This window comes from Abrus precatorius, unplaced genomic scaffold (assembly GCF_003935025.1).
Source record: "Abrus precatorius isolate BTA unplaced genomic scaffold, Abrus_2018 Scaffold2, whole genome shotgun sequence".
NCBI classification, from domain to species: Eukaryota; Viridiplantae; Streptophyta; class Magnoliopsida; order Fabales; family Fabaceae; genus Abrus; species Abrus precatorius.
The window spans coordinates 31,947,375-32,091,553 of NW_020874362.1; the positions used below are offsets into that span (position 1 = coordinate 31,947,375).

The 144,179-nt window shown below is 29.7% G+C and overlaps 13 protein-coding genes, 1 non-coding gene and 1 pseudogene across 21 annotated transcripts; 7 read left to right on the forward strand and 8 right to left on the reverse strand.

The window, feature by feature from the left end:
* Positions 1-10,292: 10,292 nt before the first annotated feature.
* LOC113858794 (PI-PLC X domain-containing protein At5g67130-like) lies at positions 10,293-14,520 on the reverse strand. The gene is made up of 9 exons (XM_027491546.1): positions 14,412-14,520; positions 14,258-14,323; positions 14,026-14,148; positions 13,778-13,915; positions 11,987-12,085; positions 11,540-11,843; positions 11,214-11,437; positions 10,851-10,937; positions 10,293-10,767 (listed from the first exon to the last, which is right to left on the reverse strand). The coding sequence occupies exons 1-9, from the start codon at positions 14,415-14,417 to the stop codon at positions 10,606-10,608; spliced, it is 1,209 nt and encodes a 402-aa protein (XP_027347347.1). The 5' UTR covers positions 14,418-14,520; the 3' UTR covers positions 10,293-10,605.
* A 3,480-nt stretch (positions 14,521-18,000) lies between these two features.
* LOC113859841 lies at positions 18,001-23,767 on the reverse strand (annotated as a pseudogene).
* Positions 23,768-27,744: 3,977 nt separating this feature from the next.
* On the forward strand, positions 27,745-33,315 carry LOC113857903 (probable receptor-like protein kinase At1g49730). Of its 4 annotated transcripts, XM_027490184.1 has the most exons (10): positions 27,745-28,018; positions 29,544-30,092; positions 30,556-30,858; positions 30,984-31,245; positions 31,324-31,376; positions 31,789-31,856; positions 31,992-32,081; positions 32,264-32,348; positions 32,469-32,580; positions 32,692-33,315. In XM_027490184.1, exons 1-10 carry the CDS (start codon positions 27,946-27,948, stop codon positions 33,011-33,013), a joined length of 1,917 nt encoding a protein of 638 aa, XP_027345985.1. In that variant the 5' UTR covers positions 27,745-27,945; the 3' UTR covers positions 33,014-33,315. The 4 variants fall into 4 exon arrangements, with proteins under 4 accessions (XP_027345985.1, XP_027345982.1, XP_027345984.1 ...); XM_027490181.1 differs by having other exon boundaries at positions 30,550-30,840; positions 32,469-33,315; XM_027490183.1 differs by having other exon boundaries at positions 32,469-33,315.
* A 621-nt stretch (positions 33,316-33,936) lies between these two features.
* Positions 33,937-37,027, reverse strand: LOC113858403. 2 transcript variants are annotated; one of them, XM_027491055.1, is made up of 2 exons: positions 36,741-37,027; positions 33,937-35,874 (listed from the first exon to the last, which is right to left on the reverse strand). In XM_027491055.1, exon 2 carries the CDS (start codon positions 35,847-35,849, stop codon positions 34,257-34,259), a length of 1,593 nt encoding a protein of 530 aa, XP_027346856.1. In that variant the 5' UTR covers positions 35,850-35,874; positions 36,741-37,027; the 3' UTR covers positions 33,937-34,256. The 2 variants fall into 2 exon arrangements, with proteins under 2 accessions (XP_027346856.1, XP_027346857.1); XM_027491056.1 differs by lacking the exon at positions 36,741-37,027 and adding an exon at positions 36,454-36,668 and having other exon boundaries at positions 33,952-35,874.
* A 3,517-nt stretch (positions 37,028-40,544) lies between these two features.
* Positions 40,545-41,777, reverse strand: LOC113859842 (protein ALP1-like). Its single transcript, XM_027492515.1, has one exon. The coding sequence runs from the start codon at positions 41,775-41,777 to the stop codon at positions 40,545-40,547; it is 1,233 nt and encodes a 410-aa protein (XP_027348316.1).
* Positions 41,778-49,968: 8,191 nt separating this feature from the next.
* Positions 49,969-52,062, reverse strand: LOC113858405 (thioredoxin M3, chloroplastic). Its single transcript, XM_027491057.1, has 2 exons — positions 51,812-52,062; positions 49,969-50,576 (listed from the first exon to the last, which is right to left on the reverse strand). Exons 1-2 carry the CDS (start codon positions 51,993-51,995, stop codon positions 50,257-50,259), a joined length of 504 nt encoding a protein of 167 aa, XP_027346858.1. The 5' UTR covers positions 51,996-52,062; the 3' UTR covers positions 49,969-50,256.
* Positions 52,063-53,145: 1,083 nt separating this feature from the next.
* Positions 53,146-53,218, reverse strand: TRNAR-UCU. The gene has a single exon. It is a non-coding gene; the product is annotated as a tRNA-Arg (tRNA).
* A 442-nt stretch (positions 53,219-53,660) lies between these two features.
* Positions 53,661-58,450, reverse strand: LOC113858039 (methylcrotonoyl-CoA carboxylase beta chain, mitochondrial). Its single transcript, XM_027490446.1, has 9 exons — positions 57,994-58,450; positions 56,844-57,278; positions 56,599-56,689; positions 56,261-56,502; positions 55,838-56,002; positions 55,012-55,086; positions 54,664-54,795; positions 54,374-54,430; positions 53,661-54,262 (listed from the first exon to the last, which is right to left on the reverse strand). The coding sequence occupies exons 1-9, from the start codon at positions 58,249-58,251 to the stop codon at positions 54,059-54,061; spliced, it is 1,659 nt and encodes a 552-aa protein (XP_027346247.1). The 5' UTR covers positions 58,252-58,450; the 3' UTR covers positions 53,661-54,058.
* Positions 58,451-60,095: 1,645 nt separating this feature from the next.
* On the forward strand, positions 60,096-64,718 carry LOC113858160 (protein DJ-1 homolog C). The gene is made up of 7 exons (XM_027490659.1): positions 60,096-60,503; positions 60,585-60,734; positions 61,344-61,523; positions 62,289-62,369; positions 62,454-62,654; positions 63,466-63,603; positions 63,700-64,718. Exons 1-7 carry the CDS (start codon positions 60,183-60,185, stop codon positions 63,910-63,912), a joined length of 1,284 nt encoding a protein of 427 aa, XP_027346460.1. The 5' UTR covers positions 60,096-60,182; the 3' UTR covers positions 63,913-64,718.
* Positions 64,719-66,141: 1,423 nt separating this feature from the next.
* Positions 66,142-70,419, reverse strand: LOC113857504 (bZIP transcription factor 46-like). 3 transcript variants are annotated; one of them, XR_003503261.1, is made up of 6 exons: positions 70,255-70,419; positions 67,933-69,198; positions 67,255-67,326; positions 67,140-67,169; positions 66,731-66,895; positions 66,351-66,591 (listed from the first exon to the last, which is right to left on the reverse strand). XR_003503261.1 is itself a non-coding variant. In XM_027489479.1 (5 exons), exons 2-5 carry the CDS (start codon positions 69,055-69,057, stop codon positions 66,821-66,823), a joined length of 1,302 nt encoding a protein of 433 aa, XP_027345280.1. In that variant the 5' UTR covers positions 69,058-69,198; positions 70,255-70,419; the 3' UTR covers positions 66,142-66,820. The 3 variants fall into 3 exon arrangements, 2 of the variants coding, with proteins under 2 accessions (XP_027345280.1, XP_027345279.1); XM_027489479.1 differs by having other exon boundaries at positions 66,142-66,895; XM_027489478.1 differs by having other exon boundaries at positions 66,328-66,895; positions 67,140-67,326.
* Positions 70,420-82,592: 12,173 nt separating this feature from the next.
* On the forward strand, positions 82,593-83,219 carry LOC113859843. The gene is made up of 2 exons (XM_027492516.1): positions 82,593-82,941; positions 83,125-83,219. Exons 1-2 carry the CDS (start codon positions 82,593-82,595, stop codon positions 83,217-83,219), a joined length of 444 nt encoding a protein of 147 aa, XP_027348317.1.
* A 10,111-nt stretch (positions 83,220-93,330) lies between these two features.
* LOC113858758 lies at positions 93,331-97,100 on the forward strand. 2 transcript variants are annotated; one of them, XM_027491505.1, is made up of 5 exons: positions 93,331-93,534; positions 94,649-94,825; positions 94,928-95,216; positions 96,341-96,447; positions 96,532-97,100. In XM_027491505.1, exons 1-5 carry the CDS (start codon positions 93,382-93,384, stop codon positions 96,676-96,678), a joined length of 873 nt encoding a protein of 290 aa, XP_027347306.1. In that variant the 5' UTR covers positions 93,331-93,381; the 3' UTR covers positions 96,679-97,100. The 2 variants fall into 2 exon arrangements, with proteins under 2 accessions (XP_027347306.1, XP_027347307.1); XM_027491506.1 differs by having other exon boundaries at positions 96,341-96,404.
* A 12,282-nt stretch (positions 97,101-109,382) lies between these two features.
* LOC113859844 lies at positions 109,383-109,850 on the forward strand. Its single transcript, XM_027492517.1, has one exon. The coding sequence runs from the start codon at positions 109,383-109,385 to the stop codon at positions 109,848-109,850; it is 468 nt and encodes a 155-aa protein (XP_027348318.1).
* A 6,412-nt stretch (positions 109,851-116,262) lies between these two features.
* On the forward strand, positions 116,263-121,908 carry LOC113858078 (glycoprotein 3-alpha-L-fucosyltransferase A). The gene is made up of 7 exons (XM_027490530.1): positions 116,263-117,022; positions 117,559-117,719; positions 118,158-118,399; positions 119,001-119,105; positions 119,851-120,007; positions 120,329-120,556; positions 121,325-121,908. Exons 1-7 carry the CDS (start codon positions 116,648-116,650, stop codon positions 121,578-121,580), a joined length of 1,524 nt encoding a protein of 507 aa, XP_027346331.1. The 5' UTR covers positions 116,263-116,647; the 3' UTR covers positions 121,581-121,908.
* A 2,756-nt stretch (positions 121,909-124,664) lies between these two features.
* On the forward strand, positions 124,665-128,067 carry LOC113858541 (ferredoxin--nitrite reductase, chloroplastic). Its single transcript, XM_027491233.1, has 4 exons — positions 124,665-125,258; positions 125,701-126,055; positions 126,317-126,605; positions 127,002-128,067. Exons 1-4 carry the CDS (start codon positions 124,898-124,900, stop codon positions 127,740-127,742), a joined length of 1,746 nt encoding a protein of 581 aa, XP_027347034.1. The 5' UTR covers positions 124,665-124,897; the 3' UTR covers positions 127,743-128,067.
* The last annotated feature ends 16,112 nt before the right edge of the window (positions 128,068-144,179 follow it).

Sequence of the window (144,179 nt, forward strand, 5' to 3'; positions counted from 1 at the left end):
TATTTTAATTTAAAAAATATATTTATAATATTGAAAGATAATAAAATTAATGTGTAGCACAAGTGTTTCTGTAGCATATGAAATTAGAATCTGTTTATTAACATTTTAAAAGTCCTTTCTTTTATTTGATTTTTAACTATTTACACCTTTTATTTTGAAACATATAGAATTTGTATGACTGTTGACAGTGTGAATGGATTAACACAATTATTTTAATCTAATTAACACTAAAAAAATGTGATTTTATCTGTAATTATTTTTATTTTTAAGGAGAGTTTAAATCATCATTAATGTTTACTTACAGTTGGTCTTATTATGAGTAATTTAAGCATTAAAAATAAATTACATGCATTTTTGGACAAGTGCAGGTAATTGCAATATTAGGCGTGGTTTATAAACTTTCGGCAATTACTATAATTACCCGCAGTTTATACCCTTAGGTAAATGTGTTATTCGCAAATTTTTTACCCATGTCACTTATTTGTGATTTTAGAACCCCCATTATTTTGTATATGAATTCAGTGCAGTTTTTGTCAAATTTTTTTATGTGTTTTTGCATTTTCGCTTAAATCTATGTATTTTTGCTTAAATAAAAATACAAATTTTTGTCTAAATACACGATACAGTTTTTGCGGAAACTACACTAGATCTGGGTTCCATTATTTTACCCATATTTTCAAAACCTCCATTAATTTAACTAGAGTTTGAAAACTCCTACTACTTTTTCCATGATTCTAAATTGGTAATCACTCACCAGTTTCAAAACTTTAAATGATGCATTTTATTACACACAAACTTAAGAACATTACTGATTATAATTACTCGCACTTTTTAATTAACCCACTTATATTTAATATTAACACCATGGTTTAATCCACACATATATTGCAATCATAATTGCAATTTCAATTAACTCTTAATCCATTTTTGCATTATAATATTTACTTAAAACATTTCACGTTTAACTAATCTTCATAGATGAACTCAAATAGCATAACATTTAGATATTAATTTCAAATTCATATTACAGCAAATAGGCTTTCTACAAAATTCATGTTATAGTGCTAAGAATATGTAACATAGGGCCCCAAACTATCCAACACATATTATCTCAATAAGATTCTTGCATCATAAAATTATCTATCTGTAATATCACAACATTTTCCTTTAGGATATGAGATAAACTTACTATCCACCATGTCCAGTTGTAGAAAAAAAAAAGTTGAGATTTTTGTCTTATTTTTTCTTCTTATAATTTTTATGCAATTTTTTTTCTTCTCTCTCTTCTCCTCCTTCTTTTTTTTTTCTTTTATTTTTGTACCATAAAAACTAATAAAGTAGTCTCAAGAGCTATCTTCTTATGAACTTATAAAAATGGATGTTGAATTGAATTTTTCACAAATTATTCGTTTTATTTTTTATGGAAAAAATTATGATCTTTTGACTATTGAAATGGAGGTTTTGACTTTATTGGAAAGCTATTGAAGAATTAAAAAGTTACTTTCTTCCTGCACAATCTTACTATGATCCAAACAAAAAGTTATAAGAAAAAATTTGGAAGATACATGAAGGTAAAACTATTCTTTTTTCTAGTGTTTTAATAACCATTTTCACTAGGATCCTAACTTTAAAAAAAAAAAGAAGAGCAATTTGAGATTAATTGAAGGAAAAATATGTAAAAAATGAATGAATTTAAGGCATGCAAATGGTGAACTTAATGAGAGAATTTGAACTCCAAAGAATATGAAATAGTTTGAAACAAATAATATTTACACTAATATGTTGTGTGGCATAACTAATAAGGTAGGATTATTAGGCACAACATTTTTCAATTTAGAAATGTTAATTTCTTTTTTATAACAATACCCAAAACATTAAGGTTACAATCATCATATTAGATAATACTAATTACTTGGTTAAAATCACACTACTAAAACTCTTAAGTGTCTTATAAGTACAAGAGAAAAGATCTATGATGAGACAAGAAGTTATTGTTAAAGGAGCCTAACACTACATATATCATAAAAGTGCAAGATACAATAAGAAGAAATCTTATTTTCTATGTCATGATTGTGAGAAAAATGGTCATTCTCCTTTCAAATGTTAGAGAAGACCTAATGCCCAATGCAACAAATGCAGCCAAATGAAACATGAAGTTGTTATGTGCAAAGGTAAAAATCAATGAAAAGATTAAAAGACTAGTATCATTGATAAAGAGAATGAGGATAAATTATTTGCGGCTGTTTGTTTCTTAGACTCTAAATGAAGTAAAAGTTGACTAATTGACAGTGATAGTACTAAATATATGATCAACAATAAGAAATTCTTTATAGATTTAAGGATAACTAACGTTACTAAATTTAGAATAAGTCATAAAAATTTAATTTAGTAAAAGGAAATGAGACAATTGCAATAACACATTGTTTAAGTATAAAATTAATTCATAAAATTTTTTTATTTTTAAAATTGGCCAAAATTTATTAAACATTGGTCAACTAATTAAAAGAAGATTTAATATTATTTTAAAGATAAACTTTAGTTAGTTAAAAATAAAGCTAATTCAGACATTTTCAAAGTAAAAATAAAAATAAAATAACGTATTCATTGGAATAAGAGAAAGTAGCTCTCTCATAAAAAAAAAAATAATTTAACAATTTGTTCTAATATCTTAAACAATAAAAGTAAATTTTTTATTTCTTGTATATAACAAGTAAATGACTTCTCAATATTGCAACAAGTGCGATTAGATATTTTAAAGGGATTTGTAATTAGACATCGAATTTAAGAAGAGTAAAAAAAATCAAGTTAGCTAAGCCTATTGAAATCTTAATTACACATTTAATTTTTATTTTATTTAAATTCTTAGAAATGTATTATTAAATAAAAATGAGATTTTTTTTTTCATTTTTCTCCCCACAATTTTTACGCTTTTTGTTTTTGTTTTTGCTTCTCTCTGTTTTTCCATGTCATAAAAACCAACTAATTCACACCTATTGAAGCAGGGTGTCCATAACCTTTTTTATGACTATCCCATATCATGTGGTCTCGCTCGTGTACCTTTATCGTGTGTCACTTGCATTCGGGCACTGTATTTTGACATATTTGAGAATTAAAGTATCTTTACTTATGTTTGGATGAAAAACAAAACAGAAAGAAAATATATGGTAAAAATATGACGAGAAAGAAATATATGAAAAATAAGATAAAAAAAAAATATGTTCTTTGGATAGATAAAAGAAGAGTGAAAACATTTTACTTTAGTTGTTGGATGAATAAAAAATAGAATAGTAAAAAAGTAATATATATGAAAAATATATTTATTATAACAATAAAAATTATTTAAAAAATTTAAATTATAATATAATATTTTTCTAAATTATTTTTTCATTTTTATGTTATTTTTAATAAAATATAAAAAAGTAGCAACTTTTTTCAACAATTTTTCACCGTTTTGTGTGAAAAAAGTTTATAATATTTTTTTAAATATTATTTTTCACGCATAACATAAAACATCTAAACACAAGTATATATATATATATATATTTTTTTTTTTACACTTTTGCATCTTTATATTATATCTTTCACCAGAACAAACAAACGTTACATGTATATAACTCCCTTACTATCTTCCACCTCGAACTTATCGGTGCAGTAACAGTTCTTTTTCAGAAAATTTCTTCGGACTCACCAAAAATATACTAAATATATATATTAATCTTGGATATGAATACAAGGTTTTGGATATTCTGATTACTCTGCCTGCTGTCGAAGTTTGAATCGTAGCTGAGCAACTATTTAGATTAATGTAATGCACCTGTCTCTTATATTCATATCTAGATGAAGATATATGGTGGAGCATTTAAAGCATGGTAATTGGAAATTCTAATGCAGGGAAGAAAAGTATGCCCCTCGTGTGCATGAGTGTGATGCAACTCCATCTCATTGTTGCTTCCAACTTACTCCTTCACGTTTACTAAACCGATTCGATGACATCAAATCAAACACTCATATCACTTAGCAGACTTCCGTATAACTCAAACTACGGCCCCAAACATGTGCAAAAGTTTTGGCTTAGAGTACACATCATATACTAATTTCTACTTCTTTTTTAATAACATACTCAACTTTTCTTTTAGTTGAAGTTCAATCATAAATTGAAATTTTAATTTTAAAATAAATAAAACTTATAATATTATATATATGATGTTGTGTATTTTGATCTATACATATCGTAGCTTTTTCTCCCATGTATGATATAAAATTTAAGTTAGCATTTGATACACGGCTTCAATAATGGTTTCGTTTCCTTCTTCAAATAGAAGGAGCAAATTGAGGGATAGACATTAATAACCAAAATGGAAATAGACTAACAATAGAAAATAAATTATAATTGGTTTCGACATACCCTAAATATTTTATTTTTTTAAGCTCAATTATCAGGCATACCGTAAGTTTGCTGCTTTTTTAAAATGTTATTCGGTGATAAGGTCTAGTATTGGATAGTCCAAATATGCAGTCTATATATTCTGGGCCCATTTTTTGTAGACACTGAAAGAACTGGATCCTGAACAAGAAGGTTAGTTGACCCAAAAAATGAAAGAAAGAAGGTTAATCTCATTATCTGATTTTGTAGTTTTGCTCTTCAAGTTTTCTCATGGAAATAGTGCTTGCTCACTCTTTTAATAAAACCTCTACAGGCTTCTTTTAATATAATAAGTATGTTTTACGGTGACATTATGTGGTCCAAAGAAAAAAAAAACCAGGGAGATTCTGAACCAACAAAGAAAAGTTTAAAAATTTCATTTTTAATAAATATTTATTAATTTAATAAGTTTCTAAATAAAGAATAAAATAGTATAAATTTTTAAAATTTTTTCTTCTTAAACCTCCCATCCAAACATTTTCTATAGGTATTAACTTTCTTGTCTTTCCACACTATTTTTTTTTTACTTAATTGCACTTTTAGTCCATGTACTTTTAACTTAGGTACAATTTTACCTCCATAATTTAATTGCTTAAATTAAGTCATTCATTCTAAAATTTTATCTAATTATTAATAAAAATATAATTGAGATATGATATTTTATTAATTTATATGAATAAAAGAAGAAAATATAAAAAATATAAATAAAAATATATAATATAATAAAAGTAAGAGTGATATTAATACTGAATTAAGTGATACAATGTCACCTTATGTAATTATTTAGTATAATATGTATTATCTTTATAATATGCATAATATTTAAGTATTTTTTTTAGTCAAATGGCTGGTAAACAAAGCTAATAAAAGTACAAGTCGGAGTTGTGGTAGAAATTATGTCAAGCAATCTTCCATATAACCACGATTTTATTTGACCAACAAAATATGAATAATGCACTTGGCTCAACAACATTATAAGCAAATATTGAATCAACTTCATCTACTTCTCAAAATTTCAATGCCAAAACTATTTTTTTCCCTTTTATCTAGCATTCGGTCTTCTTTAGCATGATCATTGTCAAAGCATCATATGTTTCATGTATTATTGGTTCTTAGAACCAAAGATTCCATTGATGGAAAGATATAACTTACTCCAAGAGCTAAATATGAGTAACTTTTTTTTTTTACACTTTTTATATAAACGATTTTTTTATAATCATTTAGTTCTATTATATTATTATTTTTTAATAATTATTTACCTCTAGATGAATCTTTTAAGATTATTTTCAAAATAATTAAGTCCAAGTTTGATGACTCCTAACTTACTTGGACTAATGTGTCTTAGAAAGTAAGAAATATATGAAGAACTTAAGGTAATATATTTTAATTATATCATTCTTCACGTAACTTATCTTTACTTTAATTTTTTGTGAGCGTAGAAAATTTACAAATGATTTTTTCAACGTAATCTTACCATAGAACCATATTTTTAGCATAAAGGATCAATTATTTTAAAGAACATATATAATGAGTAAGTTATAAAGGGATACTGGAGCATTTTTATATACATGTAGTTTTGTATATGCTGCCATGCAACAAGATGGTAATTACTTAAAATGTGCTTTTTTCTTTATTAATTTATATTATTAAAAATAATTATTTAATACTAATTGTACAAAGTTTTTTGTTGATGAAATAATCATGCAAATTTTGGAACTTAAGTCAGATTTCACAACATTTGATAGTATGGAAAAGACAAAAAAAAAATAAAAGCATAAAATGGATGAACAACAAAGCCAAAAACATGCTATTTTTTATATTAAAAATTTGGTCTCATTTTGATTATAAACAATATGTAATTTTATTTTGTAAAAAGAGTTTGTTTATTGTGGAACATAAATCCATACATGTGATGATAATAATTATAACGAGGAGGGTGCCTCTCATATAATTTAATATTTAAATAATATATAATTTAGTATTTTATTCATACACATAAAAATCAGAGTTATATGTACTTTTAAAATATATACAAATATTTATTTATTTTAATAAGGAAACATTTTGATATTTTTTTAAGATTTAACCTAAATAATCATAATGATAAATAGATATAATTTAACAATTAAATAATTAAAAATTATTAATAACAGTAAATTCTTACAGCAGTGAGGAAAATGTGAAAAAAATTAATCTTAATAGTTAACTCTTGTATTAATGTTAGTTATTAATTTTCTACTTGATCTTTGATTTACAAATTAAAAACAAAAGTAAAAAAATTATATTCACCTTCTTTGTAGCTTTTGGTAACTACACACTTATCCCTTACATTTGTTTGAGAAATTAAATTGACATTGATTTTCCTAATATTCTCTTATTTTAAATTTTTTTACTTTGGTCAATTTCAATTTCTTTAACAAATTCTTTAATTAATGTTACTCTTGATGCTTTAAGAGATGAAAAATATGCAGCATAGAAAATTAAGAAAGAATGGAAGAAGAATAATACATTATGATTTTATTTCTTGATTTTATAAGGCATGATTAGTTAGCCATCTTATTCAACTGTAATGTTATACTTGTCTCTCTTGGATTGATCTTCTCTTAACAAATTCGTTATAGGGTGCCTAACTTTTGATAAATATATGAGGCAGTATGTCATTATAAAATCAAGAAATGAAATCATAATGCATTATTCTTTCATTCCTTCTTAATTTTCTGTGCTACATATCTTTCATCACTCTTAGAGCATCAAGATGGTATCAGAGCTTTGGTTCTTATCTTCTTGCTTCTGCTATCTCCTTTATACTATCAGCAAACACAGAGAATCAAAATTATCTGAATTTTTCTTCAAATTCCTATTATCTTTACCCAAGTGAGATTTTTCCTTGGTGCTTGTATCTCCTCTTTTAGACAAAAAGAATTACCATCCTTGGGCTCAGGTTGTGAAATTGACGTTGCAATTCCAAAACAAAACAAAACCAAATTTATTGACTTAAGCTTGATCCAGTCATTACCCTCAAGTCTTTTTCATTCACAGTAGAAAAGATGCAATACCATGGTCCTCATGGCTTCAACACTTAATTTCAGAACCAATTGTTAAATCAATCTTATGGATAGATCAAGCCTCAGAAGTTTAAAATGTCTTCATGACAAATTTGTTCAGAGATATATTTCAAACAGCTAAATTACAAGAAGAGTTTTATAAATTACATTAAAGTAGTTTCTTTGTATCTGAATTCTTTACTTAGTTAAAGACATTATTGGAAAAGCTTGAAAACTTCTAACCTCTTCCTCCATGCAAGTGTGCTATTCCATGTTCCTGTGGTGTTGTTGACTCAATACAAAAATACAAGGACCAAGACTATGTAATCATATTTTTAAAGGGGTTAAGTGAGCAATGTTCTCATGTATGATCTCAAATTATGCTTATAAATCATATACCTAGTATTAACAAAGTATTTTCCATGATTATACAGTAAGAAAAACATATGCAAATGTCTGTAATTCCTGACTTATTTAGTGAATCAAAAGTTTTTGCTATTAATTTTGATCACTTTACTGAAGGTAATAGTAACAAAAAAGGAGGATACAACAATAGATGCAGAGGTCGTAGCAATGATAAAAGGGGGCAAAATAGTGCCAAAGTGTGCACTCACTGTGTTAGACACAATCACATCATAGAGACTTGCTATTTTAAACATGTATTTTCCCTTAGGTATCAGTCAAGAAATGCAATAGCTGCTAATGCTAACAACCATGACAATTTTTCTTTAGAGAATGATTTTGCCTTAGGTCCAAGACATGATGTCACTAACTAGGACCTAGTTTTACTTAAGAACAATTTGAAGGTCTTTTTAATCTTCTACAACAATCCAAAAAATCAAGTGCACTTGCATCTTACACTATTAATTCTATTTTCACCACAAACACTATTACACCCTCTTCCCAATGTAAAATTCTAATCAATGGCTTTTAGATATAGGTGCAAAACATTATATCACTTTTTATTTTGGCAATTACCTTAGTCATCACAATATTAAATCAATTTAAATTACCTTACAATGGCTTTCAGGTTACATCTTCAATAGCAAGAATTGTTAAGCTCTTTAATTCCCTTTTATTGCAATATCCTAGATGTGCCCAACTTCCATGTCAATCTAATTTTTGTCATTAGATTGCTACTTTATGAACTTTGTTATATCATATTCACTAGCAGATCCTACTCTATTAAATAGAATTGTACAGGAAAGATGATTAGTTTAACTAATTTGTAAGAAGGCTTATTTGTGCTTTTAACCATGAAGCAAAGTAACTTGGTCTCTTATGGTGCTACATATAGTCTTAATTCCACTACTCTTGTTGATGTCACTCTCAAACTTATTTCATCACATTTTCCCTTTATCCCTTTTCATGTTCAATCTCCTTGTGATATTTGTCATTTTGCCAAACGGCACAAATTACCATACTACTATAGCACTACAAAATCTAATACAATTTTTAAATTACTTCATGCTTATGTTTGAGGTCCATATTCTATTCCATCAATTTTTGGACATAAATATTTTTTTTAACTTTGGTTGATGATTTTAGTAGATTCACTTGCATTATTTTGCTAAAAACTAAAGATGAGACCAAAAGACATATAATGCAATTTGTTTTATTTATTGAAACTCAATTTAATGCCAAGTTAAAACGCATAAGAACTGACAATGGGACTAAGTTTCATATGAGTGACTTCCTTCTTTATAAAAGCATTTTACATGAAAGAACTTGTGTGGAAACACCACAACAGAATGGTGTTGTTGAAAGGAAGCATCAACATATTTTGAATATAGCTCATACTCTATTCTATTAATGACAATGGCTATAAAATTTTTGACCTTTATTAAAAGGCAATGTCCCTATCAGCTTCTTCATAATAAACCACCAATTTTAATTCATTTAAAAGTTTTTGGATGCCTTAGCTATGTTAGTACTTTAGAAGCTCATAGAATCAAGTTTCGATCTAAGAGACACAAGTGTAACATTACAGCTGAATAAGATGATTAACTAATTATGCATTACTTATTCAGTAATAGTTGCTTAAAATTTTTTTTGAGTATTTTATATCGATATGCAGTTTACGACAAATTGATAATACTTAAGCTTTACAAAATGAGTTAATGATTAATCTATATGCATTGATGTAAGGGTATAATGTATTATAGACTTAAAGTGTATGTACGGATTAAGTTCATCTTTATTTTTATTAAATTTTTTTTAGCTTAACGTGTGACAATAAAAGTTGTTGTGTATGAACATTTCTACATAGAAGTTATATTTTTACCTTTAATCAAAAGAGCTTTTTAACTCTAAGATAGTAAAAGAGGATATAATTTAAATAAAGAAGAAAAATAATTAAAAAAACTTAAAAGAATATAAATTAATTTTAATTTATAAAAATATTTATTTATTAAATTTACAAGTACTCTTCAATGAATTTAAATAGAGTCTAATCTTATTTAAAATATTTTTTAACATCTAAATAAAGAAAAATTTAATTTCTCTTTGTTATCTCTTTCATCTTTTACTTTATAAATATTTCTTTTCTTTCTTTAAACTTTGAAACTAAATTTTAAAAAATTATAGATGCTATTTAATAAATATTTAATCTATTATAATATATTTAGTATTTTATAATCATATAGGATATTTAAATGTATTCTTACATAAATAACATATTTAGGTAGAAAATAAATAAATAAATAAATAAATAAATAAAACTCAATGGTGTATAAAAGGCTTCCCTTACACAAGATCTATGAATATGTGAAATATATCAAAGGATTAAATATTACTCGGATGGACAACTCATGAACAAACAATAGCCGAAATTCACCTCCATTGTTTTCTTTTAAGTGCATTGTTAACTCTATCGTACCATACCTCCTACCACATTTTTTTGGGTTAAATCCTACCACATGTTGACACTCATAATTTTGCAATATTAAGTTAGCGAGCCCATTGCATACCTACTAAGACTATAAAATAAAATTAAAGCGATCACAATGCACCAAATCCCACATAATCCTATTCTAAACAATCAATGTTCACACGCCATTCAGCGTAACCCAAAAAATGGTTTCTTCACACTTTTCTCCTACTCTCTTCTACTTGCATTTTATTAAGGGGAATGTCTGTTCAGAGTGCCACAAACATGGCCCCAAAGACAGGGGTGGCCAAAGACCACAACAAATCAACTGGCTTGAAATTTGGAATGCCAAAGCTAGAGTCACGTGCTCCTGCACGTGGAGCAGTTGCTTCAGCCTCAGGTAACTGACATGCTCCAAAGGTCATGTTTGCCTGCACAAATCTAAATTCAGTATATATGCAAAATTAAAAAAGTGGGATTTCAGGGTGAAACTATGTAAGTAATGGCTACAAACCTTGCAGGTGGCTATGCTTCCACACCCACATATTAGATGACCATTAGCAACATCTACTGCTTCTGAGGCTCCTCCTCCATCACTCCTCTGAAACATCAATGTAAAACATAAGTTTATTATGTTTACTTATATCACAATTTTGGGAGTGTACATTGTCACTTCTATGTGTATATTGCTACTCTTATTTAAGTGTTTTTTATTGTAGTTATAAAAGAAGAAAAAAAATTAAAACAAAAATTATTTAAATAGATATTTAGGAGTGATAATAAATAGTACTATCTACAATTCTCTTACTTTATTATTAGTTGCCAATATCAATTCAAAAAATTAAAGCTATTTTTGTGATGGATAATATTGTAACACCTTGTAGAAATCAACAGCAATGAAATTTGGCCAACGTTTGCCTGCTGCTTCATAGCAAGTGTTGACCATGTTAAGCAAAGGAGCTGAATTGTCTTTGCAAGATTTAGTTACATCTGGAAAATCTCTGAAGTAATTCACTAGAACTAGTGATCTTGATGTTGTGTTCATAGCTGGTGATTCTGCCCGATTTGGGCATGAACCAGCCTTCATGCCTCCATTTCCATCTGCAAGATGCAATCTCAAAGCCATTACTATTTACACATATCCAATGTAAATTTTGGTACCACATTGAACTTAAATTTTAGGAACATGTAGTGATTACTTACATTGGTTTTCTACTAAATATCGCCACTCATAGGCTATCCCTTCAGAAGCTTCCTTAGATGATTTTGAAGTGAAGACTAATAAACGCTGATTTTTCTTCACCATATCATCTACATGTGGCCAGTCTCCACCATTTTTAGGCATTCTAGATACTGGAAACCAGTATTTTCTAAGTCCAGCAGCATCAAACACCTTTGTTAGGCCTTTTGGTGATGTAACATAATCCTCAATAAAAATAGTAACAATCTCTGATGGGTTTGCATCAAGAAATACTTGAATCTCCTTGAGAACATTGATGGCAGGTTGCTGTGTTGTTCACATTTCAGACAACTATTATTATTGAAACTAAAGCATGCCCAGATTTCATAGTCACTGAAAAATACTTTTTTTTTTGGTAATTTCGTTGTACTTAATTTGGAATAGCAACAACTAAGCCACTTCTTACTTACAAAAGCTGTGTAGTTGTAGCACTGGCCCCCAAATGAATGACACAGCCAAACATCATTCTCGAAGTCATACATGTCAAGCATCAACCCTCGTACTCCATTCTGCGGGACAAATGTGAAATATAAGCCCAACATGCCAAAGCTCTTGAACTGAAAATATTTATATCCTAGAAAAATTAATAATTGAAAATTCTTTTACGCATGGCAAATTAACTAGGTATAACTTCTCTCTGACCACTTTCTAATTTCTATTATGTATTTTTATGAGTTTTGTTAATATTTTTTAAAAGTATCTTCCTCTTCTTCGTCCTTTATAAAATAAGCATTAAATAAAAAATTGTAAGAATTTATTATTTAATAGATAAAAAATTATAAACATTAAAGATTTGGAAACTTAAAATTACCTGTCTTTAATTATTTATAAAATAAATTATGCTATAGTTATTCTAAATAATTCTAAATAGTTATTCTAAAGATTGATTAGTTTTCTTATAAAAACTCAATAAAAGATTTAATTTTTAATACACTGTCTTAATTTTATTAATTTATTTAAACTAAAATTATTTATTTCATAAAATAACTTGGAATGTGGGAAAAAGGCAGGTGAGTTATCGCCACCAAGTGACCAATTGTTGCTAACCTAGTAAATGAAGTTGTTTTTACTGAGATAGTACAGATTAGATGTCTTCATTTATGTTTGCTTATGTTTGAACTTTTATCCATTTTCTCATCATGATTGTGCACAAACAAGTGTAGACGTGTCATTACAACATATTAAAACAATCTTTAAAAATAACATAATATTTCACACTAAATCCCTAAGTAATCAAACAGACCTACTAACAACTGAACTATTCAAACAAGTAAAGAATATCCAAATTGTTTAGTCAATTTAATATATAAATTCCAACATGCAAGACAATATTCATGTATGTGGGAAAACAGATAATGCTATCTTCGTCACTGGTGAGCGTCAATTCTAAATGTGTCATTAAAAATATTCAAACATCTCTAAAAATTTCCGTTTCACATAACGTCCCTAACTAATCCAACTAAGCTAGTAACCATTTGAACTATTCAACCATGTAAAGCATTTCTAGTTGTTTAGTTAATCTAAATATGTTGACAAGAAAAAAGTTAATCTCCCACATGCAAAACTATCTCGGGCGAAACTTCCATAATAGCGATTTATCCTCCACCAACCTTAAGTCATAACAACTTTCAGACTTTTTCAGGGTAAAGAAAAACGAAAAGAAAGTGGGGACCTTCAGTTCTGCAGCAATTGCCAGAAGGCAGAATCTTTACTTTCCCGGTAAGCAGAAAGAACATGATGAGAGACACGACAAATGATCATCGAACAACTGCTTAAAGTTTCAAAGATGTTTCCTTTTCTTAAATTCCACTTTTCTCCAATATAAATTTTTTCTATTAACCAAACCAAATATTATAAAATTCCAAAACATTAGCTTAAAATAAGAAAATTGTCCAAGTTTTATAAACAATATCCCGCCTCTACTATAGAATATCTTAACATATTCCTTTCACTAAATAATGAACATATGCATGCATCTCAATATTAAAATAAGATTAACTCTGATATTATATTAAGCTAAAAATATATGGTACCTAATTTACTTTTAAAAACTAACTTAAAAAGAAAAAAAATATTGCGTTAGTCTTATAAAATATTATATACCATATTCTTAATCAAGGTGCCACATCTTAACACCAAGCACAACAATTATAAGAAAATATAACAAAGAAAGAAAGAAAAAGGTATATAGCAGAACCTACGTTAAGTTGGCTTGTGATCGTGTCCTGCTGATTCGTGGGAGCCAGAATAACAGAACCGGTCTTCGATTTCTGACCCAAAAGCGCAAACGAGTTATGCGTGGTGAGCCATGAATACCGATTAAATGGCAACCCCTTAACCTATTAAAAAAACTCAGTCTTTACATTCATGGCACAAGAAGAAAACTCCAAACGCAACAAAACATAACTCAGAAAGCACAACACAGAATAAAATAAAATTAGTGAGAGACCTTTGAAGTGGGGTTGGTTGGTTGGATACGTGTGCATCTTGGTCGAACGTTTGCATTGGCCACGCACGTTTCACAGTGCAAACCCGCGTTGCAGTTCCTGTCTGCTACGCATATTTGTCCTTCCTGGTAAGGAAATTTTGAGCTCTTATGAGTTTATCAGAGAAAGAAAACCAAAACCGGTTATGATCGAAAATAAAAACAGAAGGATGTGGTTAAATTCGCTTCTATCTACCTTGAGAGAAAGGGAGAAATGGAGAAGAAGCGAAATGACGAAAAGGGTTGTTGCTATTATTGGCTTCTGCGAGAAAGAAAGAGAGGAAAGTGAAGTCTCTGTTTCAGAACAGAGGAAAAACAGAGCATGAGGAAGAAGAAAGGGAAGTAGATACCTGCATCGTTTGTTTTGTTGATAGTGTGACAGAGAGAGAATGCGAGAGGAAAGATGAGCTATTATCTCCTTTATCTGTCAGTTACAAAGATTGAATGCGAAAGTTGAATTCCGAAGAGTGCAACATGTGAACAAGACGTGTGAGCTGAAATTGAACCATTCTATAGCAGCTTTATCTGCCTTGTTGAGTTAATTACTTATATAATATTACACGCTAATATAAACATATATTTTTACTTTGCTGCATAAAAAGCAGTTAACTCTAGGATAGAAATACTAATAAGTAAATTTGAGTTCGTTAGTTTGGTAGCAAATATTAATGGGTCATGAGATGAGCCTTTGATTTGAGATAATCCATAATTGAGTTACTGAATAAAATAACTCACTCATTAATAATTAAAAGATAAAAACTGAAAGAAAAAATTATTAAAATTTTGACTATTTATTCATTCATAAAGTTATAAAATATTAATTAACAACAGTTAAATTTATAAATACAGAAATATTCGAAAGAAACAATTAGAAAACCTCTACACATCATAAAATAAAATGGGTTAATATCCATAGAACATGTCACAATCTGTGGGCTCTATAACTAAAAGACAAGTTTAAAATTTTAATTAATTAATTAATTGTTGTAGATAAAATATTTTACCAGTATGCTAACAACTTCAAAAATTTAAAAAAAAAAAGTTATACAGTAATATTACAATAATATATTAAAGTTGATCTCACTTGTCCATATAAATACTTTATCGTATCTAACAAAATAGATTTACATAAGACACCTAAACACAATATTAAAAACGATGAATAATGAATCTATTGCGGTGGTCTCTTATGGTTTCTTGTCGCGTACAACTAATGCAAAAAACTAATTATAACTGATGCTATTGTTAAAAAAATTACTAAATTACTTTTGAATGAGTAAAAAATTTATCGTAAATAATATATATAATTTTTTAATATGTACTTAAGGATATATAATAAAAATATATATGATAAATTTTTATTAAAAACTATAGTATATAACGTATTGATAATGTTAAATATTATATTACTTAGTAAAAATTTTCATATTTATTAATTTTTAATTGCACAATCTTATTAATACATTAAAAGATAATATCATAAATTTATAATAATAATTTTAAAAAATATAAAAAATAAAGATGATTGGAAGTCTCTTGCTACGAGATAGACACAGTTAGATTTATAGGGGCATTTAATTGTTTTGAAACCGCCGAAACTCAGTTACATAAAAAAATCATATTCATGAAATACAATTTACATTATTTTAATATATATTTTTTTAAAATATTGCACTAGGTTGATAAATTTAAAAGAGAATTACCCCACTTAAGCGATAAAAATAGAATATTGTAATATTATAAAAAATGAGTTCATATTTATATAAATAGAAGTGAAAGAGGCTTGTTCGATTTCGTAAAGCAAATTTAGCTTGGAACTCTTTTTAAAAGCGTCGTTAACAAGAGCTACAAAGCATGACAAAAATTGCTTTAGCGTGGGGTTCAAGTTCTCAAACATCTTCCTTCACTTCATAGTTGGAAAGCCTTGGCAACTTAGAAAATCCAAATTCCTTTCCTTTTTGTTTCACTCCATAAAAAACAACACTTTCACGCATTTAATTAAGACAGGAAATTAAGGACAAGTTTGGTTTTGGTTTTCAATGCCTTTTAACTTCAGATGAGGCTGGTCGCATTCAATTGCATTCTGTCCAACAAAAGCATATTCGCATAATGAATGTAGATAGTAGTGTTCATATAAATTTTTAGAGAATTTTTTTAAAAAAAGATTTAATATAAAAATAATATTTTTTTTTTATAAAAATAAGTATAAAACATTCCTTTTTAATAACTATTATCTAATTTAATAGTTTTTAAAATGAAAAATAAAATAAAAAATTAGTATAGACTTAATATCTTAATCTTTTGAAAAATCAATCCTTTTATGAAGTTTCTACCTAAGATTCAAATTTCATTTTAAGTAATTAAGGAAAGAGCATAATACATAGTGTACGAAAACAAAACCTATAAGTTAAACTTAGAATGTACCTAAGATTCAAATTAACACGGCATATTATAATTTGTCAACTTTGTAGCATAACATTGTATCATATAACCTTGTTTATCAACTCGTAACATATACACCGAAATAATGGATAACTTAATTTTTGTATCTTGGACAAATGAGATTAAGCTTATTTAAAAAGCGATATATAATTGACCTCGTGTAAAAAGTAAAAAATAATTATACCCATAATACATAGTTTTAATTCATCGCGGGGATTCTAAGACTCCGATAGGACCCTTCTTAAAATTGATAATGGGTTATTGAATTCTATTCTTATTTATAAGTTTGTTAAGATTTGTGTATCGTTTTTTTTTTAATTTCATAGTGATCATGAATGTTTTATCGACATTAAGAAATTTTGTTTCATCGAAAATTAGTTTAAAATTGTATTTAGATTAATATAATATATTTTAAGTAAATTTACTTTTTTTAAAAAGTCTCAACTTTATAACATTTAACATCACTAAACATAAACTCATCTTATTTTATAGAGTCTTGTAGCTAATACCTTTTCTTTTTGGATGAAATGAAAAATGAGAAGTGGAAAAAATAGAAAAAAAAAGTAAAAAAAAAATATTGGACAAGGTATAAGATAGAAAATATTTTACTATTTGGATGGATAGAAAAAAAGTAAGAAACAATTATACTTGTTTGGATTAATAAAAAGAAAATAAAAAAAGATCGTTATATAATAATAAAAAAAACAAAAATAAATAAAACTTTTAATAGATTCACGAGTCTCACATAATTTTTTTTCCACTCATACAAGACAACTTTCAAACATATAAAAATATTAATTTTCTACACTTTTTTATCTTTCCTTAGTCTTTTCCTACTAAACGAACAAACATTAGGTTATTAGTTAAAAAATTAATAAACAAATTTTTTTTATTTTAAATCATATTAAAGATACATTAGAAATAACAAAGTGATTCTAGAATACATTTATGTTGTTCTACTTTTTTTAATACAAAACCTTTTTTTTATTTTTATTAATGTATTTAAAACACTGATGAGCATTTATCCATGTACATAATACTGATTCTAATATTTTTCATGATCCAAACACCATATAACATTAAATTTTTTTTAGTGTACACTAATATGTTATTATTCATAACAAATGGGCATTAGAAATTGTACCTGGCGATGAAGGAGTTCATGATTAAGACTCAATGGAAGAATGGTTAATTCATTCTAGGCTAATAGCTTCATGTAGCTCCAAAGTCACATTTGCTCTAAATAATAATCAAATCAAATTCTATTTCGAGTTAATATAGGAACTTCACACCAATCACACGGTCTTCTATATCTCTTTTTCTTCTTCAAGGTCATTTAGTTATAACATCACTAACGTCACTTTATATACTAAAATCTATGGATATTAAACATAAATAGGGGGACAGAACTGTCAATAAACTAGTAGCACCTATGTAACCAAAAAAGAAGTGACATAAGCTAGTTTCACTAGTTGTATACCTTTCAAATGACTGAAATCAGTGAAATGCCATGTTTCCTCACGCCCCAAGCAAGTTTTTATTTGCCATATCTAATGCTTCTGGGGCTCCCCCACCATCACCTCTCTGAGTATTCCATCCACAAATTACTCCATTGAATAAAATGTACCAATATGTAACTAAAAATCGATGCTCTTAAGGTATTAGTTTGTAAAATGTTTTTAAATTTTACCTTGTAGAAATCAACAGCAACATAGTTAGGCCATCGATTACCGGCGGCTATGAAGCATATATTCATCATGCCAATCAAAGGAGATGAGTTGTCCCTGCAGGCTTCTTTAGAATTTTGGACATTTCGAAAGTAGTTCATTAGGACTAGTGACTTTGTGGTTGTGTTCATTGGAAATGATTCAGCTCGATTTGAACAAGAACCTCCCCTCATTCCATCATGTCCATCTACAATTTTGGAACTAGTCAAATATTGACTCTGCTTAGTAATACTTAATATATAATTCGATTTTAGAGGCATAATATGGGACTCACATTGATTTTCTACAACAAAATTCCACACATAGGCAATTCTTTCAGAAGACTCCCTTGTAGCATTTGAAGTGAACACAATTAGCCTATGATTTCTGCGTATCATTTCTTTGACTGTTGGCCAATCATCTCCATTCTTGGGCATTTTAGCTAGTGGAAACCAGAATTTCCTCAATCCAGCTGCATTAAACACCTTGTTCACACCATTTCGTGATGTTACATGATCCTCAATGAAAATTGTGATGATCTGTGTTGGGTGTGTTACAAGGAATGCTTTGATCTCTTTCAGAACATGAATCGCAGGTAGCTGTTAAATCGTGTTAATTAATCAATGCTCTAAAGAATTTGAAAAAAAGACATGCTTGAGCTTAACCAAATCAAATGAAATTAGTACACTTTTACTATGCATAGTCGTTCAGAATATTTCACAGATCTCTTACAAAGGCTGTATATTTGATGCACGGCCCTTGACACAACCAGATGTCATCTTTGTAGTCATGCATATCCAGCATTAATCCTCTCACACCATTCTGCGATAGAAAATGTCTAGTAAATATTGTAATTATTTGTATACATGAACTTACGTTCAGAATCTAAAATGACATTTATCTATGATGTGTTTGGACAAATATTTGCAAGTTTAAATAAACTCGACTTTATAAAAATAATTTTGTTTAACAGTGAGTTTAAAAAGATGTGATTTATGTTTGAATTTTTTTTTCCTTAAAGGTAAATCTATTAGTAAATTCAGTGTAATTTTTTTTTCAATTTAACACAAAAATTATTATTTTCATATTGATTTAAACATGTTTAAAGATAAAATAAATCAAATTTACGTAGAAGTATATCTATATCTATCTATCTATATATATATATATATAATATCACATTACAATGAAATAAATGCCGTTTGATGACATTTTAACTTCCATCCAAACATGTAATCATAGTTGCTTCATTCATTTCAGATTTAATAATAATAATTAAAGATTAAGGAGAGTGTATATTTGTAACATACTCTGAGTTGATCTGTAATGGAATCTTCTTGGTTCATAATGGCCAAAATTGGAGAACCAATACTCGAGTTCACTCCTCTCCATGCAAAGGAGTTGTGGGTTGTAAGCCATGAGTAATGATTAAATGGAAGCTCCTTCACCTACATATCATTCATAATAATCTCATACAGAATAATATATTGGCAGGTACGAAAAACAAAATGAGGTAAGGACTAAGGACCCTTGAAATTGGACTTATAGTTTGAATTCGTGTACACCGGTTTTGCGAGTTGCACTCCAGGCACTGCAGTCCCAAGTCGCAGTCATTAATGTCTCGAGAGCATGTTTCTCCAAGCTGTTACAAAATGTTGTCAACTTAAAATGATGACTGAATTAGCTTATACAAACTAGATAATTTGTGCAAGTTAATTTCGAAATGTAGAGTCATGATGCTTGTTTAAATTTAAAAAAATCCAAGCATTTGTTATTATTTTACTGCACTGATCATGAACTATTAAAATAAGGTAGTGTGTATTTACGATTAATATATATGTTACAGCTCTTGATCTTTTCCAAAGAGTTTTGTGTTGTATGGGTTGCAAAGCAAGATTAAGAAAAAAAGAAGTTTTCTTACATCTCCTTGCTCCTTATAATTAGACCATGAGGTTTCCAAACTTTTGGGCTTGTTTAATTTAAGAAAACATTCTCATTTTGTTATTGTTTTTATTAATAATTATTAAAAAATATTATTTTTATTTTATTCATATATTTTAAAGATTTTCACACAAAACGATAAACGCAACCCTTTCCCTTTTATTGTTAGAAATGGAAATAATGATTTCCTTTTATTTTTTTTACCAATACTGTTTTCTTCTTCGTATCACTCCAATAGGTTCCACAATTTTTTGATTCCATTATTTCACACACAACTATTTGAAAAAAGCAAAAGAAAATAAGGTAAAAATAAATTTACATTTGTAAAATTACTAGTAAAAATAAAAACAAAAACATTAATCATCTTCTTAACATAATGGAATTCTTAGTCTTTTTTTTTCATATTGCAATATCTTTTAGCAATGATATTCAAGTAGGTTACTTGATCCACCTTTGCATGGAAATTAATTTATGGCTTCATCATCAAATTTGAATATCAATAACTTCTTTTAGTATTTTCAAAGGCATTTATGACTATTGAAATGATTAAATGAAAACTTTATTCATTTCCCAAGACGCGTCGGGATGTTGTAGAAGAAGGATATCAAGAAAATTATAAATAAGTGGCTTTGGAAAAATTTAAAAAAAATTATTTACATATTTTGCAAAATGGTTGCAGTGATACCGCGAAACACACATTTGTAACAATTGTAGAACTATTGAAGGTTGAGCTACTGCTAGGGAAGGAAAGTGAAAGATACATAATTTTTCCGTTAGATTGTTTCATATTGTTAATCAAATTAAAAGTCAAGAAGATATTATCCAAGAAAATGGACTATTAAGATATTTTTTAAAGAACCTCAAATAATAAAGGACTCCTGAAATTGGAAGTGGCTGCAATAATTATATGACATGAATCACAGAAGAGTTTTATCTTATCGATGAAAAATTTAAGATGAGAAATATGAGAATATAGAAAGTAAAACAACAATTTTCTTCCAACTCCGAAAAGTTAATTCAAAAAATATTAAAAACGTATTTTATATTCCTTTATTATATCCAATTATCGGATTAACACGCTATTAAGTAATAAAAGGCTATTAAGTATAATTATTAAAAAAAATATGCATTATAATTGATAAGAAATAGACCCAATTATAGCTTGGTATACCTATGACCCACGCCCTCTCTTCGTCTTCTTCATTTTTTCTATGAAGTAAACGAAATGTCTTTTATTATTTCTTAAAACTCAACAAATTCACATCCTTGCTATGACATATTATATACGACCACTTGAATTATCGAAGTTTGAATCAATTAAAGGGGGGGAAAGGATGGTGATTTGCCTTCCTTTTAATTTCAATCATCTTGTTTATGAAGGATGTTTATCTATGGGAAGATTCATAAATTTCCATTCTTAACTTCACCCCAAAGAATCACATAATAACATAATGCTTATAGTTCTTACATTTAGACCTATGGGAACCTATAAGAATTATACCGTACTTCTTATGACATATTTGTGATTATTTAGAATGATGCGAGCTTATTTTCTTGAAAAAAAAAAATCAATTATTGCTTTTTGGAGTTTAAGACCCTTGTAGAAGATTAAAGTGGACAAAGATTTATATCTTAAGGGACTATTTTAACTTATATTTTTATTTTTTGGTTATAAAATTTTAAGGAGAAGGAATGATAAATATTTGAAGGTATTGGTAAAATATTCCTGAATTCTTTATAATCACAAAGATTTGAAGATAAATCTAAAGAAAAATAATAGAAAAAAAGATATGGATGACTAGAAATATTGAAAACAATTAAATTTGACCCTTGTAGATAAACAATTAGCTAGAAAAGACAATATTTGTCTAAAATAGGTATTCAAATCAAAATCAAGTGTCACGATGATGGCAAATCCAAAAGCACAAAGTTTTGTTTGGTAAACTTTTTGAGAAGTTCTTATAAAAAAAATTAGCAAAAAAAAAAAATAATAAAACTTTTCTTATAAATTAGAAACAATTTTTATATTTCTTTATTTTTTTAAAAATTTTAAAAAGTTTTATCATTTTACTTTTATAAAATATGAAGAAATAAGTTATTTTTAATTTATGAGAGAATTTTTATTTATTTTTTATACTCATTTTTTTTATAAAAATTTCTATACAAATTTACTCAAACAAAGTTAAAATCAAAAGTTGTTGAAAAAAAGTTTAACTAATAGGTTCATATATACTTAAATGAGATATTTACTTCTATTATTTAAATAGAAATGATATAACAACCTTATTTCTTACTACTAAAATGGCTACTATTTTATCAAATAGATATGAAATTAGATTTCCTAAATGGAAACTTGAAAAAAAGATGTATATAGAGCAATAACAAGACTATGTAATTGATCCGAGGGAAACTAATAAGGTATATCAATTTCAAAAGGCTTTCAATGACTTAATTAGAGCTTGAAATAAGATTGACATATTTTTTAAGTAGAACAAATTTTAAATAACTCCCTGAGAGCCTTCTTGTTATGTCCGGATTCAAAGTGCACATGACTTCATTATTTTGGCTGTGATAGATGTTTTAATATTTATATTACAATTGATAATTGCTTGCGAGAGAAATTAAGAAAGACAATAAAGCATTAGTTTAAGACAACAAACGTAGGCTTTATAAAATTTTTATTTTTAGTGAGATAAAATTTAGTTATTGTTATTATATGAAGTATTTGTTTGACATGCAATTATTATAAGAATGTTAAACAAATTTTCTCAAAATAAATATATTGTAAATTTATTAAATAAGTTGCGCACAATAAATCATGCTTAAAAAATTTCTTATAAATGTTAGCTCTTGGAACAATACATGAAGTTAATTGTCTTAGAAGAATGTTAAAGAACATGAAGTAATATCATTCTCTCTCCAAATATGATTTTTTTTAATGAAAATATGCCCATGCTATCAATGACCAAGAATTATGTTTATATAAATTGCTCAAAGTATATTGAGCTCATATTTCATTTTATCATAGAGAATATCGAAGATGAGATTATAGGCTAAATACTAAAAATGCAGAGATAAAGTTGTAAACATTTTTCTGAAGCTTATTTCCCAAAATATTTTCTTTTAAATTTTGTGACAAACTTAAGAGGTGTAGAAGTTTTAGATAAGGAAGGAGAGTTAGAATTATCTTAAATGTATTAAATATGAGTGATTTCCCCACCCCCCACAAAAAAAAAAAAAATCTCAGCACTTGTTCCTAGAAATAAAGCACTACTCTATTTAGGAAATACTGCTATTACAACTTTTAAACATTTCTAAGAGTTTTGTGTAAGTGTCAGATATAAATTGTAAAATAAGACAAAAAAATATAAGAAGATTTTTATTTTTTATTTTTTCTATTTCCTTACTCCTAAGATTCAAGACCTACCTTAGTATGGAATATATTTTAGATCCAAAAAAGTACCTGAAGAACAATGTAACAAGCAAATACAAGGCTTGTACTGATCAAAGTAGCAATGAGAAGGTAATTCTGCAAGATAACAGGGATGAAAGAATGAATATTGGCAATGGTAAATCTAGAGCAAGAAGAATGTGAATGTTACTCCACGTACCTCCATTGGCTATTTTGGGCTAACAGTAGATTATGTATTGCACAGGCAAGCTACTAATAATAATTTATATAGATTGGAAATGAAACTTCATATATTTGAATGGCTACAAGAAAATATACAGAATTTCCCTCATCTATATTTTATTCATATTTCGACCATTCCATGCCATTTGTCTTAAGCAATTTCAAAGGGTTATGTATCTTAGAGTAGTTTAAGAATGTTGGGTTTTATGATAGTTCAGCTTTGTTGTTAAAACTTAAAACAGTTGCAAGAAATAATAATATCATGATGGTGACCTATATAAAGAATAAAAAGGAAAGGGGAAAAATAATGAATAAAATGGTGACATCAATTATTATATGACATATTTGTAGGACCAAGAGTATTGTATAACACGTTCCTTTACGCAGAGGAAAAATAAGAAACAAAATATAAAAAGGTTTACGGTTTATGTATATATATATATAATATAATATAAACTAATTTAAGAACGAATCATTATCTGTTTATATGAAAAATAAAGTTGCAAAAGTATTTTTAACTGTAATGATAGTTGTGTATATATGTATGTAGCATTTCTTTAATAAATGTTAAAAATATTTTTTATATTAAAAAGATATTTTTCAAGTTTTGTATTTGAATAATCCAAAATTTATCTTGCGTAGAATGTTTACAAATAAATAATTTAGATTTAATTAATTGTGGGAAGAGGTACGGTTGGATATATAACATGAATCATGCTCATATTTGAAAAGTAGAAAAAATTGGCATGACTTGAACACAGGCACCTCTCCCACACACAATTATATATATATAATTTAATATAGATAAATAAAATAATATACAATTGTAATTTAACCGTTGAATGAATAAAAATTATATTGTAGAAAAAGTCTTAATATAATAAAAGTACTTTTGAAATATTTGAGCTCTGGTATCAAGATTTGATGTATTTTCATATTTGATCTAGGTTTAGGCTAATCTGAGCTCATTAATTACGAGGCTTTGAAAATAGTAGGTTAAATGAAACGTGGTATGCGATGGGTTATTATAGGTTTTGACTTATATAGAAAGCTTGGACTCTTTCAGTCTTTTTTAATTTTATCATCAAATTCTTTAAAGAAGTTATTTTTAAGTAAAAATATATAAATTTAAAGGTTGCTTGTAGAAAAAGATAATTTATTAAAAAAATAGAAGAAGGTGTGGATAATTTTTTTTCTACGCTACATGTATGAGATCACAAATTAAGCTAGTATAATTTCTACCAGCTAATTTATATGCGTAGTGATATGAATAATGCTTTTAAAGTATGAATAATTTTTTAAATTTTTTTTATTTATCTTCACTAATTTTAAAAGAAATAGATGTAATTTAGATCAGTGATTAATTTTTTTTTGTGATATAATAAATATCTTTAGCCATGTTTTGTAGTTTTAAAACTTAAGTTATGATAACAATAATGTTTACAAGAGTAAATTATAAGTACGAATTAACAGTTAATATCTATCTATAAAGAGTTATAACAATTTAATAAATGTTATTTCATACAGAACCACATTTCGTTTTTATTTCAAAAAGTTTCATAAATAGATATATAATTTTAATTGATATTTATTTGTGTATGAATAGTCACATACTATATTTCATGTTTATTCATATAAAAACATGTTATTTAATCAACATATTTATAATTAATATGCATAAAACAATATAACCTCAAAATTAATTTAAGATGATAGGAAATGTTTAGCCATAAAATAATTGGATAGCTGGCATACATATTGCTAATTATTATACTATTTCGTATTGATAATGTTTTGTCGGCATTTTCTTTTCCTAAATAATTTGGTTTTGCACGTTAACCAACGTCAACATTTCTCACTTCGCAGTTGATACGTGTGTCGCACTTATAAAGGATTGTTCCAAGAAATTATAGAAAGTTTGTTAGAATGATTTATAATCTTTTAAGTTTATTTTAATAATTCTTTAGTATAATTTATTTTCAAAATATATATAATTAAATTTATGGTATATTTTTTATAAAATTTATTTGATATTATTATTTTTATCTGTTTTATAAAATTTAATTATTAATATTTTTCTAATTATATGAAATAACAACTAATTTTAAAATATATTAGGTATTAATTTTTTTATATCTTTATTTATTATAAGATTTGTGTTAATAAAATACTCATCTTTTACTTAACACGTTTATTTATTTAATATATTATTTTTAATCGAATTTTATAAAAAATAAGTAAAATATGTTTAATATAAAAATAAAGATTTATTTTTTAGATATATTAATTTCTAAATGTTTTTAATATTTTTCTATTCTAAAATTGGTTTTAACCAAGTGTCCACCTTTTATCCATATATGAAAGTAAATGATTTTATTCATTTATAAGTATTTTTGAAATGCAATATAAATTTAAGAATAGTTAGTTCTAAGATTTTAAAATTAATAATATTTTATTAAAAATAACCTATTTATTACATTAAAATTATAAAAGTATAATAAATATTTTCAATAAAATTTTATTATTTTTAAAAAAATGAAATTACCATTTTTTAATTTTATTATTATGAAATTGAGTTTAAGTGTTTAACTTATATACTTCTAATGGAAGTAACCCAAATTATAATAATCTAATTTAATTTACTACTAGGACAAAATAATATATCCCATTAGCAAATAACATAATATATATATATATATATATATTTATATATATATATTTATATATTTATTTATTTATTTATTTATTTTTGGTAATGCCAATAATTTAGAGAGCCTCATTAACAAACCCGTGGGCAAACAGAAACAAACATTTGCACCCTCCATGCCATTGGGTAGTGTCTGAGGGCACCATACACAACACAACAACTATATACACAAAGGCACATGTAGTAACATAGTTCATAGGTCCCACTGAACCTCACATGGTGAATGGTGATGCAGCTAAGTCCAATTAAAAATTTAGGAGCTGATGCAGACCTGTGAGGCCCTTACCCGTTGAGTGTGTTACAAACCAATTTGTCTTTCAATCCTAATCTCTGAACAAAATGGAAAGAAATACCACTAACCACGTAAAGCATTAAGCTTTTACAATCCATAAGAAAAGAATCTCTCTGTCTGGACCCTGAAATGACTTGAAACAAATTTCATGTTCCTAAAACAAGATTTTCAAATATTTAACCCTGATTATACTATTATTAAAGTACTAAAAGTGGAATTTGAGATGTGTGTAGCTTTACCATTGATAAAAGAAGAAGGCGGCAAAACAAAAGCTCCAATTCCGTGCCCAAAAAAGAAGTAATAATGTCACTCACCCAAATTAAAACAAAATAAAATAACAAATCAAGCTTGCTTACTCTCATAAATGCAGCTCTACAGGTAAGAAGTGTCTTTCTGTCCTTCATATTTGTCTCAACTCCTTACGACATACTTAATCACTGTACATTTTAAACAAGGGTAATGTTTTTCGTTATGAAATTACTAGTTATTGATTTTTAAATGTTATCTAACATCAATACTTAACAAGACTCTTGAACTTGTAGAAAACAAAAAATTACATAGTTCTATGCAAATCAATTTAGATTTGAAAGTTAGTTTAAAACTTCACATTAAATTACATTTTTTTTAATATATTTAGATTTATGTTTAAATTAACATAAATTTATGCTTATTGGAATACTATTAATTGTTACTTTTGAGATATGTCCATATTTATGGATTTTCAATGCGTTTTCAAATGCACATCTTGGATCTAACATTCAACCGTAACTAGGCATTAGCTTTGAAGTTTTGAACTAATGATGACATGAACATTTTGAGAGGGAGGAATGGGATGACAAAAAAAATGAAGGGGAGGCTCTGTCTTCTGGAATCTGAAACAAATAGAAGTGTACCCCACGAAAGCATCAATAAAAAATTGTTGCTCTTCTCCATCAGTGCACATTTATTCAGAGCCAAACAAAAGTACAACCCCTCTCACTCTTTCACTCTCTCTCTCTCACCCACACGCCCATACAACCCACTAATCTTTCTGAAAAGTCTAATAAAACCTATTGCAACATCAGGTACCGGTTAATGGTGTTCCCAAAATGGGTTAACACACTCTTCGACCCCTTAAATACTTTACTGTGCTCTTTCATCTTTCTTCTTTTCCAACTCCACCATGCTCTACGGGCTTCCCTCTTTGTTGGGTTTGTTGGCTTTTCTTGGAATGCAGCTTCCTCTCATAATGGCTGGTTAGTTCATTGAAAAGTTCTTTCCTTTCTTAGCTCTGCTTCAGTATCTTCTACCCTTTTGCCTTCTTATACAACTTGGTAGTGCATTCATTTGTGTCATTTCTCTGTTACCCATCTCAGCTATTCAGCAATGGTGAGTTAAGTGTGAATGAGAATGGCTATTTCATAATGTGAATATGAAAAATGAAACTTTTATTTGATATTCTTGCCGCATTTACACAATTCGTGATAATTATAATGATTGCTATCTTTACCCTTTGCATTCATGACCTATTGGGAAACATAAAAGAGAAAGGGAAGTGAAAGGATTGACTAGTGCCGATGAATCTAGACGTGTTATACACACATTATCAACGCATTACTAACATTTTTCTCACCTCTTTCCCTCCCCTTTTCCTAAAATCAAAGTTTCTTGGACACAAGAAGAAGTATCTTGATGGAATTGTAACCTTAGCAAGAGCTTCTGTGATTAGAATGGTTGAGGAGATCATTATTGAAATTTGTCAATTGTAGCCTGCAATTGCTCATAGTGGACCCTGGGCTACCGCCTAATGAGTATAAGCATTTGACCACATTTACTCTAGTCTAGCAATTTGATGAGCTTACCCCTGCACATCTGACACTCTCTATTGTACTTTTACGGGTATAAACTATACAAATGTACGTGTTCGGGCCTGTGATGAAATTTAAGGCTGTTATTAGTGATACAAACCGGTTATGAGCATTTTACCTATTAGTATTTTTGAGAGATTTGGTCCTTGATCAAATAGTCCAGAGTTTCGTCATTGCTGCTTCTATTATTCTAATTAAATTATAGTTTCAGAACAAGGTTTTACTGACTTGTGCTTTGTTCATTAAATGCATTTACATGAAGGGGCATTGTAGAGATATAAAGCATAAACTGTTTCTGGGCTTCCAGTTGATAGCTTCAAGATTTTAGGAACCTTGACACAACCTACTACTCTCTTAATTTGTTCCTCTGAAGGATAATATGAAGATTTTAGGAACCTACTACTCAACCTACTATAAAGTAATATCTAATGCTTGTTTATTTGATTATTATATGCTAGCTTCTTGTTCATTTTCTCCTGCGTTTGAGTGGTGATGTCAAAATATATACTTTGCCCTAATAAGATGTTTGCCTTTTTCCTATGAACATAGGCTTTGAGCTTTCACTGTAAACCCAATCAGTAAACATATTTCATTTAGATGCATGCTCTTCCACAATATTTTTCTATAGTCAATATTTATTCAAGGGGACTATGAATTGAGCAGGCAGTATAAATTTATGTTGCATGTCGTGAAAGAATGATTGAACTTTTTCTTGGGGTGTATGTAGTTTTATCTCCTGTATCGGGAATATTGTCACCAAAAGAGTAGACATCTTTATATCTTGAGAATTGAAGCTGCATTTTTACCTTTTGGGAATTAACGTGACTACTTGTACTTGGTAGTAAACTGTTGTCATTACAAATGAAGGATTATCAATGTGATTTAACATGTAATATTGCTGCTCCTTTTTCAGATTGCCCTTTGGATTTTACTGGTTCAAACTTTACGCTGGCATCCTCTCTGTGCTCTAACCAAGGTGACAGGGGAAAATGTTGCCGCTACATTAATGCTAACATTGCAATCTCTATTGCGCGCTTTGCTAATGCAACAAGCAACCTAGGAGTCCCTCCAAATGCCTCTGACATCTGCCTGCAAACCATAGCTCAAACCTTGCAACTTTATGGAGTTTCACGAAATGCAACAGTTTTCTGTGGTTTTGGGACAAAAATTCCCGTTAATTATGAATGCAAAGGGAGAACTAGTGTTGTCCACATGCTGCAATCCCCCAGATTTATGGAGGTCACAAAAAGTTGCAAAGTACCACTTGGAGAGGAAAGTAAATGTAAGAAGTGCTTAAATGCTGGCATTGGTTACCTGCATCATCTAGGGATTGAAGATAATATAACACTGAGCACATGTCGTGATGCCACTTTTGCTGCACTAGCAAGCCAAGTTGATGTGATATCTACTATTGACATTGCAAGTTGTTTCTTTGGGGTTCAGGGACTTCTCAGATCTCCTGGTAAGAACAGTTTCATTTAAAATTAGAAGTTTAATGAGAACTAGTATGATGCTCTCCCTGTTCAGGTCTCTGTGTTCATGAGTTCGTTCCTGCGATAATGCTGCAATATACATTATATAATGACGTGTGAGAGTTATTATGATGTGAAGCAAGCCAATGCCAATAAGATAGGATGAGATCTCCACTTTAGAATGTTGTAGATCCTTTTCATAATAGGTCTCACTAAGCACAAGTCCCTTTCCATTGTTATTCCAAGACAAGAATAGAAACAAAACACAAAATTCATTCTTAAACTGTATTATAAAGGCTAGTTGTAGCTATTAATGTGTGCCAAATGACTGCTCTTTTGTTATCATTTTATTCTATTAAATATTTGTTTCATTCATACAATGAAATCTGTCAATTGCTACTGATGGAATATCACTTTTGTGACCATATTTTTGCACTATAATGCTAGTTTCAGAGTCATCCCCGTCCTTGCCTGCTCCTAAGCCTTCTCCAAGCCCACTGGTTGCTGATGGCCCAAGTCAGCCATTGTTAAGTGCATCTTTTAAGAGAAACCACCGTTCATATCATTTGACATTAGTTCCAGGTATTGCTATTGCAGTTACAGCTGTTGCTGTTATCACGCTCATAGTCTTGATAGTTCTAATTCGCCAGAAAAGCAGAGAGCTAGACGAGCCTGATAATTTTGGTAAAACTCGTTCAAAAATCTTACCTCCTTGTGCAACATGGAAATTTCAGGAAGGTAAGACTCTGATTGATCGTACTTCTGTTTATTTTCTTTCTTAGCAGTGGTATATCAAAACCAGGGCTTTATTTTTATTCTTACTTTGCTTACTGTTTGGGGTGGGGCTTTGGGGGTGTGTGGGGGATGGATTGGTTGTGCAGGTTCTTCATCTATGTTCCGAAAATTTAGCTACAAGGAGATAAAAAAGGCAACCGAGGATTTTAGCACCATCATTGGCCGTGGGGGATTTGGAACAGTGTATAAAGCTCAGTTTAGTGATGGCCTGGTTGTAGCGGTAAAGCGGATGAATAGAATCTCTGAGCAGGGAGAGGATGAGTTCTGCAGAGAAATTGAGCTTCTAGCTCGGCTGCACCACCGGCATCTTGTTGCTTTGAGAGGCTTTTGCATTAAAAAACACGAGAGGTATCTATTTCTGCATGCTTATCATGTTCCTTGACACCATCCATAAAAAAATCAAACCTTTCTGCATCTCTATGGCAGGTTTCTGTTGTATGAGTACATGGGAAATGGAAGCTTGAAAGATCATCTTCATTGTATGCCTCTCATTATCTATACAATCATCTTCGTTGTATGCTTCTCAGTATCTGTACATTGTTTTGAATAACATATTAGAATAACATTTGGTACTCAGATTACAAATGCTTCTCAGTATCTGTATATTGTTTTGAATAACATATTAGAATAACATTTGGTACTCAGATTACAAATGGAACTTCTATCTTCCTCTCTCATGCTTGTATTCTTGTATTCATTTTCATGTGGATCTTATGTGCTTTTATGCATCTTTTTCTAACTTGGCACTTTCGACCATACTGAACCTGTCAATAAAACATACTATGCAACAAAATAATAGCATTAAAGTAGTGAGGAAACAGAAATGTTTTAGCTTGTTTCCCCTTTATTAACCCCTTAATCTCATGTGATATATTTTCTTGATTTGTTCAGCCCCTGGTAAAACACCTTTAAGTTGGCGAACCAGAATCCAAATTGCCATTGATGTGGCCAATGCACTGGTAATATCTCTGATTGATTGGTTAAATTTCAAGCTTATCAATTACTGGCTGACTGCTTTAAATCTTTTTTTTTTTTTTTTTTACACTTTTATTTTATAGATCTAACTTTTCGATCTCATGTTCTCTCGTATGCAGGAGTACCTCCATTTCTATTGTGATCCTCCTCTGTGTCACAGGGATATTAAGTCTAGCAATACTTTATTGGATGAGAACTTTGTTGCTAAGGTTGGATGATTTTCACACTGCATGTCACCATTTCTCCTGTTAATATTAATTCTTTCTGTAGTCAGAGAGTTCAACACAGTGCAAAATTTGTATGATGTTATATATCAATTGAGCAACCTACACTCGCGTATCAGATGCTGCTAAGTATTAATTACTTTTTTCTTAATTGTGCTATTTCACAGATAGCTGATTTTGGCCTTGCACAAGCCTCAAAAGATGGTTCAATATGCTTTGAACCTGTAAACACCGAAATCCGGGGAACTCCGGGTATAAAATTCTTTCTTCATCACTTAGCTGATTTTGTTCTTGTATGTGATTCAACCCCGGGACTCTAGCTATAAACCTGCATTAACAATAATGAATTTTGTTTGTTAACTTCAATTTCAGGTTATATGGATCCTGAATATGTTGTTACTCAAGAGCTCACTGAGAAAAGTGATGTATACAGTTTTGGGGTGTTACTACTAGAAATTGTGACAGGAAGAAGAGCTATTCAAGATAATAAGAACTTGGTAGAATGGGCGCAACCATACATGGCATCAGAAACGAGATTATTGGAGCTAGTAGATCCCAGTGTGAGGGAGTCACTTGACTTGGATCAGCTCCAAACAGTAATCTCTATAGTAGGATGGTGCACTCAGAGAGAGGGAAGGGCACGGCCTTCAATAAAACAGGTACTGAGGCTTCTGTATGAGACATCAGAACCAATGCACAGTGAGTTTTTACAAGCTGTTGAAGACGAAGAATGTCAGGGAACTCAGCACAGAGGCAGAAGAAGCAAGGGAAAAATGCTCCGAAATGAAGCAATGTTTCTCAGTGGAGATGGAAGATATCTCGCTTCATCTTCAAGTACATCCCGGTCATATTGCAGTAGAAGCTTTTTACTTGAGACTGGTTCTCCACAATCCCCGCCAAATATGTTCTCAGTCTGAAACAATCTTTAGGTTCTTCAAATTGACTTCAATTTGTCATTTACTCACTGACTTCCAACTTGTGGATTTTTGTGAAGTAGGAAAAACTGTTAGACCGTCCGTATATTAAAATCTTGGGAGAGATGAGCAATATAGCACTTTCTTTGGTTCTATCATCCGCATTGGCTTGCTGTTGCACATAGTTTAAAGAAGCATGGGCAATGATCATCGTTATACCATTTTTTGAGAAACTGTTTTTAAGATTACCTTTCAAACGTACAATACCTGTAACCGAGGCTTTTCCGGTGACAGATTTCAGTTTCGTATGCAATCAAATTTCCTTTTTGCTAGGCTTGTTTCCAAAGGGGGAGCTCCAGGTTTAAGTCCCGGCATAAGTGTACATTTAGAAAACCTTGATAATAATGTCGTGAAAGTTATAATTTCTAGTGTTGGAATGAATTTTCATTTGAATAGATTTATGTCAGTCCAAACACACCATGAGTAGTTGTAAATTTGCAATACATAAATCCTGTAACTTCCTTGAACAAGGTTCTCACTCTGCTGGCAGGCTGGTTGGCCCTGCTACCCTTTTTTGGGGAGACAACCTTCTGTGACATTAGTAGCATTGGTAGACAATGGTATTAAACCAGTGAGTCAATGAACTTCCTGTTTTTAATATGCAAAATCATATTTGTTGAATTTTTCAAGTTATGTATCCAGCTAATTCCCTTCCTACCCACCCAAAAGTAATAAAGACAATAAAATTGAGCAGTTTCAGGGTATAATTCTTAAAATTAAATCTTTATATATATATATATATATATATATATATATATAAGGACAGTCCCTATAGTTTCTATTTATTAAGATAGTCAGTAATGGCCACAATCAATCAACAGCCCCTGAAATTTCTAGGAACAGAACCAAAAAAAGAATGTTCAACTAGAAATTAGTATCACGATAAGTTAACAAGTATGGAAAATTTGTATAGAATCTTTGGATACAAGATAGAAGTACAAAAGCTACTACTTGTACATGTCTCCCGACTAGTGTAAGTAGCTAATCGGGAAAGAACACAGAAATTTTAGGAAAGATTAAAATACATGCAGGACAGTGACTATAAAAAAAACACATACGCCCAGCATATCTTTACAAGACTTCTAAGGAATAAATAACCTGAAAATGATGAGGTTGCTAGTGAAAGACCATAAGTTTAAAACACAAGAAAGGTTAAAACAAATTGTAGTCCCTTGCGCAAGTTCACTTAACTACCCACAGCAGCCAGGAATTTTCTCTTGCTTACTGGTTCCTCATGCAACACTACCACATCCCTCACCTTCTCAAACAAATCTTCCAACTTGTCCACACCAAATCTCTTATATTCCAGTTGTTTCTTGTACCGCTGCTGGTATATAGCCTCAAAACAACCTAAGAATATTCTACATGAATAGCTTACAAGAATCTCTTGCAGCTCATACTTGAACTCCTCGAGAAAATGGTCATCAATTTCACATTTGGCTGCTCTCCCATGATTGCCCTTTTGTGCACAACTTTCATCGTGTTCTTCTATGACTACTCTTTCTTCATCTGAGAACTCATCTGAAGAGCAGCCACCAGTGACAACATTCACATTCTCTTCCTGGGCTCCCTTTCCTTTCTTATCTTTCTTTGCCAGAGACAGAGGAGGAGCACTTGGGCTAGCCTTCCAGTTTCTTAGATACACAAATTTGCGATGCCCTTTCCCTTCCACAGCCATGGCATCACCCATCTTCTTGAAAAGATTGACCAACTTTATTGCCCCATATTCAGCTACATAAAGAGGTCTCCCATAAATTTTCTGGTACTCTGCTGGAACTCGGGGCAGAGGCAGGCATCCTCCAGAAAGTTCAAGCAACCTTACCAGCTGCCCCTTGAGACCATTTAAATCCCCAGGTTGTACCCATAACTGACATTCATTATGGTCACTTGAAGCAATGGGTCCTCCTGAAACATCATTCAATATAGACGGAAGGCTATGTGATCTCAAAGTTGTTGGCACGCAAGGAAGGTTTGATGTGCCACAGTTGTATTCAGACAGAGATTGCGGCACCACTGAGAATTCCCTTGAGTTATAATAGCTCTGCGACATCCCTCTATAAACTATTGCTTCTTCATCATTTTGTCCATCAGAGTTGTCATTGATATGGCACCCCATCAAATATCCAGCAAGCTCAATTGGAGCTCCACGGGGTGGCACTAAAGCCTTTGAGGGGGGCACAAAGCCTTCTCCACGAGCCACACTAGGCCAGTCCCAGACAAATTTACCAGCATTGCATAGGGCAGAAGAAACTCCCACCCCAGCAGGGATGACAAGAATTACAGTATATCCCCGCTGACCAAGAATGTGAAGAGCTGGAGCAAAATCAACATCTCCAGATATAAGCATGATAGAGGATGGAGGAGGGTTGTCAAGTGCAAATAAGAACATGTCAACCAAAATAGCTTTGTCAGCAGCATCTTTTCTACCATTGGGAACATCAATAAGTTTAACACCAGTTCTCTGACAGCCTTCTCTAAGTCGCCTAGGGAAAGCATTGAAATCCCCATAAGCAGAAAACATCATAACAGCTCCTTTAATTACTGGGTGCACCCGTAAAGCCATTCTTATATTACCTGCCACATCTTCAGGGCGTACATCACTTGGAACAGGACAATTTTCAATATCCCAAAGGATTGCTACTGGGCCATCTAAGGAGTTATGGATTTGTTGGTTTAACGGACATTGAACAATGTTTGCATTTGATTCAGTCACAGTGTTCCCCTTCTGTTCCAAAGAGTCTAAAGATATCATTGGTGTTGATTTACTTGGGGTAGCCATCAATGCACTAGAAAATCAGATGTGCCTGCACAGAATGGAGTGAAGACACCATTAAACAAAATAGATTTTCCCCTTCAATCAGAACCAGGTTAAGACTTAAGAGTCTCAATTTTAGGAACAATCAAGTATCAACACTTGCTACCAATTACATTAGGGCATGAAGCAGAACTGCCTGGATGTATCCAATGCAAGATATCTACTAAACAGATTGCACAGTGCAAAACAATGGCAAGGATATCAAACTAAGGACTACGAAGATTCTTGAACATACTCAAAAGTCATAAAATGATTTCTATACATCACTCCATTTTACATGCATCAGTCCAATCCATCTATTTAACCTATATTAGAGAATAAGGGTTTATCATAAGGGTCTATCATCACTTAATGATGTCCCCCACTGAGTGATTGAAAATTTAAAATCGAAAAATCCCAAGTCTCAACCTGCAGCATGGCATACATTGAATCAAGATTTCAATTCCATTAAGATCAACATGAACAACCCAAATCAAAAGAAACACACCTTACGCAATTTCTAACACTTATCCCTACAACAAAGATACTCAAAACGCTAAACCAGTGAAAATTTTCGAGTTCCACAAACCTAGGTCTGGCAACGCAAAATTCAGAGCAAAGAAGTCCCATTAGGAAAAAACATGTAATTGAACAGAAAACAGAAATATTCCTTCCAAAATGCTCATCTTTACAGGCTACTGAGCAGAAATTGTTCCAATCAAAACCAAATCGGCGCAGAAGTTTGGACTTTTACAGGAAAAAGCAGGGAACTCAAAACCCAAAAATATCACAGCAAGGCTTATCCGAAAGATATATATATTTTTTATTTGGAAAAATAAAAGAAGGGGTAAATGAAGAAAATAAATAAATAAGTACCAATAATTAGTAGCAGTAATTGGAGAATTATTGAGGCGTTTAATGGGGAATCAAATCGGATGCTGAAGAAACATGAATCCGCGTGAAATTTCCTAATTGAATGATGAATCCCCCAAGATTATTGCGGAACAAGAAACGCGTGATTATTGACAGAGAGAAGAAACTTTGTGTTGAAGAAGGAACAAGAAGTTGGGTTTGGTTGGTGGGTTTCTTTTATTCTGAGATTTTACTTTCTGCTGCCCAAAGGACTGAAAGTGATGAAGGATTATGGTCATTACTCTCTCCTCACATTTAAGGCGATTGCAAATTCAATTGGATTTATTTTAACTAAAATATTATTTAATTTTATTATAAAAATATGTTCAAGTTCAGTTTAAATTAGTTTTAAAAAAATTAAACGCAATTCATTTTAATTAATTAAAAATTTATTTGTCTAGACAAAAAAATTACAAACTATTTGGATCAGATTAGACAATTCATTTTTATAAATTTTTAAAATTTAGATAGAAAAAGATAAATAAATCATTTTATTCTTTTTCTTACATTCGTTTTATGAAAATATAAATGTACTATAAAAATAACTTTAAATTAATATAAATGAATAAATTTATAAATATATTAGAATAATTAAATTGAATCCATAAAATATATCTAAGAAGCCCACACGGCCTTCACAAGGAAAATAGCCACAAGAAAGCAAATGCGCGTGCCCAGCTCTAAATAAACAATTTCGGGCCTGTTTTGTTTCAAAAACAGTTGTTATATATACCTTGTGTTTAGATATCTAACAATTAGTTGGATTTTATTTTTAAAACTAAAATATGCACTTAAAAATTGAGATTTTTAAGAAAATTATCTTGTATTACTTAGCCCAAGTACTTGTTGACATAGGTCAACCTATTATATTATTATCATCAAATTTATAATATATTACGATTATATACTTATTCTATTCAAATACTAAAGTATATGAATATACATGCAAGTTTAAGCACATTAATTTATTTAGCAATATGTTTATAATCCATTTTAAATTTTTATTGTAAAATAGGCTTCTAGAGCATGTCAAACTTTTTCAAAAATCGGTCAAGCCTTAAAAATGATCTTTATTAAAATGAATTTTAATATACATGCAAGTTTTTTACTGTCCTCATAAATATTATATTTTTTATTTATTTTTACTAAAATGACTGATTAAATAAAAAAATGTGATATTTAAAGGGATTAAATAAAAATAATTAAAAATAGGAAACTAGATAAGAAAAGAAATTAATTAAACTAATTTTTATTAGAAATTCAATAATAAGACTAAATATAGTCTGATATTACGTTAACGCTGAATTTGGCCTAACTTCCAAAATTAGTTTGAAGGAGATAATTTGTCCAGTTTTCAAAGTACTGTTTTGGTCATTTAGCAAATATAAAATATTTTAACAAATTTTAATTAAAAAGGTGTTTATTATATAATAAACACATTATGATTTAACCTCTACATTATAATTAATTTAATTAAAATATTGAAGTTTTAAATAATGACCTGAAAAATTCCTTCTAAACAGTATAGAAATCTTTAAACTAATACTATATTAAAATTAAAATAAATTATTTAGTACTTTTTATATTTTTTTGAAAATTGTTAATTATTCATTACTTTTATAATTTTTATTTATGTTAATTTTTCTTTTATGTTAAGATTTTAAAATTTTAATTTTAATTATTTTTATAACTTTCCTTTTTTATTACAATTTACTTTTTCATCTCAAGTTTTAATTATTTATACCTTGAAATTGATTTTTTACTTTTCTTAATAATTTAAAATATTTAATCTAAATCTATTTAATGCTCCTTAACCTATATACCTGGTATATGAGATTAAAAAAAAATCAAATTTCTAAATTACATTGATTACTCAAACCAACTTTCAGAAATTTTTTATTTCTGATTTTAAAAAGGTATTTTAATGATATTTAAGTTTTCTGAAGTGAGAGATTTACTTTTAGATAGCAAAACAACCAATTAGTCTTTGAGTGAAAACCTGTCGTTTAAGATTGAACAATTGCATAGTTCATAGTTCACTATACAAATGTTAGTATTTGATCACTATCTCAACCGTCTGTCACACACATGCCTGGGCGAATGACACCTTGCCTAACACCGGAATCCCTATATGTGAACGGTAGATTGTGTGGTAATCAAAATAGCCTCTCAGGGTAACAAGTACTGCTCAAATAAATCAACAAAAGAGCAGTCAAATTCACTGATATTCTTCGTAGTTAAAAAACATTCATTAAAGCCCATCATTGGCAGTCTCGCCCCTAAATAGAAGTATACAATAACAAAAATATGTACCATTCTCATCAATGTTTAGTAGACTCAAACTACTCAGAATTCAACCAAAATCAGTATAATCCGAAAGGAAATGTTTATAGCCATTCTGCACTGATCCATGTTTAGGACTTCAACACCCTTTCTAGTATGATTAGTCTCTCGTTAGGATGCAGGTAAGTTTGTATTTAAGTCAACGCTGATAATTGTAGTTTCTTTATAGGTTTTCTAACGTGCTTATTTACAGTGTGACATTTCTGGTCATTTTTAAACAACAAAACCATTGATACACAGCCTTAATTTCAGTCTTCATTACTTAACATATCTGTGTCTGTGTTGAGTGAGTTCAAAGCACTCATGTTGCCAGCATGCTCTGTCGCAATGTCATCAGTTGTAGTCAGAACACAAGTACTGGGTGCCAGAAGCTCAGAAGGAAACGAGGGTAGGAAGGAAGGGAGGAATGTCAACGAGAAAGGAATCACTGAACTAACTCCAACTAAATACATGACAACAAAATACGAGAAAATTTGTTTGCTGATAAATTAGTCAAGCGCTGAGAACATGAATCAAAGTAGACAGCATTTATTTTACAAGAGCAAATAGGCATCAACTCTAACTAGTAATGAATAAAATAATCAAGTAGGCATCATGCAGCTTCTTGCACATTTAAATGAGCAAAGAACAAAAGCATCAGAGAGGTCCTTAGTTTTAATGCTCCTGATTTGTAGTCACAAAAATATATCACCAAGAAGGGACTTGTAAACTGGTTTTGTAGGTCTTCTAAGCAAAAAGCAATATAATTTAAGATAGCAAACCAGACTTAGCTGCCTGTATCCGGGTGCAGTCTGCAAAGCACATTTTTCTCATTTATCATATTGAAATTTACATATTCCTTCAAGCAAGAATCCAGAAGAAAGTCAAACCAAACCGAAGTGCAACATAGACAAGTTCAATTGTCTCTTGCAACATCTGAAAACCAAAAAGATTTCCGGCAAGGCAAACATCAAAATGGTCTGCTTCAAAGCAATGAATCGAGAATGCACTCTTCAGGCAATATTATAAATGCTACTAGGGCCGTTGAAAATAGAAAACTAGGGTCACAAATTCTCCCACATGCTGAACAAAGCTAAATAACACCAAGTGTAATGAGATTTCCACACATCTACCACAACCCAACATAAAACCATCCATATAAACACTAAGTCCATTTAAATTGAACCCAGAGGAATAAAACAAATAACATCAACACACGAATAACATTTGAATCAAGTGACTTAGACATTGTAGATCCAGATCAAACCAAAAGAACCATTTCTTGAGTAACCATGTATAATAAAATGAAATAGGTAACAATGCTCAAGAGGTAGTATTTACATTCTAGCGTCCACAAACACTATCAACCGTGGAAGCTGAAAATTGCATACATCTTGAAGCATCATCAATATTAAATCAAAATATTTTCCCCAATCCTCACCCCAGTCAAGAATTAGAATTATGAATTTTCTTAGCCATGGTAGCTAATGTGCTACGCAAAGCCAAAGCCTTGGAAGACACAGGACTCTCCTCCTCCAATGCACAAGGCTCACTATTATCACTACATCTTTGAGTCCAATCTTCTAATCCAGAAGCCAAAGCAGAAAAATCCTCCCTCATCAACAACCCATTATGAAGAATGGAACAAGCCCCAATATAAGCCACAACCATCTTAATCTCCTCCGTAACGGGTCGACTCAGAACACCCCAATTCCTCAAGCTAGCAGCGGTTCTGAGTGCAGGAACACGCATAGCCTCATGAACGGCGTTGAAATTCTCCTCAACGGAACCGTTAACAGGGTTCACAAAAGGAACAATAAGCCAAGGAAGCAAAGGGTACCCAGAATCAGCAATAAGATACTGATTAACGGCGTTAAGGGGAGGAGCGTTAAGGAGTGTCCCTTCTTCAATGTCGTTGAACAAAGTGGACGACTTGAGGATCCGAGAGTCGCTCTTGTGGCCAAGGAAGCCAGCGACGATGGTGAGAATCCGAAAAGAGGAATCGACGACAAATTGAGCGGCGACGGAGGAGGTGGAAGAGTTGAGGACTTGGAAGCGGGAGCACAAAACGACGCCGCAGCAATTGGGGATGCCAGAGAGGGTTTGAAATGATTGGGAAATAGAGGAAAGATCGTTGGAATTGGGGAATGAAACCCAGAAGCGGAAGTTGGTGCAGAGAACCCTGCAGAGTTGTTTGACGCAGAATTTGGCAACGGAGAGAGAGACGCGGAATTGGGTAGAGATTTGGGGGTAGTCGGAGCCGGTGGCGAGGCGGAAGAGTCCGATGCCGAGGCGGATGCCGGCGGAGAGGTTCAACGGAAAGAGCTCGGCAGGGTCGCGGCAATCTAAGAGGGGTTCGAGTAATCCTGAGAGCCACTCGAAGGTGGAAGAGGACATCATGAAGGTGTTTCGGAAGGAGTCGGGGCTCCGATTGTGGAGACCCGGTGGAAACGGGTTCTGTTGAGCAGAGCGTTTGCGTTTGCGTTTGCGTTTGCGTTTGGGGAGTGTGAGAGAGAGGGTTGCGGCGATTTGGTGTGAGAAGAGGAAGTGGTGAACGAGGGGGAAAGTGGAATCGGTGGAATCGAGAGGGTTGGAATTGGGAGGGAAAATGAGGAGAATTAAGAGGATGAGTTGGGAGACGAGGGTCGAAAGTATAGCCGCTAAACTGCGAGGGTGCATGATGATGATGATGCTGATGATGTTGTTGTTGATGAAATGAGAATTTGGGAACGCGAATCGAGGTGGGTTATTGAATCGGTAAAGTCAAGAAATTTTGTTCTCAGAGAAAGACTGTCTGACACAAGTGCCCTTTCATTGGCTCCAACCGTATCACCAACCTTCCATTTCGGCGCCTCCCTCCCCTTTTCGAACCTTCTATTGCATCCGCACGTGCCATACTACTCTATCATTATTCTTTCTCTCTTTTTTTTTTTTTACCTTTCTTTATGCTTCCCAGATTTATATTTATCTTTTTTTACAAGAAATAAATTATTTTCTAGCTCATATACAACATTTCTTTTTATAATTTAGTTTTTATTGATAAAAAATTTATATAACATTTTTTATATAAAAATTATTTTTAATCTTATCTATACTATTATAATATGACGTTATCTTTTATGTAACATACCGTTATTTAACATGACAAGTTTAAATTGTCTTTTAGTTTTTATGCTAGATTTTTTTTTGTAATTCTTCTTATAAATTGTTTGAGGTAAGAAAAAAATTTTAAGTTATAAAATTATATTGAAAGATCCCCTTTTCAAGGAGTTTTGAGTTTAGAGAAGAGCCTTTACATGTTAAAAAATTATAAAGAATCATGAAAAGTCTCATTAGAGAGATCATATTTCAAGTAGTTTTGAAGAAACATAAAACAACTCATTGTTGCTCGAAAAATAGGAGCAACATGAAAATATTCTAAGTTCATAGAACTAGAGGCTTTTTTCGAGGAGTTTTTGAGAAGTTTTCAAGTCTTTTACACTTAAAACTGTTTAAAAAATAGGACTCATAAGAAATTATTCTTAGTCCACAAAATTGGAGACTTTTTTGAGGAGTTTTCAAGTCTCTCATACCCAAAACTACTCAAAAAATAGGACTGTCAAGAAATTATTTTAAGTTCACAAGATTGGAGGTCTTTCAAGGAGTTTTTAGAGAGTTTTCAAGTTCTTGACACCCAGAATTTGTCAAAAATGAGATGTAGTAAAAAAAATATTTTAAGTTTACAAACCTGTCTGAGCTTAAGATCTTCCTAAAATTGCTCGAAAAACAGAAAGTAGACAAAAAATATTCTAAGTCCACAAATTTGGTTGAGCTCCAGATTCCTTACAGAATTGTTCAAAAAATAAAAATCGAAGGAGAAATTATTTCAAGTCCATAATGCTAAATGAGCCCCTGAGACTTCTCTCTGAAATTGCTCAAAAAAACCAAGAAAACAAAAGAAAAAGATTCCAAGTCCATAAGAGACATGAAAATATTCAAGAGCTATTACAAAGTTCAAAAGCAGTTACTAGTTGCTACCCCGAGACGAAGGTTCAACAACACGAAGCAGGATTGTGGGTGATAACAGTTATGAAAGAAATCGCAAACCGACAGCACGATCAAAGTCAATCACAGATAATGGACAACAGTTGAAGGTAGTTACTAAAAACTGCCCGTAAAAAAGGGAGAACAGTAGTAGTCCTCCTGCCTATAAATACTTCAAAACTTCATTTTATAAAGGATAACTTTTTGCACACAGACACCACATCTAAAATTCTGCTGAAAACCTGCACCGCTTCAAAAACCAGCTCTCTAAAGACACACGGTTACTGTTGTTCGTTGTTGCTAAGGAGTCGTACGTTTATTTTCCTGCACATTTATGTTTTTGCATTCGTTTTAGTTCGTTTTTGCTTATTTCTTTTCTTGCAATTTGGTTCTTGTTTAGCACATCTCTATAAAAACCTCTATGTTTGATTAAATTCTGTGTAATCATTATTTGCTATTTATGTTTAATCAACTACTTTACAACGTCAATTTAAGCGTCACGTTAACAACACACTTAAAAGAATCTAATATGACCTAAATTCAATCCCCAGATTACTCTTGAATTATTTGTTTATAAATTGTCATTTTTCACCATAAACATAAATATAAAAAATTATTTTTAATTTCATTTCTATTGTTATGGTGACATTTTTCATATCATTATAAAGTAACATTTTTTTATTATCTTAAAGGAGTAGAGACGATAAGCTTCATTATACAAGCTAATATATAAAACTTTTTATATACAGGAAAAAGATTTGTATAACACTTTTTGTACAAAAATTTATTTTCAATTTTCTCTCTACTGCTATAATATGTTATAACAAAATTAGTTCTATCTTCTATGTGACAAATGACTATATTGTCTTTTAATCCTTAACTAGACATTTTTTATATTATGTTTCATACTTTTTTAGTTCATGACGACGAGTTTTATTATATAAGTTAATGTCTTTTTGCTTTAAATATGTGTAAGAATCATTCTAAAATAACTTTATGTCTTAATTTGTCTTTACATCAGCATTACTTTTAGTATTTTTATTTTAAATCTTAATATTTGTCTACTTTATCATATTCTCATAATAATTCCTATTGTTTCTCCTATCGTTCTTATTCCATGTTATTTTTTTAAGATAGTTAATCTGTTGTATAAATAAATAAAAATGATATGGTTTTGATTTTCTTATAAATGTACTAGGAATAAAATTATTGACTTTGGGCATGATTCAATTGGACATGATCAAAATTGAAATATTGGAATAAAAAAGATAAGAAAATAGATGAAAATTATAATGAGATATGATGGAGCAAACAATTAGCAATATTGGAGATAAAAATGTTGGAGGTAATGTTCATGTAACAATAAATCAAAACATGATGTTAGATGTGAAAAAAATATGAAGTAGAATATGAGACTTATTTGAAGAATCTTGAATACTCCTCTAAAGATGATAAGAAAACATTACTTAACCCTGAAATAAAAACGTCACATTGGGATAAAATTAAAAATAAATTTTCTTATAAGAACTAATATGCAATTTTTTAAAGTTGAATAATTGTTTAATACATTAGAAAAGAGAGTAAACATTGATTAACTTATCATAATAATAGAAATTAATATACAAATTTTTTACCTATAAAAACTAAATTATAAAAGTAAGTACTGTGTAGAGACTAAAACATCATTTATCCTTTTTTAAAAATATAATTCATTTTATTCCTTTCTTTTAAAATTATTTTTTTATTTTTAAATAATTTTAGTTATTATCTATTAATAGTACAACGTGTACGTTGATTTTTTTTTTAACATGTTTCTAAGAAAATATATTAAAAACTTGTGTTAGTTCTAAATTGTAATTAATATAAGATAAATAAATACATGTTCTATCATTTTTGCATAATAGTTTATATTTATAAAAAATATTTAAAACTATTATTACCGTTTCATTTCTTTTTCTTAATAAAATTAGAATCTCACTGTGACATCCTTAATTTCTTATTTAGTTTATATAATAATTATGATGAGATAGAAAAAGTAAATAGATTTATTATATATAAATTAAAACTTTCTTGTAAATAAATTAATTTATAAAAAATATAAAGGTATTAAAAATAACAAAAGATAAATGATACCTTTATAATTAAATTTATACTGAAACAATAAAGAAATGTACATATATTGAATTTCATTTACATGCAAAAGTTTAATATTTATAGATTATTTTCAAAATATATATTAGAACTTAGTCCACATAATTAAAATATAAAAAATAATATAAGTATTAGATAGCGTTCAATATCCACCAAAATATTGAGGACACGATCCTAGTCATCGCCCTCGAATCAGTCCTCTATCTCTGTCAGTTCTTCCGGTGTCAACTCCTCCTCATAAGGATTTCCAACATCAATAACGACCTCGATACCTGTTATCAGCTCTCAAGTAAAAGTACTTGATCTTCCCATCTGATCATGGTCGTGAAAAGTGTACATGTAGTTCACCGCATCTAACGTCTAAACCATACTTCTGTGTATGTATAAGTTAAGTGTATGGTGAATCTTACCATTAGCAAGGTAATAAAAAAGAATGTGATACCCTATAATCTCTAAAGTAAGCACATTATTGAATTCATCATCATTATTTACAACAAATTTATAGTGGCAGAACTACTGGCACTCTCTAAATATATAATTTAACCTACTATTTACAAATTATTCTACTAGTTTAATGAGTCTCCGAGGGTCTGTCATCCTTATTCCTTGCAACCATTAGTAAAGATGAGTTCTCTCCTCACTACTAAAACATTATCAATATATTTTTATATCAAAACACTAACAACACATTAGAAAAATATTACAACACATATAATTCAGCCATATAGTTAATGAATCTTTCTTCCTCAATTACACACTTCCTCGTGTACTGTGATCACATATATTCGATGCCTCAACGCTTTATAAGATTTTACACATACAAGTAAATAGTCGTTGGTTAACTCATGCACACGGATATAATGTATATAATAGAAAGTCTCTTAGCAAATGTATAGTCAGAAGTTTAGTCAGAAAACGAGTATGAGATCATGTGACATATTCACTCTCAGGTAGATTGTGTACACACACGAATGTTGTTTACCACCCTATATTTTTTCTAGATTTCTAAAATCATTTCCGAACTCTATACTCCTAGTGTACCACTGTAACTGTTCACATAAATTCCTTCATCACTTCTTACTTATAATATACTCCCTTTTATTTCATTCTCATCATTCAACTAAAAAGATTATGATTACTCAAAACACTTTCAAACTAAGTCCTTATCACATATATTACAGAGATATAGTACAATCATACCAAACCAACCAACATACATAATCAACTTTTCGCAATAGTTGAATAACAATAATATATTTTTAAGCAAAAAACACACCATAACACTCTCATGAGTACAAAATTATTTTGTGTGTTTAATGATGGGATAAAGCTCTCCTTACCTCGAGAAAAAGATTTTGAAGAAGATTTGTAGAAGATATCATTCAAGGGACTAAGTTCTTCCTATAATAAATTTTTATAAAAATTATAGGGTTGAATACATTAAAAATTACACAATAATATTAAATATTATATTTTAAAAAATATATTATTTATGAAATTTTAATTATTTATTTTTAAATTTACAAGTTAAGAATTGAACTTTAAATAAAATATAATTTCTGTAGTGCATTAAAGATTAAGATAGTTTATGTTCTTCTCATACATATAATAATCAAACATTTTAATATTATATTAAATGTATATAATAGATAATAGAGGTTATAATTTATTTTAAAAAGATATAAATATTTTTTAATTTTTAAAATATTAAAATAATCATGATTTAAAATTAATAAGTTAAAATTTGAAATTATGAATATTTTAAATAAAAATATCCATGAAATATCGATTGTAAACTTGTAATTATGATAATTTAAATTAGTATTTTGTGAAATTTTTAATCTGAATTTTATGGATTATAATGGAACAAATAAACGGAACCCTCATATTTCCTTCAAGGTTTATTTTTACTCTTGTTCTAAATCTACTAATAATTAACAAAAATATAATTAAATATATATAATTGATTTATACAAATTTAAGAACTAATATTAAAAATAATTGTTAATTTATACAAATAAAAAATATATCAAACCTCTATTACATTTTTATTAATTTTTTTATAAAATTTTATTGAAAAAATGACTTAATTTATATAGTTAAAAAAATTAGCGAGACTATAAATAAACAATTAAAATAAGGAGTGCTAAAATTGGAATAAATTAACTTTAAAAACTAAAACTATAATATTTTTTATTCAATTTGCATATTTGTAAAGTGATAATATTGCTATTTCCAAAAATTATAAGAATAGAAAAAAAGAATTATAATTTAAATTTACAATAACTTAAAGAGGGACGCAACTTAAAGTATACATTTTTCTTTTCATAAAAATTATTATTTAACGTCTATGTAAATATGAATGTTATCGAATGTGTTTATAGTTCCTCCCCGATTGAAAGGTGCTTTTAATCAAAGGTAAAATGGTGGAATATATATAATATACGTATGGGACTTTCTGCATCCATGAAACTTCAAATTAACACTGCTCTGTGCCCATACCGACTCTGAGTAGTCACTCGTGCTTCTTTTAGTCTTTTTTTAATAGAATTATATTGTAAACTAATAACATTTATAGCATATTTAAAACTATATTTGAATATTTATAAATTTACATTTATTATAACTACTAATCATAGTTTCCGTATTTACAAGTTTTCTAATGTAAAATTTTACTGCATCGATCTGAATGCATTTTGGAGCCCGACATTTTATGACCATGTAACAATTTCTTTATAAATATAATGACAATAACCTGAATGACAATTGCTTTGTATTTTAAATTTCTCTTATTTTTGTAAGGAACCCTGCTCAAGTTTATACAATGATAAATTATGAACCACTATGCCACGAATTAGCTTATTGTTAATTTCTTTGTTGCATGCACATCATTTTTATTTTATTTTAATTAATTCAAACAATATTTGAATCTATTTATCACTCAATCATGCTCTGATACTTTGATGTGTATAACTAGTATAACATTACGGACTAGAATTTTCTTCCGTAAGCCCTGTATTTAGTGTATTTTTTGCTTTCACTTAAACAAAAAATGTAAAAAAATATACTAACTGCACAAGGTATTTCGCGCCAAAGAATGAGAGAATCCTCATCCATTACATTACCTAACAAAAACACTAGTGTTATAGCAATTCTTTCAGACAGCGCTAGGCTCGTTATAATTAACCCAATCAAAGATTCACCAAATCAATAACAAAATGAAAATTTCAGCACAAATATGTAATACTAATTGTGTATAAAATATAAATAATCTTTCGTTAACTAATATAATATAATCATATTAAAAAGAGAGATTTTTTTTTTCAAATAAAAATATACCATGACTGATTGTAAAACCCACTAATTAATATGAACAATCTTACGTTAACTAATATATTTTTTTTATCTCTCCAACGTGAGCATATCATGTTATTTAATAATATGAAAGAATCTAAATCCTTACGTTTACCTTTTTCGGGCTAAAACACGGAAGAGGAAAGAATGCCTAGGGACATCAAATATAATATTTCCAGTTGTAACAAAACATAAACTTGCATAATACTAGTACTAACTATTAATCATATTATAGACCAAGAAAAAATGTTGCAAAGGAAATCCTATTACTTCCTGAGGTCTTATTTATAAGAAATAAATAAATAAGTTATCAATATTAATAAAAGGTAGTTATAAATTTACATTAAATTTTAAAATAATCCATGATATTACATGGTCAAATTGCTTACCTATATATTAAATGAAAAGATCTATTTATTTATATAGTTAATGAAATGAGTGAGTACCTCATCAACATAAATCTTATAATAAATAAAAGTATAAAAAGAATTGAATAATTAATACATTTAAAAGTTTATCTTTGTTTATTATAATTTAGACAAAAAAATATTAATGATTGTTTCTTATAAACAAGACAACAGAATTTTAAAAAAAATATATCACTACTCAACTAGAAGCAAATTTGAATAAAATTAGCATTTTGAGTTGTGTTTAGTAACACAAGTTTATACTTTATTTAGAAGTTTTTAGTTTATTGAGATCAATAAGCTAATGAAATTGTTTACAAAGGAAATGCTATTATCAAATTAATGCATGATATCATTTCTTAGTTATTATAAATCTTAATACAAAACCTACCCAACCGAACAGACAATTTCGAATCCCGTTATTACTTTAAGTTGTGTTTATTAACGCAAATTTGTTTTTTATTTAACAGCCTGTAACTTATAAACACTAAAAAGCCATTAGAACTATTTAGTAAACACAATGAAAAACAACTAGTGACTTTTACAAGCTAGTTTTTAAAAAATTACCTAAATTTGCTTTGAGTTATAAAAAATTAATTACCAATAATTTACTTCTTATTTTTACCCTTAAAGTTTTTAACAATTTACACCCAATATAATTTTATGTCATTCCAGTTATTTAACACATTTCAACAATTTGTTTTAACTAGTTTTACCATTTCAATTAGCTAATAAACTATAAGCTTTCAACTCTCCCCAAATACAAGCTATATAAATTTGCAGTTTAGTCAGCTTTACTAAACAAAACCGTTAAAACACACTACAGAAGCCACGAAACAAAGGACTAATGGTTTAAAAAGGGAAATAAGCACAACAAGGTATAAAATCGTACTTCAAGAATAACAGTCACTGTTCAAATCAAGTATCAAGGAACAATCAAATTCAAATTCAATTATGATATTCTTTATAGCTAAACAAGACCTTTCAAAGGAAATGAAAGAAATTGAAAGTAGAGATTGAAAATGACCATTCAGTACGTAAGCAGTCTCACACGGCCGCACCTATTATGGAGAAAAACTGAAAAAGTACACAAAGTATGTACAAAAGCTCAGCAATGTGGAGGAGTCTGACAAGCTAACTGAAAATTTAACCCAAAATGGATATGACACGCAAGGGCAAAAGTTTATCTCCTTTAATGAGGTTTTGTCTGCACTGATCCATGTCTAAGGCTGGAGCACCCTCTCAATCGCAGCCACATAAAACTCCTTTGGCATGGTACCAATTACAGAATCGCATTTCTGGCCATTTTTAAACAATAAAACCACTGGTACAGCCTTAATTTCATAATCTTCAGCAATTTGGATGTCAGTGTCTGTGTTGAGTATAAAGCACTTGAGTCTGCCAGCATACTCTGTTGCAATCTCATCAATAATCCGGTGGACCATCCTGCATGGGCCACACCAACTTGCATAGAATTCAACAAGGACTGGGGTTTCACTCTTCAGAATTGAACTTTCCCACAGGTCTTTGGTAACTGGTGTAGCTGCCAAATAACAATCTCACATGATTAATAGGCCATATAATGATTAAGGCAACAATACACACATCCCGTGAATGACAAAACTAAAACCAGGACCAATTAAAAAGTAAGCAACACACACATGTGCGTGCAAAGGCATGAGTGCCTTAAATCTCACCGAGTTAAATATTTCAACATAATTCCTTAGTAAGGAGTATATTGCATAGGCAAGAAAAACTTTCTACTCATCAGTTGTTAAAAAATATAAATTAATTCAGATGCCTTCTACATGGTTGGCACTAATCCTTTTCTTCTGTAGCAGAGAGGTGCAAGAGATTATGTTTTTCATTCCTTATGATATTTCATTCAAATAAACAAGCAGTCTGAAAAAGAACAATTTATATATCTTTGAATATACAGCAATGGGGTCAGGTAGCCTAAGCATCCAAGCCTGTTTAACAAAATAGCCATAAGAAGAGGAAGGATGGGGACAAAAGAACTCTCCAATCTCTTCGGATGAGAAATCAAATATGACACTTTCAAGTTTTGCAAAACTCATCCATAATTCAAATGGATCTATTCCAACATCAACTTATATTTTGTGAGTAATTTGGACACGCTTTGCATATTTTGCAACACACATGGTATTCTGCAAAACAAGAGAATAGAACAGGAGAGCTACAATCCTGATTTTAAACAGATTCAAAACGAGCATTTCAACACTTCTATAGAACTTTCCCTATTTTTTTGTCCAGAAATATTTTAAGGACACAGTTGAGTTTATTTCTTGAAATACTGAGACTTAAAATTGTTCTTTTCAGTCGCTCCAAAGCTATCACTGAGCTAAAGTCACATGGTAACACATTCTAGTTCTACAAACAAAACCTAACCTGTAGAATGCAAAAAAGTACAAAAGCCCAGAGAATCAAACAACATAATCTAAAGGGGAAGTATATAAAAGAATCTCTCAACGTTTACAGGCATAGGCAACAGAAAACAAAAACCAGGGCACACAATTGATCAATAAGTAATCATCCACAACTCCATAACAAGAAAGCATTATGAACGAGATTCAAGAAAGCATTAATATAAAGTGATGGATCAAAACCTATTACTACCTCTAAGTATTACTATTCTTGTTCTGAAACTTCTATTACCAAATCAACGAATACAAACACAAACCAAATAAAAGCGTTTCCAGGTGAGATAGAAAATAATAATGATAATTTGGTAAGGACAGAAAAGCAAAAGAAGAAAACCTCTGGTTTGGTGACGCGAGAATGGAATCTTGGGGAAAAGAAGAGGGTTTTGGAGTTGAAGGGATCTTTGGGGGATCCGCAAATGGACGGGAAATGAGGGAAGAGGGTGTTGCTGGGAATGGGAAGAAGAACAGAGGATGGGTTTCTGAAGGGGAAAAGAAGAGGCGAGAGAAAATGAAGCCATTGAAGAGAGAGAGAGAGTGACACGTTGTTAGAGAAGACAAAAAGCAAACAATAAAAAGACGAGCGAGGGAGGGAGAGAGTGAGTTAAAACGGCGTGGAATTGCGACTATTCGCGTTTCTCTTCACACTTTTCTTGCTTCCGTTCTTATGTTTCAACTTTATGAATCTATTTATATCATTTTTACATATATCAATTTTTAATTACGTCATGTTGCACTTCTAACTTTTGTTTATCTACACTCTATACACTTTCTATCAATTTCAACCCTTGTCTTTATGCTTGAGATAAGTAACTAAAAATCTATTTTTGCTTATAAAAAAAAACTAAAAATCTATTTATTATTTTCATAATATAATAATATAGTTAATATATTATTAATCCAAACTATTAGATTTTAAATGTTTAAATTCAATCTTAAAATTTAAAGTTAATAAAAAATCAAATATAAGTCACGCTTTCATGAATAGTTATAATTAATTTTTGTCACTGTAACATGTGCTTTAATTTAAAATTTATGACATATATTAATTCAAGTATATTTTTTAACAATTTAGAAATTATTTTATTAAAATTAACTATATTAGGTTCTAGCATAAACAAACTCAAGTAAAAGATCATTGTGTTATCTATTTCTTAAAATATGAAAAATATTGATAAAGAACAAAAGTAATTTAAAAATAATTTTTTAATGTAAAATATTTTATATTATCAACTAATTAAAAATGTTTTAAATATAAATTTCAAAATAATTATTAAATGATCAACCTTTTTAAATTATATGATAATTTATAATTAATTGATAGTGTAAAAAATATATTTTAATTAATTTTTTTACTCATTTAATCCTTTACTAAGATATGTTATGTCCTTTGATGATATTTGATTAAAACAAAACAAAAGCTTTTATTGAAAATTTATTAATTATACCAGACATATTAAATACAGGGACAAAAGGTTTTATTAAAATTTAGGGACAGGAAAAATTTTCAAGATTAGATATATTCCAGACATATTAAATATGCTTTAAATATGATCAGAAAACGTGATTTCTAAAAATATGTATATACACCAAACATTCTCTAAATAAAAATGCAAAAAAAAAAAAAAAAGTTTACTTGGCGGATTCAACTAATATAAACAAAAAGAGACTCACGCCCGGTGGGACTCGAACCCACAATCGCCTGATTAGAAGTCAGGCGCCTTATCCATTAGGCCACAGGCGCCTCTTGAACCATTAGGTTTTAAATGTTATTGAAGGCTTTAAAACAATTTCTCCTCGAATTTTTTTCATTACTATAATTATTAGTTAAATCAATCATGATCCTAATAGAAATAAGTGGATCATGTAATTTAAAGAAAATTAAACTACTGTTAATTCATTAAAAAAGAAAATCAACTTAAATTATTTTAATTGGAGGGCTATAAAAAAAATATTAAGAACATATCAAATAACTTTAGCAAAGTCTAACAGAAGAGTGAATAGTATATAAATAATTTGTAAATTAGATAATTGTAACATTTAAAAAACAGAAGGTAAAAGAATTCAATATCAATGTCGTCATTAATTTTTTATAAGACCTCAAATCTAATCTCCGTCTAGTTAAGATTTTTGAATTTTTTACTTTTCAAGGTAATCATAAGTTATAAATGTGTTTTTATGTCGTTATACTTTATTATTGCTCAAACTTAAAAATCAAGGTGTCCTCAAGGTGGTTGTCACTAATCCAAAAAACTTTTACACAAAAGCTCCTACTAAATAATTTGACCCCACACATGCAAATGCAAAGAAGCTTTCGCCACCCCACCAATAAATTTATGCAATTACATCTTCAATTCCTACTTATGTGTTGGTCCAACTCTTAACGCAAAAGGAGCGTTATTCTTGCATAAGAACCAATCCGCATGCAGGATTTTAATGTGAATCCAAAGTGATTTTTATTATAAATGTAGTTCTCCATTTCACTTGTTCCCTTTTACATTTTGTACCCACCCCTCTTTCTCTTTCTTAGTATCACATATACGTTAGGCTGCGGCATTTTTTAGTGAAGAATAAAGTTTCAACATCACATTCTAAATACACCGTATTTGGTATTTTCAGTGGCACGATTCGAGGAAGCAGAGATGCATAGACCAATGATTCTTCTTGTATCCGCTGGATCAATGATTCCATCATCCCAAAGCCTCGCTGTTGAGTAATAAGGGCTTCCTTCTTTCTCATATGCCTCCACGACTTTCGTTTTGAACTTTTCCTCTTCTTCCTTGTTCCACTGCGTTCGATTTCAAGTATAATGCTCATTTAGACAACCAGAGACAAACGACAAAACAATGAATGTATGTTATCAACAATGAATATATATTTTTCCTCAGTCATATTTTACCTGAATTCCTTGCCTTTTCTTATTGCCTCTCTCTATTTGAGCCAGCACACCAGCAGCCTGATGATCACATTCCAGAGGAAAATATTTAGAACTCCCACAAACCAGATGAATATCAACTAATAACCAATCAAATCTTTAAATCCGGTTTGATTTGGAATGAAGAAAGTGTACAAGACATGCTACATGATGATGCATCTCACGAAGCACAGAACAATAATCATGCAGAGTTCTGGATCAGTCAATGCCAACAATTTCCCTTTAAGAATCATAACTCATGAGAGATATACTACCTGAGCACCACCCATCACTGATATTCTAGCATTAGGCCAAAGGAACAAGAAATTGGGACTATAGGCACGACCACACATTGCATAGTTTCCTGCACCGAAGCTTCCTCCAACAATTATAGTGACTTTAGGTACCTGCAGGTATTTATTTGAAGAAAACATATTATTTTCCCATTAAAAATATCTCATGCTTTTGGATTCACTTTTATAAACATACTTAAACCATCTGTTTTCAAACATTGCTAAGTCATCTCTTTAAACTTACTCTGTCTCTGTAGATGTCAAGTTTACACAGCTCAAGAGTAAAAAAATATCTTATAACTTATTAGAAGGCGGCAGGAACCCACAAACCTTTGCACAAGAAACAGCCATCACCATTTTTGCACCAGACTTGGCTATGCCATTTGCCTCAGATCTTGAGCCAACCTACCAGATAGACAAATATCAGTTTCATTTTTTAATCAAATTAGTAAGGGTACATTTTGTATATCATAGCTCAAAATTGTTTAGAGAAAGAATACTTGGGTTTAAGTGTTTAACTATTCTTGATATGGAAAAAATGTGAGACAAACTAATAGATAATGCGTTCCTTCAACATTTTATAATTTGACATCCACTCTGTATGCTGACCTGGATGCCAACAGACACCATTTCATAAGGAATAGCACCATAGTTCAAAATTCATGATATCCATCGTTATATTTACTTAGTCTGTACTTTGAGATCTTATCACTTTCACTTAGTCTTACAGAGTCACTTATCAATCTGTATTTCCTAAATCTACACGTCATTGTATCCCTATTGAATTTCAATTGATGATTCTCAAACCCACCTGACTTTACTTAGTACAACAGTAGTACAGTGTCACTGATCTATCTGTATTTCCTAAATCTACACATCATTATATTTCTATTGAACTTGAATTGCTGATTCTCAAACCCACCTGATTTAATGCCTAATTGCTCAGTGATCGTAAGGCTCATGTATTCAAGTAATGATAGAGAATATTAGATAATTCCATGCTCTTGATTAGTAAACAATGAATATAACGAAGATAATTCATACCATGAATTTACTGATGTTCTGAAGGAAAAGGAATCAATCTACTCAGAAGTCAGAAAATCATGGCATAAAGCATAGTAATCAGAGTAACTGAAGAAATAACTTTAATTCATACCATGAATCCAGTGATGTTCTGAAGGAAGACCAAGGGAATGTTACGTTGAGTACATAATTCAATGAAATGGGCACCTTTCAGAGCAGATTCATTGAATAAAATCCCATTGTTTCCAATAATTCCTACAGGCTGCCCAAAAATTCTAGCAAATCCTGTTACAAGTGTCTGCGAAGATTTTGAAAAAGGATTTTATTATACAGATGGGGAATTACAACAATGCTCTTTTTTCTTTCCAGGTTCCTAGTATATTGATGAGTTGTAGAATATTTATTGATTATTGCATATACTTAGTGGACTCCAAATATTTATTGTAAAATCAACAACCAATAAATGTGACAGATCATCAAGTGTACAGACCATAGCAACCCATGCATATCAAGATAACAGTTAAAACGGGTAGAAGTAAAGTGGATATGCCCTCACAGTGCCATACAATTTCTTGAACTCATCAAATTCACTTCCATCAACAATGCGATCAATAACTGATCGGATATCAAACTGCTGCCTAAGATCAGTAGGAGCAATAGAGCGGAGTTCATTGACATCATAGAGTGGTTCTTTATATTCAGAATTTACACTTTGTGATCCATTTCCCAAGACATCTTTCCCAGCCATATGCAAATTCTTAATTATATTTCTCCCTAGTGCAAGTCCATGGAGTTCATCTACAAGAAACAAAACATGTACAGTGTCCGTGTGTCACAAAGAGGAACTAAATTAATTTCATCAGTTATCAAACTCAGATGTGTAACAGCATATACCTTGCGCAAAATAATCTGAAACACCTGATGTCTTGCAGTGCACAGCAGCACCTCCCAAATCCTCAGCCGAGACTTCTTCTCCAGTTGCAGCCTAATCATGTAAGTTTGAATTTGGTCATAAACATCAAGAAAACACATTACAAAAAAAGAGACATTATTATCTTTAAAGGATACAGATTCTTAAAACAAAAAAATAGCCAGAGATTATCACAGTATTTTGGAACACCAAAGTAGCTGGAGCTGACCTTAACAAGAGGGGGGCCTGCTAAGAAAATAGTGCCATTTCCCTTGACCATCACACTTTCATCAGCCATGGCAGGTATATAGGCACCACCAGCAGTGCAAGAACCCAATACCAATGCAATTTGCGGAATTCCTTGAGCAGACATTATAGCCTGATTATAGAATATTCTACCAAAGTTTTCTCTGTCTGGAAACACATCAGCTTGCTTGGGAAGAAAAGCACCTCCACTGTCAACAAGATATACGCAGGGCAATTTGCACTGAGCAGCAATCTCCTGGGCCCTGAGGTGCTTCTTAACAGTAATAGGATAATAAGTCCCTCCCTTAACGGTGGGATCATTAGCCACAAACATACAAAGTCGCCCATGCACAGGACCTATCCCAGTAACTATCCCAGCAGAAGGCAATGGTTCTTCATACAAGTCATGTCCTGCAAGCTTTATCATTCAAAAGTTAACACCTTTTCTACTTAAACACAAACCCATTTCTCTTAATTCCCATTTCCAAGCCTTAACCATTTAATTCCTATTGGTCACATCACATGTCTACCATATTCAACTAACATGCTTTCCAAATATACCAAATGAAAACAAAGAGTAATACGCCAAATTTAAGATGCACGAATACCTCAAAATTAGTGACGTATATGTATTGTACTCATACAGATACCAATACGCGTTTTATAGGACTGCTTATCTTCAGACCTCTTAATGTATATTTCTATTTAAATTTTCTTGTGATTATACTCTTTTTATAAATTTTTCAAGAGATTAAAGACTGACAATTATATGATGACCATGATAAACCAATACAAATATCAGCTACGTTAAGAAAATAAATAAATAAAATAATAAAATATAAACAATTTATAAATAAAAATTTGCTGAATATATATTGTTGTAACCATGTTTTGAAAAATAATTCATGTAAAAACGTCATAATCGGCCATTTTTAGTCCTTATTTTTTATTTTATTTTAGACAATAAAATAATTTACCATTCGGTAAAAGAGGGACTAAAATGACCATGTAATTTTAAGTCAAATAATTTTAGAAATTAAATTGGGCAATACTAATAAAATCACTTGTTAATCAGGAGCATCACTGAAACAATAAACACAAAATTGTTAAGTACATTAATTTAAAAGAAAAACCTGAGAAAGCTCGAGGAAAGAAGAGCCAGGATCGAGAAGGCGATCGATTCTTTCACGGGGAAGAAGCTTGTTCCTACTTCTGTTCCTCTTCACTGCCTCGGATCCTCCACCAGCAAGAACCTTTTGGACTTGAGATTGAAGTTGAGTAAGCAAATCCTCCATGGCCCCACCATGAGTGGTGGCTGTGGCTCCCAAGCACAACCACCTTCTTCCTGAACTTCCCAATAAATTGATCTTTCTTCCGATTAACCCAATCATCGCTTTTCTTCAACTGATTGATTGCACTCTGCAGCTATTGTTATGTCTATGGGATGACGAGGATCCACTCTCGGTTAGTGCATTGATATGGGCATTGGATAATCTTGCCACGTCTTTCACTACATAAGAACATGGCTTCTATCGTGTTACAATCTCTTTTAATATATTTTTTTTCTAATAAATATAATTTTATTAATTTCGCTTAAAAAATTAAGTAAAATGTTTTATAAATGACATAATGTTTTATATTATATGATAACTAAAATACGCTGTTTGTTAGAACCTCCGATTACAAAATAGCATCGTTTTGGATAGGCCTTAATTTGTTTTTTATATACAGTTTTTTCATTTTTTTCAAATTTATCTCGTATTAATGTGTTTAAAATTTGAATTTTAAAAAGAAAAAAAGAATTAGAACTTGTTTGTTTTCTATTTTTAAAATTAATTTTTAAACTAAAAATAAAATAAGCTTTGTTTATTAATATAAGTTTTATTTTTATTTTAAAAATAATTTTTAAAATTGTTTTAAAATATAATATTTTAAATTTGTTTTAAAATATAATTTTTAAAAATTAAAAATTAAAAATTAAAACAGAAACAAACAAGCCTTTAATATATTTTTTTTCCATAAATTCCTCTTTACTTTAAAGCTATACATTAGGTGAGAATAATATATTATTTTATTCTTTAAAACTATTAAAAAATTTATTTATTTGTTAAAATTATAAAAAAATTAATGTTTAGTTTCTAAAATTATAAATATAAAAAAAATTTAATCTTTAAAATCATGCTAAACATTTAATTTAATCTTTAAAATTATAAAATTAAATTGTGCAATAGCAAATTTAACAAAAAATTATCAAAAGAAATAATCATATAAAAGAGAGAGTGCGTGTTTTAGAAATTATTTAAAAAACAATTGATAAGTTATTATAATTTTAAGAATTAAAATAATTTTTTATAATTTTAGAAAATAAAAAAAAATATTTTATTATTTTTAAAGCTAAATTAATAAATGTTTATAATTTTAAAGACAAATAATATATTACTTGTTAGTTGATGTTTATTTATCTATTGTTTTTAAAAAATAATTTTCTTTTGTACTTTATGCACTAAAGTGAATTTTTAAACGAGCCTTATGTCGTTTTTATTGTTGTTGTAATTATTAAATATTAACTGTTGAGTTAACAGTTTTTTTATTTACGATCCAACTTACTCATGAGTTGATCTTTTTAATTCTTTATAAAAAATATTTATATAATATAAAAATAAAAAAAAACTTTTTTAGTAAAAAATATTATAATAAAACATTTTAATAAAAAAAAAATTTTTTAGTAAAAATTATTATAATAAAACATTTTAATTTTGTTTTAACATTTATGATTATTTTTAATATAATTTAATTATTTTTTATTTAAATAAATAGGAGAATTTATTTTATTTTTTAAAATTCAACTCATTTAAATATCAAGTATTTTTTTTATATTTCTAAATCTTTATTTCTCTCTCACTATTTCATGTCTTATTTAAATAGAGCCTTTAATCCACAAATACATCTATTCAGTTGGTAGTATTTAAAATAGTTATTTAATAATTATTAAAACTCAAATAACTTTGTGTGCACAATTCTCTTAAAATATTAATAAAATTAAGAAACAATAAAACAAGCATGAATCGAAGATATTTTGATTATTCAACATTTTATTATACCTGTGCAATTTATACTAATTTAATATTTTAAAATAAAATTTAAAATCATTTAAACTTATTTTAAAAACCTCAAATAAGAATTAAAGAAAGAGAAGAATAAACAGTGTAAATAGGCATATTATGTGTAGCTCCAAACTGAGATATAGAAATGGAGAAAATGACTAAACACATTATCCGAATCGAGAGCAAACAGAGAGTAACACACTAACAGAGTGGAATCCATGTGGTTGCTGCCTCAACCTTCCACAACGCTCTCTCAGCTCACTGTCTCTGCTCGCGCTCTTCGTTTCACACCCTCTGCCTCCGTCACTTCTCCACCTCATGTAGCCCCTCCCAAGAAGGTTCTTCTGCCCATCGGCTTCGGCACCGAAGAAATGGAAGCCGTTATCTTGATTCACGTCCTGCGCCGCGCCGGTGCTCACGTCACTGTTGCTTCCGTCGAGCCGCAGCTCCAAGTTGAAGCCGCTGGAGGTACCAAATTGGTAGCCGATACCTCCATATCCACTTGTACCGATCAAATTTTTGATCTCATCGCTTTACCAGTTAGTTCTCTATCCGAAACCTTTATTGTTAATTGTTATTGCTGCTTCGTGTTTGTGGCATTAAGTTTTAACAACAAACAGGGAGGAATGCCTGGGTCCGCTAGATTAAGGGATTGCGATGTTCTGCGAAAAATAACATGCAAACAAGCTGAGGAAAACAGGCTCTACGGTGCTATTTGTGCTGCTCCCGCCGTCACGCTGTTGCCGTGGGGTCTTTTGAAGAAAAAGAAGGTGCTTTCGTTAAGTTTGATTTTATTGAATTTATTGGACTAAATCCTCCTATTAGTCTAGGAGATTGTATATATTCATTCATTTTATTCCTTGAAATTTTAAAAATTGCAATAAGTCATTCATTTTAGTTTTTTTTTACTTTATTTTTCAATGTCATTTTGTGATAAAGCAATGGGTAACCAAAGATTTTTAAAATATTAGGGCTGTTTGTTTTCGGAAAATGTTTTTTTTTTCACTTTTAATTAAAAAAATGTTACTTTGTTTTTATTTTATTTGTCATATGTTTCATTGTTTCATGGACAAATATTTGAAAACAAGAAACAAAATAAAAATAAGTTAGCAGTTTTGTATTTAAAAGTGAAAACAGAAAACCAAATAGTCTCTAAAATGTTCAATCCATATAATTTCAAGGACTAAGATGGGCTATACCCATATTTGTTGCCATGATTTTAATTTGTGGCAGTAATTGCTTGCTGTCACGATGCTGACATGAAATTTCAAAAATAGTAATATTATGACTGCAATTACAGTTACTGCACTTTAAACTAGAGTTTCATTTTGTTGTTTTTTGTTGGATAAGGCTAATTTGTTCTAGTTTGTAATTGCAAGATAACTTGTCACCCTGCATTCTTCGACAAGCTTCCTACCTTTTGGGCCGTTAAATCAAATATTCAGGTTTCCAGAGGGCTCACAACCAGCCGTGGGCCTGGAACTACTTACCAGTTTGCTTTATCGTTGGCTGAGCAGCTATTTGGGGAGTCTGTTGCCAAGGAGGTCGCAGAATTGTTGGTAAACTGTTTTAGTTAGCAACCTTCTTGCAGGAAAGGAATAAATTGTTTCCCTTTCTTTTCTTATATAGCTGATGCAGTGCTGAAAGTAATGGAGCCTGACATTGAATTAGTATACAGTATACACAACAATCATAATAAAAGGGAAATGCAAATTTACTAATCACTTGAAGAGAGCATTCTAATAGGATTCAGTTGTTCTGTAACGATGAATATTCATGTGTTAAAATTGTAAGCCCTAAATTGCAATGATGCATCAGGAGCAAACTCTTAGAAGATTCAACAGTCAAAGAACTAACTATTGTTAGATACTGAACTAGTTGAACTGGGAAATTTTGGTACTGCTTGGTGTACAAATAGAGAAGCATGGAACACAATGAATCAGTTCTATCATGTTTTGTTCCCCTTGGTTTCAACTATTTTAGTGGAACCCAAATGTACCACTTTTTAGTCTCATATCTAGTACTATTATTATTTTAAAACACGTCAAACATAAAATACAACCCGTATGCTATGTTTGATCCCATTTTAACATATTTACGTAATGCTATAAAAAAAGATTAATGGAGAGGAAAAGAGAAGAGCAGAAAATTTAAATGCAAAATGATGAATGTACTTGAAATTTATGTTTTCAAATTTGAATCCTTAATTTTGATTTCGATCACATTTATAAAAATTAGCATTTTTTTTTTCTTTCTGATGCTTGATGTGTGTTGGCTTATCAGTCAAATTCTGTGCCTGATTGATTACTCTTCTTTTATAATAGTTGATGAGAGCCAATGACAATAATGCAGCCAAGGAGGAGTTCAATGAAGTTGAATGGTCTGTTGGCCATCACACCCCTAGTGTAAGCTTTTTACTTATTATCATATCTGTATAGTTTGGGAAGACTTCTGCAACAAGGATCTTACACACACCTTATGATAGCCAGGTCCTCATACCAATTGCACATGGTTCTGAAGAGATTGAAGTAGTGACCGTGGTAGATATTTTAAGGCGAGCAAAAGCCAATGTCATAGTTGCTTCCGTTGAAAAAACTCTTGAAGTTTCGGGTTCTCAAGGAACCAAAATAGTTGCTGATATATTAATTAGTAATGCTCAAGAGTCAACACATGATTTGATCATTCTTCCAGTAAGATAAATTTCTGAAAATAAATAAGTTGCTTCATTTTTTCATGGTGCTATAGACTATAGTAGATCCTCCAAGTCATTGTCATTGGGTTTTGAATCATTAAAATTTGATTTGATTTATAAATCTCGTCTTTCATCATGGTGCTGCATTTTTTGGTGGTGGTATAGTAGACCCTGCAAGTCATTATGGTTGTGTTTTGAATCATTAAAATTTGATAAGATGTGGAAATTGATTCTTATGTTTATAGCCCATCGTAGAAACTAGGATTTGAGTTGAGTTTAAATTAAATTGTATGTTTGAAACACCTTAATATCGAATGGAATTCATTTTGTTTTAACACTCACTGTCCAATGACTCTAGTCCTTGATAAGAATAGTTAGTGTGTAAATAATAGGGGTAAAATTATAAATGTAAGTGTTTAAAATTAAAATAAAATAAAACCCACTCAAATCCAATCAAATTTGAGTGGATTGCAAAATGTGCACCATCTATATTTCAAAATCAAATCAATCCCTATTTTTAAACTTCCAAACATATACAATATTTACCCCCATCCTCACCCACCCAAAAAATAAAAAATCATACACTATTTGCTTGAGCGTAGGTTGAATATGGGTAAGCACGCCCATATCTTGTGCTATTATTTTTTATTTTATTATTATTATTATCTTTCTGAAAATTGTAGGGTTTTTCATTGCTGTCTTAATGAACTTAATCTATTTAGCTTATGATATTTATTATCTGCAGAATCAGACTGATTCCTCTTTTTGTCCTATCTTTCATTTGTTGCTGACACTGTCGTGAATTTTAGGGAGGAACTACTGGTGCTCAAAGACTAAGCAAATCTAAAATTCTGAAGAAGCTTCTTAAAGAACAAAATTCAGCTGGAAGAATATATGGGGCGCTCTGGTCTTCACTTGCTATTCTACATAAACAAGGTTTACTAAAGGTATTTGACACCCTATTGTTATCATTCTGCTTCCTGAATCCCGATCCAATTCTTATTGAAAGCCTTACTGAAATGAGAAATCTCTTGCTGTTACAGGACAAGAGGGCCACAGCCCATCCCTCTACCGTAGACAAGATTAAAGATGAAGCAATAAACGGTGCTAAAGTAGTTATTGATGGCAACCTGATCACTAGTGAGGGACTTGCCACTGTAACAAATTTTGCATTGGCTATTGTAAGCAAGCTATTTGGTAATGGAAGAGCAAGAAGTGTAGCAGAAGGCCTTGTTTTTGAGTATCCTAAGGATTAGAATGCATGGTTTGAAGTACATGTAAGTGGGAGGCAAAATTATAGTTAGACTAACAGAGGAGGAGTTTATCAGTCTTTTTCAAGCCCAAGCCTTGCCAACAACTCCATATTATCATAAGAATTATCATGTCTCCTATCACTTGACGAAACAAGGAAAAGTTGCAACTTTTGTGGGCAAATCCTTGATCAACTTGTGCACATCCATGTTGTCTCGGCAAAATCTACCAGCTAAACCCATGCTTGGTTTGTTCGGTATCAATTCATGCCCCCTTTTGCATACATGGATGGTAGCGATCATCATCTTCAAGTTTCATTTCAAGAGGGGATGTTGACCTGGGAATGCCATTGCCATTGACTTAGACGGGAACTTGTTGGTTTTCGTCATGTGTATCGAATAGTGAACATGTTGTAGTTAACGACAGATTGAACTTTCTAACGTAGAATTTAAACCTAATAGGTAATTCATTATGAAAATGCCCAAAACGCAATGTCATCAACAAATTATCAATTAGTATCACAAAACTCAAGCAAGAAAAGTTTTCATGGGGAGTTTTATGGGAACAGGTGGTTCGGAGTCATCTATACCTCGGCAGTAAATCTTCAAATTTTATACTCTTGTCAATCAAGGGGTAGCAGCCTTGGCATGTAACCTTACTTTTTATGGCTGTTTCATACTGAACCAATTGCGACGTATAGCACATAAAAAGATTAAGCTCAAGCTGTTCTCAAAATCAGAATATTTGTATTATTTTTAAATTTTAGTATTGATTTAACAGTTTCATTAACATGAAAAAGATAATTTTTTAGGTTAAATTAATCAATAAATCTGTATAGTTGTCCACGTTTTTAATTAAGTACTTAAAAAAAATTCTCGTAATACAATATTTTATAATAAGAACCCTAAATACTAATGTTATAACTCCGTTAAGTCATGTTTATGTGACTAAAGGATTAGATGGATTGTGAGAATGGTAATGGACAAAGTTACTGATAACATAATTCCTCTTAATGGTTGTTTAATTGGTGATTTTGTTGATTGGTACTTAGTGGCTACAATCTACACTGTTAGTCTTTTGTTAGACCATAAGTGCAAAGTATAAAAAGCCACTTTCATTCCACTCATAGAGTGCACAGGCTGCGCTACCCCAATACAAAAATGAAGTACCATTATTGATCTCAACTGTTGCCAGTTCTTGTAGATGTAGGCCCAAGTCGCTTTTGCAAGTTGCCATAGCCAAATCTGACATATCAGCAAGCAACACAAAAAGCTTTCCAAACCATGAACCATCATCATGCTCGTTTATCATGAACATCCACGTAAATCACCCAGACGAAGTTACCTCTCAAAATCGGTGTTACAATCAATGGGACTATGATACTAGTTATAAAATGGATAATTTGAATTTTAGCCACTACCAAGATTAAGGAGATCCAATATTTCCTTCCCGCTTTTTTATAGGATTAATTTTATTCAATGTCACATGTCGTGCAAACATAACGTCTCAAATGCTATATAATAACTAAAAGCATAACTTAACGGAGTTATAATGGTGTTGGTCTTGAAGGATATTGTAGAATTTTGAAACTATGAGAACTTAATTTACAATGTTTCAAATCATATTCTCTTAAATAAAAATATGATGAAATTATAGAGATTTACTGATTAATTTAACCTTCATGACATACATGATTACTACAATCAGCATTTAAATTAAATATAAAATATTTTGAAGTTTTAATTGAAAAAAGATACTTCTCATAAAATTGGTTATTATTTATAACTGTTAACCTTTTTCTTCTTCCTCAATTAGCTGACCCATCATTAATTTCACCTTTTTCTTGATTAGGTAGTGTAAAGATGTCCTTTTCATGATTGAAATTTTTGCGACATTCTCTTCCTTTGAAGTTTACTCAAACTCTGCCTCTAAAGTTCCTTCTTCCTCTATGATTGAAAATGTGACCTCTACCTTTTGCACTTTGGTTGGACATTGCAATATTTCTTAGCTTTTTTTGTACTTTCCAAAGCTTTACTCACTTGATTTTCTATGCTTCCCTACGACTTTGCATCAACTTTAATAGAGATGCAAAAATCTGTGGTATGTTGCACTGTGTATTTCTGCTGAACACTGCATTTCGGCTTGATTTAATTTTCTCGTAGTTATTCATGTTTGTGCTTAACTAAGATAGAAAAAAGAACATCCTAAGTTTTAGCCAAAAATGGACCATGATGAAAACAGAACGATTGTGCCAAATAATAATGATGCCTACTAATAATAACCCTCCAATTGCTCTCCAAATTCCACGTGTATCCGAGAAGAAAACGAACACTATGATAACGCCTTATTTCAGACTCTCACGCAATGGCAATGAAAGAAATTATAGGGAATTCATTTTCTCTTTCTATACAAAAGTTTAGATTAAGAAGAATCTATATTTTATCCATAAAAACTTACAATAAGAATACACATTGTCAACTGAGAAACTCCTACAATCAAAACTAAGTTTGTTATGAGAAAAGGGTCAACCAAATAAATCAACTCCCATTAACTATGCATGACTTGTGGGAAATACATGGGAATCCCACTCCTTTGATTAAGGCATGAAAGGTGTGCTATGACTAGAACTTAAATTCTACAAAAAAGTTAGAGACAGTCCAATAGGCTTGTGTTATCTTATCATCCTGCAACAGAAAAGAAAATAGCATTCAAGCATATATAATAGTTTATTATCCAAAGATACAAGTTTAATGTACAACTCAACCCTCCTAGTGGCCTATACATAAAATATCAGCACCCTATATAGCTTCGGACTGCAATTACCTCAATCTCACATACATACTCCAGTCCTTATGACATAACAATGCCTTCGTTCGTATAGCTGTCGCTTATAAACAAAGAGACTCAAATAGTTTACCATGGTCCAGTAAGTGTTCTTCTCAAGCATTGTATTTTAGTTACCCGTGGCCGGCATGCAGGGTCCATATCCTGTCAAAAAAATAAGTGAACTCAAAGGTTTACAAAAATGAATTTTTAAATAATTCTAGAGGACAACTTTTTAAGTATAGTTCTAATATGCATATATATATTTTTTAATTGTTCAAATAATGTAATATATTTCCAACAATAGGTCTGCCCTATAATGATTGATTTATCCCATGGTCAATCAAAGAAAAAAGACAGAGAAAAATGTTTTATTATTGGCAGGGTTCATGTGTAAAAGATATTGTACCTTATTTTTCTGCATTTGCATAATTTCTACCTGTATCAAACCATGCATGGTCAGAGATTGCCAAAACCGTAGTCAATAAATGGCTGATAAGGACGTGCGCACAATGATAACATACCTGTTTTTGTTGTAATTCTCTGTTTAGTTCCTTGAGTTTTGCCACTTCAGCCTCTAGTTCGAAAGTGTAGGCCTGCCATTTAAAAGAATCAGAATTTAGTAATTACGTGCATTTTAGAACACTGCAATAAATCATTTCATAAGAAAGGCAAAAAAAGGACATCATATAATCCATCATGTATTTTAACTCTTTCTTTTCTCAATTTTACCGTTCATGAATAGTTATTTTGGGATCACATTTTTTATTGAAGAATGGCGATAAATAAGCTTTATCAAATTTAATTTTTCTGATAAAAAAAAAAGAAGAGATTTATTTTATTTTCTATTCATAAAAGAAATGTGAGCATTGGGATCCCACTAAAAATAGAGTGGAACCCAGATTTTTTTTTAACAAGCATTTGCACAGTCAATTAAAAGTATGTGGTTCTTGACAGAATGCATAATAATGACTAATTAGAAACCGGGAAAAACTTTTTTTTTTCGGTTTATTTATACAAATTTTTAGAATCAGAAATAAAGTAGCATTTTCTAACATTTTTATAAATGTAGGAAACGAAAAGAAAATTTTCTTTTCCCAAATCAACCGACTCCTGAATTATTCATTTAAGTAAATTTTCCTTCACTCATAGGTGAATTTACACAAGAATGCATGTTAAAGACTAACTGGAATGTGGCTAACCTGCTTGCGAGCCCGTGATCTAGCAGCTGATTCTCTATTCTTTATCATTCTCCTTTGTCTCCTCTCAACCACTTTCTCTACAGCACTGCATTTCCTTCCTCTGTTGATCACATAATGAACTGGAGAAAGTGAAGAAGTATCTACATTACTATTCTTTGTAATTACATCCTGTGATATTTTACTTGATGGAGAAGCCCCAGATGCTGTGACATTAGCCGTGGATAAACTAACCATTCCAACACTAACCACCGCACTACTTTGAACCAATGCACCATTCATTGAATGCTCAGAAACACCAATCAACCCTCCCCTTCTGCCAGGGCTTGTAAGTTGAGCATTGTTTAGTAAATGCATAGGAGGAGCAGCAAAAGCTACATTGGTTGGTTTTGGGAAAAGTGGCGGTGGCTGGTGCTGTTGTTGTTGTGGCTGTACTTGTCGTTGCTGAGAGTGATTTGAGTTTAATGATAAAGGAGAAGGGTGTTTAGGAGTAAAGTTGTTACCATCCACCACCCTATCACCCAAATTCCCATTATTTCTATTTGGTTGTTGAAACCCAAGAAGTAGACCAGTGTTATTGTTTGGTCTATGAAAGTCACCAAACCAACCATTATTGTTGTCATTTGGTTTTCCAACTTGTGGAAACACATCTTCTCTCACAACACCAGCTCTCACCAAAAACTCCTCCAAAGTCATTTCTCCCAATGTTGGTTGCCTTTGTGGCACAGATGAACCCCCTCCATTGCCATTTCCACTTTCATCTTTGCCCACACTAGCACTATCTTTGATCAAATCTCTCCAAACCTCGTCAACTGTTTTCTGACTAAGAGTCCTTGGCAATGTTAGAGAACCTTGTCTTTGCAAAGTACCACTTGGGTTACGACCTTCTCCTCCACCAGCTGAAAATGCCAAGGCTTGAGTCTCTTCAGCTGTCCATATGTTTTTCAAGAGTTCATCCATGTTCATTGACCCAAAATCCTTCCCAATCCCACCCATTGTGTTCTGAAACTCATCAAATGTCAAGGAGTATATTGAGGGCTGTCTCATCAGAGTAACATTTGCTGGTGGCTTCCCACCCATTGCATCCCAAGTGGGGTTGTTATTATCACCGTAGTTCCTAAAGTTCATCTTTGACCCCACTTTCTAAGACTTGAAGTAGACGTAAGAGCTTTACTTAAGCAAACTTTGTCTTACATATCAATCATGCCCAAGTAGATCATGTGGTATTTTCAGTGATTGTGCTTTGGAATGATTTCCTTGGATTTAGATCTAGCCATTCACAATATAGAAAAGCAATAAATTAATTATGATACTAAAAGCAGATAATTAAACCCCCCCTCCGCAAGCCTCTCAAAAGAGAAGGAACAAGAAGAAACAAAATATTCACGTACAACGCCGTTACAACATTTGAGGAAACAGTAGTTAACAGTTACAAAATACAAAACACTACATGTGTACAAAAATCCAAACCAGTTCGAATGGTAAAAATTAAAACCCCTACCATTACTACTCCGTACAGACAAATAAGATATAAACCACTGTGTCAGTTATTCTAGTATTTTGCGCTGCATCAGATCCACAATATAACCCAAAAAGTATAGAAAAGGATCATTTGCAGATGGTGCACTTTCATTTCATCTTTAACCATATAGTATTTTGTTCGTATAATTTAATGTATAATTTTTGTTTTTTGGATGGCTACGATGATCTTGCAATTAAAATTATAACTTTCCCAAAATACTTTCAAGTAGTGAAAATATCGTACAAGTCTGGTAAATTGGATTAAGTTGGCCGGAGTTAGTAACCTAAAATCTGATGTGGATGGAACTCGAAATTTTTACACGCTTTTAACTAAAAGTTAACTAATTTCTCGGAGATACCAACACCCTTTTACAAGTTCAACAGAACCCAACATGCTTTTTTCGAGCAAAATCATTAAAATCAAAAAATCTTTCCGACGCGTCACCATCCCCAACTTAATTTTCTTTTTATCTTAAAAAAGAATTGTCACCACTTTACAAAATTAACGTCCAAATACGAAAACTCCCTTGCAAGGCGCAACTCAATTCCTCAGGTCGTGGACGCAACAGAGCTTTGCGGCGATCGGAAAAACCCAAAAGTGAAGGGAATTGTTGGTTGAGAGAAGGGAGAGAAATATAATTAAAATAAACTTGGAAGGCTCCAAGAAAGAAGGAAGAGAGCAAAGGCAGAAAGATAGTAAGACGAAAACAATGATAAATAATTAAAATCCGACATAAGGTGGAGAGATGGTTACGTTGAGGAAAAACAATGGCAGTGAGAATGAAATAATGGAGGGAAAATTACCTTGGGTTAGTGTTTTTGTTTGGGCTTATTTGTTCATCAACGTTGGACTTGGGAGAGTGTCGTGTCGCAGCGATCTTGAGATTGGGAAGTGTGGTGGAGTCGACAAGTGTCTTGTGCTGCCTCGACACGAGTCGAGATTTAAGGAGACGCTCTGTGACTTGGGCTATCATATTATTGGACTTTTCTCCCATTATAATATTTCTTTCAAAGAAAATGGAACCACAGTTATCTTAAAACGTGGACCAATCCCTACTCACTTTAACCTGACGTGACCTCCAACCAATCACCCTTCGAAATCTGGAACCATACACAGCACTTGATGCTCCTTTCCGACAACATTTTACATTGCTCATCATCATTACTCTTGGATTTTTTCTCATCCATTTTTATGTCCTTTTTTCTTTCTAATGCCAATATCTCTTAGATATTTTTTTAAGAAAAATTATGTTAATTTTTTGTTACCTTTTTATTAGATATAATTTTGTAATTTTATTTTTATAATAACTTGAACATTTTTAATAAAGATGTTTTAGTCAAACTAGTTTATTTTAATATAATAATTAATAAAGTTAGTTATTTTTTAATAATATCATCATTCTTTTAAATATATATTTTTTGTCATTCACTACTATAATAACTTGAACATTTTTAATAAAAGACAAGAAAAGGGTAATAGTTTATATTATTTTCTATCTTTCTTTTTCTTGGGATATATCGTCGTGGCTGAATCTTACATTATCTTTCAGATATGAACGATAAAAAGTTTTTGGAACCAGTTTGTGCTGCCTGCTCACTGCGAGCGAGGTAAGATAGATGTGAAATTTGAATCAATTCGTTTCGTCTTGTCTCCACACACATCGTCAATCGTTTAATTAACGTCACGCCCAATTTAGTTATTAGTCAAGTCAACTATATTAATAAGAACATTTATCTTCACTAAATATTAATTAATATTTAAAATTATTTATTTATCAATAAAATATATAGTTCTCTAAAATTACTACACATAAGTTAAACAGATATATGCATAGCTAATGAAAGTTAATTTCATTAACAAAGATTGATTCCGTATTTTATACGGATAAGAGATTAAATTTCACTGTTTAAAAAATGATTAATAGACAAATTATGAGTATTTTTTGAATTTTAGTTATGATGTCTTAATTTGATGAGTTTGTAAGGCTTATTTGCCTAACGTATAATATCTTGGTTACGATTATTTTAAGACAATCGTCAACCTTTCTTCGTATAGCTTACAATTAAATATGAAATCTTGCATGCAACAGAAAAAGTATGAAGTCTTTTGGTCACTTAATTTTCTTACTCTTTTTTCTTTTTTTTTTCTCGCGAGGCACCAGTAATAATCTAAATAATTTTAAAATATAAAATATTATTGCTGTATTATTTTTTGTCATTGACTAAATATCCTAATAGTGTAGCTCTGGGACTAACCTTGCAATCAAGACTAGTGAATAAGTAAAATACTTTCTATAGTGATAGCTCTTGAATAGCAAAACCCATCTTAATTGGTGATTAGTTTATTTTTTAAATTGTATTTATTAAGATTCAATTTCAAATTTCAAATTCTATCTACTTCTACTGCGACCAGACTTTTATTCTTTATGTAATTATAAATCCTTTTTAAACATTCCGTCGCTTTCATGTGTGATTCCAATATTATTAAGAGCTTGATATTTTAAATATTCTATACTGTTTTTTTTATTCCTGGTAATGGTTATATATATATATAGCTACTGTAGTAACATATTTTGAATTAATTACTTAAAAACTAACAAAATCTAGAGCGGAAATTAAGTTGGTTTGGGAGTAATTCTATTAAGGGTTGAATAATGTTATATTTTTATGTTAATTATGCATAGAGTTTTTTAAAAAATTAGATATTTATGAATATGTAATTTTATAATTAACATTTATTTATATTTTAAAATATATATTAAACATTAAAATAAAGTTACTCAATAATATATATATATATATATATATATATATACACACACACACAAAATGTTCATAGTTATTATTACCATTTTCAAAATATAATTATAATAAGAAATAATATTATATACATAAATAAAAACTACATTTTAAAAATATATTCATGCAAACAGCTTATTACTTTTACCATAAAATATATTATGACTATCTAACGAAAAACGCACTATTTTATTATTGTCTATAGCAAAACAATAAGAAGATGCAATAGTATAAAAGAAAAACTTTAAAAAATTGGTAATAAACTAAAATATTATTATTGATCGCAACTAATTTTAATCTGTTTGAAATTATTTATAAATATTTGTATTTTTACAAATTATGATTCCTACTATTCGTAATAATAACATTACTTAACTCATTTTTTATAATTTAAATTATTATTTTCTTATCATCTCACCTTTTAAAAAATTATTGTGTTATATTTTTTTAATTTATTTTTTTTATCATTCTTAATTTCTAATTATTACATGATTATATAAGTAAAATATTTATTTTAACACAAAATAATAGCTATTGTAAATTTTATAATATTATTTAAAAATATTTAGTATTAATGTATGCACTAAATTTTTTTATGTTATTAACATGTAACAATTTTTTAGAATAATAAATATAATTTTATATTATATCAAGTAAATGTCTTGATTATAAAATCTTAATATTATTTTTAAAATGAGACTAGTCCAATTTTTTAATAAACTTTTTGTTTTATACAAGTCCAATTCATTGATTACTCCATTTGTCAATCTATTTTATATAATCAATTAAAATGTCACAATTTTAAGTTATTATATATGTGTTTCTTTTTCCTTTTGTCCTTATAAGAGAAACTTATTCTATGCTTCTTTTGAAAAAATACTTTAACAGGAGAGATTTTTAGTCCTAACTCGTTGATTGACTATTAATGTCAACTCTGTCTTTTCAATTATGCTGACGTGAACCAAAAAAGTGTGCTTATTTGCTATCGTTTCTGCTACAGGTTACAAATACCTTGAAGTTTAAATCCAATAAAAAATAAAAAATGTGAACATTAAAATATTGCTATACAAATATTTGATTTTAAGTTTTAAAAGTTTAAGTATCTATTTGCCTAGAGCTTTGGCTTGTAAAGCATTACAGCTTCCGTGAAATTAGCACTCTGAAATTGTAGTTAATACTAATAAAGAAAGCTAGTATCCCTCTTTGTAATGTATTTTTTAATATAAATTTAATTATTAATTAAAAATTATAATAATATAAAAGAAAAATATTTAATTAAAATTAAAATACATTAAAATTTACGTAATTTTTAATATATTTTAATTAATAATTTAAAATATATTACTAATATTTGTGTAAATAGTTTTTGTTCTGTTAAAATATGTGAACATGCAAATCAATTGACTTAATATTATTTGAACTTAATTTCTACTTTTAAATTTGAGTATTAATGTGTTAAATATTTAGAAAAATTTTGTTGTCACTCCTAATAATCTTATATGATTCAAAGAAAACCTATGAACCATACTTAGTGTTTAAAAAATTATGTATAATTTTGATTGATTTTTATTTATTTTAATCATAAAGAAGCTATTGTATTAGCATTATATGCGAAACGTACGAATGAAAGTTAAAAGTAAATGAATTTATTGGGAAATTTGAGGATCATGTGCAGCCAAGGAACATAGAATGATGAATATGCAACCCAGCTAAAAGATGAACTAGCCAAAATAGCAAAGCTAGACGAAGATCACGAGCGTGTAATTTGTCAGTGTAAAAAGAGAAAAAGCATATGAACATAGGTAACCTCTTAGGCCTGCAGATTCTAAGGATCTGTCATCTGTTCACGGGCTATGAAGCCAGTATGAGTCACTCTATTCAGTGTTGTTGCTCAGTGATTGGCCCAATTGCTTCCCAGACACAAATTTCTTCAAATATTCACTATAAACTTGTTCATACATTATAAGATAATAATTTGTATATAAGAGTACTATACATGTATAATAGATATTTATACTCCACTAGTCTATTGGATTTGGAATTTTAAGATTAAATTATACAATGGACAGATCACGCTAACTGACGGTGGTACAGAATTTATTCTATTAATTCAAAACTTAAAAGATCGAAAATGGAATTTATTTGACCCTACAAAACACAATAAACAGAATTTGATGCCGAAGAATGAATATAATTATTTAAACAAGAGAAGCAGTATTTGGAGAGGAAAATGGTGAGGAAGCGAAAAGCATCCACGTGGATTCTTGTAAGGATATATAAAAATACAAGATAGGAATAAGGAATTTTGAAGAGTTAAAATAAAAAATAGTTATAATGGAGAAATACTTAAGAATGTGTTTGAAAATAGGGACAAAGATTGTGCTAATAAAGTAAGATAAAAGGATGAGGGTGTGGTGTGGGTGAGTGCCCTAGTGTTGCGGAGATGAGGAATAAAGAGAGTGAGTTGGTGAATAATGGTGAATGGTGATTGCATGTGGTGCTATTGTTAGTGGGGACATATGACTCAAAATCATACTCTCTTCACATCTCTTCCCACAAAACCATCCAAAATGCGCTGACACGCACAACGAATTCATCTACGATTCCATAACATTAATGCTCCTTCCTTCTGTACGTTGATGCCATTTCTGTTCCAACAATATCATTTCCATCCACAATCATAATATTTCATACTATTTTTGCTTTCACACTTTCAATATTCTTTTTTTTTTCTTATTGTTTCAAAATTATATTAAATCTTATAGTTAATTAATTGAATTACAAGTGTTTAATAAAATTAGTTTTACGACTAATCAACGATTTCCCATTCGTACTAAGAGTTGCCATTATGGACCAAGGTTAAGGAAAGGCTTAGCTGGGAAGATATGTCCTAAATTGATGCAATTCATTTCCTACTCATCTCAAGACAGTAAAGCTTCGACCATCTGTTGTAGTATCATTCAATAGTTTAAGAGTGTAAATTTTACTATATTCTCGGTGTATAGTCTTCACCGTCGTTATATAATTTTTACATTAACTAGTTTAATAATTCAATAAATATATATATATGTATTTTTATTTTTAAATAAATATATAAAAATTATAATAATTAAATAATACACCTTTATATCTTTATAAGTAATTATGTACAATAATAATATAATTATTTCAAACAATAACCTTATTTGATTTTTTGGAATTAACTCTTTAAATATGAATATTATGCATTAAAATAATAAAAATTTAGTAAAATTATATTATTTTAAAATATTGCTTTTATTGAGATTTGTTGTCTATGATAACCTCACTTGTCTCAAAGACAAAAAATTATTACTTTTATTGCATAGTATAAATATTTTTTTAATTAAATGTCAATAATCAATATATATATATATATTAATAAAAATAAATTTAAGAGACAAAAATCTTAAAGTAAACTTGTAAATTCAGAAAAAAAATTAATTTTTATAAATATGAAATAGGTATTTTTAAAAATTTATATAAAATAATAAGGATAAGTTAAGCGGGCAATAATTGTATAAATATTTCCTTTTTAAATAATAGATTTTCATTTATAATATAAAGGTCAATTATTGAAAAAATTAATAAATTTTATTGATATGATAATATAACAAAAAATTACTGTTAATATATTTTAATTATATTCATAATTCAATTATTGGTAACCCTTAAATTGTCAATAAATGTCGTTATTTATTACTAAATTGGTGATATGCTGATAAAAATGTGTTATTTAATGACTATTTCGATGTTCATTTTTAAGAGATTTAAGGGAATTTAGAACATAGGTTATAGAAACTTTATGAAAATAGCTTATTAAACATTTTACTTAAATACACCATAAGTCAATACAATGTAGTTTTTAATCTTATGAAGTTATATATACAAGATGACAAGAGACTGCGAGAGAGCCAAGAGCATGACTAGAGAGATTTAGGAACGTTCATGAATCAATCTAAATTGTTGATTTGATAAATAAAAAAAAATTATAAATTTAAACAAATTCTTAACCAAAAAAATAAAAATAAAAAACTGATTTTTTATTTTTACATTCAAAATGAAGAACCAAACCACAGTCACGATAAACTTAAATTCATTTTTTATTATTCTCAAACAAACCATAGCTTAAAAGAATTGTATTAATTAATTAATTAATTATGAATATTTATTTTTACTTTTAGATAACATGAAATTATTTTGACTAGTGATTTATAATTTAAATTAAATTCTAATTTATAATGTGATTTAATACATTAAATTATATTTTTATTTATGTATTTATTTTTTATTTAATAAATGTTATCATATAAATAAAAAGTTATCCACTAAAATAATTATATATTAATTGGTTCAAGATTCTAGTCTTACTCTGATTAATGAATTTTATTTGTTTGTTGATTAAAAGAAATACTCTTCCTTTATAAAAAAAAAGAGAAAAAACTAAAAATATTAACTAATTCAAATTACAAAAGATTTAATTGGATTGATTCAAATTATTCTGATGTCAATTCGATTTGAACTACAAGTTATTTATTTTGATTAGATTGAATAACATTTTTTGGTAAAACAATTGAAACCAAACCACAATCCCACTTAAAAAAAAAAAACAATGAACAATTGTTCATTGAGATAGAATACCATCAAGAGGATTCACATGAATCGGTAAAGAAGTCCAATTAATCACTAGCAGCAGCAAGCACCACTCTTGGCCAAATAGTCAGCATACTAGTTGACTTTCATATAGAACAAGAAAATGTTCCACTCACATTGAAGCTAGTGACACATGCATATTACAAATGATAATTGAACATAGTTAAAGATGATTATACAGATTCCAAAATCTACATCATTTGTGGTTTAAAACTAAGTTTAGTCGCCCTTGACATGGCTAATTGAAAATTTATTTAAAGCAAAAAAGTTAAGAGCTAAAAAATAAAACATAGAAAAAAGAGTTAAAATTTGAAAACTGATAATCTAATTAACTAATAAATTGAAAGTGTTTAATAACTTTATTGACTGTCCAGATAATATATATAAAGTAACATAACAGACATGCTTATTTATGGCTGTCTATATAAAGTAAAAATTATAATAATAATAATAATAATAATATTATTATTATTATTATTATTTATTGTTGTTGTTGAAACGATTTATTTATTTATTCTAAGAGTAAGTTTTATAACTTTTTAATTACAACTTTATAACTTTTTATAAACATAAAATTTCATTAACCAAATATTGATTTAATATACAATATTTTTTTAAAATATAAGTTGATGTCAGTTATAAAATTACATGCTTAATTATGAATGCATGATTTATCTAAAATTTGACATATATGATAATTACATAATTTAACAGTTAAATTAATAAATTAGTTATCTATAAAATTATTAAGCGGAATAAGTTAATAAAACTTACTCTTGGGATAAGTAGATTTTCTTCTTCTTCTACTACTACTACTATTATTATTAAATTTATATTTAATGAAAAAATAAAATGATTAAATATGAACATATAATTTATAAAAAAAGGTAAGGTTATTGTATTAATTTGGAAGTAAAAAGTTGTCAATTTTGAAAATTAACATTACACGATGGCAAAAAAATTGTAATCTTATCAAATTAAAGCTTTCGAGCTTAGTAACTTAAAAAAAAAAAAAACTTTACAAACACATTTAGCAGCTTAATTTTAGTTAAATAAACTAGTTATACTAATATTTAAACTGTCCGATTTTCTTACTAAATCATTACTGAAATTTATATATCAATCAAAATTGATTTGACTTGAGGAGTTGAAATTGTTCCTGTCCTTGTTAAGTTAGAATGCAATGGCATCTCAAAAGGTTCTCTTCATATGATAAGTGGACGTGAAAATATGAGGTCAATAAATATACTTACTAATTACACATCAAAAGATCGATTGGAATAATATGTATACACGATTTATGTAACATGATGAATGAAAACAAATTTTTTTTTTCCCATTAAACCAAATTCGATACTTCTATTGTCTTACAAACGGAGCCTAAGCCCCAAATATTTGACATAGGTCTTACTAGGAACCTACTTATATGAGATCATTTATGGTCAGTACAAACTATGAATCACTTTGACATGCAAAGTAAAACACGACATGAAGGAGAAGATGGTGTAAAGGTGGCGTGGAAGAGAAGCCAAGTAATTAAGGAGAAAAGTGTGTATGGAACCAATAAATAAATAAAGTAGTCTTCAAAGAAAATAGGTCGACAAAAACAAAGGCATAAAGCAAAAATGGATAATATGAAGGGTATTTAATTGGCCTAGATAGAAATGTAACAAAAATGAGAACGATGAAGGCTTCAAGGTCAGAGAGAATGAAATAGAGATTGAATATTAACAATATGCAGATGACACGTTGCAATAGGTGAAATCTAGAAAACTTGTGGACTTGAAAAACTATTTTGAGAAAATTTCAATGTTTTGGATATGATGGTACAAGAGAAACCTTGTTGGCATCATTGTGGAAGGTGATTTCTTAGTAGCTGTATTAAAATTTTTAAGCTGCAAAATTGGTGGAGTTCCTTTTATACCTTAGCCTTCATGTTGGAGCTAATTCAAGAAAGGTGGGAAACATTGGTCATAGACTCGCAGAGATTGTCTTCTTGAAACGTAGGTACTTGTGGTTAAGAGGTTGAATCACTCTAATAAACTTTAGTCTTATACCGTATACTAATCTAATTTTTACTTATCCTTTTCAGGATTTCAAGAATTTTTTTTAATATTTTGAAGACGGCTTGTTTGTTTCTGTTTTAATTTTTAAAAATTAAAACAAATTTAAAAAACTGTTTTTAAAAATATAAAAATAAATTTTTGTTTATTATTTTAATTTTTAAAATGAGAAAATAAAAAAACTTAAAATAAAACACCTTAGAGACTATTTCTGTTTTTTAATTAAAAATAAAAAAATATTTTTTAAAAATTTAGGTTGACAAACAAGTTTTTATTATTTTTTATTTTTAAAAAGAAACAAACAAGCTCTAAGTTTTTTTATAAATTCTTTATTTAGTTTAATTTTTTTTTAAAAATTGTTAATTTTTCTTATAAATTTAATTTTTTATAATAATCATTCTTATCTCAAAGCTATATTCGGTAAAAAATAGTTCACAGCTTATTTAAAAATTTAAAAGTTAATTTGTAACTGAAAATTGTTAAATTAACTTATTAAATCAGAAGCATTTAATAAAAATACTGTTTAATCAAATGATAAATATAAAATAATTTAAAAAATACGTGCACATAATTTTTATATAGTTTTTATTTTGTTGAAAAAAACATATTTTTTATAACTAAAGTTTTAATTTTTTTTATTAATTTTAAAATCTTATTATTAAAAACAAATAATATACATAGTAAAACAATTATAATAAATAATATAACATTAAAGGAGATGATAAATGAAAAAAGCTATTAAAATACTAATGATGATATAAATAAAAATAAGGCTTAAACTGTATGGACTTGTGCCACTTGGAATTGTGTGTTTCCGCGGCATGCTTTTGGGACAGTGTAGAGGGTTGGATTATGCGCAACATGAATAGCCATTTTGCTATTATTAGTCAACGAGAGGCTGTGTTTGGAGATAATTATTGGAATCGCATTAAGGTTCTTATTACATCCCAAGCACCATCTATGATACCCATTAGCTCCTTTTCTCACATATTTAAAGTCATAAATTCACCTTTTCAGATTTTTTTTTTCAATTCCAAGTCTTCGAATATGTTGTAGGATATTTAATTTTAAGAATTTCAAAAAACTAAAATAAAAGAATTTTAAATTCCCCAAAAGACGTTGCTTTGTTGCAATTGAACGATTTCTCTTTGCCGTATATTCATATTTTGTTTTTCTTTAAACCGTGCAAATGAAAATATTGAATATATTTTTATGAGCCTTGCATAAAGAGTAAAATCTATTTTGTTACCAATTTAAATGTAAACAAATTACAAAAACAGGAAAAAAATAAAATAAGAACCATAAGAATTTAAAAGATTAATTATCGTAATGATCTCTCCCTCCTAACACGACAAGATACCACGGATGTCATCCTGACTTGTGTTATCAGGCAATTGTGCCTAGGAAGAGAGAATTTTAAGTTAACCACACTTAATGGCATATTTTTTACTATTAAATAAATTTTATGTGAATTTTATTGAATAAAAAATAAATTTTATATATAATATTAAAATCCTTTCACTAAAGTTATTGCATGGTTTTCAAAAAATAATGATTTAATTTAATTTTTTATGCCTTTCGTTTTAAATACAAGGTTACTTTAACTACAACTTTTGATTTCATTAATTTAAAAAATCACTAATTTTATATAATTATAAGAATTAAAAATTCATTTTCAAATATATTATTTGTCAAATAATTTTTATATATTTATTTATTATGAAATTTATGTTAATATGACTTTCACATATTACTCATATATTCATTCATTTAATACAAATTATTAATTTTTTTTATAAACAAAAACATATTATTAAAAAAAAGGAGTACAAGGGATACTCCAATCCATATATAAATTATTAATTTAGCCATTTAATGCTATAAGTATCTCTTATAAATAAGACTAGATAGTACTTCATCAGAATTAAGAAATATAATTATTTTTATAGACGACATTAAAAATTTTAACAATTTTAATAATTTTATTAAGATTACCCTTAATATTATTGAAACACATTATCTTACTCTCTTTTTATCTATTATTTGTAAAAAGAAATTAATCAATGCAAGCAATAATTTGCAAAAGATCTTATAAAATGAACCATAATAAATTTAATTTTTTTAACTAAATACATATTAATTTTCATTTATTTTATGTATATATTTCTTGACTCTTCATGTTTTCAATTTTTTTTCGTATGTTGAAGAATTTTAATAAATTATAACATGAAAATTTTTGAATTTCTACTTTTAAAAATATTTTTATTTAATTATTTAATTTAATTTCCTTTTGTTTACTTAATTTTAATTTATTCCATGTGTATTTATTGATTTTTCATATTTTCAACTTTTCAATTTTTATTAATTATTTGTAAATTATATTATCTCTTAAATCTTTTATATAAAATATTCAAATTCTTCTTTTATTTTTTACCATGTTGTAAAATATTTATAAATTAGTGAAATCAATAAATTGAAAAAATTAACAAATATTTTTTAAAAAAATATATATGAAAAATTTTGAAATAAATTTTATATCATGTAGAGATAAATTATAAATAAAGCATTAAATTAATTATTATAACTTATACAGTTATACCATGTACTGGATATACATAAATTTTATTTAATTTTAAATTTTAAATGCCATTGCTGTAAATTTTTGTTTTAAATTTCATAAAACATGACGATTTATCAAACTCTATTAAAAGATATTAATGATGAATTGTTCTTTTTACTTTTGATAGGATTCTATCATATTTCTCATTGAAGGCAATTTTACTCTTAAGTACCTCTTTAAATAAAGATTTAAATAATAACTTGACGCTTATAAAGTCTAATCCTTTTCGTTAGAAGTAATTGCATTTGTGATTAGCTATGAAAAATTGTTTATGATTAAACTTAGCTAAATAATAATATCATTAATTTCATCCTTCATTTTGTTTTGTGTAAGTCAACTTCACCGTCACCGATCCCATCCTATTTGTGATCTAAACAGAGAACATTCTAAACAGTGATAATTCAATTGGTCAGCTTAATAAAATATCTCACTTCCATATAGATTATATTGATTAAAATATTTTAAATCCTCAGATACTTTCATTTACATAATAGATTGTTTGGCAAAGACAAATTCTCTTCTACAATCGGTGACGTATAACTGCAATGTTTTTCCCTTTTCTTTTTATCCACTATCCCATTACCTTGACACCAATTGGATATCCCATAAATTTCATTTTAATCAAGTAAAATCACTATTGCTGAATTTTAACGCTATAGCAATTTTGAATACTAGTTAACATAGAATAATTCAGTAACAAATGATCCATGCATATGTTAAGTATTAGAAAATAAAAATAAGTGAATAAAGTATTAATATTATTTTTAAAATTAACTTTAAATTATATTTTAATATAATAAATATTAATGTCAATAATAAAATATTACCTATTTAACATTAATTCTAAAGACCAACGTTTATACTTTTTAGTAAAAGAAAATAAAGCGAAAACTCACCAACTGTAGCCAAATGATCCATACCCAATTATCCACTAACCACAAACTTAATTACATAAAAATCTTCGACTGTTGAGAAAACACAACAGAACCATGTCAAAACATTCCCACGCGCCGCCTCGACCACTCTACAAGCTGCCGTCGTGGTCACCAGACATGGTACGAGACGAGGCGTGGGAGAGGCGGAAGGACAACCACCGGCACCGGTTGAGCAAGAGCCTCTCAGAGGATGACTTGGAAGAATTGAAGGCTTGCATTGAACTCGGGTTTCGGTTCGATTCGCCCGAAATTGACCCGAAGCTGTCAAACACTATCCCTGCTTTAACGTTGTACCACACTGTTAATAAACAGTACAACAATCACAAATTATCTAGGTCTTCCTCTTCATTGTCCCGTGTCTCCGAGAGCAACATTGCAAGCTCCAGCACCATATTCAACCCAGGTACTTCTTTCGTTCAATTTAACTTTTTATAAAATTAAATTTTGTTATTAATTTGATAATGTTGCAATCAGAATTATAATTGTACCCATTGAAACAAATAAATTGTAAAATTAAATATTTTTTTTATTATGTGCTGTCAATTTGATTAAAATTTGGGTGCATGTGAATGTGATTGTTGTGAAGGGGATGATTTGGCTACAAAGAAGACTCGACTGAAACAGTGGGCGCAGGTGGTTGCTTGTGCGGTGCGACAATCTTCTCCCTCTTCGGATTCATAATTCATATCCCTAAGACCAAGTTAATTAATAATAATAGTTTAAATTAAATTGGGCAGTTATTTGTTTATAGAGTCTTCAGTGGTATCTTTTTTTTTTTTAATTATATTTCATCTTTTGTTTTTTTAACAATTTAATTTTATTATGCACATTTATCAATTATATTAATGATGCTAAAACACAGTTGATATGTCTAGTGATTTAAACATCAACTGTGTTAATTTGAATTCTTTTGCAACTGTACTGGTAGGTTGGTTGACTGCTTGGTAATTCTTTTTTATATTAAATGTTGGTAATAGTCATGTTGAGTTTTATTGTTCATATAATCAATATTTTTACTTTAATTTGTGTTAATGTGTTTGGCAGATGTTCACGCAATTTGTTGCATAAAAAAATAGAAAAATAGACAGGGAGAAAAAAAAAAGTTTCTTTTCACTCTCATTCGGAACAAGAAAGAAAGTACAAATGATTTTTTTTTTTATTCCTTGTATTTTAATTTATATGTAATTTTAATTTTTATAATTTTAATCGTTTATCTTTAGTTTTTATTTTTTTAAAGTTTTTTATCCTAAAATTTTATCTAATAATTTAAAATAAATATGATATACAATTAATATGTAATGTAAGATTTGAGATGAAAAGATAAATAAATAAATAAATAAATAAATAAAAATAATAATGTTTTTAAATTTTGTTTATTTTACTAATTATTGGGCTTACGGCTTAAAAATAACATAATCAATTACAAGGTCTAGAAAAGTCAATGTCTGGTACATTTTGTCTAAGATGGAGCAATAAAGGAGAATGGACAACAAAAAAAAATTTATAATTTCTAAACTCTATATTAATCAAATAGCTAACGCATTTGTATAATGATTAGTTTCACGAAAGATATTAATACAACAAGTATAGTTCATACTTTGGAGCAATGACCTAATTACAAGCACCACATAGGAAGAACAATTATCATTAACTTTATTATCTAAAATTAATTTTAGAGTCTTCTTAAAATTACATTCTAAAGTAATATTTATCAAGTCATTAACTTTAATTAAATACAATCCAAATATAATAATTCATAACTCTGCTTTAAAAGGAGAACACACTCCCATTTTACACATATAACTAACAACAAAATTTCTATTTGCTTCACGAATAAGGCCCCTTGCAAGCATGCCCATTAACATTAAACCATCAACATTCAATATCAATGTTCCCTACGTAAAAGGAGACCACTTCATAGAGACAAAATCATATATCATATTAAAAAAAAAAAGTGTCATGATCCCTAAAACAAAACCAAATGTGAGTCATTTGATAAAATTTGAGACACAAGACAATGAGGAGAAATCAATTTTAGGTTAAAAATAAATGAGTTCCTGTCAATCTAAATTTTTCATGCCATTATTCTAAAAATTAATTTCAAGTTGACTCGTTATTAGTTGATTTTTAGGTCAAATTAGAGTTTCACCAATTACTTAGATCAAAGTTGCACCAATTTGATCTTATTATTAGCTTGAGATATTAATTGATTCCAAATTAAAAATGTATAATCACAATCTCTTAATATATACATTATAGTTTTAGGAGTTAAATGACATATAGAACACAAAACATAAGTTGAAATATCTTTATGAACATATTCATCATTTGTTAATAAGTTCTAGTGGACAATTTTGCACAAAAATAGTTTAATTTTTTGTGTACCAGGTCATTTTCAAACTTGCTTAAAAATATTCACCACTTGATTAGTAGGACATTGTTTCTTAGATAACATAGAATAAGTATATTTAATAGAAAACTCTTTATTCATAGTTATAGACCAAATAAGTAAAGCATATTCAAGTCTAAAATTAGGAAGAACTATAGTGGTTATAAGACTACAAATAAAAGAAGACAATATAGACTTAATTTTGTTCCAATTCTACCTTATAAAAGATAAACAAACTCACTGGACACTTATAAAAGATAAACAAACCCACTGGACAATCTAACTCTAACCTAGAAGGGGTACAAATACTATAAGCACTAAAATTTCTAAAACTAGGCACCCAACTATCTATCTAGAATTTAGTATATAATCTAACTCTAATTTTTCAGTTCAAACATTTATAGAATTTAGACGATATTTGAATCATAGCTTCCAAGTATTAGGTGTCTTATGATTTGTTCTCACAATTAAATGGCTTACTAAGATATAATCTATATTTTGTCCTTAGAGTTTGAGCTCATAAATCATCTAGAGAGTTAATAAATCTCCAATATAAATTCATAATGTAAGCAAAGTTAAGTGTATAAATATCCCTAAACCTTCACATTTCTTCTTAATTAAATGACATTTCTTAGACTAAAAAATCCTCAAATGAATTGTCTACAAATCTTATTGATATCATGATAAACAAATAACAAAATAAGATGGGTTTAAAGAAAATAGATAAAAATACTGGTCAAATTAGATTTAGACAAGAATAACTCTATCAGTCATAGATAGAGATTTTGCTTCTTCCTAATTTTATCAATCATATTAGCATAGGCATTTGTATTAGGTCTATTAGTAAAGATAGGAATACCAAAATAAGAGTCAAAATTTTTAATATGTTTTATACTTAGAACATCACAAATTTAGTCAAGCAAACTAGAATCCACATTATTAAAAAATAAAACACTAAATTTTTTTATGTTTACTTGTCCAAAGGTAGCACATAAATTATTTAAGACTTAATTCATGATAAGGGCATATTCAAAGAAGGCTTTAGAATTTAGAAATTAAAATAATGTCATCTATAAAAAATATATGAGAAATCTTAGGATTACATCTTTTAAATATAAAAAAGAATTCATTCTCACATATCAACCTTATCCCTTATACAGTGAGTTGGTCTCTCAATATATAAAAAAAAAGATTAAAAAAAATATAGGATCTTTATGCTTAATTTCTCTCGAAGGAGAAAAAACTTAATGAATTCCATTCTAATTAACAGACATTAAAAAAGAAGAAATACACTAGTAGATAAGGTCTATAAAATTACAACTAAAACTAGCTAAATAAAAAGTCTCTTTAACAAAATTACAATTTAACATATCATAAGTTTTCTCTAAATTAAGTTTTAATATAAAAAATTCAACTTGTCTCCTAAGGTTCTTAAAATAAATAAATAATTTTTTGCAAGGTAATTTTTACATACAATTTATCTTTAACTTTTTAAATTGTTAGAAAATTTGACTTAATAAGCATCATCAAGTTGGACTTTACAGTTTCTCTTAATTTTTTAAAATAATTAAAATCTTGATATATGATACAACATCAAGTTAGACTTTGAAAAATTAAAATTGTCTTAAGCAAGGGTCCCAAAAAATCCGGTTTCATATGTAAAGCACGGAACTCGCCCAGCTAGTTTAAAAAGTTAGAAGTCAGTGCAGTGCTTAGTCAGTGGATAATTTGTATCTGCATCTTTCTTTTTTTATTATTATTATTATTATTATTATACCACTTTTTATATCTTCCGAAAATAAAATTCTAAAATATATTAATCATCTTTGAAAATTAATTAAAAATATTTTACAAAATTAAATTTTAAAAAATGGTGTAAAAGGAAATGACCTAGTTAGTGTTGTGTTGCTGGCTTTGGTTTATAACAAAAGAAAACAAAAGTCAGCTTATTTTTATTTGTGAATATTCATTGACCATACGTTTCTCTTTTTTGTTTAATCTTTTAACAAAATAATTAATTTATATACTTAATTTATTTTAACAATTAAACAAATTATTTCATAATTTTCATTAAATAATACGTATATGCATGTGTATTAATATGACAGTTATGTCTTTTAAGATATTCAGTCAAAGAAAAAAAAATTAAAAATAGTTTTTTATAGTAGGCCTAAATGTCACATAGTAACAAACATGATCATGGAGTATTTGTTCGGTCAAAAAGGAAAAGTAAAAGTAAAAGTAAAAGTTCAATTTCTAATGCCCAAACATGAGATCATAGGAATGTATTTCATCGTGTCCTACTAAACATATATGGCAAGCATATTCCATCAAACATAAAATGGGTTAGGGAACACGTATCCTTTCATCTTATTATTCATTTTCTTTTTAATAAAGGAACCTCCAAAAAACTGAAAAAACGCAGGCCAATTCATGCTATGTTACATAACAGAACATTTATATCTTGAACAAAATATTAATTATATACAATAAATACAAAATTAAATATCTTAAAATAAAAATTAATGACAAATATATTTTGTTAAAATTATCTTCTATTATTTTAAAATTTTGATTGTTTATTCTCACAGTCTAATTAAATCAATATGAAGTGTTAAAAAAATTTTTGAATAAAAAATAAAATAAAGCTGCTAATAAAACTCATTTACCTTAAAATCCTTTTGAGTTTACAAATTCTATTACCTTACTTTTTTAATTTAGCCCCACGTTAGAATATAATAAAACGAACAAAGAAATATATATTTATAAAAATTTAGTTTTTTTTTTCTATGGGATAATCTCGTTTTCCTCGTACGGAAGTACTTAATTATTTTAAAATAAAAAGTTACACACTGGCTTAGATTAAGAAAATCGAAAAAAAGAAAACAAACATGACAACTTTTAATGTATTTGATTGATTAATAAAAATGAAAGATTAGTCTATACAAAATTGTTTATTCTGAATTGGGTTTTGAAAAATTATTCTGAGACAAAATAAAAGAAAAAAATAAACCATACGAAAAAAGTTGAAATATATGTTGCTCAATAAATAAAGGGATAACTTCTTATCACGCCCACAACACTGTTCAAAAGTTAAAAAAATAAAATTGTCAATTTAGTTAAAGCTCATCAATACCAAGAGAAAATAATTAGTAGTTTTAATAGAGCTTGTACCAATTGCAAACCCTCCATCCACTTTCATAATCACTTGCTTGTGTTATTTGTCCACCATCAAACACTAGTAGACATGACAAAATTATTGTACCTTAACTTCCTGTGTTCTATTGTTCTGCTTCTGTTATTTTGGTTCTTTATTTGCCTGTCTTAAGTTCCTAAAGTCAGTTTTGTGGGCAAGTGGGTTACTATCCAATGGTATACCTTGTCATTTGGAAAGAGGTCTTGTATTATAAGATGTCGTGGCTAATCTATTAAAAGGTTTACCCTAAAAAATAGATTTTAGGTTAGGTGATTATACAATAATTCATTTAAGTTTTGGACCATCAATCATGTTATTTTTTATTGGTTAAAGGTAATTTTTTTTGTTGCATTCAAGATTAGTAATTTATGATTAAACTTATGTATAAATATTTATGTTATAGATTTTGATGATGCTAAAAAAGGTAAATAACAAAAAGATAAGAGCATAATAACATGAAGTTTCTCAAAGATTTATATTATTTTGTTAAAAAATATTATTTAATAAGATTATTTGGCCTTTGTTAAATTAATTAAAGTTTGCAAGTTAGGTTTAACTCTTTTTTAATCAAGTTCTTTTTAAAAAATATAGAATAAGTTTGATTTTAAAAAAATTGTTTTAAAAAAAGGTTCAAAAAATGTTTAAAAGTGTTTTTAAGGTGAAAAAATGACTTAAACTATGTTTGATATTTAGTTTTTTAAATTTTGAAATGTTTAAATTATCATGTTACCCAAAATTTGAATTTTTTCCCTATATAATTGATTATTGGACTCGATTATAAAACATGACTGTTGACAATTTCAAATTTAAACTATTAATCGATTTTGAGACTTAAAAATGTTAAATAAATATGTTTTGAAGAGATATATTTTTTGTGATTAACTCCTAACCGTGTACACAATTTTGTCAATAAATATCTTTCTTTTAACATATTTTATAATTAAAAAATAGAACATATTAAAAAAAATCAATTAACACTTATTTTCAATCTTCAATCTTTTTATCAAACTTGTGGTAAAAGCTCTTATTTTTTTAGAAACTTTCTAGTGCTTCAATTTATAATAACTCATTTGTCTAAAAAGTGATTTCTTATATTCTTTATTGAAATTGTGTAAACTGGTGGGAGATTCCAAGATGTAAGAGTGTTGTTATATTATATAGACTTAAAAGTTAGTCAAAACTCAAGTGAATTGCTTGGAAATTGAATATATGTCATAAGCGATGACTAAACGAGTAAAAATTGAGTTTTTATTTTTTCTCCCCTTATCTCTTTACATTTATTGCAAGTTTATTTTTATTATCTTGTTCTTCTATTTTGTTAGAATTTAATCACTTGCATTTTTATCTATTCAATCAAGCTTTCAGTACACTCACTCTCTTGAATATTATTGAAAAAGAGATAAGAGTGTGTTAATGAAAAAAAAATGAGTTTATTGAGACCACTTGAATAACACTATAGAAAAAAATTATTTATTTTTACCTAAGCCTCTAGTAAGCAAAATATGTGCCATTAAATTCTTACCTTTGATGAAGCATATTCTTTGTTACCATCATGCCATAGCATACATTTCATTCCAATATTCTTTTTCGTTTCTTCCTTCAAACCCTCGTTGAACAATATCATTCTTTGTTCCTTTTATCTAATTTCCTATCCATGGGACAATGTAGTCATCCTTATTAAAGCCTATGTGAGCCAGTGACTACTCACATGAACCAAATTGAGCATGGGCTAAAGGCCATTGTGCCTGCCCCCAATGAACAAGTCATTTGACATCTTTTAAATGGTTAGTGATAGTGGAAATATGTTGAAGGGAAGCTTAAAGGAGTTGTTAGAGGGAATGACAATTGAGTTCAAAGCTTAAAGCAATTTGGAGACCTCAAACACAATTGAGGAGAAAATGTCGATTGTTGACCCTACAACCTTTGCATTCTTCTCCTCGCTTTCCTCTTCACCCTTTATTATTTGCACATTACGGTTTGCAAAACTCCCTCTCCTCTCTTCACTTAGTTGCCTTCTTCCATACCTAATTCCCATGTATTAAATCTACAATAGGCTTAGTAGAACACATTTTTATGGTGAGTAGAAAGGAGATTTTGGAAAGTAAGACAATGGAGGTGAGTGTAATAGTTCGTAGTAGTCCCAAAACTGTTATCAAAATTTCTTTTTTTCTATTACTCTTGTCAAATATTAAGAGCATGGTTTTTTTAATTTTTAATTTTTTTTAAAAACAAAAAATAAGTGTATTTTTTAATTTTAAAAAAAGAAAACTCTTTAAAAATTAAAACAAACGTGCTCTAAGTTTGTCATATTTTGACAGCAAGGCATAAATCATGCAAATTCATTTTATTCCATGCCAAAATATGTGAGGCAGTGACTACTTACATGGACCAAATTCATTGAATTAACAAACTCATACCAAAAGCCAACAAAATTTCCAACGTTGAATTCATCGAGGTCAGTATTCAAAGATTATTTATTATGTTCTTTTCTTTTTTCATAACTCAAAATCAATCCTATCTCTCTCCCTAAGTCATATATTATAATTAAAACATTTATTTTTTTAAATTTTATCGAAAAACAAATATTTGATAATTTTAGTAAATTATAAATGAGTTAATATTTTATTTTCAATCCATCCATCATAAACCAATTTAAAATTGATATGCACCGTCTATTTCATACCTGTATTTATTCATTCAGCTAGTCATATGTTGGGAGAGGTTTCGACCATTTGTTCCGTTCTTACATTATGTTGTGACAAGGATTTTAGAGTTATAATAATATTATTATGAAAGGAAATTGTATAATTTGTTGCCCTGTTTTAAATATTGTCAAAGAATCTGTTTGTTTATTTATTTATTATGTAATATATGAAGGCTCATTGGATAAGAGTGAGATAATCTAGAAATAGCATCTGGAACTTAATTTTCTTCTTGATTCAATTTCTATTTATCAATTGGGTATAGCATCCACCATAAGAGCATAAGGATGAGATGAGAATAAATACAACCATAAATAAAAAAATTGCACAGCAACAGCAGAATCTGAATCAATCCGAAGGTTCTTAAAACCTTTCCGAACTATTTGCAGAACAGTAAAAGTATCCCATGACTCTGCTATGAAAATACTAAAAAATCCTAAATTTGTAGCAAAATCCAACTTCTAAACTTCGATAGTCACAAAAAACACCTTCACAACTAGCTTTAAGCTTATCACTGATTACTGACCCATCAATGTTACACCTCATCCGATCAAGAAGAAGATAGAACCTGTTTATTTTAATGTTAAAATTCAGTTCTACTGAAAGTAAGATATATCCTCTTCCATCAAATAACATTTGGACTAGTGTTGGAAGAAAGCTCATCCGTTGAATTTGTTCAGGAACGCGTGTCACATTGGAACAAATTGTAACAAAATCATCGTTAAGATGTGATTCTCCTCGGCTGGATATTTCAATATTAGATTAGTAATATCCAAATAAAATATTTTTTAGACTTTAAATTTAATTTTAAGCCTAAATTAAATTTGAGTTTTTCTTGTTTAATTTGATTAAATCTGATATAGGTTAAGCCACTAGAAAGTCATATTTTGCTCGCTTTGAGACCATTTTTACATGTCTGAATTATATTTTTTTATTCGTCCTAAAACCTATGGCTTATAACATGTTGGCCCAAATGAACATAGTTCATTTTGTTATACAGTTAACCTTTTTCTTGAGTATTCTTAAATAGACGAGCATGTACATACATATTAATATTTATATTTATAAAAAAATCCAAATTTTTATCAATCTTTTAATTATACTTTACAAGATAAATATTAAGGATGGTTGTGGGTGCATTTAATGTCTTAAAAATATATAAATATATTTAATTATTTTTATTTAACAAGTAAGAATACCTGCGAGAGGAAGTTACATGAGAGTTTATAATTATTTATTATTTAATTGTATAATTATAGAGCTCTATTATTTTTTAATTATTTATTATTATTTTATAAAGTATGTTTTAAGTAATATATATTAATACTAAAAATAATTTACAGACATAAAAGGTAGAATAATTTAAAAGTATTCATAATTATACTATTAAAGTATTAACGACATTTAAATTGTTAATTAAAAGTTAATAATAAATTTTTATTTAAGCAAATCACATTTCAATGACATTCTTCCTCCAATTCCGTTTATAAAAATAATTATTAATATTTTTTTGGTTTTAATTAAAAAATAAAAATTCAATTTTAAATGTATTAATTATTAATTTGTTTATATTCTTATTTATTGTGAGATTTGTATTAACATTATATTTATTTATTATTTATATAAATAAATACATTTATTCATTTAATATATATGACATATTTTAAAAATATTTTTAAAATAAAGTATAAATTTATGACATGCAATAAGTTTTATTGATTTTGATGACTCAAGTTTTCATCTTTTATAAATAAACCTAAAATAGTACTTAATTATATTTTTAAAAAGTTATTTATAACATTTTTTTTCTTAATACATGTAAAGAGCACATCTTAAAAGAACTAAATACATTAAATTAAATATTTTATATAATTCTAAAATTATAAATATTTTTATTTTAATAAAAAAACTACTTTTAACTTGTTAACAGGGTGGGTACACACACAGAGACCAGAAATAGAACCTTTGGCTTATTTTCTACGGAAAAACAGCATCTTAGTGCTCCCTGATCTCACCGCGCATCATCAGATTTCCAGCTAATTAATTTTTGTAACTTTTAAAAGCAGTGGATTTGTAATAAGTGTGACTTCTCAACACTTATTTCCGTTTATGAATTTGCGCTAAACTAAAAAGAGTCGAAATATTGGTTAGAAAATTGAAATTAACGTAGTCCTGGTGTCAGTATATTTTAAAATGCATAATGTAAAACGAGATTAATATTTAATAGGTGACATAACCCAAAATAAATAAAAAAAATAGAAAACGAGTAAATGCGTCATGTGGGGTGCTGATACGCAACGCAAAACAGGGCATGAGATACACGCGCCAATAACTGCGCACATTGTGCACTCTCGCTCTACAACGACCCTTCAAAAATATCTGGCTCACGTTACCCCAAGATATTATCTAGCTGATGACGTGGCACCCCAACGGCGGCACTGACACGTGTAAAAGCGACGCCATGTGGAGTCCTTTTTGCCCCGGAATACATCCTCCCCAGAACCCAACCCAGAGGGTTTCTTCTCCGCTAAAATTCCGATCACTCTCTCACGCACCATGGAGGAGGATCTACGTCTCCACTCTCCGCCGTTCTCCTCCGATCCAGACTCATTGCCCGAGTTCACTCGCTCCTCCTCCCGCTCCTCCGCCGTCACCGTTGACACCGCCTCCAAAGATTTCTCGCATCATTGCTCGCCCGCTCCGTTTCTGGTAATTTCACTCGTTTTACCTTCTCCTTTTCGATTTTTTTTTTTGCGCTAGATTTTCCAATTTCGTTTTCGTTTTTCTTTTTTGGCTTCGATTTTGTGGTCAGAACTTGCGTGTTCAGAGGTTGATCCCGCTGTGTGTTTGCTTAGCGGGATGAGACCGCGTCTATAATTATCCGTTTGGATTCTATGTCTTTTCAGCGCCTTTGCGTTTCTCTTTTATGGTGTTTATGCTCGAAATTGTGCTTTGCATGGTGTTCAAGCTTCCATGGCGCGGTTTTATGTTTTGTAAATCGTGTACAAGCTAGTTTCCGACATTTGGTCGTTAAATTCACCAATTAATGAGTCGAGAATATCTGAAATCTGAAACCAGGAGAAAAAATCGAGAATACTACTAATATGGTGAGGATCGTCAAGTAATTGAAATCAATAATCGTGTTGTATATTTGCGAACATTTTAGCCATATTATTGGTTGCTCTTGGTTGCTGAGGCTTTAGAACCTTGTTTCTTAATCTCTTATACCTCTTAACGTGCTATCTATTTGGTTTAAATTATGTACGATAACTGAGTATCTAATTAAGAGAATTCACTGGGAAGTTGCTGGGAAATATCTTTTAGTAAATTATTTCTGTAGCATCAAGTGGAGTGCTTTTGGTTTGTATGTATTGTTTTAGTGATAATGTTCTCTTATATCCTTTTCTTCTTGTAACTTCAACTCAGATTCATGTTAAAAAGCTTGATTTGTGTTAGTGGAAGTTCATAAGAAATACTCAAGAAACTTTAATTAGGTCAATGTGAAACTCATAGATCGTGAGAGATTTCATTTAGATGAAGAATCATTTAAATGCTTTTTTGAGTGGCTCATACTATTGAATTTATCTAGTCTTGGTTATAAGAATTATAATTGAATTTATTAATTTTATAGACCTTCTCATTTATTTTCGATATGAATTTTAAATCTCTTGTTGCAACTAATTTTCAAAATGCTATTGATATATGCTTGATTGCTTATACTTATAAATATGATAGAGCTTGAAATTGACAATTTTAAATTGTATTCAATGCTGCTTTTCTTCAGTTAGTTGGCAAGGAAATACTAAACTCAAGTTTTTTCCAGGACCAGTCGACAAGATGGACAGATAAGCAGCACAGTCGATATCTTAGTTCATTAGAGGCCTCGTTTGTGAATGAACTGCATCGTTCTATGCGTTTACGGGGGTGGATCATACAGAATAACACAGATGAAGCACATAAATGTAGGACTATGCAAAATTCACTTAATATGCCTAGGCAGGTCAGACATAGATTTCAAATAGCATCTCTGATGTGTGGATGTGTGTTAACTTTTGTGTTTTTCTCCGCAAAATCAAGCCTTATTATATTTTGTTGCTTTCAGTCTCTGGCTCAACAAGATGGCTGCCAGAAGAAGATCAACCTTAAAAGAATTGCACCTATGTTAGAGAGCACAGCTGATTCTCATGTTCTTGCAGGAAGTCAATGCAAACTTAGATCTGTTGATAGAAGCTGTAGTTTGAGAGAGCCTAATACCTACAACCATTGCTTGCTTTCTAACGAGGATATTCATGCAAGATGTAGTTCAACATTCACCAAAAGGTCATCAAGAAGTTTAGAGAAGCAACCAATATGCTGCTCATTGCAACCAGATATGGTTTCCAGTACTACAGGTAAGTTGAAATATATTTTCCTTATGCATGTCAGCTATCCTGTAGGCTACATAATGATACTTCATACTTTATATCATCCTATTGTTTCTTGCTCATTGTTGTATAGACTGTTGTTGCCATGTCATATGCATGCAGATGTCCTTCCTTTCTCACTCTCAGTGTTCATGCATATAGTTTCATCAGTACTTAAATTATCAAGTTCTTTTGTTCGGTGAAGTTCACAGAACCCAGGGGTGCTGAGTTTTTAGGGGAGTTCTTAAATGATCTTTGGTTTGAACCATGGCAGAAAGGAGGCTGTGTATCAGTTAATTCTGAATTTACCTGCTGTAAAAGCTTTTTTATGCTAGTCTCATATACACTGTTGGTTGTCAAACTGTACTTGTTAAAATTATGTTATATAATTAAGTTGATAGTAATACTTTTAAAATAATTTCTTTTGCTGACGAAAGTGGGGAATCAAAAGTGGGTGAGTAGATTATGATGCTCTCCTTCATAGGTATAGTTGCTTTTTTATGCTTTGAGAATTGTATTTAATGTGGGTAATTTATTGATCCCATGCAAAGCTTTTGTATCTCATACATGCAATGATTTTATAAAACTACTATGATATCTGTGCCCTTGTTCTCCTCCTTGTGAACCATGTCACATGTTGTACAAACTCAAGTATCCTTGTTCTCCTCCTTGTGAACCATGTCACATGTTGTACAAACTCAAGTATGAATTGAATGCAATGAACTGGCAGAAATTTGTTGTTATCTTACATTTTTTTACCTGATTTATGCCATTTTGCGAGACATAAATCAATACCTCGACTGAAATAGGGAGCTATTTGGTCATCCATGGATGGAATAAAGTGTGTTGCTTGTAATTTTTGAAAAGCAGTATATTGTGAAATAACAAATATCAAGATTTGAAATTTGTTTCAAATGAGTTTTTTTGGGTCCTTAACGTGAGTGGGAGCAAAGGTTCATTTCTTCCTCACTATGGTTTCAAATTATTTTTGCAAGACTATTGAAGCATCTTGAGAAAATTTTGGGCACTTAACAAGGTTGTTCAATATGTTCTGTAAATTTTTTGTTTAGTAGTAACTCAATCATTATACATTTTGATATTTTTTTTTGTAGAGGTTTCTGATCAAAACTTCAAGGATGAAGAAGCCAGGTCAAGCTGCATAACCATTGTGAAATGGTTGAAGACAGCTAAAGCTGATGGTTCAAGCAGTGATCAAGTAGTGCGGCATTTATTCTTTGACTGATAAAAATTTCAAATAACCTGGAATAGCTTGCTTAGGTTTTCAAATTTCTTTAACGTGCAGGTTCCTTTTGGAAAATTTCACACATCTGATGTTTCGACTAGTAGTAATTCAACCCCAGAAAATAAAGGACATGAATTGCTATCAGAATCCCCAAAGAGCTACCATTCCCCAAAGTCTGATTCGCGGTACTTTCTAAGGGGAAGGTAAAGTATATGCAACTTAGAATTGAAGCCTCAGATTTTACAGCGGATGCTGATACAACTTGAGAGAGTAGACAATTCACTTGGTGCTCTTTCAAGAATTTGTTGAGAGAAATGTGTAAAGGAAGATTCAGACTCGATAACTCTATTCTTGTGGGATTTAGTGCTGGTCAGGTTATTCAAAGGTGTTTGATGTAATATAGTTTGAGGAAGAAACCCTCGAGAGCAATGTGGATCGACATAGTAAATGTTATGATTTTATATGATTTTTTGTTAGATGAATTTTTGGATGGTTAGCCAACTGTTTAGGTGTTCAAGATGAGTGTTACGTTCTTTAGTTAGATTCCCCAAGTTTCCTTATACTAATTGTACTTCAAATGGTTCTAAACAAATATATCCTATATGCGCGTCTTTACAGTATATTGTATTTATCTGTTGGTCGCAAGTTTGGGTATGGCCGATTGGTGTACATGAATAACTGTCTTGGGAACTTCTATGCAAATCTTCTATCTGGAATGTTGCTTGTGCTCTAATATGGTGTATACCATTTATAGATCCCGTGTATAATGAGGACAGATTCGTTTGTGCGAGCACAATTTACTTATTTGTTTACTACCTTTTGAAATTAATAATCACGCACATTTCTTCCAGTGCGTTGTACATATTATTATATAACATCGAATCATAAATATTTGTAATATTAGAATTGAAGTCCATAAGAAAAAAAATGGCGACTATGATCGTTAGGCTTATTATGGTACGCTATATTCCATCAAGACTATTGGAAGAATTTTTGCAATCACTGATCTAGGTCAATTTTCAAAACAAAAAAATTTCTCTTGGAAGATAAAAACAATCAATAATTTGGCTGAATTTGATAGAACATATTAAGTAATGTTATCCATCAAGACAGTTATTTATCTCATTTATAACAAAATATACATATTAAATAATCTCGTTTATAACAAAACATACATATTAAATTATATCATCTATTGAGATAGTTATTCATCTCATTTGTGACAAAACATAATGTTTTTATAATCAAATCAAGTCTCGACAATGATGTTTTAGAACGTTCACAAATTTTTTTCTGTGCATTTTATATCAAAATTTTAAAAGTATACCTAATCTTAAACTCATAATGGACCTATCTTAATTTAATACTGTAATACCTTTATTTATTTATTTATTACTTTTGCATTTTATGTTAATTGTTTATGCATGTTTAAAATTAGGAGAGTTAAAGTGTCTAAACAACTTTTGGTTAATGCTATGTGTCCTTTGCGATTGTTCTCCAAGATCTCTCCCTTCAATCCAAGAACGGGTTTTTGATAGGGTTTTCTTAACCTTTCGTTTCGTCTGTTCTGCTTAGTCATTACCGCACCTTGGGTGGATTTCTAGCAGTGTAAGGAAGGGCTTCGTCCTCCAATCCCTCCTTTCTGAAGACTTGCAAGAACAAATGGAGCGCTCAGATGTAGAGGAAAGATCAACGGAAGAGGTGGATCTCCTCTTTCGTAGTAAGAAGAAAGTTAAATGAATCTCAATACTCGTTGGAGATGAGTTAGAGCACAATTTGCAGGAAGATTCTCTAGTTGATGACAAAATGATTCAGGTGTTTTCTAACTCTAACTATTTATCTTGTATGTCGTATAAAGAGAAGGTTATCTCTGGTAGTGACCTAGATCTAGTTTTAGGAGATGAGGATATCATCAGATTTGTCATGGGGGATTTTAATATTCCTCTGGATACAAAAGAACTGGTAACAAATAATCAAGAGAATCAACTTCTCTGTCTTGAACTAAGAGTTCCTTTGGAAGATTATGAAACATGGTGCAACCCTTGAAAACTTACTCTGATAGTTAAATTGTTAGGTAAATTCACTAGCTTTAACTTTTTGAGTCAAAAGCTTAATAATATTTAGGGAAAGAACGGTAGTTTGAAAATATTAGATTTCAATAATAACTTTTTTCTAGTTAAGTTTGAGAGCTTAAAAGATTATAAATATGCTTTTTTTGAGGGACCTTGACTTATATTGGACCACTACCTGTTAGTTTAGAGATGGAGGCCCTTATTTTGGCCTAAAAACCATACCTTTAGGGGGATAGCTTCCTAAATACGCATTCTTGACTTACCTCTTGAGTTGTATAATAAAAAGTTCCTCTAGCAGGTTGGGGCTTGCTTAGGTTCAATGCTTAAAATTGATCCTCACACTTCTCTTTTAGCTAGGGATAGGTTTGCTGGAATATGCATAGAATTAGACCTTAGTAAAAAATTTATCTCCTCTTTTAAGGTTTTAGGTCAGGAGTTTATGGTTGAATATGAGGGATTGCACCTCATCTGTTTCCATTGTGGGCAGTGTGGTCATAAGTTAGAAAACTGTGTTGACAACCCCAATATCTATTTAGGTAAGAATGAACCTGGATATAAACACTAGCACATTGCCATGAATAACAAAGAGGAACTTGTCTTTTCAGTTTCTTGTTCTAAGGAAAGTTCTCAGGAGGTGTAGGAAGGTAAGTCTGTAGAAGAGCTAAGTAAATTTGGGCCCTAGATATTGGTCAAGAAGCCTTTCAGGAAAATAGTTGGGCAACCTAGAACTTTGGAAGTAGTACTTCTAATGGGAGGAATAAGGAATCACCTACAAGGTCAAGATTTGGAGTTTTAGTTGACTCTTCCCATAAGCTGCATCAGGAAACTTCCTTAGGCAAAGTAATGCAGTTGATAGCAACTTAGGGGATGACATGGTAATTTTGACCTTTCTAAGGAGCTAATTTTTCTTTTCTCTTGCATTTTTAAGGTAATTTCCCCTACACTTATTTCTATGATTATTCCAAAAACAATTTCAAAGTTCTTGTATCCCCTAAGGTTAGGTCATGTTATTGTTTTATGCCTTTGGCATGATTTAGGATAACAAGAAATAGGTCAATTAGGCTCAAAGGGACTCAAACAATGGAAATACTGCAATGTTGACTTTTTGACTAGTAGTTTGCAAGAAGGAAATAATGACATTATCATATTAATGCAAGCATATGAAAATATAGTCTCAAAAAGGCTCAAAGCAAGTTCTAGTGTCATACAACAATGAGTGCAATCACACAATGAAAGACAGTAAAATGATATGATATTGTCATCTACATGGCTCAAAACCTCATAAGGTATATATTCTATCACAAATAATTCAACACACAAGATATCAAAGTCCACCTATCAAATCAAAAAATAATTTAATCAATCCGTCAAAGCCATGAAATAATCAGTTGAATAGATTATTTACACACCAAAAACATAATACTCTCCCCCCACTTTAAATTAACATTGTTCTCAATGGAGACGCAATAAGCATAAGGACAATTCAAACAATCCAATAAGTGAGAGAGATGTAAGAAAACTCCCTATAAATTGGGGTAGGTGGTCAATTCAAAAGTGGCCTCCTCTTATGCATGTTCTGACAAGTCCTCATGAAAAACCTTGAGCCGATGCCCATTAACCTTGAAGCTCCTTTGAGATCCCATATCCTGTAGTTCAATAACACCATAAGGAAAAACATTAACAACAAGAAAGGGACCATCCCATTTAGATATTAATTTTTCAGGCATCCACTTAAGTCTAGAATTATATAACAAGACTTTTTGACCAATGTGGAACTCTTTATGCCCTATTAGCTTATCATGAAAAGCCTTGGTACGCTCCTTGTAGATATTAGAGTTCTCATATGCTTCTCTACGACTCTCCTCCAACTCTTGTAATTGAAACTTTCTATGTGAGTCAGCTGCCCCATGTCCAGATTACATTGCTTGATCGCTCAAAATGTCTTATGCTTCACTTTTACTGGTAAATGACATGCCTTGCCAAAAATAACCCAATAAGAGGACATTCTTATGAGTGTTTTGTAGGCAGTCCTGTAAGCCCACAGAGCTTCCTCCAAGCGCAGACTCCAATCATTCCTATTAGGTTGGATAGTCTTCTCTGGGATTTGCTTTATTTCTCAATTGGAGATCTCCACTTGTTTGTTAGTTTGAGGGTGATATGGTGTGGAAACTCTAGCATAACCCCAAACTTTTAAAGTAGGGCATCTATTGTGCAATTGCAAAAGTGTGATCCCTAGTCACTGATTAATGCTATGGGAAATCCAAACCTGCAGAAAATATATGACTTCACAAAATCTATAACAACACAAGCATCATCAGTATGAGTGGCCTTTGCCTCCACCCACTTAGAGACATAGTCTACTGCTAACAAAAATATAGGCATAACCAAATAAAACAGGAAAAAGACCTATAAAATCTATACCTTATACATCAAACACCTCATAGAAAAGGAGAGGTAGGTGGGGCATCTTATTCCAGCACGAGATGTTCCCAGTCCTTTGACATCACTCACATGTCTTATAGAAGTTGTATGCATCCCGGAACATGGTAGACCAATATAGTCCAGAATCTAATATCTTTCGGGCTGTACATTAAGGTCCAAAGTGTCCACTACAAGTCAATGAATGACAAAATCTAAGCACAGACTGAAACTCAAGTTCAGGCACACATTGTCTAATAACCTTGTCACTGCACATCTTCCACAAGTATATATCATCCTAAATGTAGTATTTGGAATCACTCTTTAGCTTGGCAGTCTGAACTTTGGAAAAGTATATAGAAATTTCCTTGGCAGCCAAACAATTCACCAAGTCTTTATACTAAGGATTAGGGATGGCAAAAATATTTGAATCTGTGGATACCTGCAGGTATTACCCATTGCGGGGCAGATTTGGGTACCTGCAAATGTGTTAAACGGATTTTTCTAAAACCCACAAATAAATAGGGACAGGGGCAGGTTTCGTACTACCTGTGCCCGTGGGTACTCGTACTCGCCTTATACTATGAAACTACCTTTATAACCATATATATATATATATATCTATCTATATATATATATATATATAGATATATATATATATATATATATATATATAAGCCAATTACTTTCCTTCCATCTCTCTACGGCAACCTTATCCCCTCACACTAGTTCTGTTTCTCGAATTTTCTCTCTCAGATCCTGACATGGTTTCTCTCTTCGGTGGTCGACTGACCACCGGTGCCCTCCTCACACCACTATTATGTGTGAAACTTTAGTAACTAGTAGCTATTTCTTTATGATGTAGATATGCTTCAGTAAGGAAAAAAAATCACGTACATTATGTAGATATGTTCACTAATTATGATTATGTAGATAACTAAATATGCTTTAATAAGGCAAAAAAAAAATTTTAATTTGCTATGATGCTGATCAAATTTTCATATGCTTACAAGTACACCAGATGCATTGTACATTATATTTGATATAATTATGATTATGTTCACTATTCTGATTCAACCTATCCAAATAATTGCTTACTGGTATTGATCCTTGTCTCATAGCTATTTGATTTTTAATTCTAACTCTCAATTTTTTTTTCCTTGTATAGAATGACTGATAAAGAAGTATTTCATACTCAACAAGTTAATGAGCAAAATATGGGGCGATCACATGATGTTTCTACAAATCAAGAAGTTAATTGGACTCCTCTTGAAACTGAAAGCTCTCTTTCTACGGAAAGTTCTCTTCCAATTAAAACTTGTCAAATATAAATTATCGACAATCATAAGACAAGCAAACATATACTTTGCCAAATATAAATTATTTACACACAAACTAAGCTAGTGTGTACAATTCTTCTCAAATGCTACTAATATAATAAAATTTTCAAAACAAATGCAAGGACATTCAACCAGAAACGCAAACAAAGCCTTGATACTTAGCTATTGTGTTTGCGTATAAATAATAAATAACGTGAAACAGGCAAGGCAAGTAAAGGCATTAATGGAAGCATGAAAAAAAAAATATCCATCATAATATTCCTATTGTTCAAAGATACAAAGCAGGACAAATCTGTGATCCATAAGCATGTATACTTCTGAACAGTAAAAATGCTTGAGCTTGGCATATAATTTTGACTAAAATGCAAGAAAATAAGAATCAAACCTGAGCTTTTTTTTTCCAAATATGTTGATGCTTGGTCTGAGTAAGAATCTGAATCCAAATCCAAATAAAAAATCAACAATGGTAAAAAAGAAATCCAAAATAAGAAAAAAAAAATCTGAGTGAATCCAAGATGTTTGATGATGCTGTGAGAGTGTTTGTGTCGATAGTGTTATGAAGATGTCGATGGATGTAGACGGTGATAGGGTTAATCTAAAGGCGTCAATGGTGAAGTTCTGATGTCGATAGGCGTTCTGATGTCTGTCACACTCCAAAATTTCCTTACTTTTAGGTTAATTACTAATTTTATCAATATAAATAAATTAGAATTAGATCATATATATATATAGTTAGAAATTAAAACACACTTAGTCAAATTTACCGAAAAAACAGACAAATTAAGGAAAAACTGGGTAACGAATTATAATGTGTAATCTAATTTTTATAAAAATAATTACCTAAAAAAATTTTGTTTTTATAAATTTATACTATCTTAATTATGTATTGCAAAATTTATAATCAATTTTGGTGAATAAAAATAGAAAATAAAAAAAAATAGGTTACAACATTGGCCAAAAAGACCAAAATACCCTTAGATTAGGCCTAGAATGAAGACCCAAGTTGGATAAGGAAATGATAATGAAAAATTCTGAAATTTTTATGACAAATTATTGGGCCAAATGAGGCTATATTCGTTCAAGAACCAGACCCAAACCTCAACTAGAAAATTTAAACCAATTTTTTTAAATTCAGCACTCAAAGTGGTGTGAAAAGGGCTAGGCAAATGGACCAAAACTTCCAATTTTGTAATCCTATCTTACCCAACCCAAATGACACGGTTTTGGCACAAAAAAATAGACTATATTTGTCAATAATTGGGCAAAATATCAGCTGAAGTGAAGGAAACCAATAAGAAAGAAGACTTGGTTTACTAAAATTCCTTGATGATGACATAGGGTCAATCGTTCAATCCCTAACCAAGGAGCCTAACCAAATGCCAACTAAACTCAACCAAACTAAGCCAAAAATAGTGTTATGTGAGAGGTTAAAATCTGAAATTAGAAACCAGGAACTAAAGGCAAACAAACCAGAAACACTTAGGCCAACTAAATAACATCACAAGGGTCCAAAATATCCACTTGGAGCATGATTATTAGGGGCCACTTTTCACCTTGATAAAATTTGAATTTGGGAAAGCCTCCAACAGTAAAGTTACTCCACTTTAACCTATCTAAATGGTCGTGCACCCTCTGTCCCATAAAAACACAAGAAAAAAAAATTAAAAAGCATTCCCCAAATACAAGGCCTAAATTCACGTGTAAATGGAGGAAATTGGATTATCTAGCCAAAATTCCTAAATCCAGCCAAACCAAACTCTTCTATTCACCTGATCACATCCAACACATGCTAAAAATAAACCCCACCACTCAGCCATGTCACTCTCCAAGCCAACAAAGTAGGAAAAACTCCAAACACACCAAATAACTCCACCACCAAATTTAGCAAAAGAATTTCAACATTTAAGTACTTTTTTGAACAAGCTCAAAGCTAACTTGGAAGGGCAGTAAAGAGGCTCAAACCAGACCAAGAAAAACAAGAGAAAGAGAAGATCAAAACATCCTTGCAACCTCACCCAAAAAGGCAAAGATAAAATCAAGTAAGAGAGAGGAGTATAGTTCATAAATTGGGGGAATACTTTTGCTAATTAATTTTGAGTCAAGGGGAACCCGTAACCCTTTATATTAAATGAAAATTCCAAGAAAAATGTTAAAAACAGCGAAAATAGAAAATTCTGCAGAAAAATCTTAACCAACTGTAAGTGAGTATTTTAAGGAATTTTTATTGATGACTTTGCTTGTTATGTGTTATTGTTATGATATTAGGCTGATTATATGTGAATCCATGCCTTGAAATTGATTGAGGGTTTTGTTAAAATTTTTCGTTTATAATCAGGAGTTTTCTGTAAATATTCTTTTGATGCATGATCTGAGTTCTAAGTTTTTTTTTAAGTTTTATATGGCATAAATACTATAAACTTAGTGAAAATTTTGTGATTAGGCTTTGGTAGAACATAAAAATGAATTTTCCTAAATTTTTAAGAAGATTTACGGTTCTAAGATAGTTATAACTGTTTTTGTGTTAGTTTTTATTTTTAGATTTTTTTAAATCACAGAAATTCTCCTAAGATATTATTATCTTGTATTATCATAGTATTCTTGATATTTTAGATTTATCTTGACTTGAAATAATATTTTAAATGTATTTTTAAAGATTTTGAATGATCGGAAAAGGGAAAAGGGAAAATGATTTAAAAAGGGAGAAATCACTAAGAAATAAGCTAGGGACTCTCAGACAATTTTTGGAACCTATGAAGTATAAGAATTATACGAATATTGACCAAGATATAAAATTCAATTTGAAGGATTGGACCTTTAGATGAGAAAATACTATGATTGGACCATAAATGGACTTCAAGAAGTTTAAAATAATTAATCACATGAGTAGTAGGACCAAAGGAATGTTTTTGACCATATTAAGACCTGGACAATGACTTAGAGGAAAAGGAAAAACGTGCTGGACAACCTGACTTCTTAAAGTTTTGGAAAAAGGACCTAATTGCAATTAACATAAAGTAAAAGGACTAAACTGCAAATAATGTAACATATGATAAAATCTTTGCAAAAATTTTTGTTAGTATTTTATTCATGTAGATAGTTAAATTTTGAAACTTTTCCCACTGGTTTTACTTTGTTTGGATTTAAATTGTATTAGTTATGATTTTTCTAAAATTATGCTACATGAAAATAGTATTATGGGGGCAGTATGCCTTGATTCAATTTCGTTTTAATATCTCTGTGTGGCATTATTTTATCTTTATTTTTTATAAAAATATACTTATTAATGAAACTATTCTCACTGGTTTCACTTTATTTGGAATTGAAATAAAATAGATATGAATTTTTGAATATTATGATGTGTGAAAATGATTCCTGAGAACAGCTCACTTTAAGTTCCTTTATTCTTAAAATTCATGCATGATGTAATTTAATTTATATTTTTATATAAAATTATACTTCATGAGGAAACCATACTCACTGAGTTTACTTAAATTGGAGTTAAAACAAAATACTTATGATTTTCTAAAGTTGCTGTTATATGAAACTAATGGTTTGTGCATACTGCTGAGATACTTGATTTCGTTTTTAAGGATATATATATATGGTGTTATTTTGTTCATATTTTTTCATGAAAATCGATACTATAGGGAAAATATCCTCACTGGTTTGATTAATTTTGGAATTAAAATAAAATATTTATGATTTTTATATTTAACTGATTCTAAGAAGTGAGTTAATGTGAGCAACATAGAATAATTAGGAGTATTTCTTAGATATGAAAGTGATGAATTTCTACTTGTATTTTTCTGTGAAACTATATAAGCAAAGTGAAAGAATGCCACTAATTTCATGAATTTTGATGGTGAATTGAATAACTTATGATTTTTTTATATATGCAGTAGCAAAATTATGTTAACCTGTGACATGTACTAATAAAATTAAAGCACGAATTAATGTATGTAAACAGTTTGAATTTGAAAGTATTTTTACTATGAAATAGTCATAATACTGAAAATAATCCCACTGGTCTCATGTGTTTTGGAAGAGAATTGAATTTATTACAAATTTTACAATTTACTGGATTCTAAAAGTGGCATCATGTGAACAGTAGAAAGAAACTAAGTTAAATATTACTTTTTGTGTAAACATTATTTATGTGTATATTTTTTTTAAAAGTAGACACTTAAAGAAATAAAACCTAGGTGATTTCATAATTTTTTAATTTGTATTGAATTAGTTATGAATTTTACAAATTGATGCATGACATTTGAAAAAAATTTGAAAATAGCCATGTCCATAAAATGAATGATTCTCTTGTTTTAAGAGATGAATGATTTTGATAGTGTGTATCCAATGGGCAGATTAACGGCTAGGATTCATTTTGTGATTATGAAACAGTTCATAAGGACAGTGGTTGAAAACGCCAGGTACAAGCGAGGGGCAAATAGTGTTGGTTTTACCATAGGGGATAGTAAGGTACCCAAATCCTAGCAAGAGACCAAACCTAGCTAATTTGTGTCGCAAGCAGTGGGAAATATTATAAACTATCCTGACAGGCACTAGAGCATACCAAGATTGGTTAGAGTGTGAGCCGCTATGAGTGACCATAATAGAATTTGAGCATGGTTGCTCAATTCCCTATTTGAGATGTTGTACTTATGGCACTATCTGGATTGTGGACACAAAACTCCCAATCTTCAACCCAGAAAATTAAATGAACAATTAATTACTCCATGGAGGAAAGAAATAATACGAATAAAATACTATGAGACGCTTATTCATAAGTTATGTAGTGGTTATTTTTATTCAGCAATTAATATTGCCTTATGAAATAATTTATGAATGATTTACTCACCCTTTCTTTGTTTGTGTCTATTAACTGTGTTATGAATACAGAATGAGTGCTAGGAGTATTCCTATTCCTGAGCAGAACATGACTTTTAGTATGGGGTTAGGAACGTGGAGCCATAATAATGCTAATCAAACTATTATCTTTACAGGTTATGTGATACTAACTATTACTACCATTAACAGCCCCCATAATTATGTAGAGTCCTATTAGAGTTGAGATTCCCTACCCCATGTATTGTGCAATAGCTTACGTGGGCCTTCATGTTGATCCTCCTCTAGATGGATTAGATGACTAGAAGAGAGATCTGCTCGTAAAAAAAAAAAAAATAGTCGACAATGAGGTATATTTAAATTATGAGTGCTTAGAATCTTTTCGTCTGACCTTCATTTTCCTTTAGTTTGTAAAATACTTGAATAACCTAGAAAAGGTATGAGGTCTGTATTAAATTATCTACTGTTGAACAACAACTCTATATATATGTAGATGTGCATTATGTGTGGGATATATGCCTTCATCTATGTTTATTGAACATGTTAAATTTTTTAGAGTCTCTAAGTTGAACATAGTAACATAATAATTGCAATGAAACTGTTAATAATAACGGGGACGTCTCAATGTCGATGGGGTTCTGATATTTATTTGAGAAAGACGTTGTTAAAAGCTGTAACTTAATTTTTAGGTAATTTACAATATTGCCATTAATAAAAATTACATTCTCTGCATTTCTAGAATTTTGAGAAAAGTATCATGAAAAGAACTCAAAAATTAAAAACAAAAACACCATATAAGCTGTTCTGAATTTTAGTTTTAAAAACTGAAAATAAAAAATTGTTTTTAAAATTTAAATTATCAAACAATTTTTTTAATTTTTAAATTTTAAAAACTAAAAATTGTATTTAAAAAGGGAAATCAAATATGCCCTAAGAATTTCCTAATTTAATTGTTTAGGCTTCAAAAATACGAGATTAATTAAAACAAGAATTTATAAAATCAATTATAAAACTAAGAACAAGGAATACAATACACGTCTTAGTTAAACTTATCAGAGAGGAATATAGGGCGTATGGATTTTCTCATTCACTTCTTTATGTTATTTTTCTGTTTAACTCTAAATCTGATTTCCTTGTGATTATCAATCATTTATACAAATAGTATTAATACCTAATGGTCATATAATATTAATATTCTTTTCTCTAAATTAACATCCCCAATGGTCATGCAAAACATCAATTTAAGAAAACTTAAGGAACATATGAACTTATTAATTTAATAACGATTAGAAAAGAAATATTAGTTTGGTCCACCTAATTCTTTGTCTCATTTTACCCTATAGATCTATTAATTAACCAAGGTACGATCGCCTGACGATATGATTAATTAGGATTAAGAGAGAAGCGCAATAGGATAACATCTAATCACAAAACAGAAATCAAATATAGATTCAAACATCAAAACCCTATAAATTCAGGAACAATAGTTCCTATAACCTGAGCTATGGACTTAGTTACTCATGCTAAAGAAAAGAACTATAACAGTTATAAACAAAGCCATAATTAAAAGAAATAGCAAACTAGAATGTAAGATGTGTTCTCAGTCTTCAAGTACGATCGCTCGAAGCTCCAAATCCCACTAAGAGTGTGCCAAAGATCTCGTGCAAGAGAGACGAGATCCGATGTATCCCAGAGCAAAAGCCAAGATCAAAACGATGTCCTCTATGATGCTTGAGGTCTCCCTTTTAATAGGGTTTGAAAACCCTAAAAACTCTTCATAATTGGGCTTTCCGCAGATAAGCACGACCATGTATGGGCTCGAAGCACCCCCATGCTTATTGAATGGGTCTGGGTGTGCTGACTGCTGCGAAACTCTAATCTTCCTTTGGGCCCAGAATGCACTCAAAGTCTACTTGCGGCATCTTTATACCAAACTGCATAATTAATATATAAATTAGTTATATGAGTTGTAAAATAGAGCTTAATTATAGACTTATCAACTGTCTGGTTATGTTCTAACTTAGCTAATACTTGTATGATAAAATTTCCTAACTGGCCTATGATATTTGGTATGGTTATTTGGCATATTTGGAAGGATCGAAATAAATTTATTTTCCAATAGCTTTTTTCCCAGCCTACTTTTTTTAGCTTGTAAGGCCTTATTTGACGCTGCTTATTTTTTAAATGTTGCAAGAACAGTCCTAATCCTTTGTCCAGAATTACCTTAGATCATGGGAAGATGCAATGGATCCCTCCTCTCAATAACCAGTTGAAGCTGAATGTGAATGGAGCGGTGTCAAAATCCAGTGGAGTAGCTGCCTACAGAGGATTAATTCGTGACAGCCTTGGCAAGTTCATCATTGGCTTCTACTTTAGGCTCAACTCTTGCTCGCCCCTTTCTGTGAAACTTTGGGACCTTTGTATGGGCCTCCATCTGGTGATGCTGAAAAATATTCAGTCTATCTTGATTGAAAGCGACTCCAAGTTTGCCATCAACCTTATTTTGCATATCCAGTCCTCATCCCATCCTCTTTTCACTTTGATCTGTAATATTAGAGAATCTCTTAGGAAGGTTCAATTTGTTAGGTTTTCTCATATATGTAGAGAGGTGAACCATTGTGTTGATTCCCTTGTGAAGATGAGTCTTGACCTCCTATCCCCTTCTTGCTGGTTGGATATCCCTCCCTCCTCTCTGGTTTTTCTTTAAGTTTGGATTCTTGTAACCTCTAGCTTTCTAGGCCCTCTATTTAAGTGTCTCTTTTGTTTGGGCTGTTAAGCCTTGTTTTCTAGCAAAAATGAATGAAAAATAAAATTAGGAGAGTTTAAAGCGTGTAAGTTATAGAATTTCTCGCTATAGCAAGAGAGATAATCTAGAATCAGGCTCTATAGAGTCCTCTCGTTGTAGCGAGAAGTGGATAAAGATTATCTAACAACACTCTTTCTATAACTAGGATTCTCGCTGTAGACAGAATGACATAGCAAGAGGAAAATAGTGGCTGATTTTTTTTATCTGTAGCAAGAAAAGGGCTCGTTGTAGCAAGAGACAACTTGATGTAGCAAGAATATCACAGCTTGATGGATATTTAAGGGTTTTAAACTTAGAAAACTTATATTACAATTCAAATTTTGAACTTTTCACTTTCTCTCAGGTTCCTCACTCTCTTCTCTAAGAAAAACCTTCCCAAAATTCCAACTTTCTTCAAATTTGGACTTGGAAGTTCACCTTGATTGACTTCATCTCAAGGTAATTACTGAGAACATGATGTATTTTGTGTTTTTGAGAATATATTATTGTTTGTTCTTTGTTTGTAAATATGTGCTTGAATGAAACTATTGATGATTTAGTTACTTGATGACTTGAATTACATGTTGTATTGAAAATGTACGTTTTGGACTGAGCTTGGAGGTATTTGACCTTTGACATGGTTGATTGATATGTGATATAAAAAGAAAAGTTGAATAAAATGGAAAGGGAAAAAGATGAAAAGTAGGTTATTATAAAAGTGACAGATTTATAATAAAATGAGAAATGAAAAAGAGAGAAATTATGATAAGAAATGAAAAATGATAAGGATAAGTGTTGATAATTCAGAGATACACTAAAAGTGTAAAAGATGGAGGCAATTTGAAAATCTTGGAGAAATAAGGGTGGTGAATGTTTTTCTTGATTACGCATAATTGATGAGAGTAAAATATCACAGACTTCACACTTATTTCCTGACCTAAACTCCTGACATGCTTTTGCTAAAAGGAGTCATGTTGGCACACGTTGTATCTGTATTGCTACGGCTAACCAACAATTATCTATACTAAGGAAGATCTCAAGGGATCCCAAAGGCAGTCTTTGGTTAAGATAAGGACTCAAAAATATTAATGGTAATAATAGAATGAAATCACAATATTAATGAATATTGTGTATAGAAAATTGCAGTGAAATGTACATGTTATTTCTAATTTGTTGATGTGTTATTTATTCATGTATGACTTGAAAGTAATATTGATTATGTGTAGTAATATGAAAACATCCTTTCTAAAATGTTTCAGGGAAGCAGGAGGACCACTCTACTAATGACCTTTAGAGTAGAGGAAACGTTGTATAATACATTACATTTTTTGTTTAGAGAGTGGCAACGACTCTATAACTGTAGTTTTATTATAGATATTAATAATGAACCTAGTAATGTATGTACTCTAGAAATGAATATAGAATATAGTATTCCCTTTGAGTACCGTGTTAGTGGTAGAATTCGATATACACTCAATCTGTACATATATCGAGGAAGGTCTAAACGCCAAATGCAGCAAATTATTTGTACATCTTTCTTGATCATGACCATATGGGTAGAGCTATCAAAACGGGCAGCCTGGCTCGATATGAGTAGCGGGCTCAAACGGGTCGAGCTTATTTAGCCTAAGGTAAAAATGAGCTTTCATTTTTACTGTCCAAGCCTTATCCTATATAGGCTACAGGCGTCTACGATCTAGCCGGAATAAACTTTTTTTTTTTTTTTTGCTGTTTTCTTTTCCATATTTTTGTAATATACCATTTTTTTACTGTTTATGTAATAATAGACTACTATGTTTTCTTTGCTATTTTCAGTGTTTGTAACAAGACATTTTAGGCTATTTTTGTAATAGCCTAATAAACTACTCGTTTTTTTTTTTAAAGTTGTAACAGGCCACTAGTTTTCTTTTTGTAACAACCATTTTTTTTATTTTTATATACACAATATGTTCACAAAAATATAAATAAGTTCATAATTAAACAAAGTTCTAAAGGTAAAAAGTCCATACACATAATGAGTCCACAAAAATATAAAACAAGTTTACAATATAAACAAAAACGTTCACAAAGATTAAAAAAGTTCATCAAAGATTTAAATATCAAAATTTAAAAACATGAAACTCCTTGAGAAAACTTGGAATCATTAAGAGTAATGGTCTCTTTTTCATTAATATCATCTTCATTATCATATTCTAAAATAAATTTTTTTGACTATGTTATTAAATTTATATAAAGTAAATTTAAATCTTAGATATGACAATTTTTCATTTTAAGAAAAAGAAAAAAAATTATCTTCAAAGTCATATAACCAACTACGTGCACGTTTAATCTCATATATATATATATATATATATATATATATGTGTGTGTGTGTGTGTGTGTGTGTGTGTGTGTGTGTGTGTGTGTGTGTGTGTGTGTGCGAGTTGCCCGAGCCCACATGGCACATGGCCAGCTCGGTTAAAGCCTTACCAGACCAAAATGGCACGAGGTAATTTTAAGCCTTGTTTTTAAGAGCCTAGGCTCGCCCATTTAACAGGTTTTTTCAGCTCAGTCCATTAGGTCTGCCCATTTTGCCAACTCTACATATAGGAAGACTCACTTGGTTCACCTTCAAGTGAGTGATTGGTATTGAGGTAATGGCCAATATGAGTGATCTTGGTGGGAATAAGGGTCTATTCCCAGAGGAGTTAACCGAGATAGAAGGTTGGTATGGAGATGATAACTAGGATCGTCCTAAGTATTTTGAGGTGGAGATAATTGTTCATTAGGACTAAGTTATTTTGATTTGTAAATGGTGTATGTGAGTCCTAATATATTTTTGGAATTATAATTTGTAATTATTAAACTTTGGTATATTAATGAAGCTGATATACATGTATTTTAATTCGGTTTTAGTCTAAATTTACTTATTTCTTATTGTTGTACTACTTGAATATTTTGTAAGTTGAGTAATAAGATGAAAGTTTAAAATTTTATTTAATTTGCTCTATGAATATAAGTAAATTTATTTTATTTCCTCTTTTCAATATAGAATTATTTCACAAAATTGTATTAATAAAATAAGTACTTTACAAGTATTGCACACATTTGACATGAGTCATATTCTATTATGTCACTTATTCTCACCTATTATATATGAGGTCATCATAATGTGAATTTCACTTAATTAAGACGTATTCATATTATAAATAGAGAAGAATTAGACTCATCTAAGCAATTTTAACATCTTGCTTATACTTTGTTAAAATTAAATATAACTTACTAAATCATATCAACATAAAAAACAATTATTCATCTAATTTATGACAAATATAACTTTTTCGTACTCATGTTGGATTTTAACAACGATATTTTTGAATAATTACAAATTCCTTTCCATGTGCATCTCATATCAATATTAAAAAAGTATACATATTTCATTACACATAAAAAATCTATGTTAACCTAGTTTTGGACACTTCTAACTTGAGTCAAAGTCTCTTTTGTCACTCTTCCTTATGATGTCATTAGAATGTAAATTTTACTTAATTAAGACACATTCATATCTATGAATCAAGAGAAATCAAACCCATATAAATAACTTAAGTACCTTGTTAAAATCTAATAGAACATACTAAATCATGTATACTTCAATGACAATTTATTCATTTCATTTATTTTAAAATATAACTTTACCATAGTTATGTTGGATTTTGATAACATATTTTAGAATGATTACAAATTCCTTTCCATGTGTGTCTCATATCAAGATTCAAAAAAATATACCTAATCCTTGACACATAAATGACTTATGTTAATCTAATATTAGACACGTTGTTCCTTATGACATCATCAAAATGTGAAAATTTCTTAATTAAGACTCATTCATATCTATAAATAAAGAGAAATTAGACTTGTCTAAGTGAATTCAACCCCTTGCATACACCATGTTAAAATATAATAAAACATACTAAATCATGTTAACTTTAGAGACATTATCCATATAATTTATGACAAAAAATAACTACCTCATAGTCATGTTGGATCTTAACGTGATGTTTTAGAATGATTATAAATTTTTTTCCATATTTATCTTATATTAAGATTAAAAATAAATATGTAATCTTTGACGCATAAATGATCTATCTTAACTTATTTTTAAAGACAATTTAAGTCATATTCTTTTACCTGACTCATTCTTTATTACATTATAATGTAAACTTCTCTTAATCAAGATGCATTTATATTTATAAATAGAAAGAAATTAAACTATTTAAATAAGCTTAACACAAATTTCTAGTCACATGAACATTAAAATATTTTTTACGAAAACACTTTCTATTCATTCCGATAGCATTCTAACCACAAAGACTACTATGATTTCCATCCACCCACTAAGGTTAACATAAGGAACACTTCCACTTTATAAACCTACATAACTTGATTTACTTTAATTAAGATATCTATTTATTTATCTCTCTCTCTCTCTCTCTCTATATATATATATACCCTAAACCCTAAAAAGAAGTACGGCCGTTGGGAGAATTTTGTTTTTTGTGTACAATGTGAAAGAAAAAAATTTTGTTCGATAAAAATCAGTTTTAGAATTTCCAAAAGAAAATAACAATTAAAAACACTAAAAGTTATTTTTTTTTTAAATTTTTTTAGTGTATACTTAAGGACATATGATGAAAAATTATACTTAATAAATATTTATTAAAAATCATAAAATATTGCATAAGACAATACATTGATAATATTAAATAATACATTTTTTAATAAAAAAAATTCTATTTATTAATTTTTTTTTGTTTTTATTTTGCATAAGACAATACATGTTAAAAAATTGATTATTTTTAAAATCATTTTTTATATAATTTTTAAAATACTTGATAGAACACATCTTCAAATAATTTATTTTTTTTCAAAAATTTTATCAAGTTTTTAATCTCTTATTTTTGTACCAATGGATGATTGATTCAATTTGTGTCACCTGATTTTTTTCAAGTAGGTTTTTGAGTTTCAGTCTTTGACTTTAGTTGGAAGTGTATGATTTATCAAGAAATATTGAATATTATAAACTTAATAAAATTTAAATTTTAACATATTTTTATATTTACATAAATTCGTGCAATACACATATGCTATATTTAGCTTTTATATTATAAGATTATATAATCTATTATTATGTAGATCGCAGATGCCCCTTTATTAAGAATATTTTTAAGGGGAGTTGGAGGACATGCATAGAACAAATCCTTATATAAGCTAAGATTGCGAAATACTCAAAATGGGACCAAAGTGAGAGGGTAGGTAATGTGAATGACAAGTTGTGTGAAGCAGATATGAGAGAGACAAAACAATAGTGCTTATATTTTTCAAAATAAAGTAAACGATGTTAATATTATAAAGAATAAAAAACAGAAAGAACCACGAATCATTCATGAGATAAAGATCTCTCTTATAAAAAACTTGCATTCCCACGTCCTGTACAGCAAATTTAGTTGCACCAGAGCTTTAAGGTGGCCAAATCCATTGTTTCTATTACTAACCATAGCGACTTAATGAACTGCTTCACTACCTAACGTAACATCTTCAACATTCATGTTATCTAATCACATCTCCCAACAGATATATTATATATGAATGTTTGTGGAGAAACCCTTCGCTGGGAAATAATCCATCAACAAGATAACATTTCAATTCCCATCAGCAAATGGGAAACTAAATATTAGAAAAAGGAACTTTCAGTTCCATGATGACAAAGACAATAGTTATATTCATTATTGCCTATCATTATCTGTCTATACTGCTCCTTACTTCAGACTAAAGCAAAGACAAACACACAATCTCAAAACTATTTTTTTAATAACCTTTTTTAAATATTAACTTATAATTAAATTAAATCTACAAAATTTGTATAGCTTTTTAATTAATTAACACTATTAAATTGCTTTGTCTTTAACATGAAATATTTTTTTAGATATAAATAAATATTAACTATAAAATTATATATTTAAAAATAATTTGTTTATTTAAATTAATTATACATAATTAATATGCTAATATCTTATTACTTATATACATTTCATAATAGCTATTAAAGAAAATAACTTTTCGTTTGGTATATATAAATAATATAATTTTAAAAACGATTTTTAACCAGTGTAATATTATAAAGAATAAGAAGTCATATATAATAATTTTAATAAAAATTAAAAAATTAATGAAATTAAATATATTAATCTTACTAACGGTTACAATTTTTACTAAAAATTTACTATATATATAACTTATTCAGCCCTGTGTATATATATATGGACCTAAGGGAGCACACCTGGGAGGCCCAAAACTAAATGGACATGTTACTATGAGGGAAACTCGGAAACTTAAGACAAATAAGAAGGGCTTGTTCTTTCTTCACGTCGTTTTGTGTTGCTTGCTCATTGGTTTCAGTGAGCTCAACACACCCCGAAGACTTTGAATGCGAAAAAACCATGCCTCTTTGGTGACTTTAGACACACTGCATTTTTTATTCTTCATCATCGAGGGACCAACGACAAGTTTCAAACTTTCAATCCTTTACCCTTATTTTTTCTTTCACTACCATTTTTCATCATGGAATCGTGGCTATAACGCCACCAATTTCAGTTTCCCTTCACATTTATTTCTCTTTCTCCTTTCTTTATTTTTCGGAGTTTTTAATTTGAGGAATTGAAAATTGGGGTTAAAATTGATTGATGGGTCTCGTGTGGAATCAACGAGGCTCGAGAACAGAGACGACGCAAGAAGGTTTACCCATTAACGTTTCGAGTGGTGTAGCGGTTCCCAAGAAGAAATGGTCCAATCTAATGCCTCTGTTTGTGGCCCTTGTGGTGATTGCGGAGATCGCGTTTCTGGGTAGGTTGGATATGGCGAAAAACGCAGCCATGGTTGACACTCTCGCTGACTTTTTCTACCGGTCTCGCGTGGTGGTTGAAGGTGATGATTTGAGGGTGGGTGGTCATAGGAATTCCGACTCAGAAAGTTGTGAGGAATGGTTGGAGAGAGAAGATGCCGTTACATATTCAAGGGACTTTAACAAAGAACCTGTTTTTGTTGCTGGAGCTGACCAGGTTTGTTTATTTTTTATTATTGTCTTCTTATTTATATGATCTTATATGATGTTGAAAAATATGTAGTTGTTCCCAAATTAGTTTAAGTATCTTCTAGTACTTTTATTTTTGGTTTCTGGAGGTTAGTAGTTTTAGTTAATTCTGATTATGTGGGTACTTAGCTCAATTATGGTGTGTATTTATGTCGTATAGCATGGTGTTGGACATAGGCCTTATCATTTGTTGTCCTGGGGAATGTTGAAGAGTTAATTTTGTCTTTATATTTTAGGGGGCGGGGTTCTCTCTTATGTTAGTTGTTGTATAACCGGATCCTACTACTGATTGTGGTGGTATAATTTATTCTTTCTCTCTCTAGCAACACTATACCTTGTTATTCATTCAACAGCCAGGGAAGATCCAATTCCCTTTCTGTGTATGTCTGTTTTGTGGTTTATAGGTCGAAAAATAATTAGTACATGTAACCTCCTTATAGTTTTCCTTATGATGTGCCTATTATTCATCTTGTCCTCTAAAGTATTTAGTTCATTCGAATGCAGGAGTGGAAGATGTGTTCAGTAGGATGTAAATTTGGGTTTAATGGGGATAAGGGACCTGATGCTGCATTTGGATTACCTCAACCGACTGGAACTGCTAGTGTTCTGCGGTCAATGGAATCAGCACAATACTATGCAGAGAACAATATTGCCATGGCAAGACGGTGGGTAAGCACTATCATGAAGTGTTAGTTTGTTTGATTGGATCATTTATTGCATCCTTGTTGTTTAATCTGATACCATGGTTTGTATTGTTTTTATAGTTCCATGGAAATGTGTGGGCAATGCAGAGAATAAATTCTCCTTGTTTAATGGCATGGAATTGAGAACACTATGTGAACAAACATAACCTATAGTTTATAGGCTAATGTGTACAGGGTTAAGTTGCAGCTTTGTCTTTTCTGTTTCTTGACAACATTTGCACCTACTTATACTTTTCTTTGCTAGTGATAATTAGTGCATAATGCAGTGCTATGACTTTCCTTTTGTTCATTGAGATTCGTCTTTCTTTTGGTTCTCTATTGTCGTGGAGAGTTTTCCATTCCAAAATTTTAAAAAAATGTCAATGATTAAACTAATATCATTATGTTCTTGTGTACCAGGAAGGGATATAAAATTGTAATGACGACTAGTCTATCATCTGATGTTCCTGTTGGATATTTTTCATGGGCTGAGTATGATATCATGGCACCTATAAAGCCAAAAACTGAAAGTGCTCTTGCAGCTGCATTCATTTCCAATTGTGGTGCTCGAAATTTCCGGTTGCAAGCTCTTGAAGCTCTTGAAAGGTCAAACATCAAGATTGACTCCTACGGTGGTTGTCATAGGAACCATGATGGAAGAGGTACATCATAAATTTTAACATTAATGTTTGTGAGAAATTCTAGCATCATGTTCTCTGATACATTTTTTCTAATACAGTATTTATTATTGGCTAAAATTTATTGAAAATCACAAAATTATATGGATCTCACTCCTAATTTAATGAGTCTTATCGTAGTTTCTAATAAATTTCAACCAATAATTGATAGTGTATTAGAAAAAGTGTGTTAAAGAATGCGTTGTTAGCACTCCTTGTTAGTTTCATTTAATGCAAGAGTAATCTTTTTAATGAAAGAGAAAACTTTTTTCAGAAAAGAATGGAGGAGTTTGGAACTTGAAGTGTTCTATCTTTTTCTTGAACTTAGTTTGTAGCTTTTTGAAAAAACTGGTGGTTTGTTAGCTGCACAATAGCGTGAAAGGAGAGCACACATGATATGTTCACAAGTCACAACTTAACATTATTGTTGTGTAAAATCCAGTAACGGTCTGAATGATGTATGATTAATTGATGTCTTAGTGGTTTGAAATTATTCCACTGCTTATGACAAAGACCTCCAAAGTTCCAATGTTATGTGATTTTTTGGTTATTTACTAATGAATATTATTATTTTATTTTATTGCAGTGGACAAAGTGGAAACCCTGAAGCTCTACAAATTTAGCTTAGCATTTGAAAATTCTAATGAGGAAGATTATGTAACTGAAAAATTCTTCCAATCCCTTGTTGCTGGTATGGATATATATTATCTCCATTCTCTCTTACTTGCATTTACTACATATGCAACATCATTGATGTAAAGAATCACTTTATTTTGGCTCATGCATTCTATCTGATTTTCATTTTTAGTAATGCAATTGCGAAAATTTTGTTGGAATTGAATGTTCAATTTTTTAGAACTTCAGCCATATTAATTATGATAAATTATTCACACTTCACACTTAAATTTATAGATAAACTAGTCCTTTTTATAATTGCAGGATAAAGTAGGTTTTATTTGGTTATAATTAATCTTGTTAATTATTACAAAATGCATATCTGAGTTTTACTCAATTGAATCTGATCCACCCATTGTGTCTTGAGGTCATTGCTTCAAGTTAATTGGTAATATTCTGTGCTTGTGAATGAGATTTGAAGTGATAAACCAAACATAAAATAGTGAGCAGGGTACATTTGGTAGTTGGATACTGTTGGTATAAATTCAAGATATTATATTGTGAATGAAGTGGATAGTTACAATAATTTCCTGAAAGACAATTTTTCCTCTAGTATGTGATAATTTATTATTATGTCATCAAGTCATATTCTTGTGTTCTTGGATGGTCCAACTTGAATATTATATGTAAAAGAGAAAAATGAATTTCCATCTAAACTTGTGGACAATTTTTATTATGGGTTCTGGATTCTTAAATTTTTGCACTTATCAACAGAACCCACTTATGATGCTGCTGCTGGAGATTAATCTGTTTTATTGCAGGAACTGTTCCTGTGGTTGTTGGTGCTCCAAATATTGAGGATTTTGCTCCTTGTCCTGGTTCAATTTTACATATTAACGAGCTAGAGGATGTTGAGTCCATTGCAAAGTCCATGAGATACCTAGCAGAAAATCCTGAAGCATATAATCATTCATTGAGGTAAATTAAATGATGAAAATCATGAAGTCTCCTGAGGCATCTTCCCTTTCCTGCATCTGACTTGGTCATTTGCACATGTGCATGATTTTGCAAATATAATTGGGAACCAGCAGTTTATATCATCAAGTTATTCACATTTCCCCCTTTAACACCAAAAATGTATTATATAGAACAAAATAAAATCTGGGCAGTTTGATGGTTTCTGTTTCTAAATGAGGCATCTCGAGTTTATCTAGTTTTAAAATGTGAATAGATTTTGGGTTGTGTTCTTTCTATATTATTTGATAATAGGATGCAACCTGAGTTATCTTATTGATATAGGTGGAAGTATGAGGGCCCATCTGATTCCTTCAAGGCCCTTGTGGATATGGCAGCTGTACATTCATCCTGCCGCCTTTGCATTCACTTGGCGACTGTAATTAGAGAGGAGGAGGAAAAGGGCCCAGACTTCAAGAAACGACCTTGCCAGTGCACTAGAGGATCAGAAACTGTATATCATATTTCTGTGAGAGAAAGGGGAAGGTTTGACCTGGAGTCCATTTACTTGAGGTATACTTTTTACTTTGATTATTAACTTTTCCTTTAGGCTTATAATCCTATATTAATCAGGGTCTCGCTTATAAACTGTCTTAAGCAATAGAAAATAAAAAGTTGGCTTAAAAATCATTCCAGTTCCTACATATATTGCAAAATTTTGATTTTAGTCATTTTTTTTATATTTTAATTCTTAACTTTTTTTAAAAATTCAGTACTTTTAGTCTCTTTTATTGACACGTTCTAATAGAAAAATTGAAGCATGTCTCAAAAAACTGACGTGTGTCAACATCCTAGTTAGCCACATCATCATTAGACATCAGTGTTGAATTTTAAAAAATCAGAGACTATAGTGTAAAAAATTAAAGAATTAAAACTAAAATTTTGCAAAAGTGTAGAGACCAAAAACATATTTAAGCTTAAAAAGTTCATTAGAATCACATTAAGAATGTGATAGAAATCATGGTGAGACTGCATTTTATGATCCTTAATCATGTCTTTAAGAGTATTGGTTTGTATTTTCCTATTAATTATCATCAAGTATGCTAATACTGGGCTCCCATGACATTCCGTCAAACATGATGGCATACTGGGCAATCATAAGCAAAATAAAAGCTTCTAAAATAAATAAAAGAATACCATGTGATTGTGTTTTGTTAGAGTTAGACCAACTGAAAAGACTATCCATTATGGCTCTTCCCGTTTTTTGCTGATTCCATCTTTATAAGAAGAATGTTATAAGTTAACATTATGATAACTCGTTATTTTGACTCCAATTGGCAGGTCTAGCGATTTAACACTTGAGGCCTTGAAATCTGCTGTTCTTTTGAAGTTCACATCCATGAATCATGTACCTGTATGGAAGCCAGAAAGACCTGAAATTCTTAGAGGGGGCAATGATTTAAAAATATACAGAATATACCCACTTGGCTTGACACAGAGGCAAGCTCTTTATACCTTCAGCTTCACAGGGGATGCTGATTTCAGGACTCACTTGGAAAGCAATCCTTGTGCCAAGTTTGAAGTCATTTTTGTGTAGTATGTGCTAATGGCCTCTTTGCTTTACACAAATAGCTTCATTTAACTGAGCGCTAGAGGTTTAGGAATGAGTATGGCAATGGAATTTGCATGGCTTTATTAATGCCTTGCCTCTTTCTTAGGCCTACTCATTGATAATTTATATTCAGAAGATGTTACATTAAATTAATCCTGTTTATGCTCGAGAACTGAAAATCACTATTTAGTATTTAGTTACTTGTAGTGTTTTTATTTGATCATTTATAAACAGTCATATGATGGACAGCATGACCCAGTCCTTGTATATTGTGCGTGAAAATTTAATAGAATCACCGGATCACCCTGGAATGCATTAATGTTTTCGATTTTATCTTATTGGTTGAAGAGAAAAAAAGCTTTTTGTTTTAAAAAATCAAGAGTTTTTTTTTCATTTAAATTTTAAAGTTGTATCTCTTTGTATTTTCTTTTCACTAACTAAACAAAAGGTAATGATGTATTTGTATGCTGAACTTTTAAGGAGAGGGTGATAGATTTTTTTTAATAAATATTTTATTTTAATAATTTTAAAATAGAGATGTGGATTAATACAAACATAATTTATTTATTTATTTTTATAAATATATTATATAAATCTATTAATTTAAACATAAAAAATTGCCTTCTCTTATTTGTTTCCTTCGAAATTTCGTTTTGTCTCCCCCTTCCTTATTTACATTGTTCTTATATTCATAACATGAATACGTTGTTTTTGTGGACTCTTGTATGTGATGAATTTGTACGCCGGAGGTGGTAATTACGCCTATATCATAAAAATTACAACAATCTAAATGGTTTCAACTTGAGTATAGATATGTGTCGCGAAACATTATTTTAATTGGTATAATATGAGACGAAGATGGACAATTGAATACGATATATTAAAGGGGATGATGTGGTCAAGTTGGCTTTGGTTGGCAAAGTTGAGAAATTTGAAGCACGTCTTTCCCTTTACGACAACATTTGGGGACCACAATTAGAACCTGACTCTTGGCAACCTCTTAAGGTTTCTTCTGTGCCTCTGTGTCACTACGTAATGTTCAGTGCTATTTCATTAATTAAAATATCAATAGTTGATATTTAAATGATTACATAATTTATTATATATGTATATGCAATTATTCACAATTTCAATATTAATTTTATCATCAATAATAATAACTCTATTTTATTCCCTAAGATGAATTTACAAGATTCAAATCCTCCGGAAACTTGTTTTAATTAGATTTAATCGTTTATCGTTTTATATAATTTATTAGATTTGACACGGTTCAAGCTTGTGTGTCAGTTATGGTTTTGCTACCTTTGTTTTAATTACTGATCTAATTCCAGCTATTTAATATAAATACGTAAGATCGATGTTAAAAATATGTTGGAGAATTATATATTAGAAGAAAAGGGAAGAAAAGATATTCGATAAATTCCATATTTCAGTAACTATTAAACTGTCTTTTCACGACCTTTTTTATTCTTCCTTTGTTTTGTGTTTCTCTTGCTAATTTCAAATAGATTGATAATTAAGTATTGGGTTAGAAATTATCGTTATTAATTAGATATCTTGTAATGTTTTAATTAACCTAGAGTGTATTAACTTGCTAAATAATTCATTTTCGTTACTTAGGATGAGTGATCTCATTAATATATATATATAGATTCTAGTGTAGCACATCTTTTTTAAGTCAATTAGATTCTAACTTAATAGCTACTATAAATTCTTCGAGATCTGAGCGGGATTCAAAGACTTGATCCTCCTTAATTTTTAAAAGAGTTCATTTTTGTATGTAAAATACAAGTTCTTATACACCTATAATGTAATCATCTAGGAATGTGGTAGCATATTGAATATACTGTCGTACAGCCTGTAACATTAAAATCGACATGAATGTATAAGCATTTAAACTCGAATACAAATGTTATAATTTAAGTAATGCATTTATAATATTTTATAATTAAATGACATGATTGTAATTAAAGGTGTGTCTAAATAAATACTTTAATTAAAGTTTTATTATATAAGAATTTTTTCTATAAATTAAATCATAAAATTTAATGAATGAGATTAAAGAATTATTCTGATAAAAAAATTATCAATAAATGTATTAAAAAAAGGTGAAATGAGTTTATAAACTATTTTAATAAATCTAAACCCATAAACTTTTTCAGATGCTCGTACGTTTGATATTTTATTGAGTCGGTGAATAACATTTTAATTTTTTAAAAAATTACTAATAAATAATTATTTTCTTAAAATAAGATGAATCAGAATTAATAGGATGAAGTCATAAACCTCATTAAAAATGATTTATGATGATCAAATAGATATGACCCCAGTTGTGAACGGGACGAGTGATTTCTGTGTTAGTGTTGTCCTGTTTTGGGCTTTTCTTTTTCTGGATAAACTATTTAGAAGTCATTTATATTTGTGGTCTTTATTGAAATCACATGTTAAACTAACGTTTGCATGCAGCCGCATACAATGAATGAACCCCAAAAGTCCAAAACTACCGGCACCAAAGAAATAAGAGAAACGATGGGTGCACAATACCATTGTCAATTACATTTCCTCGTATACTAATCTTAAACTTTAACTAAATCAATTAACTCTTTAATCATTAATATTTAGTCATAAATTTATGAAAATAACAGAGTTGTTATAAATATAGAAAGCTTATTATTAAAATTCATTATTTCGTAAAATGACAAAAATAAAATTTTTCTTTTTTCTTTGTATGCATTAAAGATTCGTTTTTTCAACAGACAATTTCTTTTTAAGACGAAGAGATCATCGAAGTAATTATAATTTTTCTCAACTCTTTTTTTATATATATACACGATCAAGAATTAAATTTGTATCAAAATGTTTAAGAAACTCAACTATCTATTAATTATGCCAGATTTTATTAATAAAATATAACATTATTTTAACATAACTCTAACTCTTGATATTATAATGAGAAAAATATTACAGCAGCGGAAATAAATGTATATATAAAAGCTAGGCTAAATATTTTTATTTTGCATAAAATAAATTTAAAATTGGTATAAATGTAGGACCAAAATTATATTTTATAGAAGGGGGGAATTTTGAAAGGAAAGCAGTTTTTCAGTTAAATCCTTTGATCACAAAGGTGACCTTTAGCACCACCCAAAGGTTCATATGTTTGAGACAAAAGCTCTTGCTGACTCGTAAGGTTCCCCTTCACTCTGGTCCTTTCATCCTACAAAATTGCGAACTCTTCTCTCTCACAACCTCAAACTCAATCTCAACAACCTCATTTTCAACATTAACACACGTTCCTTGCCATGTCTTCCTTCTCTGTTCGCTTTCTAACCCCTCCATGCTGCCCCAACTCTCGCCCCAAGACATGTCTCTCTGCCACACCAACAGTGGCTCCCATTTCCTCAGAGGTAGAGGCATCAAGGTTGGATCCTAGAGTGGAGCAAAGAGATGGGTACTGGGTTTTGAAGGAAGATTATAGGGGTGGCATCAACCCTCAAGAAAAAGTGAAGCTTGAGAAAGACCCCATGAAGCTTTTTATGGAAGGTGGCATTGATGAATTGGCAAAGATGTCTCTTGAGGAAATTGAGAGCTCTAAGCTCACTAAGGATGATATTGATGTCAGGCTCAAGTGGCTTGGCCTTTTTCATAGGAGAAAGCATCACTGTAAGTTTTACTTTCTTAAGTTCCATTCTCACTTTTCTCACCGTTTTGCTTTGGTTTAGGCCATTCACACAACATACAAAGATAAGAAAAAATAAATAAATGAATGCTACGTGTTTAAATCTCAAACCATGTCAATCACTGAAGTTGTTGATATTTTAAATTTTCTATTTTAAACTAGTTTAGTACTATTATAAATGCTTTCAGCTCTTATTTTCTAATTAGAATTGATGTTTCATGCATTAAAAGTTGACATGAAAGGTTGATGTGGGTTACCAATAAAAAAAAACTCAACTTTATTTAGACAATAAACCAAAAAGCACCAGTAATACTGGAATTAGTTTTGCTAACTAATTCAAGAATAAAATTTTGCATTTTGCTGTGAATAGCTTTTATATTTGAAGTAATATAAAGTGGGTTGATTTCTTTGCATTGCCAAAACTAGATGGTAGATTTATGATGAGGCTGAAACTTCCAAATGGGGTGACAACAAGTGCCCAAACACGATACTTGGCGAGTGTGATTAGAAAGTATGGGAAAGATGGGTGTGCTGATGTGACAACGAGGCAGAATTGGCAAATTCGAGGTGTGGTGTTATCTGATGTCCCAGAAATTCTTAAGGGCCTCGCAGAGGTTGGATTGACGAGTCTACAGAGTGGCATGGACAATGTGAGAAACCCTGTGGGTAACCCTCTTGCTGGTATTGACCCATATGAGATTGTTGATACCCGATCTTATAACAACTTGTTATCTCAATTCATCACTGCCAATTCACTTGGCAACCCTACCATATCAAACTTGTAAGTGTGTATATAAGGTAGATTATAGTTGATAGTTAAAATGTAGTTGCATTTCACGCATTTGAATTTTATAATCTAAAAGATAGACAAGAAGAGTAAAGCTTCACTTTTGTAAGCATTTGCAAAATATTATTCATTTTAATCTTTTTTTACATTCTTTTGGTTGGCATTTAGGACTAAAGCAAATGATACTTTGCAACATTTTGTAAAATTAGGACTACAGTGACTGATTTTCCAATCGGAATTGTGTTATGTGTGCAGACCAAGGAAGTGGAATGTGTGCGTGGTGGGATCCCATGATCTCTATGAGCATCCTCACATAAATGACCTGGCTTACATGCCTGCTAATAAGGATGGTCGTTTTGGATTTAACTTACTGGTTGGTGGTTTCTTTAGTGCCAAGCGATGTGCAGAAGCAATTCCACTTGATGCATGGGTCTCTGCAGATGATGTAATCCCAGTGTGTAAAGCTGTCCTTGAGACCTATAGGGACCTTGGCACCAGAGGGAACAGACAGAAAACAAGAATGATGTGGTTGATTGATGAACTGGTTAGTAATCATTTTATTTTCCTTCCACTTTTGCGTACTGTGAAATCAAACAAGTCTTTTAAGTATGCTTGTGTGTATAAAAAAGATTTTGTTAGGATAGGAAAAACCCATTTTGGTAATCTCAATGCCTCAAAAGAGACTAGTATCTGGCTGTTGATTGGAAATACCCTTGGTGTGCAAAATTAACTAAACAAAACATGCACAGGATGATTGAATTATCACATAATCCTTTGTTAACATTAATTATTTAATGAATCTATATAAAAAAACTAATGCAATTTATAAAATATCCCCAAGTCTGAATGCTGGAATGTTTAAAATATTTGGTTATCCTACTTTGACAATCATCCATTTTCCACTGTGATTAAACGTAGTGACAAATTTTGAAAAATGCAGGGGATGGAAGTATTCAGGTCAGAAGTGGAAAAAAGAATGGCAGGGAAGCAGCTAGAGAGAGCATCTGAGGAAGATCTGGTTCAGAAACAATGGGAAAGAAGAGACTACTTAGGTGTTCATCCACAGAAACAAGAGGGCTTAAGCTATGTTGGGATTCACATTCCAGTTGGTAGAGTGCAAGCAGATGAGATGGATGAACTAGCCCGTTTGGCAGATAAATATGGCACTGGTGAACTACGGCTCACAGTGGAGCAAAACATAATAATTCCTAATGTGGACAACTCAAAAGTTGAGGCCTTACTCAAAGAACCTCTCTTGAAAGAGAGGTTATCACCTGAACCTTCCCTCCTCATGAAAACACTTGTGGCATGCACTGGTAACCAATTTTGTGGGCAAGCCATAATTGAGACAAAGGCAAGGGCCTTGAAAGTGACTGAAGAAGTGGAGAGGCAAGTGGCAGTGACTAGGCCTGTGAGAATGCATTGGACTGGCTGTCCTAACACTTGTGGCCAAGTGCAGGTTGCTGATATTGGTTTCATGGGGTGCATGACTAGGGATGAGAATGGTAAGGCCACTGAAGGTGTTGATATTTTCTTAGGAGGGAGAATTGGAAGTGATTCACATTTAGGAGAGGTTTATAAGAAGGGTGTCCCTTGCAAAAACTTGGTGCCCATTGTAGTAGACATACTAGTAAAAAAATTTGGTGCTGTCCAAAGGAATAGAGAAGAAGGGGAAGATTAAATTTTATAGGCCATTGGTTGGTAATTTTAGTTTCTTAATTAAATCTACTATTGCCATTGCCTCTAGACAAAAATATCACTGCCCTCTCTCCATTAGCAAGGGATGATTAAGGGAGATGCTGCAAGAGGATATTCCGTGTACTGTATGTATGACAGGCATCTGCACCTTTGGATATGACATGTTTATTCTTTGCTATTTGCCAAGTTACGCATTTTTTTGACCTCAAAGATGTATGCTGTATTTGTTTTTCTCTTATCTGTGACAATGGTAAAACAATAAATTACCTCTTTTGAACTGGTCCTTTCATAAAACATTACTTTTTAGTTTACATTCTTGGAAAGAACTATTCTAAAATATTTTTCAAAAAAAATAAATATTCACATGACATTTACATTAAATTTATTATTGTTTAGCTATCTATTACGGATTTTTTTAATGTTGTAGAACATGTAATACAATCATTTTATGTTAATTGAAAATGTTAGATAATTCAATTTTTTATAATTTTACATTAGTTTATTAGTTAATATATTTTATTAATATTAGTTTAACCTATATTCAATCATTGTTAAACTAATGAACCGTGAACATTAAATAAATTGATTTATCTCATTTTAAAAATAAAAAGAAAACAACATTAAACATAATAAATAGCATGAACTTAAAGTGTATCTATTACGAATGCATAGTAGAATGTTAACATGCATTAATTTATTTTTAGTTATTTTTATATTTGTCTAAACGAATCTAAATTTGCTTAAATAAATATAAAATAAATAATCTAATTTTTACTATAAAAATTTGGATTCGTGTTATCTTAATAAATATCAAAATAACATCCGTTCCTAGACCATGGTCTCTTGTGCTTATACTTGTTTATTAAATATATTTGACCATTTTTTATCAATCTCTTTTGAAAAAATTATTTAGTTAAAAGAAATTAAACTTTAAGTTATTTAAAACATTTAAAGGATAAATAAACTTAACTATTTAATTAAGTAAATAACAACAATAACACTGTTATTCATATTATCTTTTTATTATAACATTTTGAAGTTATATATAATTAAATTTGTTATTTATTTAAATGGTTAATTCCATTATTCTAACAAAAAAAAGTTTCAGTACATTTCACTGAAATATTATTCTTTTATTTTATTTTTTAAAAACTAACAAAGCATAAATATTATTATAAAATAAATAGTATTTAAAAAAATACTTACAAAATACAAATTATTAAAAAAATCATTCATATAAAATTAATAAAATCTATTAGACATCAAATTATAATATATGCATGAAATTATAATCAAATTATCTAAAAATTTAATTGTATATATATATATATACTTAAAATATATGTGTTTATATATTTATGTTTTATATATTAATGCAGGTAAATATCGAAATGAGTATGGATACTATAGTAACTATACCTATACTTATAAAATTTTGAATATATTTATTTATACTCAAACTTAAATGCATTAAACGAGTATTTGTCCCTTTTTTGTCAATAAAATATTTATCTTACTCATTATAAATATTTTATTTTTTAGTATCCAAACGAGGACAAGATTCATTATCATTCCACCTACAGACACATTCATCATTAATTATTGAGGCGTTTTTGGGTCTGGGTCGATCTGGTCAATTGGGTTAGATGGCTGAATATTAGATTTGGATCATTATTGTTGGGCTTGAAGATGAACCCTGATTGAGTGGGTTGGTCAGGTCATGTGTTGGCCCAGGTGACATGATATTGAGTTTAGCCCAGTAGATATCCAAGAATAGTAAGATACATTCATGTTCAGTCCAAGAAGATATATATTTAAACCCAAGTGATAGTGTCATAAAAAGAACTATTAATGTTAGATAGACAGCAAATGGCACCAATTGATGAGGAAAATGTTGTTATGAACACAAAGCATGCAGACTATCATCGTAATCTCAACTAGCATTACTCTAGCACTGTACGGAAAATTAAAAAATAAAATATGTAAATTGCTATATCTTTAGCAAACTATTCTAAAATGAATCTAACTAATGAAAGAAATAATATAAAAATATACTCTTAATAAGAAAATTATTCAAATACAAACTGACTTTTTAATGTGGTTTTGAAACAAATATAACATTGATATGTTCTTTAAATTATGATTAGTGATTATATAATTTAGCGTTCAAGTTTCAACTTTTACCATATTGATAAGTTGCGTGTTTTGTTTATCATGATACATTTTTCTTTTGTGTGTATTAAAAGAATTTTTTTAATGAATAGTTAAAGACTAACCCTTTTGAAGCATATAAAAAATTATTAAAGTGAGTTTTGCTTTTCTTAATAGTTTTTTTTTCGGTACATATGATCAAAATCATCTGTCAACATGTTTCAAAAATCATAACTATTATTCAAAGTGATGTAAATTAAATGCAATGTGTTGTAATTGATGTAGCTTTAAATTATATGCAATGTGTTGTAAGTGATGTAAAATGATGAAGTATAATCTAACAATTATTGAAAGTTCCAACAGTAATTGTCAAAATCAAAGTGGCTCATACATATTGATAAACGTGGGCTAAATGTCATTTACTACTAGTGTTAGTTGTTTAAAATGAGGTTGACAAAAAAAAAAAAACGACAAATGAGGCAAGACAATTACGTTTGAAGGTATGTATTACCTTAAAAACAGATAATATGCAATGCATGAAGTGCATATTTTTTTCCCACGAAATTAATTGATTGTGCCAATTCATCTTCTATTAAAAAATAAATAAAAAATTTATATTATGCTGTATTCTTTTGTTAATATGATTGATGTAAATGAAACTTAAATGTATTACTAATGAAACATATCAAAAGTATATTAAATTAAATAGGTACTCAAATGTTTTTATTGAAACTTGCACGAGTTTAGAAATATGACTAGAAAGAAAAATGTAAGTATTATTATTGAAATTTACTCCAACATATATTAATTAGGACTTATAAGGATAAATTTATATCTAAGTAAGAAAAATTAAATGAGTATTATATAAATATATCTTTACATTTTTTTTTCTATTCAAAATAGACACACATATAAAAGGTTGAAATAAAAAATTAAATAATTATATTAAATAAATAAAAATCAAAAAAAATAAAAACACTAAAAATTTCATATAAAATTTGTAGTTAAAAAGCTTTATTTTTAATAGAAAATTTCAACCTATTGTTAGATATAACTAAAATGTTTTAACGTATGAAATGTTGGTTGTTTGTTATATACGTCTAAAAATTAAGTATAAAAAAAATGTACTCTAGTCAAACTCTTTCTTTCTTTTATGATTCTTTATTTTACCTTTTTTGTCATGATTATCCTTGTGATTGATGAAATCTTGAATTCTTACTTCATTTATAATTCTGAAAATTTTGGGGTTCAACTTGTTTTGCAGAGACAACTACAATTCTTGGAATAGGTCTATGAAGATTACTCTGCAAGCCAAAAGTAAATTTGGCTATGTTGATGGTTCTCTACCAAAACTTGGTGCTAATAATCTCCAAATTCTTGTTGTTTGGGAGCACAATAACATCATTGTTACTGCTTAGATTCTCAATTCGTTTTCCAAGAATATTTTGGCTAATATCATATATGTTGATTCTACAACTGCTATATGGAAAGATCTTGAAGATCAATTTAAACAACACAATGGTCCTCGCACCTACCAGTTAAAGAAAGAATTTGTTGGTCTTGTTCAAGGGTCCATGACCATAACTCTATACTTCACCAAATTAAAGATTCTTTGGGAAGAATTGAGTGATTTTCTTCCATAATGCACCTGTACATGCAAGGGTGCTTGTTGCACACTTGATCACATTTAAGAAGAGTATTTTTTTAGCTTTTCTTATGGGTTTGAATGATTCCTTTGCCTCTATGAGAAGTCAGATATTGATCATGAAGCCTCTTCGTCCAATTGCCAAAGTTTTTTCTTTGGTGTTACAAGATCAAAGACAACGTGATGTTGGTATGTTGAATGCACCTTCAGACTCTCAAGCTGCTTTTGCTGTCTATGGTAGTTCCTTAAGATCCTTTGATAATAGGTTCATGAATGGAAAGAAAGATAAACTTACATGCACTCATTGTGGGCTTCTTGATCATACAGTTGATTGTTGCTACAAACTACATGGTTATCCACTTGGTCATCCTAAATCCAAGAGCAAGAACTCTAATGTTCCAACTTCTGTTAATAAAGTCAGTGGAAATGTTTCTTCCAATGTTCCATGATTGACTCATGATCAGTATCAACTGTTAATATCCTTGTTGTCTTCCTAAATGTCACTTTCATCACAACCTTCTAAAGATTTAGCCATACATGGCTCCAATTCAGGTTATGTTTTGTCCACTTTCCCTCACTTTCCTTCTTTTAAACATTGTTGGATTATAGATTCAAGTGTATCTTATCACATCTCAAGCACTCTTGATTCCTTTACTTCTTACAAAGCAATAAATCTGTTCTATCACTCTTCCTAATGGTTCTTATATTTCTATTTCTGCCATATGTAGTGTTTCTTTATCACCCGATTTCATTCTTCATAATGTTTTTTATATACCTAGTTTCCATGTCAATTTAATTTCAGTTAGTTCCCTTCTTTCTCAGTCACTATACTTTGTGTCTTTTCATTCTAACAATTTTGTCATACAAGATCGAACTCACATGAAGAAGATTAACAAGGGTGAATTAGTTAAGGGACTTTATGTTTACACTACTTTACCTAATAAAGAGAATTGTAATACTGTTAATCATTTTTCTATTTTTGTTCCTCATAATGATGTACATCAGAATATGCATAACTTGTGGCACACTAGATTAGGCCACTTGTCTGATTCATGTCTATAATACTTGAATAAAGGATTTCAATTTTCAATTCCAAATTCTCACATTTCTACTTCTTGTAATATTTGCCCATTATCCAAACAAAGAAGACTTTTTTTTTTTGTTTCTAATAACTATTTTTCTAGTTGTCCTTTCGATTTAGTGCACTATGACATTTGGGGACCCTATCCACATCCTACCTTTGACAACAAAAGATATTTTCTCGCTATAGTGGATGACCAGACTTAGTTTACTTGGACTTATTTGATTAATCACAAATTCGATGCTCCCTTATATTTGAAACTTTCAACTTGGTGAAAACATAATTTCAAGCTGTCATTAAATGCTTGAGGTTTGACAATGCAAAAGAACTAGACTTGAATGATTTTCTAGCTGCATAAGGAACTCTCGATCAACATAGTTGTGTTGAGAGATCTCAACAGAACTCAGTGGTTAAAAGAAAACACCAGCACCTTTTAAATGTGGCAAGGGCTCTTTATTTTCAATCAAGAGTCCAATCTCTTTTTAGGGTGAATGCTTGAAGATAGCCACTTACCCAATCAATAGAACACCATCCCCTACGCTTAAATTCAAGTCTCCTTTTGAATTGCTACTCAAATAGCCTCCTAACTATTCAAATTTTAGGGTGTTTGGTTACTTGGCCTATGCTTCAACACTTTCTTCAAAATGAAACAAATTCTTCCCTAGAGCTACACCAACTGTGTTTGTTGGTTATTCTCTAGGATACAAAGGCTACAACTTGTATGATCTCACTACAAGAACATTCCTCATATTTAGAGATGTTGTTTTTCATAAAAACATCTTTCCTTTTCACGACTTACCAGATTTTGACTCATCCATAGACCTCTTCCCAAACATAGTTATTCATGCACCCTTAACTAACTAAATTATCTCCAACACTGCACCTGCAAACATTAATCTCATTCTAGCCCTTCTATCTCTTCGTAGGTCTAACAACCCTTTTAAACCACCTTCTTATCTCCAAAATTATGATTATAATAACCTTGTTTCTTATCCAATCTCTAACCACATTGGTCATTCAACTTTATCATCAAAATATGAACATTTTATTAACCAAATTTCTGAGGTTTATGAACCAACTTGTTATCATTAAGTTGTTAGGTATGATGAATAGAGACAAGCCATACAAGAGGAGCTCAGTGCCATAGAATCCAATAGAACTTGGAGTGTTGTTACTCTTCCTCTAGGCAAACATTCCATAGGCTGCAAATAGGTTTATAAAGTCAAGACAAAATTTGATGGGTCAATTGATCAATTAAAGGCCCAGTTAGTTGCCAAGAGTTATACTCAACAAGTTGACATTGATTTCATTGAAACATTGTCTTCGGTAAACACTTAACTTTATAACTGTTAAGGGCTAAAAGTTATTATAACTTGACATAAGCAATACTTTTTTGAATCGTGATCTCTTTAAAGAAATATCTATTCTTCATAAGTTCATTTATAGACTCAGACAAACATCTCAATAATGATTCAATAAATTATCTTCCACATTCATTTCAACTAGCTTAGTAATTTTAGAATGATTATTCACTTTTTACTTCTCTCAGTTCTAATACAAAATTGTTGTGTCAAAAAAGTTTTCAGAATAAGTTTTTCTTTTTAAATCAATTGATTTTGAATAATGTAATTTTATAATGTTATAACATAAAACATTATAAAATAGAGAGTAAACAAAATCAAAACCTGATCAACCATATGTTAATGAGATTCTTTAAGATGGCACAATAGTAATTTGCAGCAATTGACATCGGCCGTAGGGCATCCCGGACGACAAGGTTCGCAGTGACTAATTACTACAATTTGCGTAATTTTGGCATTTTATGGTCCCACAAAAAATGTTTTTCGATTGTTATAAAAGAATCTCTTACTTATTCTTTATTAATAGAGAATGTGCTTAAATTATGTTTATTAAAATTAGTATGAGATTTTATATAATAATTTAATAATATTATAAATTATGTTGTTAACATTCATGGTTAAAAGGAACTAAAACTACTAGAAATGGATCAACTTGATTTTTTATTCAGTCTAAACAAGGATAAAGTTTCAGGTAAAAAATTTTACTGTAATTATTTTAGAGTAAAGTAAACTTTTTTTATAGATGCTTAAATTATCTTTTTCTTTTTTTTTATTGTAAAATTTATATTCTTCTTTCTTCAGAGATTAATATATACTATAAATTACTGCATTATGAATTTTGGGACTTTAAAAGATAAAATAATGATTCTGAATGATGTTTTAAAGCTAATCATATGAGTTCAAAACATTTCATCAGCTAAAGTCTAAAATCAATGATGCAATATAAAAAAAAAACAATAATATTAAAGTTGAATTAAAACTCTTAAGATTTAAATCGTATATAAATACTCTTTAAATTTGATGGCTTTCTTTGTCTTAAATTGGGATACCATTTTGTTATCTTAAAACTTTCTATTCGAATAAAATATATGATAGAAATTGGGATTCAATTTTGCTCGCAATGAATGATGAGAGAATATTATCAAAGATTTTTCAACCAATAATGCTCTAGCTTTCTCGAGGAGTCACAATCCGTATAATTAATAGACGACAAACATACATTTTTTTAATATATTTTTAATATTTAAATAACTTTTACTAGAAAAATTTAATTCACAATTTATAATAAAAATTATAGCATTTGTGAGAGAAAGTAAGCCGTCCCAAAATACTACTAGAAAGAAAAGGTCGTCACAAAATGAAAGAGGCTTGGATGTGACATGGAAAAATCAGGTCGCCCATGCCAGCGCCAGTTGCAAGACCATGACAACAACATCATAAACGTTTTCGATCATGGAACTAAAAAATCCCCTGCAATGAATTCACAACCAGAAAGCTCCATAAGCAAAGTTGCAATAATCACAGTCGAGAGAAGGCCTACAATAAAGAACCATAAATATTATTCAACGCTCAAAAAGTGAGTTTGATTTCTCAAAAGTGCCACATCGCGTAAAGTAAACACTTATTTATTGTTAATATAAAGTTAAGTATATTTAAAATTTATATATATTGTATAAACCGAGCAACGTTATAGACCGAAAATGCATGAAGTGGCAAGACAAATCATGTATTATCAAGTATTTTTAAAGAGAAAAAAGGCCCATGTTTAAAATTCGTTTACCCTGGAATAAAGTGTGTGTATGTGTACAGTATATAAATTGTGAACGTTATGCCGCTGTGAAAGTGAGAAAAGTGCTACCTTGAGCTGGTTGGAGCTTAGAAACTACAGTTTGTGAGATCGGTGGTTGATACATATAAGATTTCCAAGTTTTTCATCACTATTAAAGGAGCTCCCGAAAAAGAAAGAAGTTAAGAAACAGTGAAGAAAGTGGAGAGATGACTTACGAGAAGAAACATAAAAGAAATAGCAGAGAAAAAACCAAAAAAGAAAAATAAGGGAAGTGAAATGAATGATCTCTCAGTAATTCATACTTTCCCTTATCACTTCTGAAACTGTTTTAAATGAGTGAAATCTGAAATGTATTTTTTGAAATTATTAAACTTTCAATAGTGTTGTTGTAGGTAAGAGCTTTATAAAAAATAAAAACTTAATATTCAAATTTGAATGATGCAGAGAAAAGGTTAAAAATAAAGTTTCTTGGAACTTGAAGGAAATAGCGTGTGCAGTCTTTCTTTCCCTTGATTCCCAAAACAAAATGATAAAATTATTACCTTTAAAAATGTTAACATATATATAAATAAATAATTCAACCAATTTAACCTGTCTACAGACTCACTGATTGAATCAATCATCCTGTGATCCACTATTTTGACTCAATTAAATATATATTGATGAGTTTTATAAGAAAACATGGGATTGAAAGAAAAATAAAATAATATATATATATATATATATATATATATATATAACAGTATCATCTTACATCGGCATAAATTTAATACTTAATTTAAATTTTTTATTTAATTTAAATATAATGTATTATAATTTATTATTTTACTAATCGTTAAATTTAAAGAATCAGATTAAGTCTAAATTTTTTTTTAATTATACTGGTATAAGAAGATTTAATAAATAATATTATGTGACAAACATAAAACACACACATAAATAATTAACTTTAGAGTCTCTACATTCTAAATATCAAATTCTAAAAGTAGAGCTGTGTATTGTTGAAATTTTATATCAACTGCAAATACGATTAATCTAGAATTTAGACAATTCTCTCCTGTGAGTTAGCTTTAAAGGTTGAGGGGCCTAACTTAAATGCAAAATTAGCTTTTTGAAAAAAAAAATTACAAAAAACCTACTTTAAACATGCATACAAAATTTTTTTGCGTCGTATGTTTTAATTTATGATATGAGAATCATTGCTCCAACGTAAGTACAGGACTGTTGATGATGGAAGAGAGTGCAGTTACAGGAGTATTTGAATGTTGAAGTTATTATCACCAACACAAGTAATGGAAATTGAATACCATGTACTTGATGCAATGACATTAACTCGTTATAAAGACTTGGTTGCAGGTATTGTAGCAGTCCCTCATGATACTAATTATAGAAGGTTTTGGACTCTTAAAATCGAAAATGTGACCTGTTAACTATGTCCTTTGTTGTGGGTACATTAATAACCCGTTGGGTTGTTGACGATTCTTTGAAAATAGGGATGAGTTCTAGGATTTTTGATTTCATCTAAAATACGTTGTGAGATTACTATATTATAAAATTGGTGGTGTAGACTATTATAAAACGGTTTAAGTATGCAGGATTTAGTGGTTATATTCTTAATGAATAAAAATAGATAAAATTAAATTATAATATTTATACACTTAAGTATTTAAGGTGAGAGCATTAGAAAGTTTTCTTTTTCCCACTGTTAGCTCTTGATACACTTACATATAGCCACCTTGTCTACGGTTTATTAATTTGATCTAAAGGGTAACCTTTTTTAAATCAAGATTCTTTATCTTACGTGTGCATGTTGCAAGTACAGCTTGGTAATGCACGGTTGACCAATAATCTCACCAAACCTTTTTCTGTGCTTCAATTTGGTTATTTTATATTGAACTGTAATACTTTTTTTTTTTTTTTACATTTATATATATATATATATATATATATATATATATATTGTTAGTATAAAAATAACTTACTAAATAATATATTTAAAAAAGTTAGAATCCATTAATATTAAGTATCAAATTCAAACACTTACACCTCTTAATTAATTTGCATAAAATATCATATTAATCAATCTAATTATTAAATTATCTAATACTATTCTTATGATTATATATATATATATATATATATATATATATATATGTATATTAAAGTTTATATAATTCGGATATTTTTAAGTATGTTATCTAAAATTTAATATTTTAATTATATTTTAAAAATATAATACTTGTTAAAATAAATTAATGTAATAAAATAATTATTAATTTTATTTTTGTATCAAAGTTTATAAATTTAATTTACTTAATAATAATTTTCAAACTAATGAATGGTAATAATTTTTTATTTTTCGAACACTCATCAATTCCTTTTATTTTAGGGTACTGATTAAAAATTTTAAAATAATTTTATAAAAATATTATAATACATTTTTTATGATTTTTAATAACCTTACTATAATTATTATTTTAAATTAATACTCATAGAATACTATTTATTTTATTTTTATATTTTATTATAATTTACTCATATTAATTAATGCTTATTTGATAGAGATAATAAATAAAGAGTATAATAACAAGTTTAGTAGTGATATTTTTATAATTTAAAATAATAATAATTTTTTAAACTCCTATGTAAAATTTTAATGTTTATTTATAATTGTTTCTTGATATTTTTGAAGAATCACAAATAGAAAGACAAGTTACGAATCTAATAAAAATTAAGTGGTGACAATTCAAAGGTGATAATTTTTAAGAAGTTGTAAGGAAATGCTAACCTTATTTAGAATAATATTTGTAACAAGATTAGGATGGTTGCTAAAGGTACATTGGGTGAATCTAAGATGTTTTGGTTTGAGAGATAAAGAAATTTGGTGGTGGACATAAAAGTATGTAAGAAAATATTTAGAAAAAGAAGAAGTGTTTTCAAACTTTATATAGGTGCAATAATTGAAAAACTTGGAATGATATTGATATACAAGAAATGAGACAAGAAAGATGTTAGTGAGTATACAAACTAAAGCTTATGAGAAATTTTTTTAAGATTATGGGACAAAGAATGAAGAATAAAGGATATATAAACTTGCCAAAATATAAGGAAGGAAAATCAAGATCAAATAAGATGCATAAAGATAAAAAAAAGAAAATTTTTAGTTATAAATCAAGATATTAAAAAGAAATGTGAGAGATATTTTAATAAAGTTTTTAATAATGTTTATAGATTAATTGATAATATAAAAGGTTTGAAAATTTAAGTAGAGGATAAAAATTTAGCATGCTATCATAAAATTCAAGTTAGAGAAAGAAGATAAATAATAGTAAAGTTGTTAGTCCTTAACGATGTTACTATTTAAGTTTGAGCAGAAGATGATGAATAATATTGTATAGGAGAATAAGGTATCATTTGACTCATTAAGCTAATGAAATTTTAAAATTTAAAACATTGTTCGATAAGCAGAAGATAAACACTTTAATTTTTTTATATAAGAACCAAAGAGATATTTGTAATTATGTTAACTATTAAAAAATAAAACTTACAAGTATAATATGAAAGGATGATTGAGCATAGATAAAAAGAAAAGGCTAAAATTATAGAAGCATTAATTTGTTATATGAAAAAAAAAATAGAATAGAAGTTGATAGAAAGGTATATAAATAAAAATTAAAATAAAAAGAGGTTTACATTTTTTTTACTAATTTAAAAATACATATCATTATGTGCTAAAAAATGTCTTCATGTAACTTATATTTGAATTATATAATACATGATTGATAGAATAATTACAAGTGTAAAAACTCAAACCAAAAAAAAGTGATTAAGGACTTTTTTATAAAGATAATTAAATTTACCTCATAATATAACTTTCATTTTTTTTAATTATTTAATCTAGTTTTTGATATTTTTACCATAGATATAGTATATTTTACTTGTAGATGATATAGTATTGATTAAGTTAATGAAATAATACATTAAACTTGAGCTTTAGATGCTATCATGCCATTAAATTTGTGATATATTTTACAAATGATAAAAAAATTAATAAATATATTACATAATAAATATAAATTAGATAGTTAAAATAAAGAAATATATGAAATATTTATGATTGAAAAATACTTATTAAATTCAAAGAAATTTTATTAATTTGTAATACAATCGAATATTCGTGATTAGAAATAATGACGATTGAGATTTAAAGAGATTACACAATAAAAAGTGAAAAAGTAGTCACTACAAGACACGTGAGATATCGACAGGCTTACAACAAGTTTACCGATAGTTCCAGGTTTTATTAACGACGAGTATACCAATAGCCAAAACTCGTCAACATTATGACTGTCTATGGAATATTTTTCAATTTTTGACAGTTAATTAAATTCGTTAGAGTACTTTTAACGGCGGTTCTTGGAAATGGTTTTTTAACTTAAAATTAGTTCTCTACAAAAACAACTAATAATCACTAGCAAGGTGTTCTATGTTAGAAGGGTAGTGCTTGACCAGGAAAAAAAATCGCATTATTTTTTAAATAATAATTTTTTAAAGTATTCTTCTCTCTTTTTTAATAATATAATAATTTTAATCAGACATACAAAAAGTAATTCAAAAACTCAAACTTTACTTTTATCACTAAAGCTATTACTGTGAGATCCACGTAATTTAGGTTCTACCGTTAAAGTTGCTCTTAGTAATTTACTATAAGGTAGAAAAATAAAATTAAGTTAATACAGTTAAATTAAAGACATCATTGAGGTCGTCAAATACATAAAAATGTAAGGCGGAGGAATATCAACATCGGTTCAATCTCAGCTACCTGATGGTACTAATTTTGTGCTGCTCCTGCTCGTCTACTTGATATCTTGTTTATATATATATATATATATATATATATATATATATAACAAAAAATTCTCAATTTTTTTTTCATCAAAGTATTTAGAAATTTATGATGGAAATTGTTGATGAATTAATATTTGATAAAATAGTAATTAATTTTCCATATTGTATATGGATTGAGATTTCTCAATTGATTTTAGCAAATAAAATTAAAACTCCCAGTGGAGATTGTGCTTTCAATTCATTTTTGAGATTCAATCATGGTTTTTTAATTATGAGTAAATTTAAAAGGAAAATTAGTAATTATTTAAAACATTTGATATATGTATATATATAATGTCACATGCACAGCACTTTCCAGTGACAAAGTTAAGAAAATATTAGATGGAAACTAAATTGAATTGCTACAAATTCCAAAACTCAATTATCTAATATATAATGTAAGTGACACTCTTTTCTTTTGGTAAATCAACTCACAGTTTTTCTTATGTAAAAGCTAACAAAACATTTATACACCATTTAATTGTTTTACACATACTGCTTTTATAAAATTACTAGTGAAGATTCATTCTGGGAGGCGGAGTCCATCATTTTTTTCAAAATGTTAAATAAATTTAAATTTTTAAATTTTTTACTAATATAATCTTTTATATGCTAAAAATTAATAATTAAAAATTTTTTTATTAAAATACTAATATATAAATAACTTTTTTATCCTATGCAATATTACATATACTAAAAAAGTAATAATTGACATTTTTTATTAAAAATAATTGAATTCAATCTAATTTAATGTATTGATATTATTAAATATTATATTTTTTAAATAAAATTTGATTATATATAAATTTTTATCATGTACAATATTGCTTAAATTAAAAAAACAAAACTTATTTATAGTTATGTTATTCTTTATTAGAATTAGCGTTTTATTATGTTTAAATCTTTGGTGTTAAAATGTTGATTCTTAATATTAATTTTTATTATACATATTAACTAGATAAAATTATAATTTTAATTAAAAAATAATGCGAAAAACGATGTACTTAAGTTTTAGCGTTCGAAATATGGAGATGTAAAAGTTGCATGGTTGTCCCAGTGGTGGGTTTGGGACATGGAAATCACAGCCACAGAAGAGGCACTTGTTCCAACATATGATTAGATTTTGGAACATGAACCGAACTTTTTCCTAAGCTATGGTCGTTAACGTATGAGCAAAATCCACCTCAGAAAAGTAATAAACCCCGTTAATGGAATGGAAGTCTCTTTCTCACATAATCACTATCAGATTTTCATGAGGGCACCGAGGTGGATCACAAGGATGCAATGCCAACGCCATACGCCGCATGTATTCCAAAAATGGATGATAAAAAAGGCACCACATTCAGCTTTTTAGATTTTGTTTGTCTTCATTTGGTGTTTTCCTACCTGCCATTTGGAGGCACCTGTTTTCTATTTTGTTCTCTTTCTTTTTGTGGCAAATTTTCACTATTCTTATTTTCTTCATTATCCTTCCCTTTTTCTCATCCTTCTTCTTCCGTGTTATTTGACTTTGAAGAAGCTAGGCAAATAGCCCCTCCATGACCAAAATTTAGATCAATAACCTACCCTCCTTGTTTATCAAAATAATTTAATAATATGCATGATTTCGACCATATGCTTAACTAATAATTGCTTACACTAACCCCACTTAGTTTGAGATGGGAAAGTGAGGCTGCTTTAGAACATTCAAAATAGAAGCCACTTTGGATCTAATTCATGATCAGTCACCTTATCAATGGTGAAAGCGATGGCTTATGGGAGCTGGAAAAAAAGAATTGAGGCTTAGAATCTACACACCTTAAATTCAAAAGAAATTGACTTTGCATCTTTTCTCATTTTCACTAAACATCACCCACGTATTCACCAAGTGAACAAAGCTTTGAATCTTTGTTAATTTGTGAAACCAGTCACAGGCAAACATCTATATGCGACCCAAAAGTTCCTCCCAAGAATTATGAGAACCGTGTAAAATCCACACTTCTTTATACACTTGTATATTGGGTTCCATCCGCATCAGGTTCACATCCTGATAGGGATGGAAACTCAAAAATACTTCCATTCAGGTTTGGACTTTGAACTTCGTACATGTGTTTAGGGACAAACCAGAATGCGGATAAGAATGGGTTATTGCTCACGTTATGGATAAGTCAAAAGATACATAAATATGCTAGTTGTTCAAAGCTAATAGGAAAAAAACAGGGACATGACATAGTCACAAAGCTTTGTACGAGTTGCGGCAGAACACATGTTGAATACATAATATTCGAGTGAATAATGAAAAGGGAATTGTGTTCGATACCAATCAAATTCATAAGAATTGCATTGCATTAGTTCAAATAGAACATTCGCAGTTAATTTCATCGAATGTGTTGATTGAGCTAATGATAATATAAGCACTTAGCAACATGTCATGTGGCACAGATTGAATTGGGGTGGATTTGGCACAGTTGTTAGCATTAACAATATTAAGGGGTATGTGGATGACGTAAAATTGTGGTGAGTTGGGGAGATAAAGGAAGAGCAGCAAAGTGGTAGGTCACAATTGGTGTAGGTAAAAGTGGCGTCCCAACAAGGAATCAATCATTTTTTGGTATTCTGAATTCCAAAGGAGAGGAATGGGGCAGAGCCGTACTGCTTTGGCACTTATCTTTTGCAATCTTTTTGCATATCTAACAAGAAGATTCATTTTTGCCACTATGGATTCGGGTCATAGCCTAGCTATGGCAACCTGTGAGTTCCAAAATCGAGTTTTCTAACCTGTGCAAGATTCCATAGAAAAAATCCTACTAAATACACCATTTAATTAATAAAAAAAGAATAAAAAATAATCTTTTTAAAAAAATTATGATAAAATAATTAATACAAGTTAATTAAGTAATGCAATTATTATAATTTATCATGCATAAGATTTCACAGTTTAGAAAATTCTTTCCAAAATTAATGTCACTAGCCATAAACTTGGCCATGATTGCGAGCGTGGATGAAGAATAATGCTGTTGTAGGATAATATCTTAGAACACTCTTTTTTAGATTTACCCAGATCTTTTTTGAAAGACATGATCATTGATTAGGTTCCTATTTTTCTTTCCTAGCTTTTCTCACGGTTCGATAACATGCGTCACTGAATTTTTCTCGTTTCAATATCCCTTTTTTTTCTTCTTAGAGGCAATAATAGAGATATGCAAGAAAGTTGCCATAGAATAGACCATGATCGGTTATGAGTAACGTTCCAACCCATAAAGGAATGGTACCTAATAAATGGACTAACTGGAGGTCGCCATTTAATCACATTATATTCTTCACACCACTTTCATTTCCCCCTCTCATTGGAAGCATCTCATATAAACTACTTTTCCCAAACCTTTTTTTCACTAATGATCATAAAAACAAAGGTGTACAAATGTCTTATTATCCATTACTCTTAAATTATGATTAAAGAATTAATACATAATATTAAAAATTAAATATCATATTATTACAATTTTAAGAACAAAATATTTTAAATT

Excerpts from the sequence above, each read along its gene's own strand:
- LOC113858794 (XM_027491546.1), bottom strand. Across the intron at positions 13,916-14,025 it reads CAACCAACCCCACTTCAAAG|GTTAAGGGGTTGCCATTTAA; the intron begins GTCTCTCACTAA and ends TTTTTTTAATAG. Across the intron at positions 11,844-11,986 it reads GCTACAACTACACAGCTTTT|CAACCTGCCATCAATGTTCT; the intron begins GTAAGTAAGAAG and ends TGAACAACACAG.
- LOC113857903 (XM_027490183.1), top strand. The coding sequence starts at position 27,946 with ATGCTCTACGGGCTTCCCTCTTTGTTGGGTTTGTTGGCTTTTCTTGGA. Across the intron at positions 30,859-30,983 it reads AGGTAAGACTCTGATTGATC|GTTCTTCATCTATGTTCCGA; the intron begins GTACTTCTGTTT and ends TTGGTTGTGCAG. Across the intron at positions 31,377-31,788 it reads CTTGAAAGATCATCTTCATT|CCCCTGGTAAAACACCTTTA; the intron begins GTATGCCTCTCA and ends TGATTTGTTCAG.
- LOC113858403 (XM_027491055.1), bottom strand. The coding sequence starts at position 35,849 with ATGGCTACCCCAAGTAAATCAACACCAATGATATCTTTAGACTCTTTG.
- LOC113859842 (XM_027492515.1), bottom strand. The coding sequence starts at position 41,777 with ATGCACCCTCGCAGTTTAGCGGCTATACTTTCGACCCTCGTCTCCCAA.
- LOC113858405 (XM_027491057.1), bottom strand. The coding sequence starts at position 51,995 with ATGGCTTCATTTTCTCTCGCCTCTTCTTTTCCCCTTCAGAAACCCATC. Across the intron at positions 50,577-51,811 it reads CTCGCGTCACCAAACCAGAG|CTACACCAGTTACCAAAGAC; the intron begins GTTTTCTTCTTT and ends GTTATTTGGCAG.
- LOC113858039 (XM_027490446.1), bottom strand. The coding sequence starts at position 58,251 with ATGATTGGGTTAATCGGAAGAAAGATCAATTTATTGGGAAGTTCAGGA. Across the intron at positions 56,690-56,843 it reads CAGGCCCCCCTCTTGTTAAG|GCTGCAACTGGAGAAGAAGT; the intron begins GTCAGCTCCAGC and ends TTACATGATTAG. Across the intron at positions 55,087-55,837 it reads AGAACATCACTGGATTCATG|GTTGGCTCAAGATCTGAGGC; the intron begins GTATGAATTAAA and ends TCTATCTGGTAG.
- LOC113858160 (XM_027490659.1), top strand. The coding sequence starts at position 60,183 with ATGTGGTTGCTGCCTCAACCTTCCACAACGCTCTCTCAGCTCACTGTC. Across the intron at positions 62,370-62,453 it reads TTGGCCATCACACCCCTAGT|GTCCTCATACCAATTGCACA; the intron begins GTAAGCTTTTTA and ends TATGATAGCCAG. Across the intron at positions 63,604-63,699 it reads ATAAACAAGGTTTACTAAAG|GACAAGAGGGCCACAGCCCA; the intron begins GTATTTGACACC and ends TTGCTGTTACAG.
- LOC113857504 (XM_027489478.1), bottom strand. The coding sequence starts at position 69,057 with ATGAACTTTAGGAACTACGGTGATAATAACAACCCCACTTGGGATGCA. Across the intron at positions 67,327-67,932 it reads GATCACGGGCTCGCAAGCAG|GCCTACACTTTCGAACTAGA; the intron begins GTTAGCCACATT and ends TTTAAATGGCAG.
- LOC113859843 (XM_027492516.1), top strand. The coding sequence starts at position 82,593 with ATGTCAAAACATTCCCACGCGCCGCCTCGACCACTCTACAAGCTGCCG. Across the intron at positions 82,942-83,124 it reads CAGCACCATATTCAACCCAG|GGGATGATTTGGCTACAAAG; the intron begins GTACTTCTTTCG and ends ATTGTTGTGAAG.
- LOC113858758 (XM_027491505.1), top strand. The coding sequence starts at position 93,382 with ATGGAGGAGGATCTACGTCTCCACTCTCCGCCGTTCTCCTCCGATCCA. Across the intron at positions 94,826-94,927 it reads CACTTAATATGCCTAGGCAG|TCTCTGGCTCAACAAGATGG; the intron begins GTCAGACATAGA and ends TGTTGCTTTCAG. Across the intron at positions 96,448-96,531 it reads GTTCAAGCAGTGATCAAGTA|GTTCCTTTTGGAAAATTTCA; the intron begins GTGCGGCATTTA and ends TTTAACGTGCAG.
- LOC113859844 (XM_027492517.1), top strand. The coding sequence starts at position 109,383 with ATGCAATGGATCCCTCCTCTCAATAACCAGTTGAAGCTGAATGTGAAT.
- LOC113858078 (XM_027490530.1), top strand. The coding sequence starts at position 116,648 with ATGGGTCTCGTGTGGAATCAACGAGGCTCGAGAACAGAGACGACGCAA. Across the intron at positions 119,106-119,850 it reads CTTCCAATCCCTTGTTGCTG|GAACTGTTCCTGTGGTTGTT; the intron begins GTATGGATATAT and ends GTTTTATTGCAG. Across the intron at positions 120,008-120,328 it reads GCATATAATCATTCATTGAG|GTGGAAGTATGAGGGCCCAT; the intron begins GTAAATTAAATG and ends TTATTGATATAG.
- LOC113858541 (XM_027491233.1), top strand. The coding sequence starts at position 124,898 with ATGTCTTCCTTCTCTGTTCGCTTTCTAACCCCTCCATGCTGCCCCAAC. Across the intron at positions 125,259-125,700 it reads TCATAGGAGAAAGCATCACT|ATGGTAGATTTATGATGAGG; the intron begins GTAAGTTTTACT and ends TGCCAAAACTAG. Across the intron at positions 126,056-126,316 it reads AACCCTACCATATCAAACTT|ACCAAGGAAGTGGAATGTGT; the intron begins GTAAGTGTGTAT and ends TTATGTGTGCAG.